This window comes from Phyllostomus hastatus, unplaced genomic scaffold, assembly GCF_019186645.2.
Source record: "Phyllostomus hastatus isolate PE091 unplaced genomic scaffold, TTU_PhHast_1.1 phas_contig_86, whole genome shotgun sequence".
Lineage (NCBI taxonomy): Eukaryota > Metazoa > Chordata > Mammalia > Chiroptera > Phyllostomidae > Phyllostomus > Phyllostomus hastatus.
In genome coordinates this window covers 95,289,954-95,413,874 of record NW_025333977.1, presented here as the reverse complement: position 1 = coordinate 95,413,874, position 123,921 = coordinate 95,289,954, and the positions used below count along the sequence as shown (strand labels likewise).

Here is a 123,921-nt window from a genome sequence, read left to right as displayed (position 1 = left end):
TGAACACCTAAGGCTCCGCCCCCCCACTGTAACAAGAGTGACCAGACCAGAAAAAAAAAAGGAGAGACAGGGAAAGACATAAGATATGTTTCCAACAGAACAGATCAGTCCCCCAGGACTCATCCTTTTGAGCGACCAAGAAATAGCCAATCTATCAGATGCACAGTTCAAAACACTGGTGATCAGAAAGCTCATGGAATTGGTTGATTTTGGGCGCAAATTAGATGAAAGGATGTAGGTTACCATAAAAGAGATGCAGGAAGATACACGGAGGAGAGCCAATAGTGAAAGGAAGGAATCTGAGTCTCAAAACAATACAGTGGACCAGAAGGAAGATAGAATCAACCAAGTAGAAAAGCATGATGAAATAAGAATTCAAAAAAATGAGGAAAAGCTTAAGAGCATCCAGGACACCTTTAAACATTCCAACATCCAAATTATAGGGGTACCAGAATGGGAAGGAGAAAAGCAACAAATTGAGCACGTATTTGAACAAATAATAAAGGAGAACTTCCCAACTCTGGCAAAGGAGATAGACTTCTAGTAAATCCAGGAAGCTCAGAGAGCCCCAAAGAAGTTGGACCCAAGAAGAAACACACCAAGGCACATCATAATTACATTAGTCAAGGTAAAAATGAAGGAGAGAATCCTAGAAGCAGCAAGAGATAAGGGGACAGTAACCTACAAAGGAGTTCCCATCAGACTGTCAGCTGATTTCTCCAAAGAGACCTTACAGGCAAGAAGGGGCTGGAAAGAAATATTCCAAGTCATGAAAGACAAGGACCTATATCCCAGATTGCTCTATCCAGCAAAGCTCTCATTTAGAATGGAAGGGCAGACAAAGTGCTTCTCAGATAAGGTCAAGTTAAAGGAGTTCATCATCACCAAGCCCTTATTTTATGAAATGCTAAAGGGACTTATCTAAGCAAAGAAGATAAAGAAAAGACATGTATAGTAAAAGGACAGCAAACTCACAATTATTAACAGCCACACCTAAAGCAAAACCAAGAGAAACTAAGTAAACAACTAGAATAGGAACAGAACCACAGAAATGGAGGGCACATGGAGGGCTAGCAGCAGGGGGGGTGGGAGGAGGAGAGAGGGGGAAAAGGTATAGAGAATAAGTAGCATAGAATGTAGGTTGAAAATAGATAGGGGGAGGGTAATAGTAGTATGGGAAATGTAGAAGCTAAAGAACTCATAAGTATGACACATGGACATGAACTAAAGGGGGGAACGTGGGTGGGAGAGGGTGTACAGGGTGGAGGGGAGAGAAGGGGGGAAATGGGACAACTGTAATAGCATAATCAATAAAATATATTTAAAAAAATAAATAAATTTGAGGTGTACTAAAAAAAAGAATGAAAATTAAAATATAATACAGAGAGAATAGGGAAAATCAGTCAAACAGTGGAATCAAATAGATAAATAAAATGAGGAAAACTAAACATATGGAAGAGAAATAAAGAGAATACTAATAAAATAAAAACAGCATAAATAATAAAAGTAATAATAATACACATAAACAATAAAATGCCAGCTCTATGGGATAACAAAGTGACATTTGTTTCAGTTTCTCAGTTTTTGGTGTTAGCCTTGTGCCCTCCCTCCCCCTTTAGATCTGTCTCTGGATGCTTTGTAACTCCACGTGTTATTGTCTCACTTGGGGGCGGGGGAAAGAGAGAGGAACCAAAAAGGGAAAAATAAACCTCCTGCTGACTTTAAATCTGTTCAGTGAGTTACACTGGTCTTCCTAGATGCCACAGGAAGAGAGGAGCTGGCCTTCGCTTTTCTCCCTTCCTATGGTTTTGAGAGGATGGGGACCAGGTCTGGGCCACAATATTCACAGTTGCCCAGCCTCTGGCCCAGTTCCTCCATAAGCTGCCAGGCTCAAATCAGCCACCCCGCCTCTAGGCACACAGCATGAGACAATCTCAGGTGTGTGGTTCCACTCAGCCACTAGACCTCTGGGTGTGCAGTGTGAGACAAGATCAGATCAGGTGCTTAGTTCCACTTGGCCACTTGGTCTCTGGGTGCACAGCTCATATCACCCTTGGGGCGAGCCAGCTGCTGCTTGAGAGTTCCTGGAAAAAGTGCATGGCTTTTCACACAGCCCAACTTTCCAACCAGTCTGGAGACTATCCGAGTCAGGGTCTGACATGGCCCAGCTCCTCCCTTCTCCAGATGTCACCCAGCACCTCAGTTTCTCTGGTGCTGATGTCCCCTTCCCAGTGGATGTGTACTGCCTCTGTTTGTCTCCCACTTCATCTGTATTCCCCACAGGGACTTCCAGCATCCAGGTCCCTCCTGGTGCCAGGCTGCCCTCCCTGCTCTGGTATGGGAGGAAGGTGGTGATCCAACTCTTCTCCCTGTATCCTGCAGCAGGGGCCGGGCCAGGGGCTGTAGCAGCCTCAGTCCCTCTGCAGATTCCAGGGACCTTACTATCCCAGCATAATCTCTTCACTGTCTGTTTTTCAATGTCCTCTACAATCTTTGGCCTCCAAACTTCATATAAGCTGGGATTCTGTTGACTGTTCACTCTGTTCCTCAGAAGATCAGTTAGGTGTTCCAGCTGGGCACAAGGAGAACTGGGCTCTGCTGTCACCTGCCTTGCCACCATCTTCAGCCATCCCACTCTTTTTTTATTTATACTGTACCTTACATAGTGTGTTTTTTGAGACTTGGAGGATATTATTAGTTTAGGTATCACTGAAGAAATAAGGTTTATTAGTTAACATTGGTTACTGTAACAAATTTCAAAATGTCAGTGGCTTAATTCAATATATATTTCTTGCACATGTAACCTTTTTTTCTGGCTTTCCATCCTGTACTGCCAGCCTGTAAGGTGTACAGTGCTCTGCTTACAGTTGGTGAAATAGGAAATAGCAAAGAATGATCACTAATTTCATAAAAACTGGACAAAATTTGCATATTACTTAGGCCCACATTATGTTGATGAGAACATTGTTCTGGATGTAGAAGAGGCTGGGAAACATGGTCCCTACCTAACAGCTTCTTTTCTCTTACAGCTGCCCGCTATGGAATGGACATACTTCTTTGGTTACTCATTGTCTTTGCTTCAATATTGCTTCCAAGTCATAGATAATACAGTTGAGATTCAGAGGTGAGGGCACTTAGAATTACACAGCTGACAAGTGGCAGAATTAGGAATAGATCTCTCTTTGCAGGACTTTTTTCCATGGTCTTTCCTACATCTTGCTCCATCTTCTACCTATGGAACAGGCTATGTAGACTAGGGACTTTTCAAAAGATGTTTAACTGTGCTAGGGTCTTATCCTTTAGGAGACTATTTCCAAAACATATCAAGAACACTGGGTGTATCAGTTCTAAGACATAGCCCCAGCTCTGTGGTCATTATTAAGCCCTATTTATTTTCAAAAACAGTGTGTGCTAAGAACCACAATATGTCCTGTATTAGTCTGCAAGGGCTGCTATAACAAGGAACCAGTGATTGGACAACCTAAACAACAATTTATTCCCTTACAGTTCTGGAGGCTAGAAGTTCAAGATAAAAGTGTTGGCATGGTTGGTTCCTACTTGAGAATCTATTCCAGACCTAGCTTCTTAGGATTTCTGACAATCTTTGGTGTTCTTTGGCTTGTAGAATTATTATCTTGATCTCTGCTTTTATCCTTACAACATTCTCCCTATGTGGGTATTTATCTCCAAATTTCCCCTTTTTATAAGGACACTAGTCATTTTGGATTAGGGGTCTACTCTACTCCAGTATAGCCTCATCCAACCTTAGGTAATTAAATTTACAATAGAATGGAATCCCAATACGGTCACATCTGGAGTTACTGGAGATTAGGACTTCTACAAATGAATTTTGAGGGTATATAAATCAATCCATAACAATTGTTAAACCTGAGAAAGAAGATACCAAGAAGGTCTCCTTGTGGCAAACTGGGCTCAAATTTAAAAACAGAGCCTAGTAGCCATTTCTAAGCAAGGGCTTCTTATGAAAGCCATGCTTTGGGGGAAGCCTGCAGTGAACTGCCTGCCTATAGTGTGTTCCTGCCATCTGAGCCAGCCTTTAAAAAGGAGTTCCTGGAGGCCTATTTTAGCCAACAGGATTGAGGCTGCCCCATCCAACAGAAGTTGTACAGCTATATCCTTATTAGCATCTTCATAAGCCAATTTGCTGATACACTCCAATACCTTTGTGGCTTTCAACAAGCCAGTGACTTCCATGATTCCATAATAACTAATGTACCCCAAATGAGAACAAATGCAAATCAAAAAGGAAAGAAGAAATAATAGACAGCATAATTTAGTGTATAAGATAAAGGATTCTCTGACGGATGCCTCTACACACAGATCTTTGATTTCCAGACAGTGAATTGATAGCCAAATTCTCTCAGCAGGAAATAAACTGGTGATAAGATCTGCACAACTTATTTGTGTGATCTTTCTTAATATATTGACTACTATAAGGCAGGACCCTTGACTAAATTAACTAATTTCTGATTATTGGTCTTGTAGCTTTTTTCTTTTCTCCAATTTTGTAGGTAAATTTCTCCACTGCCTTCTGATTTTGCATCTCAAACACTGGGGTATCTAATAGTTTTCTACTCAGATCCCAAACCAAACATCCTGGTATGTTTATAACCAAGTAATAGTGTCAGCTTATATGCTGGTAAGTTCTGTATGGGAATCAGTTGTATTGACATGACTCATACATGAAGGACATTCACAGATACAGGCAGATCTTGGATATTGTGGGTTTCATTCCAGACCGTAGCCATAAAGTGAATATCTCAATAAAGCAAGTCACACAATTTTTTTTTTGTTTTCCAGTGCATATACAAGCTGTTTACACTATACTGTAGCATATTAAGCGTGCAATAGCATTATGTCTAAATACAATGTACACACCTTAATTAAAAGAGAATGTTATTGTCTCTGGCTGTATGGCTCAGTGGATTGAGTGCTGGCCTGCGAACCAAAGGGTCACTGGTTCAATTCCTAGTGAGGGCACATGCCTGGGTTGCAGGCCAAAATGCCAGTAGGGGTGCACAAGAGGCAACCACACATTAATGTTTCTCTCCCTTTCTCCCTCCTTTCCTCGCCTCTCAAAATAATTAAATAACTTCTTTTTTAAAAAAGTACTTTATTGCTAAGAAAATGCTAACCATCATCTTAGCCTTCAGTAAGTTGTAGTCATTTTCTGGGTCTTGCCTGGATGTTGATGGCTGCTGACTGATCAGGGTACTGGTTGCTGAAGGCTGGGGTGACTGTGACACTTTCTTAAAATAAGACAACAATGTGGTGCTATTTCTATCACATCTGCACTTCTCCACTGAAGTTTTATACCATTCAAACTCATCCTGATTGTTGAAATCAACTACTTCCAAACTCCCGTTAATGTTAATAGTTTTGCCTCTTCCCATGAATCACAAATGTTTTTAATGGCAGCTAGAATGGTGAATCCTCTCCAGGTTTGCAATTCACTTTGCAAATATTAATCAGAGGAATCACTATGGCAGCTATAACCTTACAAAATGTATTTCTTTTTTTAAAGTATATTTTACTGATTATGCTATTACAGTTTTCCCAATTTCTCACCCTTTATCCCTCTTCTGTCCTGCACTCTCCAACCCTCCAGCATCCCCCCACCCCCGCTTAGTTCATGTCCATGTGTTGTACATAGAAGTTCTTTGAGTTCTCTGTTTCCTATGCCATTTTGGATCTTTCCCCATCTATTTTATGCCTACTAATTATGCTTCTTCTTCCCTGTACCTTCCTCCCCATTCCTCCCTTCCCTCTCTCTACTGAAATCTCTCCATGTGATGTCCATTTCTCTGATTCTGTTCCTGTTCTAGCTGTTTGCTTAGTTTTTGTTTTCATTGTCTTTTCTTTTAGGTTCATTTGTTGACAGTTGTGAGTTGGGTGTCATTTTACTGTTCATGGGTTTTATCATCTTTTTTTCCCTTGGATAAGTCCCTTTAACATTTCATATAATAAGAGTTGGTGATGATGAACTCCTTTAACTTGACCTTATCTGGGGAGCATTTTATCTGCCCTTCCATTCTAAATAAAAGCTTTGCTGGATAGACTAAACTTGGATGTAGGTCCTTGCCTTTCATGAGTTCAAATACTTCTTTCCAGTCCTTTCTTCCCTGCAAGATTTCTCTTGAGAAATCAGCTGATAGTGTCTTATGGGCACTCCTTTGTAGGTAACTCTCTCCTTTCCCTTGCTGTTTTTAGGATTCTCGCTTTATTTTTAATCTTGGGTAACTTAACGATGATGTGCCTTGGTATGTTTCTCGTTGGGTCCAACTTCTTTGGGACTCTTTGGGCTTCCTGGACTTCCTGGAAGTCTATTTCCTTTGCCAGATTGGGGAAGTTTTCTTTCATATTTGTTCAAATAAGTTTTCAATTTCTTGCTGTTGTTCTTCTCTTTCTGGCACCCCTATAATTCAGATATTGGAACATTTCAGGTTGTCCCAGAGATCCTCAGCCTCTATTTTTGGGAATTCTTGTTTCTGCATTCTGTTGTGGTTGGATGTTTATTTCTTCCTTTTGTTCTAAATCATTGCTTTGAGTCCTGGTTTCCTTCCTATCACTGTTGGTTCCCTGAATATTTTGCTTTATTTCATTTTGGGTGTCTTTCATTTGTTTTTTCATTTTTTGACCAAGCTCAATCAGTTCGTGAGCATTTTGATTACCAGGGCTTTAAATTCTCCATTAGATAGGTTGGCTATCTCCTCATAGCCTAGTTCCATTTCTGAGGTTTGCTCTGTTCTTTCATTTGGGCCATAGTTCCTTGTCTTGGCACATCTGATAAGTTGTAAGTGGGTGGGGCCTTAGGTATTCAAACGGGCAGAACAACCCTCCTTGCTGCAGCAGCTGAGCTGCCTGTGGGAGAGGAGCCAGAGAGGGAACGATGCAGCTCACCTGCTTGGCTCTAGCCTCACTTTCCAAGGAACTCTAATGTGAGACTGGGAGTTCCTCCCACTGCAGGAACCACTGTAGTCCACAGTGAGCTCTGAGTCTCAGTTTCTTGTTTAGCCAGACCAGCCTGCATGGTCTGCCACCTCACTGAGGGTTCTTACTGGTCTGGTTGTTCTGGTTGACATTTTCTTTAATTCCTTGGTTGTCAGAGCTCCATGCAGTTTGATTTTCTGGTACTTCTGGTTGTTTACTGATTTTAGATTGGTTGTCATCTTCCTTTTGGTTGTGTGAGGAAGTGAAGGGTTTCTACCTACCCCCCCATCTTGGCCAGAACTCCTGTATTTCCTAAATAATAGGACCATAACAAAATATAACTGTAATAAAATTTGAAATATTGTGAGAATTACCAAAATGTGACAAAGACAGGAAGTGAGCAAATGCTGTTGGAAAAATAGCACCAATAGACTTGCACAGCACGTGGTTGCCTCAAATCTTTAATTTGTAAAAAATGCAGTATCTGTGAAGTGCAATAAAATGAAGCATGCCTGTACTAAGTGAGGGTATTTTAAACATTCACTATGGAAAAGAGTCTATTTCTACAGCAAACTGTTTAAAAATGGCTTCCTAGATGGCAGCATAGGTAAACACGGCTCGCCTCCTCAACACATTAAAATTCCAACTAAAATATAGAACAACCATCACTCAGAACTGTCAGAAATCAAATTTAATGGAAGTCAGACAACAGAATTAAGAAACCATGCCCATCCAAATAGGTAGTGATAGGTGACTCAAGATCTGGAAAATTTTAGTTTAAGGTAAATATTACTTATTACAACTGTAACTAGCAAGCCTAGTAGGTAATGCATATGTTAAAGCTATTGTTTCAGAAACTGCAGTAAGGCCCATCCTGGCTCCCAGGAGAGAAAGCCGACCTTCTGGGGCACTGCTAAAGATTACCACCTGGGGAACAAGTGGAGGCATCTGAGTCCTTGTGTTCCAGGGAGAGACAGATGACTGCCTGCCCGGGGACAGCTAGCTGCCCAGGGCGAGAATACTGCAGTTTTTTTCAATCTAATTTTTCCTGAATTTCAAAATCACTCACCATACTTTGTTCCCTGTTATAAAAAGGCTGGCTTGGAAGAAAATGTAAGATGGTCTCTTAGGGTATGAACCTGCTGTCTTCTCAGATCACCAGCCATCTGAACAAAGCACCCATAAAGATTCAATGCCTGTCTCTGCTTATTGGGTTTGGTATGTGACAGCCAGCATGAGCACAAGTTTTTTTTTTTCTGGTTTCAGTAGGAGTGGTGGAAGTGTAGAAGGGGCTGGTCTCACACCCATGTGTGGTGGATAAAATTTCGGAAGGGATAACTTGGGAGTGAGAAGTCCCAGCCCCACACCAGGCCCCCAAGCCCAAAGATCCACTTCCAGGAAGATAAGTGCCCATACTTCTGGCTGCAACACCAGTGGGGATTGAGTTGGGGAAGAAATTTCTGGAGTCCCAAGTAGGTCCCCTTAAATAACCCACAAATAGAATTACACAGATGCACTCCCTCTGAGCTCCAGCTCCACCAGGATATTAGCTTGAAAGGCACCAGTGGCATACATGGAGGAACTAAGGTGTCTGGCATCAAGGTGGGAGTTGGTGGACGGCTTTCTCCTAGATAGGCAGGCAGGCAGGCAGGCAGAAGCCATTGTCACGTTTCTGAGATCTCCCGCCAAAAGCCAAAGATCAGGGAGGTGCCGTATCTGAGACACCATCAACCTGGCTAACACTGTTTGTGTTGCCCTGAAAATTCCCTGAGACTCTGTCCCACTCAGCTTATGCCCGCCCAAGCTGTTAATCATGACTTTTCCATATGAATGGCTGGTCTTGGCTCATGCTTCACAGTTTCCTAAATCCTTTCAAACAAGCAACAGCTAAGTAGTCCCAGGGCTGGCACTAGCAGCAGCCAGCCTAGATTCACAGATAGGCTTTGTCTGGGAATCACCAAGACCAGCACAAGTAGCAGCTATCTCAGATTGCTTCACAGCTCATGCAAGTGGCCCCACAACCTGTTTACCCAGTGTACAGCTATAGACCACATCAGAGTGCTACATCCTGCCCCTGCACAGCTGATTCTCCATAGAGGGTGAAGGTTAGTGGTCAGTGGTCACAGCCAGTCCTTACAACTGACTGACCTGGGTAAATCCCTCCCATTGACCTGTCAAGAGCAATCAAGGCTCAACTCTAGGAGGAGGGTGTACTCAGCCCACACAAAGGGTGCATCTCAAGTACCCAGCTTGGGTGATAGGGGAGGCTGTGCCACTGGACCCTACAGGACACCTACTACATTAGGCCACACTACCAAGACAGGGAATCATAGCAGCTCTACCAAAAACATAGAAACAAATACAGGGAGGTTGCCAAAATAAAGAGAAAAATAAACATGACCCAAATGAAGGAACAGGTCAAAACTCCAGAAAAAGAACTAAACAAAACAGAAATAAGCAACCTGTCAGATTCAGAGCTCAAAACACTTGTTATAAGGGTGCTTAAGGAACTTAGTGAGGACCTCAACAGCACAAAAAAAATCTAATCAGAATCAAAAGATATACTAACTGAAATATAGAACAAGTTATAGAAAAACAACACTAGAATAAAGCCAAGAACCAAATAATGATTTAGAACATAAGGAGGCAAAACATAAGCAATCAGAACAAGAATCCAAAAAGAATACAAAAAAATTCTTTTTTCCAAAGAAGAAAAAAAGAATTTGAAAAACACACAAAAAAACAAAGATAGTATAAGCAGCTTATGGGACAACTTTGAGTATTCAAACATTTGCACCACAGGGCTGCCAGAAGAAGAAGAGAAAGTGCAAGAAATTAAATCCATTTGAAAAAATATGAAGGAAAACTTCCTTAAGTTGTTAAAGAAAATAGATATGCAAGTCCAGGAAGCACAGAATATCTCTAATAAGATGGATGCAAAAAGGCCCACTCCAAAACACATCATAATTAAAGTGCCAAAGGTTAAAGATAAAGAGAATCTTAAATGCAGCAAGAGAAAAGCACTTGGTTATCTACAGGGGCATCCCTATAAGACTGTCAGTTGATTTCTCATAAGAAACTTTGCAGGCTAGAAGGGATTGGCAAGAAATATTCAAAGGAGGGGACCTACAGCCAGGATTGCTCTATCCAGCAAAGATATCATTTAGAATGGAAGGGCAGATAAAGAGCTTCCCAGACCAGAAAAACTAAAGGAGTTCATCATCAGCAAAACTTTCTTATATGAAATTTTCAAGGGACTTATGTAAGAAAAAGAAGATTAAAGCTATGAACAATAAAATGGTAATAAATACATATGTATCAACAGTTGGATCTAAATAACAAACTAAACAAACAAGAACAGAGACAGAATCATGGATATGGTGGACATTTGATGATTGTCAGATAGGAGGGGTTGTGGGGGAATGGGTGAAGAGATGAGAGGATTAAGAAGTATGAATGTTAGTTACAGAATAGCCAGTGGGATGTACAGTACAATATAGGAAATGGAGTAGCCAAAGAACTTATACACATGACCCATGGACATGAACAATGGTGTGAGGATTGTCTGAGGGAAGGGGGGGTACTGGGTGGAGGGAGGCAAAGGGGGAAAAATTGGGAAAACTGTAATAGCATAATCAATAAAATATAATTAGAAAATAAAAATGGTATCCTTTATTTCAAGGCTAATACTCAAAATAGAAACCTCAGAGGGTAATCCATTTTTCATTTTTATAAAGGAAAAACTCCTCAGTCAATGTGCTCGTTTCATATGGATGATTTTACTCAATCCTTACCCAAATCCTGTGAAATAAGTGTTCTTATTTTTTACAAAGGAGGAAACTAAGCTTAGAAACTGGCAGAGTAGTATAACTCCAAAACTCATTTTCCACTGTACACACTACGGGAGTACTTGGAAATTATGCCTTAAAATTTTCTAATTTTTGTTTTGGAAACTGTGTGCCACTGAATGTCTTACTTGACTAACTTAAACAGCAACTGACACATTAGATGACTTGATTGCCCTGGCGTTCGTTTTGGCAAAAGCGTACACCAGTTCAAGAGTGAAACCCATCTTGTAATACCGTTTTTCCTTGTTTCTCCCCTGCCACCTTCCCCCACCCCCACCTTATTTCAAAAAGGCAGTGATTTCTGAATGCCTTCTTGCAATGCTGAATGCTGATGACGAAATTAGGAAATAGCCCTAGCTAGTGTGAGCCCAATTCACTGGGCTCAGTGAATTGGGCCCAGGCCTGTGAAGCGAATGGCTGCCAGTTTGATTCTCAGTCAGGGCACATGCCGGGGTTGCTGGCCAGGTCCCCAGCAGTGGGGCTCACAAAAGGCAACCACACATTGATGTTTCTCTCCCCCTTCTTCCTTCCCCTCTGTCTAAAAAGACATTAAAAAAAAAACTTTAAAAAAATCAGGAGACAGACCTTTATAAACAACAAGACAAAATTAAAAAAAAAACAACAGATTGCAGAAGATGCTTGCAAATAAATTTCAACCAGTAAAGTTTTGAGTTCTTTCCCACGTGTCAAGTATTTACTTTTTAGTGGGCAGGCACAGTGGGGTGAATGAGAGTTCTCGCTGTTCTCCAGCAGTTCATGATGGACGCAGAAAGCATTTTCCAGTACGTTGTGCAAGTGCAGGGAACAAGTACAAGTAACACGTACAAGTAACAAGTAGAATGACAGGTAAGGAAAGGAGAGAAAGTCTTTCTGCAGGAGGGTGACTTAAGACCACTAGGTTGCCCACTTCTCCAGGGCACGTCTGACCTCCTCCTCCCTATCACCTTTCCCGACTTCACTCTTCTCGATCCCCGATCCCCGCTATAGCTTCTGTTCCCCTGCCTGCCCTTTAAAGTTGTTCTCTAGGGACAGTTGTAACTCACTTTTCAGACCTTTTTCCGGGAGACCATCCCTTTTCTTTTTTCTTCCTAAAAAACATGTAACATATCTGTAAACTATGAATCAAAACAAAATGACTCCTCAAGAACCCACTTCAAAACCGTGGTATTACCCATGTGCGGGTTCCCCTCCAGAGATAACTAATTTTGTGAAATTTCCCCATTCCTTTGCTTTTTCTTTAGTTTTATCACGTCCTCTTCACAGGAGAGAGGACGGTAAGTAGAGGTCGCGAAGCCGCCGCGTAGGTACCGGTGCTCCAGAAAATGTCCTTTGGCTTGCATTTCCCCAAACACCCTTGGCATTTTAAAACAAAATCCTACACACACGCCCCCACCACCACTGTGAAGGTGAAACCACCAAGATGGCGGCGATCTCGCCTCTCCGTTTTCCCGGGGCAGGGGAGTGGGACGCACCGACGCAGGGGTGGCCAACTGATCGGCGCAGACTAGTGGCGTCATCAGCAGGCGCAACCCGGTGCACAAGACTGAGGCGCTAGGAGGTGGCGCTGTGGAAGTGTCCGGGGATTTCGGGCAGCATGAACTGCTGTGGGCTTTTCTTGCGCACTGCAGCGGTGCGTGCCTGGCCGGCTCTCGTGGCCTTCACGGTGAGGCGGCGCTCGCTACGCACCAGTCTGCAAACCCGAGCCTTCGCCAAGGAGCTCTTCCTGGGTAAAATCGAGAAGGTAACCTTGCACGTGGGCCGACCCTTGCTCTCTCCCTGCCGCTCGTTGCACTTGTCAGGAAAGACTGGGTTCGAGCTTTGTCCTTGTCATTACACCTGCTTGACAAATACAACCGAGGGGCTGGGCATGCTGAAATTCCAGATTCCTAAGTCCCATTAGATTCATGTGATTTTTTTTCCAGGGAAAATGAAGAGTCTTTCTAGTGTAGGGGCATCTGAGAAAATGTGGGTTTGACAAGTGTTCCAGCTAACTCTTGTCAGGTCATTTTGGGAAACACAGCGAGGCGATGCAACGCTCAATTCAGCGTTCTGGACCCCGGATTTGCGGGGCTTCCTTCCTGAATCCCAAGTACAGTGTGGAGTCAGCTTCCAGCGGACCCTAGGCATTCACAGCTCAGTCCCATTACCTCACCCTGCCATTCAGTTTCCTCAGAAGTCTGGCTGCTTCCCCACACCACCCCGCCTTCCACGGGTCTTACTACCCAGTAGTAACCCAGCTCTTACCCAATAGTTACAGCTTGGTTATAAAGCATTCAGAATCCTCTTACAGTAGGAAGACTTGGATTTGACTTTAGCTCTGTGACTGAGCCTCAGTTCTTAAGCCTTAAAATGGTGCTTCACGTATTTGTTTTGTAAAGCCCTAATGAGATACATAGTGCATGGAAATGCTTTTTAAACTGTGCAGATGCAAAAGGAATTGGAATAAGTAGTTAATGCTGGCTTCAGCACTTACTAGTCTTGGGCTAGTCACTTCATTTCCCTGTGCCTCAGTGTGGTAGTCTACAAAATACGTGTAAAAACAGTACTTGTCCCCACCCAAAGGTGCCCTACAAACCAAATAAAAAGTTTGTGTACAGTGCTTTGAGACTGGTTCAATTCTAGGCTTACACTCTTATCACTTAAGGAGTTATTCCCTGGTTTCTCTTTAGAACATTGCTCTAAGGTTGTCAGGCATTACCAATGCAGAAACAGAGACTCAGACAGAGTGATTTGGCCTGCTAGGAAGTGCAAAGTTAGGTCTTTAAAGTTTAGAAAACTATTTCCCCCACAACCTGAGGCTGTGTGGTGTATTATCTTGAGACCTCACACCCTGCAGCAGCATATAAAGAAAGAACACGAGTCTTTCATGCTTCTTTTCAAAACCCTGGAACCTGCCTCCCTCACAGTTGACTGCTTTGCTTCTTATTTTACTGAGAAAATACATGCGATCAGATGACAACCTTCACTACCATATTTACCTCCTCTTTCTTGCACCTGTACCCATGTAGTCTACATTCTCTTACTATGGGTAAACTGTCTGTCTACTCCTACCAAAAGCCAACTGCCTCACCAGACCCCATGCCTTCTCGCCTACTCAAGGGCATCGATCCAGTAATTCTCTCCTTTCTCCTCTACATCACCAATTGTTCCCTCTCTGCTGGATCTTGAACTCATATCATTCAGGTTTTTGTCTTTAAAAAACCTGTATTTTGTCTTCAATCCCCTGTATTGAACTCAAGAAAGTCAGTAGTAACCTTTGTGTGGTCAAATCTAAAAGTGTATTCTCAGTCCTTATCTTAGTTGACTCGTCACTAGCATCTGACACAGTTTATCGTTCCTGGAAAACCAGTCTCTTACTTTTTCTATCTACTTCAGTGACTGATCCTTTTTAATCATCTTTGCTGGTTCTTCTTGGCTCCTTGACCTCTAATATTAGCCAATGTTTTCAGGTAGCCCAATGGGATCTTGAGTTTTATGTATTTTAATAAATATAAAAAATTTATATTAAATACATTTTATATAAAATTTGTATTAAATACAGTTTATATAAAAAGTTTATTAAATTTATTGGAGTGACGTTAACTAATAAGATGATATAAATTTCAAGAGTACAATTCTCTAATACATCATTTGTGTATTGCATTATGTGCTCACCACCCAAGTTCAGTCTCTTCTTCCATTACCATATATTAGATCTCGGTCACTCTTCTACTTCCCCCAACCCCTTTCCTTCCTGCAACCACCATACTGTTGTTGGTATCTATGAAGTTGTTTCTTTATTTGTTGCTTTCAGTTTTACATCACACATATGGGTGAAATCATGGTGCTTGTTTTTTTCTCTCTGATTTATTTGTCATAGCATGATATTCTCAAGATTCTTCCATTCTGTACATGGCAGTATTTCATCTTTCCTTATGGCTGAGTAGTATTCCATTGTACACATGTACCACATTTTCTTTATCCAATCCTCTATCAAAGGACACCTATTTTGTTTCCATGTCTTGGCCAGTGTGAATAATGTAGCAGTGAACAAGGGAGTGCATATATCTTTACAACTAAGTGTTTCCAAATTTTTCTGATAGATTCCCAGAAGAGGGATTGGTAGGTTATTCTTAATTTTTTGAGGAACTTCCATATTGTTTTTCACAGTGTCTGTGCCAATTTATATTCCCACCAGCAGTGAATGAGGGTTCCTTTTTCTCCACCACATTCTCCAACACCTATTTATTTTCTTGTTGATTATAGCCCTTCTAACAGGTATGAGGAGTTATCTCATTGTAGTTTTGATTTGTGTTTCCCTAATAGCTAGTGAGTTGAGCATCTTTTCATATACGAGGGGGAGAACTGCTCAAAACACAAAATTTATTTATAAAAAAAATTGTCTTTATTCTTACATATTTAAACTTGAGTCACCTTCAAAGTACTTTCCATTTGATACAAAACACATGTCAAGACTTCTTTCTACTGCTCAAAACAGTTTTTGAACTCGTCAGTTTTGGTGCTTTTTAGTGCTTCTGTCATTTTTTTGACCTCTTCTTCATTGGCAAAATATTTACCTTTGAGGACTTTTTTCATCTGGCGAACAGTCACTTGGGGCAAGATTGGGTGAATAGGGAGGGTGGGTCACAAAGGTCATGCCATTTTTGGTCAAGAACTGCTAAACATGCAGTGCAGTGTGGGCAGGTGTGCTTGTAAATCACCCCTCATGAAATGTGCAGACGCCTTGAAAGTCCTCAAAAAAAATTCACTGAGGTCAAAAAGCAGCCTCTCAGAACAACACCAGGTGGCACACTGCTACAGATGGGTTCCTAGAACACTTACTTAGTGGGGGGAAGCCTATACTTCAAGGGGTCTGCCCTTTAGAAGATAATTCTGGGTTTTTGGTATCCCCCTTTGTATGTCTTCTTGGTAGAGATGTCTGTTCATGGTTCCACCCATTTTTAATTGGATTTTATTGTCGTTGAGCTGTATGAACCTTTACATATCCATATTTTGGGTATTAGCTCTTTATCAGAGATATTGTTTGCAAGTATCTCCTCCCATCCATTTGGCAGCCTTTTTGTTTTGGTAATGGCTTCTTTTACTATGCAGAAGCTTTTTAGTTTGATATAGTCCCATTCATTTATTTTTGCCTTTACTTCCCTTGTCTTTGGGTTTAAATTAATAAAATCCTCCCTGAGACCAAGGTCCATAAGTTTTGTACCTATGTTTTCTTCTGTATATTATTTCAGGTCTTATTTTTAGGTCTTTGATACATTTTAAGTTAATTTTTGTATATGGTAAAAATAGCAGTCTGGTTTCATTATTTTGTATATGGTTTTCCAATTTTGCCAGCACAATTTACTGAAGAGGCTTACTTTTCAGAAGTTTATGTTTTTAGCTCCTTGGTTGAAAATTATTTGCTTATATATCTGTGGGTTTATTTTTTTTTAAAGATTTCATCCATTAATTTTTAGAGAGGGAAGGGAGGGAGGAAGAGAGAGAGAGAAACATCAATGTGCGGTTGCTGGGGGCTGTGGCTTGCAACCCAAGTATGTGCCCTTACTGGGAATCGAACCTGCAACACTTTGGTTCGCAGCCCGCGCTCAATCCACTGAGCTACACCAGCCAGGGCTTGTGGGTTTATTTCTGAGCTCTCAATTATGTTCCATTGGTCTGAGTGTCTTTATCTGCCAATACCATGCCTTTTTGATTGTTGTCACTTTGTAGTATAATTTGAAGTCAAGTTGTGGGATACTTCTAGTTTTGTTCTTTTTTTCTCAGGATTGCTGTGGCTATTCAGGGTATTTTGTGGTTTCATACAAATTTCATGACTCTTTATTCTCTTTCTTTAAAAAAAAAGTCATTGGGATTTTAATGGGTATTGCATTTATTCTGTATATTGCTTTGGGAAATATGGCCATTATAAAATAACTGTTGATTCTTTCAATCCATGAATATTTTCCCATTTCTTTGTGACTTCAGTTTCTTTTAATAATGTCTTAATAGTTTTCAACATATACACCCTTCACTTTTTTTGGTAAATATATTTTATTGATTATGTTATTACAGCTGTCCCATTTTTTTCCTCCCCTTTATTCCCCTCCACCCTGCACAGCCCCTCCCACCAGCAATCCCTCCCACCCCCCTTAGTTCATGTTCATGGGCGGTACATATAAATTCTTTGGCATCTCCATTTCCTATAGTATTCTTAACCTCCCGCTGTCTATTTTTTGCATACCATTTATGCTTCTTATTCCCTGTACCTTTTCTTCCATTCTCCTCCCTCCTCCTCCTTGCTGATGACCCTCCATGTGATCTCCACTTCTGTTAATCTGTTCCTGTTCTAGTTGTTTGCTTAGTTTGTTTTTGTTTTGTTTTTTTAGGTTTGGTTGTTCATAGTTGTGAGTTTGTTGTCATTTTACTGTTCATATTTTTTATCTTCTTTTTCTTAGATAAGTCCTTTTAACATTTCATATAAGGGCTTGGTGATGATGAACCCCTTTCATTTGACCTTATCTGGGAAGCAGTTTATCTGCCCTTCCATTCTAAATGACAGCTTTGCTGGGTAGAGTAATCTTGGATGTAGGTCCTTGCCTTTCATTACTTGGAATACTACTTTTCAGCCCCTTCTTGCCTGTAAGGTTTCTTGTGAGAAATCAGCTGAGAGTGTTATGGGAACTCCTTTGTAGGTAACTGTCTCCTTTTCTCTTGCTGATTTTAGAGATAAGATTCTCTCCTTATCTTTAATCTTGGGAAATGTAATTCTGATGTGCCTTGCTATGTTCCTCCTTGAGTCCAGCTTCTTTGGGACTCTCTGAGCTTCCTGGACTTTCTGGAAGTTTATTTCCTTTGCCACATTGGGGAGTTTTCCTTCATTATTTGTTCAAGTTGGTTTTCAATTTCTTGCTCTTCCTCTTCTCCTTCTGGTACCCCTATAATTTGGATGTTGGAACGTTTAAAGTTGTCCTGGAGGTTCCTAAGCCTCTCTTCATATTTTTGAAGTCTTGTTTCTTTATTCTGTTCTGATTGAATGTTTATTTCTTCCTTCTGGTCCAAATTATTGATGTGAGTCCTGATTTCCTTCCCTTCTGGTTCCCTGTATATTTTCCTTCATTTCACTTTTCATAGCCTTCAGTTTTCCCTTTATTTTGCGACCATACAACCATTTCTGTGAGTACCCCATTTACCAGAGTTTTGAACTTTGCATCTGATAGGTTGGCTATCTCTTCTTCACTTAGTTGTATTTTTTCTGGAGCTTTTATCTGTTCTTTCATTCTAGCCATATTTCTTTGTCTCTGCTCCTGTTACATTGTAAGGGGTGGAGTTTAGGTTTTCACCAGGGCAGGGCAACCCACTTCACTGTATTGTGGCACTGTATATGGGACAGGGGGTCAGCAAGGGAACAATGCTGCTTGCTTTGCTGTCTTCTGGCTTTCAGTCACTTTTCCTGCTACCCACAAGCAAATTAGGCCCTTCTGGTGCTGATTCCTGGGTTGGTGGTTTTGTGTATGTTCTAGGACCCTGTGGGTTTCTCCAGTGAGCTCACCTGTGCGACTGGGAGTTTTTCCCACTGCCCCAACCTGCACAGGTTTTTACAGCCAGAGATTTTGAGGCTTTCTTTTCCCATACTGCAACCCTTGGTTGTGCAGTCCGTCTTGCTCCCTATTTGTTTCTCCTGGTTTAGCTGCATGTAAATGTAGGACCACCAGCTGCCACTTTGCTCCATGTCCTCTGTGCCCCGGTTGCCTGTCTTTACCCCTCCTACCAGTTTGGATGAATGTTTCTTCTTTAAGTCCTTGGTTTTTTGACTTCCATATGGTTCGATATTTTAGCAGTTCTGGTTGTTTTTTGTTTTTAAAGTTGTTGTTGTCCTTTTCTTGGTTGTACAAAGAGGCATAGTGTGTCTGCTTAGGCCTCCATCTTGGCTAGAAGTTACTTCGTTAAGTTTAGTCTTAGGTATTTTTTTGTTGCAATTCCAAGTAGAATTGTTATTTTCATTTCATTTTCTGAAATTTTATTGTTTGTATATAGGAACACAATGGATTTTTGTATCCTGCAACTTTACTGGGTTGTTTTTTTATATTGTTTCTAATAGTTTTGGGGGTGAGTTTTAGGGTTTTCTATATAAACAATTACATCATCAGTAAACGTGACAGTTTTACTTTCCTAGTCCCAATTTGGATACCTTTTATTTCTTTCTCTTGCCTGATTGCTGTGGCCAGGACTTCTAGTACAGTTTTGAATAACAGTGGTGAGAGTGGTCATCCTTGTCTTGTTCATGACTTTAGAGGAAAAGTTTTCTTTGTTTTTTCTCCATTGAGCATGATATTGGCTGAGGGTTTGTCACATATGGCCTTTATTATATTGAGGTACTTTTATTTCTATACCCATTTTATTGACTGTTTTAATCATAAATGGATGTTGTATTTTATCAGGTGCTTTTCTCCATTATTGATATGATCATATGACTTTTATCCTTTATTTTGTTAATGTGTATTACATTGATTAATTTAAATATGTTAAACCATTCTTGCGCCCCTGGAATAAACACTTGATCATTATGTATTGTCTTTAATGTATATTTGATTTGCTAGTATTTTGTCTAGGATTTGCATCTGTATTCATCAGAGATACCAGTCTATAATTTTCTTTTTTTGCGTTATCCTTGCCAGGTTTTGGTATCTCAGTTATCTTGGCCTCATAAAAGGAGTTAGGAAATATTGCCTCTTCAGTTTTCTGGAAGAGTTTGAGAAGGACAGGTATTAAATCTTCTTTGGCTGTGTGGTAGAAGTCACTACTGAATCATTGTAGTCCTGGACCTTTACTCTTTGGGGTTTTATTTTTTTATGATTGTTTCTATTTCCTCACTGTTGAGCTGTCTATTTAGAATTTCCAGTTATTTGTGATTCAGACTAAAATGGTTATATTATTTCTAAAAGCTTGTTCATTTCTTGTAGGTTATTGAATTTGGTGGCATATCGTCTCATAGAATTCTTATATAATCCTTTATATTTCTGTGATATCTGTAGTGACTTCTCATTCATTTCCAATTTTATTTATTTGAGTCATTTCTCTCATTTCCTTAGTGAGTCTAACCTGAGGTTTGTGAATTTTATTAATTATTTCAAAGAACAAGTTCTTTGTTTAATTAATTTTTTCTAATATTTTTTCTATTGTCTTTGTTTTTATTTAATTCTGCTACAATTTTTATTATTTCTGTCTTTTACTGACTTTGGGCTTTGTTCTTTTTTTCTCTAGTTTTTAAAGCTGAATGTTAGGTTTCTTTATTTGAGATTTTTCTTGTTTTTTAAGGCAAGTTGTGAAGCTGTACACTTCCCTGTTATTAATGCTTTTGCTGTATCCCCCAAATTTGATGTGTTGTATTGTCATCCTCATTTGTCTCTGTAACTTTTGATCTTTTTTACTGCTACTTTGACCTAATCATTGTTTAGTGGTATGTTGTTTAATATCCACATATTTGTGATTGTTCCCCCTTTCTTTTTTCAGTTGGTTCCCAATTTCAAAGCATTGTGGTTGGAGAATATGCTTGGTATGACTTCTGTCTTCTTAAAATTGTTGAGGCTCATTTTGTGTCCCAATATATGGTCTAATCCTTGAGAATGATCCATGCGCACTAGAGAAGAATGTGTAATCTGGAGTTTTGGGGTAAAAGGCTCTGTAAACATTGATTATATCCATTTGCTCTATTATGTCATTTAAGGCTGATATTATTGATTTTCTGTTTGAATGGTCTATTTGTAGCTGTTAATAGGGGGTATTTAGGTCCCATACTATAATTGTTTTTTGTTAGTTTTTCTCTTTTGTTCTTAGTTACTCTATATATTTTGGTCCTCCCAGATTGGGTATATGTATATTAATGTGTTATGCTTTCTTGATGTATTGTCCCCTTTATCATTATCAAATGTCCATCTTTGTCTTTTGTTACCTTTTTTATCTTAAAATCTATTTTGTCAGATATAAGCACAGCTACATCTACTTTTCTCTGGATACTGTTTGCTTGGAGTATCATCTTTCACTCTTTCACTTTGAGTCTGTGTTTTTGCAGCTGAGATATATTGTCTGAAGGCTGCATGTTTGGGGTTTTGTTTTTTGGGTTTTTTTTTTAATCCAACCTTCTACTCTGCCATTGTTTGAGGGTTCAGTCTATTTATGTTCAGGCTAATTATTGACATATAATATAGTCATTTTACTTTTTGTTTTCTGGTAGCTCCATGTATCCATTGTTACTTTTCCCTTATGTTCTGTCTGTTATTTGTTTGGTGGTATTATATGATTTTTTTTCCTGTGGGTTTTTTTTTTTTTTTTGTAAAGTGTCTTAGTTCTAGATATTTTTTTTGTGGGAACCATTAGGTTTATATAAAAGAAAGTTTCATATATACGAGGTTTGTTTGGAAAAAGTACAACTATTGTTAATATGACAAGAACAGTTTGTATGATATCGTTGTAACCTGGCAGCCAAGGAGAGTGGACTACAATGTGCATGTGTGAACAATGATGACTTCACTGTACGAGTCAGTGGGGGCGGTAGACACCATTTAGTGAGCGTGTGTACTGTGTGGCCATCGCATTCAAAATGACTACGTGAGTAGAGCAACGAATTTGCATCAAATTTTGCGTTAAACTTGAATATTCCACTGCAGGAACTATTTCTTTGGTTCAGAAGGCCACAGCTGTGGGTAACTGGTGATTGGCAGCTTCGTCACGACAACATGCCAGCTCACACATCACATCTCATGCAGAGTTTTTTGGCAAAACATCAAATCACCCTGGTGACTCACTGTCCCCCCTCCACCCCCAACAGCCCAGATTTGGTGCCCTGCAACCTCTGGCTTCTCCCAAGACTAAAATCACCTTTGAAAGGAAAGATATTTCAGACCATTGATGAGATTCGGGAAAATACAATGGGGCAGTTTCAGCTTCCTGTCAAGATGGTGACATAGGCAGACATGGCTCACCTCTTCGCACAACCACATCAAAATTACAAGTAAAATATAGAACAACCATCACTCAGGAATGTCAGAAATCAGGTTGAATGGAAGTTTGACAGCTATGAAATTGAGTTGAATGGAAGTCTGAAAATTACAGAACTGAAGAAACCACATCCTTCCAGACTGGTAGGAGGGGTGCGGATACACAATGGGCTGTCTCTACACCCATGTAAATAAAAATTTGGGAGGGATATCTTGGAAGTGAGAAGTCCCAGACTCACAAAAGGGCCCCCAGCCCAAGATTCCAGTGCCAGGAAGATAAGTCCCCACAACTTATGGCTGCAAAAACCAGTGGGGAATGAGTCAGTGGAGGAGGTTGCTGTAGTCTTAAACAGTTTCTCTTGGACAACCCACACACAGACTCATCTACTCATATTTGCTCCCTCTGAGCTCCAGCACTGGGGTGGCAGCTTGAAGGGCACCAGTGGAATACAAGAAGAGACTGAAGTGTTTGGCATTTTGGCAAGCAGAGGCCGTTGTTCCTTTTCTGAGCTCTCCCCCGACAGAGCCGGTATCTGGTCTCCATCAACCTGGCTAACACTGTGTGACCTGCCTTCGCAATCCACAGAGGCTCTACCTCACCCAACTTACAGGCCCACCCGAGCTGCTTTTCCATAAGAAAGGCTCATCTTGGCTCCTAAGTCCTATCAAACAAGCAAGAAATGGCTTCAGTGAGCCCTAGAAGCAGCAAGATTAGAGTCACAGCTTGGCTTTACTTGGGAATCTCAATGCCCAGCACAAATAGCAGCTATCTCAGATTGCTTTACAGCTCAGGCAGGGTGCCCTGGGCAAAACACCATTGGAAGTTACCTTGAACTACACCACCTGAGAAACCCCAGGGCAGACGCACACAGTGGGTAGCTACAGACCACATTGGAGCACCACCACCCTACCCCTGCACAGCTGATTCTACACAGAGGGTGGAGGTTGGTGGTCAGTGGTCATAGCCAGTTCATGCAGCTGACCGACCTGGGTAAGTCCCTCCCATTGATCTGTCAACAGCAACCAAGGCTCAGCTACAAGAGGAGAGTGTACTCAGCCCACATGAAGGGCGCACCATGAATACCCAGCTTGGGTGATAGTGGGGGCACCTCTCAGCTGTGCCACTTGACCCCACTGGACAGCCACTACATTAGGCCACATGACCAAGACACGAGTCGAAGCAGCTCTACCTAAGACATAGAAATAAATGCAGGGAAGCTGCCAAAATGAAGAGACAAAGAAACATGGTCCAAGTGAAAGAACAGATCAAAACTCCAGAAAAAGAGCTAAGTACAATGGAGATAAGCAATCTACTAGATGCTGAGTTCAAAACACTCTTTGTAAGGATACTCAGGTAACTTAGCGAGGACCTCAGCAGCATAAAAAAGATCCAGTCAGAAACGAAGGACACTAATTGAAATAAAGAACAATTTAAAGGGAAACAACAAAATGGATAAAGCCGAGAATCAAATCAATGTATTTGGAACATAAGGAAGCAAATAAATAAATGAATGAATGAACGAATAAATAAATAAATAAATAAATAAATAAATAGCCATGCAGAACAACAAGAATCAAAAAGAATCCCCCAAGATGAGGATAGGATAAACAGTCTCTGGGGCAACATTAAGAGGTCCAAGATTCACCTCATAGGGGTGCCAGAACAAGAAGAGAAAGAGCGAGAAATTGGAAATCTATCTGAAAAAGTAGTTGGAAAAAACTTCCATAATATGGTGAGGGAAATAGACATTCAAGTCCTGGAAGTGCAGAGAATCCCAGTTATAATGGATGCAAAAAGTCCACTCCAAAACACATCATTATCAAAAGACCAAAGGTTAAAGATAAAGAGAGACTTTTAAAAGCAAGAGAAAATAAGTTAGTTATCAGAAGGTTGCCAGATGGGGAGGAGGAGGGGATGAATGGGTGAAGAGGTGAAGGGATTAAGAAGTACAAATGGTTACAGAATAGCCATGAGGATGTACAGTATAGAAAATGGAGGAGCCACAGAACTTATAAGGTGACCCATGGACATGAATAATGGTAGGGGGAATTGCCTGAGGAAGTAGGCGTACTGAGTAGAGGGATTAAAGGGGGACAAATCAAGACAACTATAATAGCATAATCAATGAAATATAATTGAAAAGAAAATACAATGGGGCAGCTGATGGAGATTGGGAGAACTGAGGTCCAAAGGTGCCTACTTTGAAGGGGACTGAGGCATCATTGTCCTATGTACAGTGTTTCTTGTAACTTGTATCTTCAACACATGTCTCTGTTTTTCATATTACATGGCTGGATGCCTTATAGACAGACCTCGTACAGTAGTTCTTTTCCTTCTCATTGCATCTTATATCCATTTCCTTTTGGAAATTCAGCTTTACCCCCTCTCTTTTTATTGTTTTTTGTCATAAATTACTCCTTTTTTTAATGCTGTGTGTTCATTTCCAAATTGTGGTAGCCATTGTCTTATTTTTTAAGTATTTTTAACTCCTTTAATCCTGTGTTATATTTAAGTGTATAATGCCATATTCTGAACAAGTCTTGCAGTTTTCTTCTTTTAGTTGTCTTATAGTTTTTTATATTTTTGTCTTTTCATTTCAGGTAGAAGAACACCATTTAGTATTTCTTGTAATGCAAGTCTTGTGTTGGTAAATTCCCTCAGCTTCTTTATGTCTGGAAGTCTTTATTTCTCCTTCATTATCTAAAGAATGATTTTTCTGTATATATTATTTTTGGCTGGTGATTTCTCTCTTTCAATAATTTGAATATTTGATTCCACTATCTTCTAGCTGGTAGGGTTTATGTTGGAAATTTTGATGATAATCTAATGGAATTTCCATTATAGGTTACCAGCTTTGTTTTTCTGGCTGCCTTGACAATTCTTTCTTTGTCATTAATTTTTTACATTTTTAATATCATGTACCTTGCAGAAGGCCTTTTTGGATTAAGATAATTAAATGTTCTATTTGCTTCTTAGATTTGAGTATCCAGTTCTTTCCATAGGTTTGGGAAGTTCTCATTGATTATTTGAATAGGCTTGCTGTTCCCTTTTTTTTTCTTCTCCTTCTGGTATACTCATTATGCTTATATTGTTTTTTTTTCTGATGGAGTCAGATAGTTCTCATAGAGTTCATTTATTCTTCTTCTTTTTTTTTAGACCCCAGTCTATCTCTTCTTTCATCTGAGTCATTTCTAGATTTCTGTCTTTGATACCTAATTCTTTTCTCCACCTGGTCCTCTCTATTTCCTAAGCTCACTGGTTCATACTTTATTTCTTTGATTGAGTTCTTCAGATCCAGAATTTCTGTTTGGTTCTTTTCTGTAATTTCAGTCTGTTTGGTAAAGTAGTCCTTTTTTTTCATTGATTTTATTTCAGAGTTCATTACACTGCCTTTCTGAGTTTTCATAGGTCTTGTTTTTCTCCCCAGAACTGCAATCTTGAATTCTGTCATTTAAATAACTTATTTCTGTGCTTTTAAGTTTATTTTATGAAGATTTTTCATTTTCTTTCTAAGCTACTTTGTTACCTTGGTTGTTCATGGTATTTGATGAATTATTTCTCTGCCCAGACATTTATGGGAATGAAATCTGCTCTTTAAAAAAAAGTCTCTGACACTTGTATTTAGCAGGTTGGTAATAAGAAACCTTTCTTTTCTTCTCCAGTAGGTGGCACTGAAGTGTAAGTTTTTATTTTCTCTTGTGTGTCTGGTGCTTCAGGGATCTCTGTGGGGCATTGTTGCCTGGGCCATGGAAAATGCTCTGTATTCCCTGAGGATGTGGGCATCCTCCTCTGCAATCAGGTTGCCTCAGTCTTCGGGCACCATTTCTATGAGGGATTATGGTAAATGAAGAGGTTCCCATCCCTTGAGATCCTAGCACTGCCTTCTGCAACTAGATGCTAACAGCAGCACTATCTTATGTAAGGTGTCCCAGATGCTTCCATTGAGCACTGCTGTGATGTGTGAGGGCGGGGTGGACTGGGAGAAGCTGGTTTGTGCATTTGTGGCTTTGTTCTCCTCCCAGTAATGGCAGCTACGAGAACTGGAGTTCTCTAAGACTCAGCCTGTAGATCTTTTCATCTATAATCCTACCTAGGAAGATTTAATTCAGTATTGTTGCTTTTAATACCATTGTTATTCTGATGTGGCATATTTATTTCTCCATCTCAGATTTCTCCCCTGAACTCTAGAGTTCTTTCTCCTTAAAGCTTCACTTAGATGCCTGATAGCATTTCACACTTAGTATATGCAAAACTGAGTTCCTGGTCTCCCGACTCAATCCTGCTCCTCCCACCAGTCTTCTTTATCACAGATGGTGGTGACTCTGTTGTTCAACTTGTTAGGCCAGATACTTGAAATCACCTTGTTTTCTCTACATTAAGGTTATATTTAGAGTCTGACTGCTTTTAAACACCTTCACCACTCTTGCCCTTATTCATGTCAATGTCATGTCCTACAGCATTACTGTTGTTTGAGCAGGAACATGGCATCTGAAATGCTTAGAATCTATGACCTTTAATAAGATCATCTAGGCCAGTAGTTGTCACACTCTCCCTCAGTTGAACCCTCACTATTCATGGAGAGTGTCTCTGGGGCTACTGCTGGGACCAGTGGGAAGGTGAGTGGGAGACATTTGGGTGGCCTTTGTCTCCATCTGAAGTCACAACCAGAGCACCTTGACTTTTACCTATTTTATATGTTTGGTTTCTGTACCAGATTTAGTTGAAAAATTTGTTTTTCTGCTTTAAAAAATATAATCTTTTGTGGCTGATTAGATATTTAAAGGCTAGAGGAGGAAGATTGAAGACTCCTCTGCTTTGAAGACCTTGTCTTGAGATACTTGGTGAGAGGTGCCATGAGGAGAGGCAGGCTGCGCACTTCTGGGGGCTGGCAGCTGGGACATCACTTCTCAGCAGCTGTAGGTCCCAATCCAATTACTCATGTCATGCAGGCAGGAGTATCTGGAGCCCTAAAATCCGGAGGGACTGAGAACACAGTGGGATGATTTTAGGTAATATGTAATGATAGCCTACTGGGGAGTCATAGCACAATCAGAAATATTGGCCACCCATTGGTTTGAGATAGAAGTTTAAAGCTAATTTGTTTTCCAGCTAGAAGGTTGAGGCAAGAGCCAGTATCTGATACAAATAATTACAGTCACTTTATTTTCCAGGACACATCTGGTTTGAGCCTCACAGCTATCTTCTGAGATATCTGTAACAGAAGAAAAACTAACACTAACAAAGGCTGTGAGACTTATCCAAGTCACACATCTAAGAAGGGGCAGAGCCAAGGCTGAATCAAAGTTGATCTGCTGTAACAGCTATGCCTCCTCCAGTGACCCTGTTACCTTACGCTTTCAGCCTAAGTAACAGATGTCATCAAATGGGAAATGGAGTCTGGAGTATGCAACTGGATGAGAATCTGATAAGATATCAGACTTTGTAATCACAGTATGTTCCAGTCAGCAGCAGCATTTTCTTTTTCTGTTTATTGATTTGAGAAAGATATATATATGGGGCGGGGGGGAGAGAGAGAGAGGGAGAGGGAGGGAGAGGGACGGACATCAGTCTGCTGTTTCACTCATTTATGCATTCATTAGTTACTTCTCGTGTATGCCCTGACTGGGGATTGAACCCTCAACCTTGGTGTAATGTAACAACACTAACAAACTGAGCTACCCAGCCACAGCAGCTGTAGTATCTCTGAACTCACAAAATAACTAATGTAAAATTTTACGTTTTTGTAAAGAGTTTTTACACCAATTGTCCTCCATGATTCTCACAATGACCCTGAGTAAATGTTATGACCATATTATGGGTGAGAAAATAGAATTGTGGAGAGGTAGAGATTTGGTGAAGGCTGTACAATTGGTAAGCTGCAGATCAAGGAACAGAACCCAGGGCTTTGAAATGTTAGTCCAAGGGTCTTTACTTTATGGGAAAGTCATCATAACTTGTTATTGCTAGGGAAAGCAATCACATTCAGTAATAAATCTGCTTGAATAGGGGAGGAGGATATATCTAGGTGGTGGAGACCAAGATACAATTCCTGCATCTGAAGTACCTTCTGTGATTTGCTTTTTAATTCCTTCAAGCAGTAATGTTCTGCCTACCAGATATGGATTCTAGCAAATCTGTTTCCTTTTCTACTAATATTACCACTTTAGAAAGTTGCAAAAAATTCATTTTCTCTAAGTGTTTATCATTTTTAGGAAGAAGTTTTCCCATTTCCAGAAGTTAGCCAAGATGAACTTAATGAAATCAATCAGTTTGTGGGACCCATAGAAAAATTCTTCACTGAAGAAGGTACGTATGATTTTCTTTACTAGTACCCATTTCCATTTTAAGTGCAATGCTTTGGTGTTTATATTAGAAGCTGTATACAGAGGGGAAGCTCTCTTGAGTGCCATTAATCATGGGGAAATAGTGTCTGTTGACAATATTTTTTATGGATTGTCTCAGTGTTTATTTAATTATATTTGATTTTAAGACATCTAGTTTAGTGTTTCTCAAAGTATCTGGTGAAGGACCACTCTTAAACATTTCCAGAGTGTTGCAGACTGACACTTTTGTACAAATCAATACAAAAAAAATTAGAAAAATGAAATAAAAAAGTCAAGGACTTTATAAGCCCATGTGTAATTGGTTGAGTAGCAATGTAAAATTGCTGTAAATATTTTTAAAAGTTTACTCTCAATTTCTGTACTTAGCTTATAGAACCAGGAATAGTTTGTGGACCAACAGCAGGCTGCAGACTGCAGATTGAGGGTACCAGTGAGGATGTAGGATCCCTCCCTTAGAGTGGTCAGCCAACCCTGAGGAGCTCACAGGGGAGCAGTGATAGCAGATTGACAGCAGGGCTTCTCCAACACTGAGGGCACCAAAGAGTTCTTATTTATGTGGGTTTTATCTAGTAATATGTGCCTTATGAGAAGTTAAAACAAATTTTAAAAATACTGTGTTCATTTATTTATTTAAAAATAATAAACCCATTATATATAAACATAAATATTTTTAATGAAAAAAGAATATGTCCAAACAAAAAATAGTGAAGAGTGGTTTTTTAATAGTTTTCTGAATCTTTTAAGCATTTGACTTATTGTAATATGCAGCAACAGATAAGAATTCTAGTTGGCACTAGATGGAATCTAGCTGAATTCTCATATCTGTGTATATACATTTAATCTGTGGTACACATCATGAATTATTTGGAAAACTGCACTGTACACTTGCGACAGAATCTGAATTAAAATAGTTTGACACTGGACTCCTTGGAAGTGTCTTAGGCCCCCCAGGCAGATTTTGAGAATTGGTGCTCTATGTCATTAACTGTTGGTATGTTGTTAGTTTAAAAAGTTGCTTAGTTGTATATATATATCTTTTGATATCTAGATATGTTTATTTTTATTTTTGTTTTAGTTATCTTCTTATACCTTTTTTTTTTCAGTTCCTTAGTCCCTTGTTGTTTTATTTAAACTTTCACTATCTGATTTGTCAGGGATTTTTTAAGCCTTATTGAGGTATTTAAAGTGTAGGGTTTGATAAATTTTGACATATGTGTACCTCCAAGGAATCATCAACACGATTAGGGTAATAAACATATCTATTATCCCTAAAAGTTTTCTCGTGTCCTTTTCATTGCCTCCCTGTCCCTAGCACATCACTAATCAGCTCTCTGTCACAGTACATTAGTTTGCATTTTCTGGAATGTTATTTAAATAGAATCATACATTATGTATGTTTTTATCCAGCTTTTTTCAACATAATTTTGATTTTCACTATTTGCATATACCAATGGTTTATTCCTTTTTAATGCTGAGTAGTATTTCTTTGTATGAATATATTAAAATTTGTTTATCCATTCACTTGTTCATTAACATTTGGTATCCAGATATATCTGTCATTAAAAAAGATGTCATGAACATTTTTCTGAGTCTGGTGTAGACAATACCTAGAAGTGGAATGTCTGAGCCATATGATTGGTGTGTGTTTAACTCTTTAAGAAACTGCCAAACTATTTTCCAAACTGGTTACTGCTTTATATTCCCACTAGCACTGTATTAAAGTTCTGATTGCTCTACATTTTCACCAACACTTGGTATGATCTGTCATTTTAGTTTTAGCCCTTCTAGTGGGTGTGTTGTCTCATTATGGTTATGATTTGCATGTTGACTAATGATGTTGGGAATTTTTTCATAGGCTTATTTGCCATCTGAATTCCTTTTTTTTTTTTTTGGTGAATGCCTTCAGATATTTTATGCATTAAAAATATTGGGTATGTTGCCCTGGCTAGCGTAGCTCAGTGGATTGAGCGCGGGCTGTAAACCAAAGTGTTGCAGGTTCGATTCCCAGCCAGGGCATATGCCTGGGTTGCAGGCCATGACCCCCAGCAACTGCACATTGATGTTCCTCTCTCTCTCTCTCCCTCCCTTCCCTCTCTAAAAATAAATAAATAAAATCTTTTAAAAAATATTGGGTATGTTATATTATTGAGTTGTAAGAAGTCTTTTTATATTTTAGATACAAGTATTTTGTCTAATATATGTTTAGCAAAATTTTTTCATAGTTCCTAGTTTGACTTTTTTATTTTATTAAGTATCTTTTAAGGAGCAAAAGTTTTTAATGTTGATTAAATGTATTTTTTTCTTTCTTAATTCATGATTTTTGTATTTTATATATAAGCAATCTGTGAAGTCAAGGTCATGATGGTTATTTTTTGTCTATATTTTCTTTCAGAAGGTTTATATTTTTCACTTTTAACTTCTCGATTTATGATTCATTTCCAGTTAATTTTGTATATGATGTGAGGTAAAGTTTGAGGATGATTTTTTTCTGCATGCAACTACCCAATTGTTCCAGCAACATTTATTAAAAAGATTGTCCTTTTCCTATTTAATTGACTTGGTACCTTTGTCAAAAATCAACTGACCAGAGGATTCTGGGAAGACAGTAGTATAGGGAACACCAGAAATCTGTCTCCCCACCTAGACAGCAATTGCACTGGCAAAATCTGTTTTGGAGCTCTGGATTCTATTGAAGGTTTACAATTTCAGGGGAAGACTTGAACAGTGAATTGCAGTTAATTTGGATAAATTTTAGCTGTGAGCACAGTCACAGCTAACCCTAGCCCTGTAAATTTATTCCCAGAGCAGTTTGAACACAGCTTCTGGGAGCCCCAGTGGGCAAAAAGGACTCTGTCCATCAAATACTGGGCATCTGTGCTCTGATTGCTGCTTCTCTCACAAGAGGTGCAGACAAAGAGACAGAAGTCATTGTTTTTGTACCTTTCCTCATTGTTGTGAGTCCATCCCCCATTGGCTGAAATAACTTCCAGGGGACTTAAAAGACTGTACCTCCTCTATCATTTTTTTCCACTCTTCTGGGAACCAGATTGAAGACTAGAACTTTCAAAAGCAACCACATATATGTAGGAAATTAGAAAATCACCACACATTCCCAGGGATAGGCACAGACTCAAAAGACCTGAGAAGACCTTAAATTTATATCTCAGGCTGATCCTTGGCATACATATAGCTCACAACAATTAACAACAACAAAACAAAACCAAAATTACAAACAAACCAAAAACGACTATGTGGGATAGCAGAAAACTTAAATGCTTCAACACAGCAAAGGAACCAATTAAAAGAATGAAATGGCAACTTATGGAATGGGAGAAAATATTTGCAAACCATACATTAGTAAGGGGTTAATATCCAAAATATATAAAGAACTCAATACAACTCAATAACAAAAAACTGCTTAAAAATAGAGGAATGAAATAGACATTTTTCCAAAGAAGACATTCAGGTGGCCAACAAGAACATGAAAAGATACTCAATGAATCATCAGAGAAATGCAACTAAAAACCATAATGAGATAATATCGCACATTTGTTAGAATGGCTGTTATCATCAAGAAGGCAAAAGATAACAGGTGTTGGAGAGGATATAGAGAAAAGGGAACCGTTATACACTATTGGTGGGAATGTAAATTGGTACAGATACTATGGAAAACAGTATGGAGATTCCTCAAAAAATTAAAAACAGCATTGGCTGGTGTGGCTCAGTTGGTTGGAGTGTTGTCCCATAACCGAAGGATTGCAGGTTTGATTCTCAGTCGGTGCACATGCCTGAGTTGGAAGTTTGCTGCCTAGTCTGGGCATGGTATGAGTGTGTATGATCCTCAGTCCAGGCAAGTGCGGGAGGCAACTGAATGATGCGTCTCTCTCTTCCTTCCTTTCTTTCTAAAAGCAATGAAAAAAGGTCCTCAGGTAAAGATAAAAAAAAATTAATAATAGAACTACCACAAGATCCAGCAATTGTACTTTTGCATATATACCCAAAAGAAGTAAAAACAGGATATCAAAGAGGTATATGGACTCCATGTTTATTGCATAATAGCCAAGACATGGAAACAGTCTAAGTGCCTGTCAACAGGTGAATGGAAGTGTGTGTGTGTGCCCACATGTATGTATGTACATATAATAGAATATTATTTAGCCATGAGAAAGCAGAAATTCCTGCCATTTGTGACAACATACAGGGACCTTGATGACATTATGCTAAGTGAGATAAGTTAGAGAAAGATGTATACTGTATGATATTGCTCATATGTGGACTCTGAAAAACCTGAATTTGTAAAAACAGAGTTGAATAGTGGTTACCAGGAACTGTGGGGTGAGAGAATAGGAGAGATGTTGTTTAAAGGGTACAAATTTGCAACTGGTAGATAGAGACCTAATGCACAATTTAGTGATTATAGGTAACAGTGCTGTATTATAAACATCAAACATGCTAATAGACTAGATCTTAATTATTCCCATCACAAAAAAATGATAATTGTGTGACATGATAAAAGTGTTAGTTAAGGCAACAAAGACAGTTATATTGTGACAAAAGAAATGTATCAAATAAATATGTTGTACACCCTACACTTACACACTGTTATATGTCAAATACATTTCCATTTAAAAGACAAAAAAACAAAAGCAAAAACAGCACATCTTGGGGAAGAAGGAAAGTCTCATTTCTAGAGTTACCACATTATTAGATTTAAATGTCCAATTTTCAACAAAAAAAAATCACAAAGCACACAAATAAGCAAGAATGTGTGGGCCATTCAAAGAAAACTTCCTGTGAAAGACCTGTGGAAGGATTTACTAGACAAAGACTTTAAAATAGCTATCTTAATGATGCTCAAATAATTAAGAAAAGATGTGGAGAAAGTAAAAAAAAAATGATGTATTAACAAAATGAAAATGTTAATAAAGAGGAAAATCTAAGAATAAAAATTCTGGAGCTGAAAAGTACAATATCTAAAATGAAACATTCACTAGAAGAATTAAAAGGCAGATATAAAGGTAGAAGAAAGAATCAGCGTACTTAAAGGTAAAGCAATGGAAATTATCAAGTCGAGAAACAGAAAAAAGATTCAAGTGAACTAAAAGGGACCTGTGGGACACCACCAGGCACACCAGCATTTACATTGTGAAGTGTCAGCAGGAGAAGAAAGGACAGACAGAATATTTGAAGAAATAATAGCTGAAAATGTTCCAACTTTTATGAAAGACATGAATATAAACATCCAAGAAGTTCAATAAACTCCAAACAGGATAAACAAATGGGGACTCACACTATGACACATTATAATTAAACTGTCCAAAGACACAATTTTGAAAGCAGACACAGAGAAGCAACTCATCATATATAAGGGGTCTCCAATAAGATAAGTGGATTTGTCATCAAAAAGAGGTCAAAAGGCAGTGGGCTAATATATTCAAAGGCTAGAAGAATAAAGAAAACTAAGAAGCTTCTATTCAGCAGAACTGTAATTTTTTAAATTTTTTTATTGTTCAACTATAGTTGTCCCCATTTTCCTTCCACCACTCCTGCTGCAACCCAGCCATCTATACTTCACATGCTTGAACCTACCCCTGCCTTGGTTTTGTCCATGTGTCTTTTATAGATATTCCTGAAAACCCTTCCTGCCCCACCACATTACCCCTTCTCACCTCCCCTCTGGTTACTGTCTGATTGTTCTTAATTTCAATGTCTCTGGTTATATTTTGCTTGCTTCTTTGTTTTGTTGATTAGGTTCCAATTATAGGTGAGATCATATGGTATGTGTCATTCACCACCTGGCTTATTTCACTTAGTATAATGCTCTCCAGTTCCATCCACTGCTGTCGCAAAGGGTAGGAGCTCCTTCTTTCTTTCTGCTGCATAGTATTCCATCATGTAAATGTAGCATAGTTTTTTGATCCATTCACTTACTGATGGGCACCTAGGTTGCTTCCAGTACCTGGCTATTGTACATTGTGCTGCTGTGAACACTGGGTGCATAGGTTCTTTTGAATTGTTGTTTCAGGATCCTTAGGGTATAATCCCAGTAGTGGTATTGCTGGGTCAAAAGGAAGTTCCATTTCTAGTTTTCTGAGGTTATTCCACACTGTTTTCCACAGTGGCTGCACCTGTCTGCATTCCCACCAATAGTGCACTAGGGTTCCCTTTTTTCCACAACCTCTCCAACACTTGTTTGTTGATTTGTTTATGATGGCCATTCTGACTAGTGTGGAGTGGTATCTCATTGTGGTTTTAATTTGCATCTCTCTGATGGCTAGTGATGCTGAGCATCCTTTCCTCTGCACCCTCTGTATGCCCTCCTTGGAGAAGTGTCTGTTCAGGTCCTTTGCCCATTTTCTAATTGCATTGTTTATCTTCCTGGAGTGAAGTTGTGTGAGTTCTTTATGTATTTTGGAGATCAAGCCCTTGTCTGAGATATCTTTGGCAAATATATTTTCCCATACAGTTGGTTCCCTTTTCATTTTGCTGATGTTTTCTTTAGCAGTTCAGAAGCTTCTTATTTTGATAAAGTCCCATTTGTCTATTCTTTCCTTTATGTCCCTTGCTCTAGGGAACATATTGGTGAAAATATTGCTTTGTGAAATAATTGGGATTTTCATGCCTATGTTCGCCTGTAGGATATTTATGGTGTCACAGCTTACATTTAAGTCTTTTATTCACCTTGAGTTTATTTTTGTGTGTGGTGTAAGTTGGTAATCAGGTTTCTTTTCCTTGCATGTAGCTGTCCAGAGATCCTAACACCATTTGTTGAAGAGGCTATTTTTACTCATTTTATGGTTCTACCCCCTTTGTCAAATATTAATTGACCATGGAGGCTTGGGTTTATTTCTAGGTTTTGTATTCTGTTCCATTGATCTATGTCTCTGTTCTTATGCCAGTACCAGGCTGTTTTGTTTACCGTGGCCTTTAATGTAGTTTTATAACAGGTGTTGTGATCCCTCCTACTTTGTTCTTCTTTCTCAAAATTGCTGTGGCTCTTTGGGGTCATTTATGGTTCATGTAAGTTTTTAAAATGTTTGTTCTATATCTGTGAAATATGTCATTGATATTTAATAGGTTTGTGTGGAATCCATAAATTCCATGCAAATCATTGGGTAATCTGGACATTTTGATGGTGTTGATTCTTCCAATTCATGAAGATGGTATATTTTCCCATTTATTTGTCTTCCTTAATTTTTTCTTCAGTATTGTGTAGTTTTCTGAGTACAGGTGTTTCATGCCTTTGTAAGGTTTATTCTTAGGTACTTTATATTTCTTGTTGCTATAGCAAATGGGATTTTTTTCTTGATTTCTGATTCTGATCTCTTGTTGTTGGTGTATAAAAATGAACTCCTTTGATATCTGAATATGGACTTTGAATGCTGCTAGTTTGCCAGATTTGCTTATTAGGTTGAGAAGTTTTGGGGTGGAGTTTATAGGGGTTTCTATGTAGACTGTCTTATCATCTACAAACAGTGACAGTTTTATTTCCTCCTTTCCAATTTGGATGCCTTTTATTTCTCTTTCATGTCTTATCGCTGTGGCTAGGACTTCCAATACTATGTTGAATAGAAGTGGTGAAAGTGGACATCCTAGTCTTATTCCTGATCTTAGTGGGAAAGCTCTAAGTTTTTGCCCATCAAGTATGATGTTGACTGTAGCTCTCTCATATATGGCTTTTATTATATTGAGGAATGCTCCTTTTACTCCCACTTTGCTGAGAGGTTTTATCATAAATGGGTGCTATACCTTATCAAATGCTTTTTCTGCATCTATTGATGTGATCATGTGGTTTTTGTATTACATTTTTTGATTCACAAATATTGTGCCATCCTTGCATCCCTGGGATAAATCCCACTTGATCATGGTGTATGAGCTTTTTAATGTATTGTTGTATGCAGTTTGCCAGTACTTTGTTGAAGATTTTAGCATCCATGTTCATCAGTGATATCGGCTGGAAGTTTCTTTGTTGTGTCTTTATCTGATTTTAGAATCAGGATGATGCTGGCTTTGTAAACAGAGTTTGGAGGTCTTCCCTCTTCTTGGATTTTTTGGAATAGTCTGTGAAGGATAGGAGTTAGCTTTTCCTTAAATGCTTTGTAAAATTCTCCTTTGAAACCATCCAGTCCCAGGCCTTTGTGTGCTGGGAGTTTTTTGATTACTGCTTCAATTTCACCAGCTGTTATTGGTCTGCTCAGTCTTTCTGCTTCTTCTTCATTCAGTTTTGGAAGATTTTATTTTTCTAGAAATCTGTCCATTTCACCTGGGTTTTCTAATTTCTTGGCATATAGTTGTTGATAGTAATTTCTTCCAATCCTTTGTATTTCTGTAGTATCGGTTGTAATCCCTCCTCTTTCATTTCTGATTGTGGTTATTTGGGCCCCCTCTCTTTTGTCCTTTTAAAAATATTTTTAAAAATATATTTTATTGATTGTGCTATTACAATTGTCCCATTTTTCCCCCTTCACACCCCTCCACCCTGCACACCCTCTCTCACCCACATTCCCCATCTTTAGTTCATGCCCATGTGTCATACTGACTTCTTTGGCTTCTACTTTTCCCTACCCCATTCCCCCCCATCTATTTTCCACCTACCATCTATGCTACTTATTCTCTGTACCTTTTCCCTCTCTTTCCTCCTCCCACTCCCCTGTTAATAGCCCTCCATGTGATCTCCATTTCTGTGGTTCTGTTCCTGTTCTAGTTGTTTGCTTAGTTTCTTTTTGTTTTGTTTTAGGTATGGTTGTTAATAATTATCAATTTGCTGTTGTTTTACTGTACATGTTTTTTGTCTTCTTTTTCTTAGATAAATCTCTTTAATATTTCATATAATAAGGGCTTGGTGATGATGAACTCCTTGAACTTGACCTTATCTGAGAAACACTTTATCTGCCCTTCCATTCTAAATGAAAGCTTTGCTGGATAGAGCAATCTTGGATGCAGGTCCTTGCCTTCCATGACTTGGAATACTTCTTTCCAGCCCCTTCTTGCCTGTAAGGTCTCTTTTGAGAAATCAGCTGACAGTCTGATGGGAACTCCTTTGTAGGTAACTCTCTTTTTGTCTTGCTGCTTTTAAGATTCTCTCCTTATCTTTAATCTTAGGTAATGGAATTATGATGTGCTTTGGTGAGTTCCTCCTTGAGTTCAACTTCTTTGGGACTCTCTGAGCTTCCTGGAAGTCTATTTCCTTTGCCAGATTGGGGAAGTTCACCTTTATTATCTGTTCCAATAACTTTTCCACTTGTTGCTCTTCCCCTTCTTCTTCTGGTACCCCTATAATTCAGCTGTTGGAATGTTTAAAGATGTCCTAGAGGTTTCTTAAGCCTTTCCTCATTTTTTTGAATTTTTGTTTCTTCATTCTGTTCTGATTGGATGTTTCTCTCATCCTTCTGGTCCACTCCATTGATTTGAGTCCCAGTTTCCTTCCCATCACTATTGGTACATTTTCCTTTTTTTCCCTTAGTGTAGCCTTCATTTTTTCATTTGATTTGCGGCCAAATTCAACCAATTCTGTGAACATCCTGATCATCAGTGTTTTGAACTGTGCACGCATCTGATAGGTTGGCTACCTCTTCATTGCTTAGTTTTATTTTTTCTGGAGCTTTGATCTGTTCTTTCGTTCGGGCCATTTTTTTTTTTTCTGTCTTGGCGCGCCTGTTATGTAGTGAAGGGCAGAGCCTTAGGTGTTCACCAGGGCGGGGTTACCCATGTTGCTGGGTTGTGATGCTGTATGTTGGTGCAGGGGTTGGAGAGGGAACAGTGGTGCTTGCTCCTCTCTCTGCCGGATTTCAGTCACTTGCCCCACTTCCCACAAGCAAATTGGGCCCTTCTGGTGCTGATTCCCATGTGGGTGGGTTTGTATACTTTCTAGGACCCTGTGGGTTTCCTGTGAGGCTGGGAATCTCTACTGGCATCTTAACCCCCACAGGTGTTTTCAATCAGTGTTTTGAGGCCTTATTTCCCTGTGCTGGGACCCTGGGTTGCACAGTCTGTCTCGCTGCCCAGTTTTGCCTGGTTTATCTGAGTGCAAATGTGGGACCGCCTGGTCTGCCAGCTGCCTTGCGCAGCTGTACCCCTCCACAATCCGCTGGCTTGCTGGGTCCACCAGCTGCCACCTTGGGTGTCCAGGGTCTGCCAGCCACCGCTTTGCTGTGAGCCCTCTTTGTCCCGGCTGCCCGAATCTGCCCCTCCTACCAGTCTGCATGAATGTGTCTACTTTAACTCTTTGGTTGTTGGACTTCCATACAGTTCAATTTTCTCTCAGTACTGGTTGTTTTTTGTTTTTAAAATGTTGTTGTCCTTATTTTGGTTGTGTGAGGAGGCACAGGGTGTCTACCTACAACTCCATCTTGGCCAGAAGTCTTTTTTTTTTTTTTTTGATGAGTCTGCTTAAAGTCTTGTCAATTTTGTTTATTTTTTCAAGCAGCCAGATCCTTGATTTGTTGATCTTTTGAATTGTTCTTTTAGTCTATGTCATTTAATTTTGCTCTGATCTTGGTTAGTTCCTTCCTTCTGCTCCCTCTGGCTTTGTTTGTTGTTGTTCCTGCAGTTCGTTTAGGTGTAGGGTTAGGGAGTTTATTTTAAATATTTCTGTCTGTTTTAGGTAGGCCTGTATTGTTATGAACTTCCCTCTCGGGGCTACCTTCACTGTGTCCCATAAGATTTGGACTGTTATGAGTTCATTTTCATTTGTTTTGCAGAAACTTTTTGATTTCTTTGTTGATCTCATTGTTAACTCATTCATGGTTTAGTGGCATGCTATTCAATATTCACGAATTTGAGTGTTTTTAAGTTTTTTGTACCTTGTAGTTTCAGGCCCTTGTGGTCACAGAAAGTGATGTGATTTCAGTTTTCTTGAATTTGTTGAGGCCGGTTTTGTGTCTTATGTGGTCTGTCTATGAAACTGTTCCACATGTATTTGAAAAGAATGTGTTTTTTGCTTCTTTGGGATGAAAGTTTCTATATTTTCAGTTAAGTCTTTTTGGTGTAGGGCAGGGTGTCAAACTTATTTTTACCAGGGGCCACATCAGCCTCGCTGTTGTCTTCAAACAGCCAAACATAATTTTAGGACTGTATAAATCTTAACAGTTAAGCAAGAGCTTGGTGCTACAGCTGGGTAGAAACAAGGTGCTGGGTCGGATAAAAGAAGGTGGAGGGCTGGATTTGGCCCATGGGCCTTGTGTTTGCCACCTGTGGTATAGGGCATTGTTCAATGCTGCAATATCATTGTTGATTTTTTGTTTGGAAGATCTATCCATTTTTGACAGTGGGGTGTTGAGCTCCCCTAATATAAGTGTGTTGTTTCTGTCTATATCTTTCTTGAAGTCCTCCAAGATTTTCCTTATATATCTGGGTGCTCCTATGTTGGGTGCATATGTGTTTATAATACTTACATCTTCTTGATAATTTCTTTCCTGTGAAGAGTCCTTCTGTCTTTTTGTGGCCTTTGTTTTGAAGTCTATTTCGTCTTATAAGAGTATTGCTACAGCAGTTCTTTTTCCTGTCCAGTTGTTCATAATACTTTTTTGCAACCCTTCACCTTCAGTCTGTATAGGTGTTGTGTTCTGAGTTGGGTCACTTATAGGCAGCATATGTGTGCATCATGTTTTCGTATTCATTCAGCTACCCCATGTCTTTTTTGGGGGGTGGAGGCCTTTTAATTTTTTTTTATTATATTTGTGGTAATAAATATATATTTTCCATTTATATTGAATGTGTTAACCATATAGATGTCGTTCTTAAGGTAAACATGTTGACCACAACTCACTTATGGTCAAACTTACTCTCAAAAGTCTTCATAACATGGAAAGAGCATGACTAATGGACATCACCATCTGAGAGTCACTAACCCAGATAAAAGAATGAAACACAAGAAAAGTCTAAATGCAGATCTCTGGGCATTCAAAGCATCCTGACTTCAACAAGTCTCAACTCTCTCACTATGAGAAATAGCACAATATGTATAGTTCATGGATGGATCTAGAGAGCATTATACCCTATGTGTTTTGATTGAAGCATTTAATTCATTACCATTTAAGATTATTATTGATAGGTACTCATGTATTGCCATTTTACTCCTTCTGTACCTGTATTTCTCTCTCTCTCACTCTTATTCTTCTTCTTAAAGTAATCTCTTTACCATCTTTTCCAGTGCTGGTTTAGTGGAGGTGTATTCTTTCAGTCTTGTTTTTTCTGGGAAACTCCTTATTTCTTTCACCTTCCATTTTAATTCAGAGCCTTGGAGGGGAGAATAGTCTTGGTTGCAGGCCTTTGCTTTTTGTTACTTGGAATATTTCTTGCCATTGCCTTCTGGCTTGTTGTGTTTCTGTTGAGAAATCAGCTGCTAGTGTCATCAGAGCTCCTTTGTATGTTATGTCTTGTTTCTCCCTTGCTGCTTTTAAGATTCTCTCTTTGTCTTTAAAACTTGGCATTTTAATTATGATGTGTCTTGGAGTGGGTCTTTTTGGGTCATCTTCATTGGGACCCTCTGTGCTTCCTGAACTTGCATGTTTTTATCCCTCTTCAGGTTCTGGAAATTTTCTGTCATTATTTTTTCAAACAGGGTTTTTATCCTGTGGGAAACCTCATCCCTCTGAGGTCTCCCTGCCTTCGCAGATGAAAAAAATAAGTCATTCTGGATGTAATCTGTTGTTTTGGTGGGAAAGATGGTAGCGGTTACCTCTAGTGGAGAATGCCCTGAGCCCTTCTCTGAAACAGCCTTTATTAGACTCAGTATGTGCAGGGAAAGTGAATATTATCTACAGGTAACAGTTGAAAAACACAGAGATTGTCTGAGGTCAGGGTCTGCAAGACATGCTGATGCCAGATGTATAAAGGTGTATTTCATGATGCAGGGAGGTCACTCCTTATGCTTTGAACTTAATCATCTGGTTTATATCAACAGGGCTATACCAAAGCAAGGGAAGCTTTAAAGGATACAATGTATTTATCAGTCCTGATTTCCCACAGGAACCCTGGGCATTAGTGTTGGGTTGTGCCTGCCACCTGCTTTCCAGCAAGACTTACAGGCCTCTTTCAAGACCTGCTCTCACAGGTCTACAGCCTCTGAAACCACACAGAGCAGTCCCTAACACTATCCCTTGCTCCTTTTCGTCTCCATCTGGTATTCCTTTGATTTGAAGGTTGTTGTGTTTCATGTTACCTTACAGTTCCCTTATGCTATCTTCATATATTTTGAGTCTTTTTTCATGCAACTGCTCTACCTGGGTGCTTCTTTCTACCTTGTCTTTCAGCTCACTAATTTGGTCCTCTGCTTCATCTAGCCTGCTTGTAATTTCTAGTATGTTTTTTATTTCATATATTGTATTCTCTATTTATTCCTGGTTCTTGTTTATAGTTTGTTTCTTTTTTTCATGCTCTTGTAGCTCCTTCTGAGTTCCTTGTAGTTGTTTTTGAGTTTCTCAAGTATCTTTATAACCATTCTTTTGAATTGTTTATCTAATCATTTGCTCACCTCCATTCCATTTAACTCTTTTAGTGGGGAGTCTTGCATTCCTTTCCATTTGTCTCCCCTGTGTGGGAGGGTGCTCCACCCACAGCCCCCACCCCCGGCCACCACAAATGAGAATAAGTCTACCAAGATATGATCTGCTTGGGGAGGAAAGGTGGCCAATCTCTCAAAGGAGAAGGGCCAAAAGCCTTTTTCTCAATGGGCTTTTATTGGGTTCGTTTTGCACAGGAATACAAGTAAAGCTCATTAATCATTATCAGGCAGTAAGGATCAAACAATAGATAACATACAAAGAATTCTGAGGGCCTGTTTTGAGTCAGGGTCAGGTAGCTAAAGAGCCATAAAACTTTGAGGAACAAACTCACTGCTTGCTGGGACCCTTATCATTTCATTGAGAGCATTCTAAACAAAGCAGGTTTCACAGGATTTTAAGTATTCTTTCTTAGGCCTGATTGCCCGGGAAACCCACCCTTTCCAGCACAGGGCTGTACCCCCTTTGTCATTGTTTCAGGCTTAAGTCAGGCAGTGGAAGTAAGGCAGCCAAGAGATTAGGAAACTTCTTGCAGACCGAATGAGGACTCAGGCTATGTCAAAGCCGAGGGGCAAGGGTCTATTACCTCCTTTTGCTATAGCCTCCCAAGTCCTTCTTTGGGGCCTCCCCATGATCATGCCTGTCTTAGGTTGTTCCCCCCCTTGGTTAATCTTACCTGTCATTGACTAACCAATCAAGCATTGGGGGCCAGGCAAGGTGAAGTAAAAGGAGCAGAAGCAGTGCCCCTGCCAGGAAGATAAGCTTTGTCTCCTTAGTGGCTTATGGTCCGAAGGTCGCTCACTCAGCCTTAGCCATGTGGGGGTTACAGCTTCTGAAACCAGTTAGGGCGGTTCCCAACACTCCCCATTTTAGGTGATGTTTTTGTTTCTGTGATTCCTGATGGTCTGCTTTGCCAACTGTCTTTGTATGGTGTACTTCTATGGTAGGATTTCAGTGTGATTCAGTGATGTGGTCTTTTTGATCTCCTTGTCTGGATTCTGTAAGGTTGCCCTTCCATTTGTGTGGGCTCTCTTATTGTCGGGCTTTACCTGTTGGTGGCTCCTTTGTTGGTGGGTTCTCCCCTCCAGCAGGTTAACTGGTATTCACAACTCCCACTTTGTGTTGTATGCTGTTGTACTGGTTTGGTTAACAAAGCAGTATGACAAGACCACCAAACCTATGCCAGCAAAGAGAACACCCCTACCCCATATGCTGTCTAACCTTATTGAACTAAGATTAACAAAGGTGAAGAGAGATTGCGGGCAGTATAAACTATGACAAGCAGAATATGAGATGACCAAAAGAGGGGAAAATGTTATTGTGTGGTGAAAAGGAGAATTGATAAGAGATGGGATAAAACCAAGGTGAAGAAAGGGAGAGCAAAATTCACAACATAAATAAAACATGAAAGGGCTGTGGAACAATAGTGTAAGAAGAGGGAAGAGTATACTATGAAGTTTGAAGTAGAATTGAAAAGGGACTGCACCAATGGGAACAAAATGGCAAAGAAAAAAAAACAACCCAAAAAAAACAACCTCAAAAAACCCACAGCAGGGTCGATAGGAATGACAGTTGAATGAAATTTAATATGGGTAGAATGGGAATAAGAACATTGTAGAAAAGCAAAAATTGAATATGAGATGTCTACAGTAAAGATAAATGATTTTGAGAAGACAGGGGAAACAAACTAATAAGAGTATGGAGTAAAGGTTGAGAGAGGGACAAAAAAGAAAGAGAAAAAAAAGAAAATAGAAAGGGAGAGAGAAAACAATGAGATAAAATTCTTTACTCCACTGATCAGGGTCAGGGAGAATGCGAAATGGAGTAAGACAGCAGGAGAGTATTCTGTGGGATTTAAAGTAGTAACAAGTAGTGAACAAATAGATCATTTAGAGAAATACAGCAATAACCGTGATATTTCACCCCATTAGCCACTGTTTATAAAAGGTGAAAAAGAGATAAGACTCTTATTATAAGGGAAAAAGAATGTGAGCTGACTTTAGAAAGCAGAGCACATATATGAGGTTAGATGGAGGAGAAATAAAGTAAGGGATAGAAACTGGGTGTAGTGTGTGAGAGAATAAAGTTAACCACAAGAATAATAAACCTAAGGAAGATGGTGAAATGGATTAAGACCCAGGAAGGGTACTGTGTGGGATTTGGAATAACAATAATATGATAAATACATAATCTAAATAAAAGGAATAAAAAGTAAAGACCAAGAGTAATGTGTTATTAGCATATGAGTGAAGTAAAAGAAGAAAAATTAAAATGCCATATGAAAGGGAGAATAAAGAAAACAGATCAAACAATGATATCAAACAAAAAACTAAATAAACAGAAAAGAGAAATAAGAATATATAAGTTCTGAAGGGTAGCAAAGTGAAATTTGTCTCAGTTGTTGGTGTTTGCCTTCTGACTTCTTTCTGAATCTGTCAGCTTTGTTGTTTTCTAAAGTTTGTCTCCTCTAGGTCTTCTTGCATTTCCTTACAAATTTTAGGATCAGCTTTTTAAATTTGACAAAATGGCATCTTTGTGTTATGGTTGGAATTACAAAACATCTGTAAATCAGTTTGAGGGAGAATTCAGATTATATTGAATCTTCTGATTCATGGTCATGGTATAGTTCTCCATTTATTTTTTATTGAATTTGTTTCAGCAGCATTTTGCATATAGCTGTCAGTGTGTAAATCTTGGACAATTTTTATCAACAGCAGTTTTCGTTTTGTCAAATTATCTTTAACATTTTTTGATGGTTTATAAACACATCCACAAGTATTTAAAGTACTTTGATGTTGCTGTAAATTGTTTTTTAAATGTCAATTTCTGATTGTTGCTAGCATATAGATATACAATTGATTTTTAAAAAAAATTACTTGTACGATGATGTAAAATTCCACGTTTTCTGCATATTCTTCTGTTTCTGAAATATAGACTGTACATTTTGTTCATTAGTAAAAGAAATTCTGATTTGTTTCTTTGACTACATTTGTATCCACAGCCTGGTAAACACCGGTGAAAATGGGGTTAGGAAGATCTAAACCATGGTTGCTGAAATAACTGTTATTAATAGATGATCTTCAGGGTCCCCCCCGCACCTGCAGGAATAACATTATTTCTGAAATTGTGCAGTTTCCATGGTAGTGGCCTTTTTAAAAAACTTTGGTTAATAAAACTATATAGCTTTCAGGTGTATAATTTTACAACACATCATCTATATGTTGTATTATGTGTTTACCACCCCAAGTCAAGTCTTCTAACATCATCAGTTATCCACCCCTATACCCTCTTCTATCTCCTTCATCTACCCATCTACCTTCCCCTCTGGTAATCACCACACTGTTGTCTGATTATGAGTTGTTGGGGTTTTTTGTTTGGTTGGTTTTTTTGTAAGAAACAAAATAGAAACAGACTCACAGATACAGAGAACAGACTGATATATGGGGGAAATTGCAGGGCTGGGTGAAAAAAGTGAAGGGATTAAGCAAAAACTGAAATGCACATTTAGTAAAGGACTTTAGGAAGTATAAATAACATGAAAGAAAATGTCACACATTATGTTATACTTTTTGTTGAAAATCAATTTAGTTGAACCTCAACAGATGTAGATATTTTGTTGGTAATTTCTTAGCAACTTCAGGGTTATTTCTATTAAATTTTATCTACACACACTCAACACACACACTGTGTATGTAAATGATAGCATTTATTTGTCTTACAAAGGTTATCTTGAGATGATTGTAGGTTCACATGCAGTTGTAAGAAATAATTTAGAGATCAATTAAACCCTCTAACCAATCGGTTTTTTCCATAATGTTCAAGATTATTGCATGTATCTTATATAACTAGTATCACAACCAGGAAATTTACATAAGTACCATCTTATTCAGAATTTACCAGTTTTACATATACTGATTTGAATTTGTGTGTGTGCACTTGTCCAGTTTTATCATGGGCACATTTGTGTTGCACAGAAAGCAGTTATTGTAAATTACAAGGATCCCTCTTGCTATCCTTTTATAGCCATAGCTTTCTTGTCCTCCTCTCCCCCAACCTCTGCCAACTAGTGACCTGTTCTTCATTTTTATAATTTTGTTATTTCAAGCATGTTATATTAATGGACCCATACAGTGTGCTAACTTTTGGGATTGGCTTTTTTCACTCAGCATAACTCTTCTACAAGGTGCCATGTGTATCAATGGTTTATTCCTTTTCTTTTCTTTTTTTTTATTTGTTGTTCAAGTACAGTTGTCTCCATTTTACCCCCACACCAGCCATTCCCACTCACCACCCTTGATCCTGTCCCTCTTTGGTTTTGTCCATGTGTACTTTAAAGTGTCCATGTTCTTGTAAATGCGTCCCCCCTTTTCCTCCAATATCCCCTCCCGAGTCCCATCTGGTTACTGTCAGTTTCTTCTTAATTTCATTGTCTTTGGTTATATTTTGCTTGCTTGTTTGTTTTGTTGATTAGTTTCCACTTATAGGTGAAATCATACGCAACTTGTCTTTTACCACCTAGCTTATTTCACTTAGCATAATGCTCTCCAGTTCCATCCATGCTGTTGCAAAGGATAGGAGCTCCTTTTTTCTTTCTGCTGTGTAATATACCATTGTGTAAATGTACCATAGCTTTTTGAACCATTCATTTACTGAGTGTCCTAATAAAGGCACTTAGTTTTCTTCCAGGACTTGGCTATTGTAAATTGTGCTACTATGAACATTGGGGTACATAAAATCTTTTGAATTGGAGTTTCAGGGTTCTTAGGGTATAATACCAACAGTGAAATTGCTGGGTCAAAGGCAGTTCCAGTTTTTGTTTTCTGAGGACGTCAGTCTGCACAACCACCAACAGTGCACTAGGGTTTCCCTTTTCTCCACAACCTCTCCAACATTTGTTTGTTGCTTTGTTTGTGATGACCATTCTCACTGGTGTGAAGTGGTATCTCATTGTGGTTTTAATTTGCATCTCTCTCATGGCTAGTGATGCTGAGCATCTTTTCATGTGTCTTTGGATCCTCTGTATGTCCTCCTTGGAGAAGTGTCTGTTCAAGTCCTTTGCCCATTTTTTAATTGGGTTGTTTGTCTTCCTGGAGTGGAGTGGTGTGAGTTCTTTATATATTTTGGAGATCAAGCCCTTGTCTGAAGTATCATTGGCAAATATGTTTTCCCATATACTTTGTTCACTTTTCATCTTCATGCTGTTTTCTTTAGCCATGCATAGCTTTTTATTTTGATGAGGTCCCATTTGTTTATTCTTTCCTTTATGTTCCTTGCTCTAGGGGACATATCAGTGAAAATATTGCTGCACGGAATATCTGAGTTATTCTTTTTTTTAAATAAGTAATTTTTTTAAAGATTTTTATTTATTTTTTAGAGAGGGAAGGGAGGAGAAAGAGAGAGAGAAACATCAATGTGCGGTTGCTGGGAGTCATGGCTTGCAACCCAGGCATGTACCCTGATTGGGAATTGAACCTGCAACACTTTGGTTCGCAGCCCACGCTCAATCCACTGAGCTACGCCAGCCAGGGCCTGAGTTATTCTTATCTATGTTGTCCTCTAGGACTTTTATGATGTCACGTCTTATATTTAAGTCTTTTATCCCCCTTGAATTTATTTCTGTGTATGGTGTAAGTTGGTGATCGAGTTTCATTTTTTTTTGCATGTATCTGTCTAGATCTCCCAACACCATTTGTGGCTATTTTTGCTTCATTCTATGATGCTGCCTGCTTTGTCAAATATTAATTAACCATAGAGACTTCGGTTTGTTCTGGGCTGTCTATTCTGTGCCATTGGTCTGTGTGTCTGTTTTTATGCCAGTACCAGGCTGTTTTGATTACAGTGGCCTTGTAATACAGTTTGATATCAGGTACTGTGATCCCTCCTACTTTGTTCTTCTTTCTCAAAATTGCTGCAGCTATTTGTGGTCATTTATGGTTTCATATAAATTTTTGAAGAGTTCTGTATCTGTGAAATATGCCATATGTACTTTAATAGGGATTATGTTGAGTAATCCCATAAATTGCTTTGGGCAGTATGGACATTTTGATGATCTTATTTCTTCTAATCTGTGAACATAGTATATGCTTCCATTTGTTTGTGTCTTCCTGAATTTCATTCTTCAGTGTTGTGCAATTTTCTGAGTACAGTTCTTTTACCTGCTTGGTTAGGTTTATTCCTAGATGTTTTATTTTTCGTGTTGCTATATTAAATGGGATTTTTTTTCTAATTTCTGTTTGTGATATTTCATTGTTGGTGTGCAGAAATGCCTTAGATTTCTGAATATTGACTTTGTATCCTGCTGTTTTGCCAAATTCACTTATTAGGTCGAGTAGTTTTTTGGAGTCTGTAGGATTCTATCTGTACACTATCATGTCATCTGCAAACAATGAGAGTTTTTCTTCCTCCTTTCCAATTTGGATGCCTTTTATTGCCATTTCTTGTCTGATTGCTGTGGCTAGTACTTCCAATACTATGTTGAATAGAAGTGGTGAAAGTGGACATCCTTGTCTTGTTCCTGATCTTAGTGGGAAAGCTTAGTTTTTCCCCATTGAGTATGACGTTGGCTGTAGGTCTCTCATATATGACCTTTATTATGTTGAAGAATGCTCCCTTTATTCCCACCTTGCTGAGTGTTTTTATCGTAAATGGGTGCTGTACCTTATCAATGCTTTTTTCGCATCTATTGATATGATCATGTGACTTTTTTGTCTTTGCTTTTGTTTATGTGACGTATTACATTTATTGATTTGCAAATATTGTACCATCCATGCATCCCAGGGATGAATCCCACTTGATCATTGTGTATGATCTTTTTAATGTATTGCTGGATGCAGCTTGCCAATATTTTGTTGAGGGTTTCAATGTCTATGTTCATCAACAATATTGGCCTGTAAATTTCTTTCTTTTTGTATCTTTATAGGTTTTGGCATTAGGATGCAAGGATGCTAGCTTCATAAAAAAGAGTTTGGGAGTCTTCTGTCATGTTGGATTTTTGGAATAGTCTGTGAAGGGGTTAGCTCTTCTTTAAATGCTTTATAAAATTCTTCTGTGGAACAGTCTGGTCGCAGGCTTTTGTGTGCCAGGAGTTTTTTGATTGGTTGGTTTTCTCAGCTGTTCAGGCTTTCTGCTTCTTCTTCATTTGGTTTTGGAAGATTAGGTTTTTCTCGAAATTTGTCCACTTCAGCTATGTATTCAAATTTCTTGGCATATAGTTCTTCATAGTAATTTCTTATAGTCCTTTGTATTGCTGCAGTATCAGTTGTAATCTCTCCTCTTTCATTTCTGATTGTGTTTATTTGGGTCCTTTCTTTTTTTGACAAGTCTGCTTAAAGGCTTGCTGGTTTTGTTTATCTTTTCAGAGAATCAGCTCTTGGGTTTATTTATCCTTAGAATTATTCTTTTAGTTGTTATGTCATTTAATTCAGCCCTGATCTTGGTTATTTTCTTTCTTCTACTTTCTCTGGACTGTCTTTGATGTTGTTTCTCCAGTTCTTGTAGATGTAGGGTTAGGTTGTTTAATTGAAATGTTTCTCTTTTTTAGGTAGGCCTATATTGCTATGAATGTGCCTCTCAGGACTGCCTTCACTCTGTCCCTAAAGTTTTGGACTATTGTGAGTTCATTTATTTGTTTCCAGAATTTTTTTATTTATTCCTTGATCTCATTCTTTTTTAAATTTTTTTTATTTTAATTGTTGTTCAAGTACAGTTTTCTGCTTTTTACTCCCATCCCATCCCACCCCCACTTGATCTTATTCTTAACCCATTCATTGTTTAGTAGCATGCTATTCAATCTCAATGTGTTTTAGTGTTTTTGAGTTTTTTCTTTGAGGTTGGTGTTTAGTTTCAGTCTCTTGTCAGACAAAATGCTTGATATGATTTCAGTGTTCTTGAATTTGTTGAGACTTGTTTTGTGTCCTGTCATGTGGTCTATGAAAATGTTCCATGTATATTTGAAAAGAATGTGTATTTGCTTCTTTAGAATGAAAGGTTCTATATATATCTGTTCAGCCCATTTGATCTAGGACATTGTTCAATGCCTCCATATTGTTGTTAATATTTTCTTTGGAAGATCTGTTTTTGACAGTGGGGTGTTAAAATTACCTACTGTAATAGAGTGCTGTCAATATCTTCCTTGAAGTCCTCCAAGATTTTCCTTATGTGTTTGCATGCTCCCTTGTGGGATGCATGTATGTTTATAATGTTTGTCTTCTTGATGGATTCTTGTCTTGAGTATTATGGAATGACCTTCTGAGTCTCTCATAATGACCCATAGTTTTGAAGTCTATTTTGTCTGATATGATTATTGCTATCCTGGTTTCTTTTTTCCGTGTCCATTTGCTTGGAATATTTTTTTCCAACCCTTAACTTTTGGCCTGTGTAGGTCTTTTGTTTTGAGGTGGGTCTCTTGTAGGCAGCATATCTGCAGGTCATGATTTCTTATCCATTCAACTACTCTGTCTCTTTTGATTGGAGCATTTAACCCATTAATATATGTTATTATTGATAGATATTTATTCATTTTCCCCTCTTTGTACCTGTAATCCTCTCTCTCTCACTGTTTATTTCTTTTTGTTGCTCAGTAGTATTCTATGGATTACCTGTGGATTATCAGTTTGTTGACTGTTTTAACTTTGAAGTATATGTGGATTGTTTTCACTTTGGGGGCTCTACAGTAAAACTCCTATGAATTTGTGTAGTTGATTTTGTGTGAACATGTTTTTATTTTTCTGTATTAAATGCCCAGTAGTGCAATTGCTTGGTATTAAGGTATTTGTGTTAATTTTTTTAAGAGAGTACCAAATTATTTTCAAAATGGCTGTACCATTTTAATATTTACACCATCAATGTGTAGTTTTCCTAGTTTCTGTGCCTTTTTGCCAAGATTTGGTGTTGTCATTGTACTCTGTTAAATTTTTTTTTTAATTTAGCCATTCTGATATCTGTGGAGTGATACCTCATTGTGATTTTAATTTGCATTTTACTAATGGCTAGTGATGATGAACATTTTTTTCATGTTTTAGTTGTTCTCTTTAGTGAATACAGTTGGTATATTGGTCTCATATCCTGCACCTTTATTAAAGTCATGTATTAGTTCTTGGAGGTTTTTTTAGGTAGATTTTAGAGGATTTTCTACATAGACAGTTGTGTTGTTGGTGATAGGGACACTTTCTTTTTCTGGTTTTCCTTTCTTTTCTCTTTTACTGCAGTGCCTAAAATCTCCCATATGATGTGTTGAATGGCAGTTGTAAGAGCAGACTCTCTTCTCTTATTCCTGATTTTAGGGAAACATCATTCAATCTTTCAACTTTAAGTATGATGTTAGCTGTACATCTTTTTTCTGTAGATGTTCTTTATTAGATTAGGAAGTTTCCTTTTATTTCTAGTTTGCTGAGAGTTTTCATCATAAATTGTATCACAATTTTTCCATTGTTTCTCTGCATCTCTTGAGATAATTATGGTTTTCATCTTTATTCTGTTGGCCCAATAACTTACATTGATTGTCTTTTGACTGCTGAGCTACTCTTACATTCCTAGGATTATTCCCCCTGGTTGTGATGTATTATCATTTTTTATATTGTTGGATTCAATCTGCTGAAATTTTAAGAATTTTTGTATCTGTTTTTCTGAGGCATGTTGATCTGTAGTTTAATTTTCTATGATATATCAGGATAATTCTTGCCTCATGGAATGAGTTGGAAGGTGTTTCTTTTTGTTTCTTTTAAAACTTTGTATAAAGTTGGTACTACATTTTCCTTAAATGATTGACAGAGTTCAACAGTGAAGCCATTTAAGTCTGTAGTTTTCTTAGTGGGATAATTTTAACTTTTCAATTTCTTTAACAGATAGAGTACTATTCAGGTTATCTATTTCCTTTGTGAACTTTGATAGTTTGTTTCTTTTAAGGAATTCATCCATTTAATCAAAGTTGTTGGTTTTATTGACTTAATGGTGTTTATAATCTTCCCTTAATTTGTTATCTTTTTAAAGTCTGTTGGATCTTGTAGTAATATACCCATTTTAAAAAATTTCTAGTAAGTATTCCATTTGTGATCAGAAAACATACTTTATGTAATTTGAATCCTCTTGAATTTTATGAGAGTTTTTTTATGGCTCATAATATGGCCTATTTTTGTTAATGTTTTTCCATGTGTACCTGAAAACAATAAATATTTTCCTGTTGTTTGGTTGCATTTTACAAATGTCATTTAGAGTTAATTGGTTAATACTGTTAATGAAATTTAATGTATCCTTACAAATTTTTATCTACTTTTTTAAACAATTACTGAAAGATGTTGAAACTTCCAACTATAATTGTGTATTTATGTATTTTTTCTTTAATTACTATCAGTTTTTTCTTTATATATTTTGAAGGTTTGTTACTCAGGATTGTTAGATCCTTATGATACATTCACCCCTTTGTCATTATGAAATAACTTTCCTCATCCCTGAGAGTAGTCTTTGCTTAAAAATCTACTTTGTCTGATACTAGTGTGGCTACTCCAACTGTCTTTCGATTAATGTTAGCATGATATATCTTTTTTCATCTTCTTGACTGATTTGTGCTTTTAAACTGAAAGCACTTTGGATTTCTTTTCCACCTAAGGAACACAGGTGGAATTTTGGAATACAAAGTTATCACAAGCACCCACTATAGTGAAACTTCATGTAGGCAGGTTCCACTAATGGATGAATGGGTGGAAGTTTGAGGAGAAACAGTTTATTCATGTAATCTTGAAGTAGCTATCCTGTGATAGTTATTAATTACAAAGGAAAAGTAACTATGTGGAGAATCTTGGCAAACACTACCTTAAACAAGTGATCAAGGTGAACATCACTAGTTGTAAGACTGACTTAGTGATATCTCATACCCTCTCATATAATACACTGAGAAGGGCACATCACCTCTGGGGTATTTCCCCAAACATGTAACTCTTTCCCAAAACATGTAACTTCGAACAAATCATTAGAAAACAGGCAAACCTAAATTGAGAGACGTGTTTCAAAGTAACAGTTCTTTAAGTGTCAAGGTCATGAAAGACAAGGAAAGACTGAAGAACCATCACAGACTGGAGAGTAATAAAGAGACATTCAGTTAAATACAGTGTGGGATTCTGGATGGAAACCTGGAACATAAAAAAGACACTAATGGAAAAATTGATGAAACTGAAATTAATCCTGTAGTTTAGTTAATATTATATGAGTGTCAATTTCATAATTTTGATAATTTTTCCATGGTTCTATAAGGTCCTGTTAGGAGAAGCTGGGTAGGGTGCATATGGGAACTCTACTATTTTTGCAACTTTAAAACTGATATTGTTTCATAATAAAGGTATAAAAGAAAAATAATTAAGTGATTTTCTTACTGGGCAGTGCAGTTGAATGTTGTCTTTTTAAATACAATTGGACAGTCTGTGTCTTTTAATTTGTCTCTCATATGTAACTGTTGTGATTATTGAAATAGTTGGATTTAACTCTGTCATCTAGCTGTTTTTTTTAAATTTGTCCCATTTGTATTTTGTTCCCTTTTTCCCTTTTTCTGTCTTCTTTTGAATTATTCAAGTATTGTTTTATTCCATTTAATCTCTTGTTGGTTTATTAATTATACCTCTTGTTTTTCAGTGGTTGCTTTAGAGTTTATAGTTCTGGCTTACCAATATGATACCACTTCATGTGGAAGAGCCTTACTACATGTCTGCTTTCCTAGCCCAACTGCTGTTGTTTCATACATTTGATTTCTACATTCAGTATAAACCTTACAGTACCTTGCTATTCTTTTTTTTCCTGTGGTAAAATATACAAAACATAAAACTTTCCATTTTAATCCTTATTAAGTGTACAATTCAATGGCATTAAGTATACTTACAATGTTTTACAGCCATCACCACTATCCATTTCCAAAACTTTTTCATCGTGCTGTAAATTTTCTTGTTTTTAGTGTAATTTTTAAAATGAGAAAAAATCATTTTATGTTTACTCATCTAATTAATGTTTCTATTGACCTTCATTCTCTCAAGTAGTATCAGATTCCCTTTGGTACCATCATTCTTTCATGGGATGGAATTATTTTAATGTTCCTTATAGTGCAGCTTTGCAAGGGATGAGTAAATTCTGCTTTTATGTATCGAAAATGTCTTTTTCATTAAGAGAGGTCTATGTTGACATTATTTGTCATTCAGCCCTTTATAGGTGTTACTCTGCTCTCTTCTTTTTGGTTATTATTTCTTAAAAAAATTTTTTTATCATCAACTACACTACATCCCCCACTCTGTCCTCTTCCACAGTTCACTGATGCTGTTATTTTTTTCATTTGGTGTTTTGTCTCGTTTTGTGTAGTTTTTATTGTTACGTCTTTAAGTTCACTAATCTTTTCTATGGTATATACCATAGTTTACTGTTAATTTCATCCAGTGTTTTTCATCTCAAGTGTTTTGTCTTTCATCTCTGGGAGTTGATTTATATCTTTTTATTTCTTCCATATTTTGTCTTAACATGCTAATACTTCATTATGTGGTTATAATAGGTCATTTAATGTGCTTGTCTACTATCATCCGTGTTATGTCTAGGTCATTTTCAATGAACTGATTTTTCTTCTCAGTATAGATCATATTTTCCTGCCTCTTTATGTGCCTGGTAGTTTTCTTTTGGATGCCAGACATTGTAAATTTTACATTATTGGTTCTGGATATTTTGTGTGTGTATGTGTATGTATTTAATATGTTCTTAAGCTTTGTTCTAGGTCACATCTAGTTAATGTTTCTGTTGATCTTCATTCTCTCGAGTACCATCATATTCCCTTTGGTACCATCCTTCTTAAGTTTCTAGGGAGAGTTTGATCCTTTCAAAGCTTCCTTTAAGTATTATTGAGCAAGACCAGAGCAGTGTGTAGGGCAACATTTTTTCCCCATTATTGTACTTTTCCCTCCAAACCTTTTTATACATCCTTTTTTCCTGTTCACCATCCCGCCCCATGAAATTTTATGCTTTATTATATATATGCTTATGTGTTATATTTCTGTGCTTTATATACCCTCTGACCCCTCCAAAACAACTTTTATTTACTTGGGGGTGATACTACCTCAGTTGAAATACATGGTCTAATGCTAATTCTTCTCTATTAGTAAAATGTTACTCTTCTGAGTATAGTGACCAGTGCCCTATATTTTTACTATTTTAAGGCTAGGACACAACCAGTCCCTTTTGCTTTATCTTGGCTGGAAGTGGAAGTCTCCCCAGATCCTGACAGTTTCTCAAAAGCTAAACATACCCTACTATACAGCCCAGTCATTCCACTCCAAAGTATTGGCCCATGAGAAATGAAAACATATAACTACATAAAAACTTGAATATGAATGTTTATAGTAGAAGCTTTATTTCTAAGAACCAAAAACTGGGAACCACCCAAATGTCCATCAGGAGGTGAATGGATAAATGATTTTACACCCATTCAGTAGAACGATAAAAGTAATGAAGGATTTATATATGCAACAATATAGATAAGTCTCGAAATCTTATGCTGAGTCGGAGAAGCGAGACCCCCCCCAAAAAAAAACCCATGTGTATGATTCCACTTATAGAAAACTCAAAAGTGCAGGTTAGTCTGTGGATAAAAAGGAGATTAGTGGCTGCCTGGGAATGAGATGTAGAGAAGGACTAATCACAAAAGAGCACAAGGAAACTTTTGGTGGGAAAGGAAATATTTCCTTTGATTTGTGGGCATGATTTCATGGGTGAACAGATGTCAGAATTTGAAAACATATATTAAATATGTGAAGTTTATTATATGGCAATTATATATGCCATAAAATTATAAAAGTAAATAAAATGAGTTTGGACTCTACTTGGGGAACTGATATTTCTCATTAATGACCCATATGTATAAAAATGTATTAGTGTAGGTTATGGTGAGTTTTAAAACTTATAATTGTGATGTTTAATTTGTTGGCAGTTTGAAAACACTAACTTGCTCCATACAGAAGTGTACATTTACAGACCTAATGCTAGTAATTGTTCAGTTTTGTTCTGATGAGTGTGAGTAGTGGTGTTAAACAGACTGAGCTGTTTTCAGAATGTGTGGACTAGGGCGAAATAGTCCTGGTTTCTGAGAACTGAGGAGTTTTAGACCCAGAGGTTGCTTAGAGTTTGGCTATCTAGCCTAGCATTTTAGGGCAGCTCTGGGAGTTGCATACTTATTCTCTAATTTTCTAGAAGGTGAATACTAAATTTCTGCATACTAAATTTAAACATTTAAATTTAGTATGCAGAAAGGTTTACATCTAATAAATATATATTTTGCTGCAGTTTTACACAGTGAATACATCTCAGATGTGAATAGCACCCAGATGAAGAAACAATAGAACCTGGTATTGGTAATTTTTGAAAATACAGTTCTTTGCAGGATAATTAGATAAAATTGAACACATGCTGAATGATCATGACTAGGTAATTTCTAGTTTTAAAGTCTTTGACACTGGGATTTTATACTGTACAAAAATTGTTCTGTTTATTTTTGTTTGTGTAATGGTAGCTTATTTTGTTTAATCATGATATTTTTTCTTGCAGTGGACTCTCGAAAAATTGACCAAGAGGGGAAAATCCCAAAGGAAACTTTAGAGAAGCTGAAGAGCCTGGGGCTTTTTGGCATGCAAGTCCCAGAAGAATATGGTGAGTAAAGGAAACCACCCCCATGCTGGTTGCCTTTTAAGAAAGTAGTCTGTGTTTCTTCAAAAAAGGGTTCTGTTTGGGAAGGGTGGCCCTTAATGCAGTATGTCCAAAATCGAGCTGTAAAACTGCTGGAAATAATAAAAACGTCTATCACTGGCTAACTATGGGGTGGCTGGTTAGTGAGTGTGTGCGCACTATCTCAGGTGCTTGTGCTGTGGAGTTTTGTGCTTCTTCCTCTGAAATGCATCAAAAACCATCGCAGGAACTGTGCTTGCTGGATCTCTGTGGAGGTGGAGGAGGTGGGTGAATCAGAGTGAAACTGGCTGATTTTCAGTGTCATCTCCATTGCACAGCCCTTTGGTCTCTCAGGCTCAGAAATTGTTCTGGAGCCACTTGTGCTTCCTGTGGTAAGAGCGCAGGTGCCAGGTTCCACTAAGTTTGGCTTCTCATCCTGGTGCAAACAAGTAAGACATATATGGCTGTAGGACACAAGGTGCATCTAAAAAAACACTAACTTGCTCCATACAGAAGTGTACATTTACAGACCTAATGCTAGTAATTGTTCAGTTTTACTGTAATGAATGTATAGGTGTTAAACCTGTAGATATGGGGATTTAATTAGGGGGAACCTTTGAGCAGGGCCCTTTGTCCTTTGGACCATGCATATCACTCTTAGAGTATTGTAGTGATGTTTTTAGTCTCCAGGTAGAAGGCCCTTCCTTGCCTTTCTCTTCAGCATCCCAGGGTAATTCTGCCTTGTCAGATTTGGCTGATCACTTTTTTTTTCTTTTGCCTAATCCAGAGGTGGCCATCCTAATTCTGTGGGATTAAGGGGACAGGCAAGAAGTGTTTGTGGGGAGAGGAATAGAAAATGTCTCAAAGAGCTAGAACACAGGCTGATTGATGCATGTGAATGCACACCAACACATCACTTTTACTCTTGGACCCTTTTGACATAAAAGTGTGGCTCTAGGTTCTCAGCCTTCACCCTACACCAACCTCTATGAGCCCTCTTCCAGAGCCTTTGCTGTCTGAGGCTGCTTCCAGGTTTGATCAGCTATGGGACAGGAGTTTAGGGGAGAATTAGTGGTGCTTTAACGGCTAGGTATATTTCATCGGTATGAGCTGGTCATTTGGAGGTTTTTAATATTTTGGGCATTTTCCCAGCTAGATTTCAAATTAGGTTTTGCACAGCAAGTCACAAAAGCCAGAAGCTTGTCTTCATGTTCTAGCTTCCTACCTGGTCTACCTAAGACACTAAAGTTAGGCCACCTCCACCTCTGTACCCTAACCTTGGCAGCCACAAGTGGGGAGCCCTCAATGTTTGTAGAATAAGTTTCCACTTGTACCCAGCCTGGAACTGGTACAGTTTGAGACAAAATATGAAAATTTAGGACAAACTAGTTTGATGCCAAATTTCCTTAATTCTGAAGCATATTTTAATCAGGTTAAATCTTAGTTTATATGTATGTTTTTTTGCTTTGTTTTAAACTATTAAATGGTGTATCTTACTGTCATTATATGAAATACCTTTCATCACATTTCCAAATGTATAAAAACATTTTTTCATTTATGCAGAAGACATAAAATCAGTGATGTTGCTCCTTCAGTGGTGGAATGCACAGAACAAATATCTGCAGGGAAAAGCTATACTTCCTGTTTCTTAACAGAAATCTGCAGCATCTGAGTGAGGTGTCGGGAGCTTGAGCTTTCCCAGACATCTGAGACATCTGAGACTTGTCAGTATTAAAAGTGATGGGAATTCTTGGCCATAACACATGGGCTGTATTGAATATGAGACTAGGAAGCCATTGGAGATAGAGCTGGAGAGTGACAGTTGATCTCTCATCCAATGAAAACATGAGTGCTTGGAGTAACGAATACCAGGAGAAAGCCTCTAGATGTAGCCAGGTTGGTAGTATTGTATGTTTCTCCTTTAAAGGTTACCCTTCAAGATCCTTTAAAATCATTTCGTAGTTGATGAAAGTGCTTAATTTTTCTCCAAAACAATTTCTATGTAAAATTGAGGTATGTCTTTTTATATCTACATGTCATATATGCCAGCATGTATTAGGGGTGTATGTGTACACATGCATGCCTAAGTTGATATGAGATTACATAACTTTCTATAAGTTATTCTCGTTTTAAGTCCTACTTTCTGGTATGAAAATACTCTCTTTTTTTTCCAAATCTTTAAAATAAATGTTATTAAGTACCCTTTTTTGAAAAAAAAGTATTTTATTGTTGTTCAATTATAGTTGTCTGTATTTCCTCCCCCCTCCAATCCCCCCCACCCCAGCCAAACCCACCTCCCTCCCTTGCTTCCACCCTCCCCCTTGGTTTTGTCTGTGTGTCCTTTATAGTAGTTTCTGAAAACCCTTCCCCCCATTGTCTCCTTCCCCCTCCCCTCTGGCTATTGTTAGATTGTTCTTAATTTCAGTGTTTCTGGTTATATTTTGTTTGCTTTTTTCTTTTGTTCATTATGTTCCAGTTAAAGGTGAAATCATATGGTATTGGTCCCTCACCTCCTGGCTTCTTTCACTTAGCATAATACTCTCCAGTTCCATCCATGCTGTCTCAAAGGGTAGGAGCTCCTTCTTTCTCTCTGTTGTGTAATATTCCATTGTGGAAATGTACCATAGTTTTTTGATTCACTCATTTGCTGATGGACACTTAGGTTGCTTCTAGCACTTGGCTATTGTAAATTGTGCTGCTGTGAACACTGGGGTGCATAGGTGCTTTTGGATTAGTGTTTCAGGGCCCTTAGGATATAATCCCAGCAGTGGCATTGCTGGGTCAAAAGGCACTTCCATTTCTAGTTTTCTGAGAAAATTCCATACTGTTTTCTACAGTGGCTGTGCCAGTCTGCATTCCCTCCAACAGTGTACTAGGGTTCCCTTTTCTCCACAGCCTCTCCAACACTTGTTTGTTGCTTTGTTTATGATGGCCATTCTCACTGGTGTGAAGTAGTATCTCATTATGGTTTTAATTTGCATCTCTCTGATGGCTAGTGATGCTGAGCATCTTTTTATATGTCTCTGAGCCTTTTGTATGTCCTCCTTGAAGAAGTGTCTGTTCAAGTCCTTTGCCCATTATTTAATTGAGTTGTTTGTCTTCCTGGAGTGGAGTTGTGTGAGTTCTTTATATATTTTGGAGATCAAGCCCTTGTCCAAAGTACCATTGGCAAATATGTTTTCCCATATACTTTGTTCCCTTTTCATCTTAATGCTGTTTTCTTTAGCCATGCGTAGCCTTTTATTTTGATGAGGTCCCATTTGTTTATTCTTTCCTTTATGTTCCTTGCTTTAGGGGACATACCAGTGAAGATGTTGATGCGTGGAATGTTTGGGATTTTCCTGCATGTGTTGTCCTCTGGGACTTTTATGGTATCACATCTTATATTTAAGTCTTTTATCCCCCTTGAATTTATTTCTGTGTGTGGTGTAAGTTGGTGATCGAGTTTCATTTTTTTTTGCATGTATCTGTCTAGATCTCCCAACACCATTTGTGGCTATTTTTGCTTCATTCTATGATGCTGCCTGCTTTGTCAAATATTAATTAACCATAGAGACTTCTGTTTGTTCTGGGCTGTCTATTCTGTGCCATTGGTCTGTGTGTCTGTTTTTATGCCAGTACCAGGCTGTTTTGATTACAGTGGCCTTGTAATACAGTTTGATATCAGGTACTGTGATCCCTCCTACTTTGTTCTTCTTTCTCAAAACTGCTGCAGCTATTCTGGGTCATTAATGGTTTCATATAAATTTCTGAAATGTTTGTTTTATATCTGTGAAATATGTCATGGGTACTTTATAGGGATTGCATTGAATCTGTAAATCACTTTGGGTAGTATGGACATTTTGATGATGTGAATTCTTCCAATCCATGAGCATGGTACATGCTTCCATTTGTTTGTGTCTTCCTGAATTTCATTCTTCATTATTGTATAGAGTATAGGTCTTTTACCTCCTTCTTTAGGTTTATTTCTAGGTATTGTATTTTTCTTGTTCCTATATCAAATGGAATTTTTTTTCCTGATTCCTGTTTCTGATATTTTATTGTTGGTATACAAAAATTCCTTAGATTTCTGAATATTGACTTTTTATCCTGCTGTTTTGCCAAATTCATTTATTAGGTGGAATAGTTTTCTGGTGGAGTCTATAGGATTTTCTCTCTACACTATCATGTCATCTGCAAACAATGACAGTTTTACTTCCTCCTTTCCAATTTGGATTTCATTTTCTTTCTTTTTCTTGTCTGATGGCTTTGGCTAGGATTTCCACTACTATGTTGAATGGGAGTGGTGAAAGCAGGCATCCTTGTCTTGTTCCTGATCTTAGTGGGAAAGCTCTAAGTTTTTGCCCATTGAGTAAGATGTTGGCTGTAGGTCTCTTGTATATGACCCTTATTATATTGAGGAATGCTTCCTCCATTCCCACTTTGCTAAGTGTTTTTATCATAAATGGGTGCTGTACCTTATTAAAGGCTTTTCCTACATCTATTGATATGATCATGTGATTTTTGTCTTTTGTTTATGTGATGTATTATGTTCGAAAATACTTTTTTTCATGAGATGATAATAGTCATGTTTGGTTCTTTTTCCTTCCTTGGGAAATTAAGGCAATAGCAACCTTATATTCATGCAACCAAATGGTTTGGGGAACTGTTCCCAGTCTGGAGCAGGGAATGAACTCCTTTCTACCAACTGGGCCTGCATTTCCTTCCTGGTTCCCTGCAGCCAACCCAGCCTGTCAGTATCCTGTCAATGGCATGTCCATGGCTGGTTGATGTGGCTCCTTCCTGCCCTTCAGCTTTATCTCCACCAACAGTCTCCACCCACCTGTCATCCTTTCCCATGTGATTGCTGTCCCCATGATCTAATGGTAACTTCCTTGGGGGAGAAAGCATCAGAACTTAATTTTTTTAACAAACAAAACTGACTCCCTTAGTATGTGAAATAAGTATTGACTGAAACAAGTGGAAAGGGGAAAGTGGTACTGCAGAGCCCTGGCCTTCCCTGGGCACCACTCCTGAACCCACAGGACTGCATTACTAGGCAGGCCACTCCACTTCTCTGCAGGGACTCATCCCTTCCTTTGTGTGTGAATGGTGGCTCTAGGGCCCTTACCCATACATACCCCCTGAGTTCAGACCCAGCCCTCCTACATTTTGGTCACGTGACCTTAGGCCTTGGTTTATTGTTTATATGATGCATATATGGTCACCCAGCCATCTGTCAAAGTTGAAGACACAAGTTCAGTGGATTTTTTGTTTTTGTTTCTTCAATGTTTATCTTTCTACTGCAGCAGAGTGATTTCCAACTAGAGTTATTTTGTCCCCCAAGAGACATTTGACAATGTCTAGAGAATTTTTGGTTATCAAAACTGTGGGGGGGGGTACTTCTGGCATCAAGTAGGTGGAGGCCAAGGATGCTGCTAAACATTCTACAGTGTGCAGAAGAGTCACCCATGACAACAAATGTTGGATCCTAAAATATGAGTAGTGCCACTGCAGAAAAATCTCTGTCCTGGAATCCGCTAGATACTGAGAATGAGGCACTGGAAAAGCTGTTTCATTTATAAAGATCTATATTTGACAGGAGATACAACCTATTAAATGATGTAAAGGTATTTTTATATTTTTGTATTATAGATTATATTTTTATGTTAAAAATGTATATCTCTGTAAATGCTCATATGCCTAGAAAAGTTTGAAAGGATATGCACAAAAATGGTCTGACTGCTGTTTGTGGGTGATGTGTATTTTCTTTGTACCTTTCTGTATTGTGACGAAAATGGTGATCTGGCATTACTTTTATAATCAGAAAAGACTAGTAAGGCCATTTGCCTTTAATGGGAGTAATGTGGGGCTGGGCCATAAGTAAAGCAGGTCTCTTTATTCTCTAGGTGGCCTGGGCCTTTCCAACACCATGTATGCACGGCTACAGGAAATTGTCAGCCTGGACGGGTCGATCGCTATGACCCTGGAAGCACACCAGGCTATAGGCCTCAAGGTCAAGTATCTGGGGATGCTTTCTGTGACTCCAGGAAGACCTTCAGGAAGTGAATTGTGCTTGCTATCTCATGGTCTTGGAGGAGAGCCTATCCTATCCTGCATCTTTGCCCTGCAGTGCCTCATTTGTGCACGTCCTCTCTCAGCTATGCCATATAGTGCTCAGTTCCTACGTAAGCAGCAGCCCTTTGATCACGCTCTCCCTTCCCTTTGAATCCTCCTCATGTTCTCATTGCCTTTGACCCATCCTTTGGAAGCCCAGTTCTGATGCTGCTGCCTCCATGGAGCCTGCCTTCACTTCAAGCTGGATATGAGCCTCTCCCACTGTGCTCTTGAGTCAGTTGGGGCCTTAGCATGTCCTCCCTACTGTTGTCTTTCTCACCCCACTAGGCTTGGAGAATTTTAGGGCAGGTCCAGATTCACCACTCTTAATCAACAGTCCATTACTTGTGTTGTTTCTGGTCAATGTAGAAACCAGAGTGAGCTGAGTGCACAGCATGCATGCTCGGCTTCCCTCCAAGAGCTTTTGTGCTCCATACACTCACTCAGTGGAAAGAGGGGACTTGAGAAGGAGTGTGGGACAGTTCTGACATTGACTGAACACCTTCTTTGTGCCAGGTGTGGGTGCAGCATTCCCACCTCTTCACATTTTATCATTCAAACCACCCCTCCAATGGGTAAGATTATCGCCTATATGTACAAGAGGATATGGAGGCTTAGAGAAGGGACATCCCTTACCGAAGATTACCTAGCCAGGAAACAGGAGCTGTGATGAACATCCCTGAGTCTGACTCCAAAGTTCTGCTGGGACTCCAGGCCCAGGCCACCCTGATGGTGCACTTTAGGGTGGGTCCTTAGCAGTCTGGCTCCCCACTTTTTTTTACCTGAGGCTGCCAGCTCTGATTCAGGATATTTCCTCTTGCATGAAGTACCGTAAGTATTTCCTTCAGAAGCTATATTCTGCAAGCATAGTTGTCATAGTCTTTTTCCCCCACAGCTGAAATCAGCCTGTTTGTGTCTTGTTTAGGGAATCATCTTGGCCGGCAGTGAGGAGCAGAAGGCCAGATACCTGCCCAAACTGGCATCTGGGGAGCACGTTGCCGCCTTCTGCCTGACAGAGCCAGCCAGGTCTGCCCTTGGCGCGAACTGCCATGGAATAGCGTCTCCCAGGGGCATGGAAGGAGGGCTAAAGTTTGTGCTGAATAGGTGGTGACTTTTATTTCTTCCCTCTCTGAAATCTTCACCAGGAGTCAAATCAGCAACTTTTCTTGCCAATTCTCTTATCTTTATTTTTCTGTCCCAGTGAGATTTATAAATGCGATAACACACCTGACAATGCCTATTAAATAATCATTTTGTGGTTTGCAACACACCTGACATGTGCTTTCAAAGCTTTGAAGCAACTTTCAGAGTATGAGGGTGGGTGGTAAAGCCCTGTTTTACAGATTAGGAACTGAGGTTAAGTGAGGTTGTGTGATAAGCCCAAGGTCACACAGCTAGGACATAACAGGGCTGGCACCGAGGTCTCTTACTTGGACCACCCTTCATCTTACTTCCCTCCGCCTGGGGTCCTGAACTCATCCTGAAAGGAGTTTAGATGAGTTTATTTTGAGTACACATTTTCATGTTTGAATCTAAATTTGAATTTTCACCACCACCTTTTTTATCTGATATGATAAGGGGTTGGGCAGGTCCAGCCTGCCTCCTGTTTTTGTCATGGAAGTGTTACTGGAACATGCCTGTTTGTTTACAAATTGTGGCTGCCTTCATGCACAATAGCAGAATCGAGGAGTTGGGCTGTAGCCCAAAAAGCTAAATATATTTATCATCTGGCCCTTTATTTTAAAAGTGTACCAACTCCTGTATTAAAGTAAAACCTTTATTTTTGGGCCCTCCAAACCATTCATCTTGATTCCCAACATTATTTTCTTCAATAGCTTATTTTTGTCCCTGCAGTGGGAGTGATGCTGCCTCCATCCAGACCAGGGCCTCGTTAAGTGAAGATAAAAAGCACTACATCCTCAGCGGCTCCAAGGTACAGCTCCTCTGGGGTCTCAGTCATGACCTTCACTACTACTCATTGACCACTTTGCATACACCAGGGATTGCAAAGGGTATACACATCATCTTTTGACCATCACTTCTTGGGTGGATGCTACTTGCCTTCTTTGGAAGAAGAAACGCCTCAAAGAGTTCAGCACATGTCCTATGCTTAGTAGCAGAGCCAGGATTGGAACCAAGGAGTTCTGGCTCCACAGTTTACATGCTTCTGTTTTACCATCTACCTCCTTGAGCTTCTGTTGGGTGTTTGTTTTCAAAAAGTTTTTATTATGCAAAAATTGAAACATATACAAAGTTCACTATAGTGAACTTGAATGTACCTGTCACCCAGCTTCAGCAGTTACTAGCCCTTAGCCAATTGTTTCTGTGTCAGCATCATCACCTCTGGCTTGCATTCATAACTGTCTCAATTTATGCCTCTAAAAGACAGGACTATTTTATAAAAAAAGTTATGATACCATTATCACATTTTTTTAAAAAATGATAATTCCTTACTATCTAGATAGCATTCAAATTTCTCTGATTATCTTATAACTTTTTTTTTCAAATCATTTGCTTGAATTGAGATCCATATAAGTTCCATATATTGCAGTTTGTTGATAAGTTTCTATATTTATCTCTTCTTTCCTCTCCTCTTTCTTATACCTGTCTCCTCACTCCTTTCTGTCCCCATCGCCCTTTCCTGAGGAAACCCTTCATTCAGTGCTAGAGCTTGAACTATCTTAGTACCATTGGATACTGTTCTACAGCATCGCCACACACTCACACACTCACACTCATGGTCACCTGTGTCTCTTGGGAAAATCCTTGCTCTGGGGAGACTGGGTTCTGTACTCTGTTTATGCAGTCTTGGCTTCCCCAGGGCCAAGGCTTTACAGTCTAGCCTGAGGTTTGATGGGCAGCTGGAGTGTCTTCTGGAAAAGATGGGGCTTAGAAGTGGCTCATAATGGTTTAGTTTTCTCCAAAGTTCTTTTGCTTTTTCTTTCAGGTCTGGATCACCAATGGAGGACTTGCCAATATTTTTACTGTGTTTGCTAAAACCAACGTTGATTCTGACAGCTCAGTAAAAGACAAAATTACAGCATTTATAGTAGAGAGAGACTTTGGTGGAGTAACTAACGGGAAGCCTGAGGATAAGTTAGGTATCCGTGGCTCCAACAGTAAGTTGTGTGTGTGTGTGTGTGTGTGAGAGAGAGAGAGAGAGACAGACAGACAGACAGACAGACAGAGAGGGCATGAGCCAGTGCACGAGCTCTTTAGCCCCATTCAGGCATCAAAATACAATGAAGTTTAAGTAGTTTTAATTGACTCTGGCTGGTATGGCTTAGTGGATTGAGTGCCAGCCTGTGAACCAAGGGTTGCTGGTTCTATTCCCAGTCAGAACATGCCTGGGTTGCGGGCCAAGTCTCCAGTTGGGGGCTTGTGAGAGGCAACCATACATTGATGTTTCTCTCCCTCTTTCTCCCTTCCTTGCCCTCTCTCTAAAAATAAGTAAATAAAGTCTTTTCTAAAAAAGTAGTTTTAATTGTACTTAAGCATTTTAGAAAAATCAAATTAAGAATGCCATGATGACTGTTGTAAATAATGCTGCAACAAACATAGGGTAGCTTATATCTGTTCAAATCTGTGCTCTTATTTTCTTGGAAGAAGTTCTCAGAAGTACAATTACTGGGTTATATGGTATTTTCAGTTTTTTGAGGAATCACCATACTGTTTTCTATAGGGACTGCATCCCACCAACAATGCACAAGTGTTCCCTGTTCTCCATACCCTTGCCAGCACATGTAATTTGTTGAGTTTTTGATAATAACTATTCTAACTGGAGTGAAGTGATGGCTGATTGTGGGTTTGATTTACATTTTTTTGATGGTTAGTGATATCATCTTTTCTCTATTTCCTCAGAGAAATATCTTTTTATTTCCTTGCCCATTTTTCTCTTAGATTGTTTATTTTTTGTCATTAAGTTATATGAGTCTCTTATATTTTGGATATCAACCCATTATAATTTGCCAGTATATTTCCCCATTCAGTAAATGGTTGTTTGGTTTGTTGGCAGTTTTTGTCACTGTGCAGAAGCATTTTAGTTTGATGTAGTCCCATTTGTTTAACTTTTGCTTTTGTTTCCCTTGCTTGATGGGATGTGTCCAAAAAGATACTACTCAGACTGAAGTCAAATAGTTTGTTTCCTATGTTTTATCCTAGGAGTTTTATGGTTTCAGTCCTAACATTTAAGTCTTTAACCCATTTTGAGTTTATTCTTGTATATGGTGCAAGAGAGTGGTCTGGTTTCATTTTTTTGCATGTTGTGTACAATTTTTCCAGTACCTCTTGTTGAAGAGACTGTGGTCAGTCCATTGTATATTTTTATCTCCTTTGTCATAGATGAGTTGACTGTATAAGTGAGTGTTTATTCCTGGGCTCTCTGTTCTGTTCCACTGATTTATGTGTCTTTTTTGTGTGTGAATACCATGCTGTTTTGATTGTCATAGCTTTGCAGTGTAGTTTGAGATCAGGGAGCATGATGCCAGCAACTTTGTTCTTCTTTCTTCAGATTGCTTTGACTGTTCAGGATTTTTTGTTGTTCATATAAATCTTAGGATTATTTGTTCTAGTTTTGGGAAGAATGACTATATTCATTGCAGCATTATTTACAATATCCAAGATATGGAAGCAACCTAGGTGTCTGTTGATGGGCAAAAAGTGATGTGGTATGTTACATATTTGGAATATTATGCAGTAATAAAAATGAAATCTTGCCATTTCTAACAACATAAATTGATCTAGAGGCTATTATGCTGAGTGAAATACGTTTGGCAGGGAAAGACAAATACGATACGGTTTCACTTATATTGAAATCTAAAAAAAAAAAAGAAACAAATGAACAAACAAAACAGAATCAGATTCCTAAACTGAGACCAAAGGGGTTTTACCTGAAGGGAGAGTATGGGAGAATCAATGAAAAGGGGAAGGGGAATATAGTCAATAATGTTGTGATAATTTTGCACAAATGGTTATTAGAATTAGTGTGGTGATTACATTATAATTTTTAAAATGTTGAATCACTTATATTGTCCAACTGAAACTAATATAACCAATAAATACTGTATACCAACTGTACTTAAATTTAAAAAGTTAAAAATAAAGTGCCACAGTGACTACACTTCTCCATGTAATGACCATCAGTGATTTTAAGGTTAATGAAACAGTCACAGTCTTGTGGAGCTCTCAGCCTTGTGAGGGAGGCATAGTGGACACCAAAAAGGGCAGTGGGGTATCCTAGGTTAAAATTCCATTACAGGAAACCCCCATATTCCCGGCCTGGAACTCCCTCCCTTCTCCTGCTTCCCTTTCTGCCTACCCAGGCCTGCTTGTGGCCCTTGGTCTGCAGTAAGTTTACTTGAGGCTGGGTCCTGTGAGTGGCCTTCAACCCTTCCAGAGCAGTGGAGTCCTCAGAGGGCTCTCTTTCATAGGCCTCCTATTCAGATCATGGAGAGTCTGCTACAGGATTCTGTATACCACCCTAGCACCTCCAGACCCACTTCTGTTTGCCACCCTGTCTTTGGGGACCCTGTGTTCTAGATAGTGGTATTTGCCACTACATGTGCTTAGCCTGGTGGGGGCAGGGGCTGTCAGAGAGCCTGAGCTCTAACCTGGCTCTGGTACATAGAAGCTATGTGACCTTGAGAAGCTAGTTGGCTTTTCTTCAGTTTCCTCACCTATAAGAAAGAGATGATAATAGAACCTACAATGTGGAGGTGATATGAAAAGGGAGGGTTACAACATATGTAAAATGCTAAGTATACGTGGAAGCTGATAATGTTTGTGCTGTTACTGGTATTAACCACCATGACTGGTACTGCTGCCTATTGCGTGATGAATGTTCCAACAGAGGAAGGAGCAGGCTCAGAGGCCCTGAGATAAAAAGATCCTGGTGTGCTGGTGGGAAAAAGCACCCAGAGTGACTAAAGTGGTGGGAGAGAACAGGGCTGCTGCTGTGTACCACTATGGGTGCATTGTCCATACTGATGTCTGGGTAGGTGGTGCCCACTGGAATTATGTAATGGTCCTGTGAGAGGGGCTTGTGTGGCATAAGATGAGGTCAGAGAGGGAGGAAGGGTCCTCCTCACATCCAGCAGCCTGTGAAGGAACAAGAGGTGTTAGGAAAAGGGCCTTGCCTCTCAGCGCATGTATTTAAACCATAAATGGGACCCAGTGGCCAGAGTCATGGGTATTTTGTTGTATTTCATAACCAGGCTATTTGGACACAGCTGTAATAATAGAAGAAAAAGTCATCAGACCCTGGTTGCCCTCACTTTGTTTGGCTACTGCTTGGCTACTTGAGCCATGACTTCCCTGTCCTGAGCCTCCCTTTTCTCTGCCATTAGTTGCTGGGAGCCACCACTATTATAAAGAACAAAGTTGAGAGGCTTCTGTCCCTTCCTGCCTCTTCCCTCACCCATCATGCTTACTGTAACTGTTCGCATCACATTGACCTCCACTTCCTTCAACATGCCAGGTACATCCTCACTTTAAGGACTGCTAGTCATCCATAACCACAGTAACCCTCCTGAGAAACCACCCTAGGACTTGCCATTTATTTCTCTTCCATAGTTTCCAGGTGCTCTGGGTTGGGTTCAGGCATGCCATATGTTTGCTTGAATGTGCTGGAGCATGTTCTCACGCAGATCATAAGTGCCCAAGGAGCCAAACTAGGCTGGATTAACACAGTTAAGACCTGTCTGCTCTTGTTGGATTGGCTCCATGCCCCTGAAGCCACAGCAAGTCACATGGCCAAACCTGGCATTATTGGTAAGGAAAGGCAAATCTGCTCCTCCCACAGAGCCACAGTTCAGGGTTTGGCTGCATTAAAGCAGAGTGAGATAGAACCAATACTCCCATTTGCAGTGGGGAACTTAGGAAGAGCAATACCACCTAGCAATGTCTCTGACTCTTTCTTATCCTTCAAACTTCACCTTAGAAAAGTCTCATATAAACCCTTAGTAAAAATAGTATTACCCACCCCCTCCAACCTCCATTTGTCACCATGCTGTATTTATTTCATCCATAGCAGTTAACACAATGTTATAACATCTTGTTTATAGTTTATCTCCCTAACTAAAGTATGAACTCCACAGGGAGGACAGAAACCTTGTTTTTCTATACTGTCCTATCCATAGATGTAGAGTGACTGAGTGACCAACTGACCGACTGAATGAATGAATGAATTGCATTTCATGCCAGTGCATCAAGTGCAGAGTAGTTTGCATTTAAGGTCTTCAATTTTGTGTGTTTCAGTTTGTGAAGTCCATTTTGAAAACACCAAGGTGCCTGTTGAAAATGTTCTAGGAGAAGTTGGAGGTGGGCTAAAGGTGAGTTGCCAGCAGCAGCCTCTGTGACTGCTGTGCAGTTTCATAGTGCAGTTTGTTGGCAACAACTTTCTGTTTCATCCCTGCTTGTAGCAGACCAGTTTCTGCTGGCCGAGTGACCATGTGTCCTCTGTTGGGAAGTCAGCCAAGTGGAAAGTGGAAAAATTGGCTCCCAGGTGAGGGAGTGTGTGGTTAAAACTGAGTCTCTTCATTTATCTGTGAGCATTGTTTGCTTTGAGTAGGGACATTATCCCTCTCTCCTGCAAGCATAAGAAAGCAGGCCAGCAGGCGCTGGAAAAGCATAGGTTCTTTTAAGTGCACAACCCTGGGTCCTGAGTCCCTAAGTTTGTTTGTTGGGTTTTTTTGTTTGTTTGTTTGTTTTTGGTAAGATTTATTGTAATGTTTATTGACAAATAATTCATATAACATAAAATTTACCACCTTCCATTGCATATGTTGGTTGTTTTTAGTATATTTGCTATGTTGTGCAGCCATCACCAAGGTCTAATTCCAGAACATTTCTACGCCCCCCCCAGAAAAAAATGTCATTCCTTTAATTTGCCCTTTCCCTCATCTCTTGGCAATCACTATTTTTATTTCTGTTTTGGATCTGCCTATTTTGAACATTTTATATAAATGAAATCTATATGTGACCTTTTGTGTTTGGCTTCTTTCACTGGCATGTTTTCAAAGTTTATCCAAATTGTAGCCTTTATCATTGTTTTTAAAGGCTGAATAATATTCCAGCCATGTTTTGTTTATTCATTTATAATGTCAGCTGATAGACATTAGTATTGTTTCTACTGCTTGGCCATTATCAGTAACGCTGATTTGAACATTCTTGTACAAGTTTTTATGTGAACAATATATTTTCAGTTCTTATGGGTATTTACCTAGAGGTGAAATTTCTGGGTCACGTGATAACTGCATGTATAACTTTTTGAGGAACTGCCAGGGTGTTTTCTACCGTGTCTGTACCACTTTATGTTCCCATCAGCAGCGTAACAGGGTTCTAATTTCTCCACATCCTTATTGACACTTGTTATTGTCCCTTATAAAAATTATAGTCAACTTAGTGTGTGTGAAGTGGTATCTCATTGTGGTTTGATTTACATTTTCCTAATGACTAATATCTTTTCATGTGTTTATTTGCCATTTGTATATCTTTGGAATATTGTCTTTTCAAATAGTTTGCTCATTTTCAAGTTGGGTTCTTTGCCTTTTTTTACTTCCCTGTCCTAATGTACTGGGTCACCTAGGTAAATATCTTTACTCTGGTGTGTCCCCTTTCCCTTTTGGCTGTGAAACAAGGAACAAAGTGACACCTGCCTTCCTCCCCTCCTGGGTGTCATGAGAATCAGATAAATGCCGTCAGCCAGTGCTCTTGTTAAGAGGCTGCTCAGTGAACCCTGGCCACTGTGGCTCATTTGGTGGGAATGTCATTCTGTAAACCAAAGGTTGCAGGTTTAATTCTTGGTCAGAGCACATGCCAGGGTTGCAGGTTTGGTGCCCTGGTTAGGGCACAGATGAAAGTGGATTCATGTTTCTTTTTCTGTCTCCTTCCCTTCCCTTGTCTCTAAAGTCAATAAGCATGTCTTTGGGTGAGGATTAAAAAAAAAAGAGGCTGCTCAGTGAATGTGGAAAAAAGGGTTGTAGAAGTGGAAGGACAAACAAGGGAGCAGCAGTCTTTGCAGTGATAGGCTTGTTTGTTATTCAGGTAACCCAGAAGATACACACATTGGAGAATATACAGAAAGAAAAAATAAAATGAAACCCACTGAAACCTGTCTCCAAGACAGTTGGCATTCATTGTTCACAATTTTGGTGCTTGCTTTTGTCAACATAAACATTCGGACCTATAGAGAATTCTTGTGAGTTTATTTGAGCCAAATTGACAACAGTTGTCAGGAAGCAAAACCTCAGTGAGTTGAGATAATGTGGCTGTTTTGCACTTCATTTTATACCCTAAAATCAAAAGAGGAGGCATAAGTGGGTTCCATAAAATCTATTAGTGATAGATTAGGGAAGCAGGGAGAAACAAAGCAAGGAAAACCCTGGGATCAAATAAAAAGTAAAATGATAGACACATTTTTTACAGAGGTAGGTAAAGGATAGTTAACAGTCTACAATTAAAATGATAACAATAACAATGAGGGGATCTGTGGTCTCCCCCTGGTGTGGTGCCTGTGTTTTGAGGGTTCTGGAAAAAGGAAATTTGACATTCCAGAAGTATGTTATCACAGATGCAAAAGAGGACAGGTTCAGTTAAGGTAAAGATTGACCTTTGTTTGGGAAAAATACTGGCCTAGGACTACCTCCCATAAATGGCTTTTTGTTAGAAAGTTTTAATTTTCAGACCTTCCCATATGGTTACTTTCAGTCTCTTTGAGTTTGTAAAATTGCCACACAGGCCTCCACTGAGCTTGTCATGTTTCAAATGTGACCTCTTTTCTTCCATGTCGTTCTAGATCTTTATAAAGACAATTCCTCACAAATATTTGGTGTGTGTGTGTAATATGGCTTGCATTTTTGCATTTATCAGTATATCCTAATATAATCCAAAATTAATTTTAGACTGTAATAAAGAAACAAAAGCATTCATTAGAACAAAAAGAACTGCAGTTCTGGAGATGGTTTCAGGTGACTAAGTTGTGTTGCACAGAGACAAAGGGGATGTTAGAAATGCACGAGAAATAGAGGTTAGAGAAGCCAGAGGAACTGATCAAGTGCCTTTATTTGATGCTGTGCGTACAGGCAGGCTGAGTCTGGACTGACTGCAGGCTTGGTGGGGAGGTAGGAATGGGATTTTTAAAAGGAAAAGCACGGAGCTTGTGGGAGGATAGATAAGGAAGGGGTTAGTCTCTTGTTCTTCTGGGCGGGTGCTTCAGGGTTCCGGGATGTGAGCCCAGACAATGGGTTAAGTAAAGGGCCGGGCTGTTCCCAGGTACAGGAGGGTCAGTCTAAACACTGGCTATTGTGGCTGGCACCAGATGTCTATTGTGTGTGGTGGGAGAGAGTTTTGATTAAGCTGCGGACAACCTAGTGATCGGGATAACTGAGTCATGGGCAAGCTGGTGGGTTTGGAAAACTGGCCTGACCCTTTCAGGGGAGGCTGCCTTTTATAGCAAATGTTCTCACCCAAGTTCTCAGTTAGGTCTGTTTTATATAAAGGAGATATCCAAGTTGTACCATTCTGATTAGATAGGGCAGTTCTCAGGCAGTTGGTAGAAATATGAAACCCGGTTTTCCCTGCACTGTTTGACCAGCTTGCATAAGCAGTTGGGACAGAGTGCAGGAAGCCATGAGTTCAGCCTGAGATTCTTCCCAGTATGAAGAGTATGTGAGGAGCCCCTGCCAACAAATATCAGCTAGGCTTTTATTATTTATAAAACTTGGGCCCTGAGTTGGGCATGGGGATTCCATCTTAGCAGATAAATTCCTTCTCGGGGCTCATATCAAATGAAACTTTCTGCTTAAGGTCCACATAATAATCGTTATGCCAGTAAATATATGTTGCTACACGTTTTTAATGTTCCATAGCATTTCTTCGTGTCATGATGCCAAATTTAATATTTGCCAGGTTCTCAGATTTGGGAATTTAACATTGTTTTCACTTCTTTTTTACTTATCACCATATATCATGTGGCATATATCCTTGTATATACCTTTACACACTTGCTTAATTATTTTGTGAGTTTAAACACCAGTAGTGAAGCCACTGTCTGAAGGTGTGAATGTTTTCAAGTCCTTGATCCATGTTGCCCAGTTGCCAGCTAGAAAGTTGGACCAATGTCTGTCCTTCAACACTGCTGAGGATGCTGCTGTCCCCAATACTTCCCAACACTGCATTAAAATTTCCCCCATTGTTCTAAGCGAAAATGATTGTTATTTTAATATGCAAGAAAACTAGATTTATAAAGCCCTTTTTTTTTTAATTTTAGTGGGATTGCTTGACAGTTAGCTTAAATACTAAACAATGTGATACATTTGGTGATTCCAGAGGTCATGGAATGATCAAATGTCAGGTGAAAATTAAGTGGCTGATGGGAGGCAAAAGTAAACTTCTTTCTCTAGTGTAGTCAGGTTTAGTCAATGGCCAGACTGCTTAGGGCATAGAGGCAGTTAAATGACAGGGGCTGTTGAAGGAATGGCTTGTGTCTTGCATCTGGGAAAATTGAGATCTAGACTGTAGTTGTAGAAATTATAAAAGGAAACTATTTTGCAGTAGAGAGGTGATAAAGCATGGAAGTGCAGAGTCACAGGGGGAGAGGATGAAATAGGAAGATCAGCCTTTGAGCTCTTGGGCCCCTTGTCAGATATGGCTAAACCCATCAGGTGTTTGATGACAGGGATTCAGACCTAGTGTCAAATCCTTTTCTCTTTTTATTTTTTTTTGTTGTTGTTTTAAGTGAAGTTAAGAATAAAGTATAAAGGGGCTGTGAAGTGAATTTTGTTTATGAAACTATGAGCTGGCTTTTAAAAGCTCATTTGGAAAGAGAAAAGGGAATACAAATGGGAGAATTTAGTTCCTCTTCATGTTCTGGTCAGTGTCTTCCTATGTCCTGAGTGAGACACGTGAAGCCTGAAATTAGAGATTAGAGGGCGCTTGGGAAAGTGGTGTGACTTAACCAAGCCCCCTCACCCATTCAGTGCCAGGGCTGGGCCTGACCCTCAGGGTTTAGCCTTGTCTTCCTCATGTCCCAGCTGCCTTTGACTGAGTGGTTTAAAACCAACACTTGCCCTTCCTAGTAGCTGAAGCAGTTGTTTCCAATCTCGCTAGTCCCACAGGATCTGTTTTGAAGGATTCTCCCATTAGGTTTTTTAACAAGTAATTATAAATGCAAATAAATTTGCATGTTTGATTAATGTAAGACACACATAGTCAAGCAATCTGTAAAAAGTAGTATTGCATTTGTAGTTGAGCTTTTAGGAAATTAATAGAATTCAGAAACACCTTTCTTCCCCCTTCCCAGACCTCAGCCTTGCCTTTGGGCATCATGGGCTTGATCAGAGGCATGACAGATCACAACTGTCCTTTAGGAGGCTTGTGCTGGTGGCCATGTGTTGACGCTAGACTTGGAATGCCCTTTGTCCCTGGGATGGCCGGGTAGACCCAGCTCAGAGATCTCCTTGGCTGAGAACCTTTGCTACCCAGCATCCCTCTCCCCACACCAAAAGAAACATGCACTCACTCCTTCCCACTGGACTTGTGTGCCTGCTCTTTATTCTACCATTATACCGCTGACCACTTGTTGCCTAGTCCGCTGTTTGCCTCTTTGCCCCTTGTGGTCTATAAGGGACCTTGATGAATCTTGATAGTCTAGTACTCAGGAAGCAGTGTGTGTACACAGATGTGTGCCTGTCCCTCTTCCCCAGCTGCTCACCATCTGCATTAGGTAGGAAGTTAACTTTGGAAAAGAGGAGAGAAGCTGACAAAGCTCCTTAAGAAGTATGTCACTACTGTAGGAATTCAGTGGAGGAGAAGCATGTTATGTTAGTGGAGAGAGCATGGGTCTGTGTGTCAGACAGGATGCTTGCTGTGTGACCTTAAGAGAATCCTCTCTCCAGTCTGAACCTCAGGTTCTGATCTGTCAGATGAGGATCCTGATACTGAAGCGTTAACTGGGAAAGTCTAAATAGCTTGCAGCATGTACCCAGAAACGTGAAGTAAATTTTAGTTACTACTCCTCTCCCCAAGGACTAAGAGAAATGGTCTGTCCTTTTGGAATGAGGTTGTCCAATTACTTTTTGAAGGGTGACTCCAAGAATGTTTATAAGAGCCATAACAAGGATGGAGTGACCTTGTTTTGAAGTGTTGGGAGTATACTCTCTCCCTGCTCAGTGAGGATTGGCAGGAGGACTGGCTCAGCCCAGATGCCCAAGTCTTTAGAGACTTGTCTTTTTTTTTTTTTTTTCCAAACCTGCTGGTACTGTTGTGGTTGTCACCTCTGGTTCTCCAGGGCCCTTGGACTTTTCGTGGGTAAGCAGTCCTCTGAGGGAATAGAATCCACAGTGAGCCTCCTATGCTTTCTCTGCAGGTGGCCATGAACATCCTCAACAGTGGGCGGTTCAGCATGGGCAGCTCTGTGGCTGGGATGCTCAAGAAATTGATCGGTAGGTAAGTCAGGGACAGGAACCCTATGCAGCACAGCCTTTTCCCTGCTGCCTCTACTCCAGCCTCAAGGCTTTAACATGTCCTCAGGGCAAGTTGTGCTGAGCCAGGCCACCTGGACAAATGGTCCCACTCAAGTTTAGAACCTGGGTTTTTGTTTAGACCAAAGAATATACTCGGTCTGTCCCCAAAGGGTGTTCATGTTTTAATATTCCTCTGTTTTACCTAAGTGGGGAGGAGGAGTGGACATTCTGTTAGAGATGGAAAGAGGTTGCTGCTCTGACTACTACAAGTGGAGACCCTTAGTGAACATCCTAGCGTGAGCCAGACACTCATAAACATTAGCACTGATTTTTACAAGATCCCTGTTTGTAGGTGACTTTTCACAGTGGGTGAGGAATGGGAGCAGGTTTGGAACTCAGATCACTTAGCCTCTTGATCTTCCCTTTGTTTTTTTCTGTTAGGATACTTGAAATCTGGATTTTCCTTTGACAGTGAACTTAAAGCTACCCTATAAGGGTGTGTTGGGCACAGAACATTATTACTGTGTTAGCTTTGTGGAAGTGACTGAGGGATACGCAGGGGGCCCTGGGGTGTGCTCAGAGTACTTATGAAGTTCAGGGCAAGTTGGGGACAAGAAGGCTTTTTTTTGGGTTCTTACCCCCATTTTATAGATGAAGAGACTGATGCCCAGAGAGGGTAAGCATTGCTTGAGGCCATGCACCTAGCTCTCAAAGCTGACCTTGTCAATCTCCCAACTCACCTTGCTCAGAGTGCTACTGGCACTCTGCCAAGCTGCTCCCAAGCTCCCAAGGCCCCGAAGCCCTCTGGACTTCTTCCCCATCTGGAAATTTCTCAGTACAAGAGCTTTGCAGGGACACTCATGGTCAGCCTCTCCCCAAAGGATGTAGAACCTCTGATGAGATCCTCAGTTCCGGGAATGTGTGAATGTGAGTGCCTGTTTACCTTACAGGCTCACCATGGGGAGCATTTGTGATTGGATCATACGTATGAAAGTGTTTGGAGAACACTAAGTGTAGGGAGCAGAGTGTTGCTGACTGGGTAAGATGCTGCTGTATTCAGTTAGGTGACTTCCAAGCTGGGCTGATGACTCAGTATATGTTTACAGCTATATATTTAGAAGCCATAGGCCCAAGTTTTCAAAAGACCACCTTGCTTTGGTGATGAACAGCTATGACAGGTGTGAACCAGACCCTACTTGTGTCTAGGGTGTTTCTGGGTCCCCAACTTCACTCGAGATGCTATCTACCTGAATCTCATGTAATCTTAAAAACTCTGTGAGGTTGGTGGTACTGTTCAGGGAAGTAAAGTTCTTTGGCCTGGGTGACCAACTAGTAAGGAAAGAGTGCCAGATTCAAACCTGTGTTTGACTTCAATCTCTGTTTCCACATCTGTCCACTGCCGTAGACACCGCTAGGAGTGGATAGTCCCTCCTCCAGTCTGGATTCACTAGGAAGCAGGGGCTCTGCCTTTCAGGGTACTTGGTCTCAGCAGACCTGTTTCACATAGTTCCTGCATGAGTGTTTGAAAGCTAATGGTGATAGACTTAGGAAATCATTTTAGGACAACCAGAAAATTGTTCTTTTTAAAAACTCTGCTCTTTTTCAGAAATGACTGCTGAATATGCCTGCACGAGGAAACAGTTCAACAGGAACCTCAGTGAATTTGGATTAATTCAGGTACTGATGGTTGTACATTGGTACATCTGTTGATTTCACTGTGTAAGCATTATATGTGTGCTTGGGGTGTCTGTACTGACGATTCCTATGCAGTGACTGAGGAAGAAGACAAGACTTTATTTATTTATCTATCTATCTATTTATTTATTTTTATAAATTTATTTTTTTATTGTTGTTGACTTATAGTTATCCTGCCTCTTTCCCATTGCTCACCCCCACCATCCCCACTCCAACAGTCACTACCCCCACATTATCCATGTCCATGAGTTCTCTATTCTTATTCCTTTGCTTGCCACCTCCCTTCTTGTCAATGGCCATTTCTTTATTTCCAACTCTCTGGTTCTTTTTTGCTTGTTTGTTTGTTTTGTTGATTAGGTTCCACGGATAAGTGAGATCATATGGTATTTCTCTTTCATCACCTGGCTTATTTCACTTAGCATAATGCTCTCCAGTTCTATCCATGCTATCACAAAGGGTAGGAGTTCCTTCTTTCTTTCTGCTGTGTAGTATTCCATCATGTAAATATGCCACAGTTTTTTGATCCACTCATTTACTGATGGGCACTTAGGCTGTTTCCAGCACTAGGCTATTGTAAATTGTGCTGCTATGAACATTGGGGTATATAGGTTCTTTTAAATTGGTGACTCAGGATTCTTAGGGTGTATATTCCCAGGGGTGGGATCGCTGGATCAAAAGGCAGATCCATCTTTAGTTTTCTGAGGAAATTCCATACTATTTTGCACAGTGGCTGTACCAGTCTGCATTCCCACCAGCAGTGTACTAGCGTTCCCTTTCTCTACAACCCTGCCAGCATTTAGTTGATTTATTAATGATGGCCATTCTGACCGGTATGAGGTAGAATCTCATTGTGGTTTTAATTTGTATCTCTCTGGTGGCTAGTGATGCTAAGCATCCTTTCACATGCCTCTGGGTCCTCTGTATGTCCTCCTTGGAAAAATGTCTGTTCAGGTCCTTTGCCCATTTTTTAATTGGATTGCTTGTCTTCCTGGTATGGAGTCATATGAGTTCTTTATATATTTCAGAGATCAAACCCTTGTCTGAGGTATCATTGGCAAATATATTTTCCCATATGGTTGGTTCTCTTTATGTTTTGTCGATGTTTTCTGTAGCTGTGCAGAAGCTTTTTATTTTGATGAGATCCCATTTGTTTATTCATTCCTTTATGTCCCTTGCTTTAGAGTGAAAATATTATCAGTGAAAATTTCACTTATCAGTGAAAATATTGCTGTGTGGGATCTTTGAAATTTTCGTGCCTATGTTTTCCTCCAGCACTTTTATAGTGTCTTGACTTATATTTAAGCCTCTTATCCATCTTAAGTTTATTCTTGTGTATGGTGTAAGTTGGTGGTCTTGTTTCATTTTTTTGCATGTACTTGTCCATGTGTCCCAACACCATTTGTTGAAGAAGATATTTTTACTCCATTTATGTTCCTGCCCCCTTTGTCAAATATTAACTGACCGTATTGGCATAGGTTTTTTTTTTAATGGTTTCTTTCCTTTTTTTTTTTTAAGATTTTTATTTATTTATTTTTAGGGAGGGAAGAGAGGGAGGAAGAGAAAGAGAGAGAGGAGAGAGAGAGAGAGAGAGAGAAAGAGAGAAACATCAATGTGTGGTTGCTGGGGGGTTATGGCCTGCAACCCAGGAATGTACCCTGGCTGGGACTCGAACCTGGGACACTTTGGTTCCCAGCCCCGGCTCAATCCACTGAGCTACGCCAGCCAGGGACTGCATAGGTTTATTTATGGGTCTCTATTCTGTTCCATTGGTCTGTGTATCTGTTCTTATGCCAGTACTACAGTACTAGGTTGGTTTGATTACAATGGCCTTGTGATTTAGTTTGATATCAGGTATTGTGATCCCTCCTACTTTGTTCTTCTTTTTCAGAATTGCTGCAGCTATTTGGGGTCGTTTATGGTTCATATTAATTTTTGAAATATTTGTTTTATATCTGTGAAATATGTTATTGGTATTTTGATAGGAATTGCATTGTATCTATGAATTGCTTTTGGTAGTATTTTGATGATGTTAATTCTTCCCATCCATCAACACGTTGTATGCTTCTGTTTCTTTGTGTCTTCCTTAATTTCTTTCTTCAGTGTTGTGTAGTTTTCTGCGTACAGGTCTTTTACCTCCTTGGTTAAGTTTATTCCAAAGTATTATATTTTTCCTGTTGCTATAGTAAATGTGATTGTTTTCTCCTAATTTCTGTTTCTGGTATTTCATTGTTGGTATACAAAAATGCCTTTGATTTCTGAATATTGACTTTGTATCCCGTATTTGGCCACATTCACTTACTAGATTGAGTAGTTTTTTGGTAGAGTCTGTAGGGTTTTCAATGTACACTATCATGTCATCTGGGAACAATGACAGCTTTACTTCTTCCTTTCCAATTTGGATGCCACAAGGCTTTATTTATTTATTTATTTATTTATTTAAAATAGTATTCTCCTTTTGATTTTTTTTAAGATTTTATTTATTTATTTTTAGACAGGGAAGGGAGGGAGATAGAGAGAGAGAGAGAGAAACATCAATGTGCGGTTGCTGGGGGTTCAGACCTGCAACCCAGGGATGTACCCTGGCTGGGAATCAAACCTGGGACACTTTGGTTCCCAGCCCGCGCTCAATCCACTGAGCTACGCCAGCCAGGGCTCTCCTTTTGATTTTTTAAAAAGACTATTTATATATTTTTAGACATACAGGATGGACACAGGGAGGGAGAAAGGGAGGGAGCAAAACGTGAATATAAGGTTGCCTCTCACACGCCCCCCACTAGGGACGTGGCCCACAACCCAGGCATGTGCCCTGACTGGGAATTGATCCAGTAACCCTTTGGTTCAAAGGCTGGTGCTCAGTCTACTGAGCCCAACCAGCCAGAGTGGCAAGGCTTTATTTAATGTGATAGCTTTTTGTGAATGCTGGGGCTTGGTTTTCTTGTTCAGTGTGAGGCTTTGGGCTTAATTATATTTTCTGTTTATTGGCAAATTTGGATCTTAGCACGTTTAAAATGTTTCTTGATTATGTTTTTTTCTGACTACTGCAGGAAAAATTTGCCTTGATGGCTCAGAAGACTTATGTAATGGAAAGTATGGCCTACCTCACTGCCGGAATGCTGGATCAACCAGGGTTTCCTGACTGCTCCATTGAGACTGCCATGGTGAAGGTAATTCTAGCACATCAGAGGGAAGTTGAGCAAAGCTCCTCAGCTACAGCTGGTCATTGTGGTCAAGGAAGGAAAAGGACTTGCCTGAGGTTACCCAGTGAGGCCAAGACTATCAGGGCTCCTGCTTGGCTCGGTCTCATCACAAAGCCCAGTTTTCCTTCGAGCCTATCATTCATCGCCAGCCACTCTGCCCTTGTTCTGAGGTCCTCCTTTTGGAAGGAAGTCAGGACGACCTTGTGCTGACCTTGCTTCCTGGTTTGTGGTAGGTGTTCAGCTCAGAGGCTGCCTGGCAGTGTGTGAGTGAAGCCCTGCAGATCCTTGGAGGCTCAGGCTACGTGAGGGACTACCCCTACGAGCGCATGCTGCGTGACGCCCGCATCCTGCTCATCTTTGAGGTGGGTGCTGTGCTGCCAGCTCCATCTTGCTCCACCATGGACCCCCTGAGCCTCCTGGTTCTGGCTCCATGCTGGCTTGTGCGCTCTCTCGTTTAACCTTCCTCACAGCACAGCCTAGACTCTGTTCTGCAGTGAAGAGGCTGAGGCTGAGAGGCCAAGCAGCTCACCAAGGGTCCCACTCCCAACGGCCCTTTCCGCTGAGCCTACCACCTCCTGGCAACCCGCCAGAGGTCTTTGCCAAGTTACTTCTGCTGGGTGTGGTGGGACAAGCAGAGATCTTCTCATAAGAGGCCTGTGATTGACCTTGCGTGTTCTCTCTGGACCTGGGTTTTTTTTCCGAGTATATTAAAGGTGCTTAAGAGGATAATCTCTGAGGGCTTTCCTAGCCCAGCACTTTTCACTTTTTAATTGCTTTCCCCTGTGAGTTCACAAGTGTAAACATGCTGAGGGGGATCTGGGTGGGGAACAAAGAGGGGGTGGGGCCAGAGAGACACCTGGTGCAGAATGGTGCTCAGACACCACTCTGTCTTTGGGGTGCTAGTTGTCTTGGTTGTGTGGACTGACCGACCCAGGAGGAAACCAGAATAGCAAGGAGTAAGGGACAGAGGTGCATCTCTCCCAAGAGGACTGAGGTCTCAAGAAGCAAGTGTACTTGGCCCTTTGGGGACTTTGACCAGGCCTGGGGAGGGCTGTATGGGCCAAGGACAGGGAAATAGAACATGCTAGGAGGCCCAGACAGGACCTTACCTGCCAGCTCTATGTGAATGGAGAGAGAATAAGCAAGTTTTATTGGAGAAGTAGTCAGTCCTGCTTGGTGGAACTAGGGCAGGTGATGGAGTAGGTGAGGAAAGGATGGAAGGGGAGACAAGTAGCCCCATTGTAGAGGACCTTGGATCTTACTCTGAGGACAAGAAATTATGAAAAGTCATGGCTCTGTTTGCAATAGCTTCTGTAGGACAGGTGAGTGGACAATGGCATGGTCTACCTGGTCACATATGCAGTACACTGGGGCTAACTTCATGGGGCAGCTTTGACATCTCCACTGTTGACCACAGGGAACCAATGAGATTCTCCGGATGCACATTGCCCTGACAGGCCTGCAGCATGCTGGCCGCATCCTGACTGCAAGGATCAAGTAGGTGCCATTTCCCCTTGTTGCTCCTCAGGTTCCACCTGGCAGAGCTGAAATCATTCACTGGCTGGCTGGAGAGAGGGAAGGTGGGCAGGAACCTTCATCAGTGACTGTTGGGCCTTGAAAGCCAGGCTCCAGAGCTGAGCCTTTACCTGAAGGTGATAGGAGGGGCCCGCTGCTTCAGGAATCCCTCAGTGTGCCCTGTCCTTATGGTCACTACCCTGACAGTTCTTGTTTCCCATGCTGCAGGGAGCTGTGTTTTCAGAATCTGGGAATGAAAGGTGCACCTTAAACAGATGCCAATGTCAAGACCAGTGCAGACCAATTTATTTCTTTTCTCTCTCCCTTGTTCTCTGTCTCTTGCTCTCCCCTCAGTCCCCATCCTGGGGCTAGGGCAATTAGAAATCACTGCTGGACCCCATGAACAGGTTATGCCAAGCATTTTGCAGAGTACTTACAGTAAGAGAATGACCTGAAAGCTGGCTGTGACTTAGTTCTCTGTGGAGGAAGCACTAGTGCAGCTCTACCTCAGAGGAGACTGGCTGGTCTTGACAGGCTGGAGGGGCTCATCCTGCAGCCAGGTGTCCAGCAAGGCTGGGGGAAGGTCATATAGTTAGGGCCTGAGTTAGCCCTTTATGGCTATGCATAGTCAGGGAGAAGGAGTGGGTGCCCTAGAGCTCCGGGATACCTATCGGTGGGGTTTGTGTTGCTGGACAGTGGGAGGAACAGCAGGGCCTCAGATCATGGGTCCATGGGCTTTCTGCAGTGAACTTAAACGGGGTAATGTGACCACTGTCTTGGATACTGTTGGCCGGCGGCTTCGGGACTCCTTGGGTCGAACCGTGGACTTGGGGCTGACGGGGAATCTTGGAGCTGTACACCCCAGTGTTGCGGTGAGTGAGCCCAGAGGGTGTAGCATGTTGGATATCTCCTCCCCAAGAGGGAAGTGACCAGGGGCGTTGGGATAGACCAGCCAGTCTGAGGAACAGCTGATACCCTGTCTCCACGCTGTCATGATGGAGAACAGCCTGCATGTTAACCCCGGATCCCCTGCCATGCTCTGTGCCAGTGGGACGGAATGGGCATCATGGGGAGGAGATACTGCACTGAGTCCTTTCCTCTGACCTACCAGGACAGCGCCAGAAAGCTCGAGGAGAACGTGTATTACTTTGGGCGCACCGTGGAGACGTTGCTGCTCCGCTTTGGCAAGGTATTGGTCCCCTGCCAGACCTGGGGTGGTAGGCTCTCCAACTTTGGGGTTAAGGATATGGGGCCAGCATCTGTGAAATGTTTTACAAGTACCTACCTTTAGAAATAGGGCCAGGAAGAAATTTTGCTCACTTGGAGAAGGTGGGGTGGGGAGGCAGGGCTGTCTGTGGCTGCCTGTCCTGTGGACCACTCAGCTAGCTGGGGTGAGCACCCCCTAGGTGAAGAGAAGCTCCCTGCATTTTGTGGAGGCAGCCTGGGCCTGAATCTCAGGTCCTGATCTGTGAGGCTCTTGCTTCTGTTGGTATATTAAGCCCCGGCCTCCGGTCTCAGCCAGGTTCCTGGGACCTTGACCCTTCCCCAAATCTAGACAGAGTAAGTGGAAAATAGAAGGTAGCCATGAACCAACTTCTCACAATCCAGAGGGAAAGGCAACTTTAGCACCTCTAACCAGAGGCATAAAGTGAGGCTTAGAGATGGGTAAAGGTATGCTTAGGAAGGGACTGTTGGGGGTGGGGGATGTGTCCAAGGTAATGAGCCTCCAACCTGGGCATCTGTGTTCCCAGACCATTGTGGAAGAGCAGATGGTCTTGAAGCGTGTGGCCAACATCCTCATCAACCTGTATGGCATGACAGCTGTGCTGTCTCGTGCCAGCCGCTCAATGCGAGCAGGACTTCGGAACCATGACCATGAGGTGAGCGTTCCCGGCCCTGCCCTACTTAGCCCACACACAGGCAGCTTCCCACTGACTTGGTCCTGCTGCACTTTATTGAGGCCCATTGGTTGGGGTTTATGGGTCATTTGGTGATATGGCCCAGTTGAAGAATCTTATGTGGGAAGGCCTATACAAAGCAAGGGCCTTGGCACCCAATTGTGGTCCCAGAGAGCGTGAGTTAAGTGCAGTGTCCATGTAGCAGTTGACCAGGAGGCGGATGGATTTGCCGAGTTGTGGCTGTGGCCTTTTGTGAGCACTGAAGCTCTTATGGGGTATGAGGGTTTCTGTTGCTCTGGACACAGAGCCACTCCCTTTCATTTTCCTCCCTGAAAGAGAAAGATGGGTGAATAGTGGGGTTTCAAACCTAGTTCCCTCACCCTGTCTGTCCTCCTCATCCTGCTGTAGGGGGTGGATGCAGTCACTGAGTGCCTGCTGTGTATTTGGTATTTATGTGCCTTGATACACAGTACCTGGTGGCCATAGGAATTGTGATGTCTTTCTTTCAGCAGGGGAAACAAGACTCAGATGTTGAGTGATTTGCCCTTTGGACAGACCTGGCTTGGCTTAGGGCTAGAATTAGAACCTAAAATAGTGTAACTCTTGAGCCAGGCCTCTTGACCCTAGCCAAGCTGTCCAGTAGTACTGTGAAGCTTAGAGGTCAGTCACCAGCGAGGGGTTACCCTTTGATACACAGAGGGTTCTCTCTGACCTTGGTTTTGGCAGGTTCTGCTGGCCAACATCTTCTGCACGGAAGCTTATTCCCAGAATCTCTTCACCTTATCTCAGCTGGACAAGTGTGAGTAAGGTTGTCTTGGGAGGGAGGGGGAAGAGAGGGTCTGATTCCAAGCGACTGATTCCAGTGAGCTGTTTCTGGACCCTGTCAGGCTCCCATGACCAGCTGGCTGCTCACAACTTCTGCCTTGAGTGAGGGCTGGGTAAGACTTGTGCTGAGGAATTCAGAGCTCTGCCAGAGTCTCTGAGTGGGCCTTGCTGAAGGCCATCTGCGCAGGGTAGATTCACAAAAGAAGAAGGAGTTTCTCCTGCTTTTTTACCCCTGCACTGCAGTGGAAATGAAACTGCCCTACCTGCAGATGTCTCAGGATGCTTCCCTAGACTGTGCAGGGATTTTGTTTGTGTTGCTCAGTCTTTTCAGTTTGTCTGGAATGCTCATCCTCTTTCATAGCCATATGGCTGTATCTTAGAATATGTAGCTTAAATTCTCTTTCTGACCCTACAGTCCTGCTGGTCTTCAAGGCTCCCCTGAAGAGACCAGCCCTGTCGCTAAGGATTGTGGAGAGGGACACATAACTCTGTGTAGCTCCTGGCTCTGCTTGCTGGCCAGGCACCCTCCACAGTGCTGGCCTGACTGTTAATGTGCTGTGGAGAGCTAGGAAATAGTTTCCTCTGCAATAATAGGCTTGAATCACAAAGGGGTCTTTTATTGAGAAAGTGCCTTCTCCCACAAAATCTGGAGTTTTTAGAGATTAACAGGATGAGCTCTTCGTTATTTGGAATGAAGCTTTTCTAGCTCAGAATCACTTCCTGGGGGTTTGGATGAGTGGGAGGAGTGGTGTGGTCACTCCCAGGCTGACTACTGGAAAAAATGCCCCAGCAATATTTCTGCTGTCACAATGCAGAAAGATCACCTAGTGTCTCTTTTCCCCTCTCAGATTCTCCAGAAAATCTAGATGAACAGATCAAGAAAGTGTCTCAGCAGATCCTAGAGAGGCGAGCATACATCTGTGCCCATCCTCTGGACCGTACATCCTGAGGGACGGTGTTCTCTGCTGCTGCCATCCCGTAGGCCACAGGACATTGCTGAACAACTCTCACTTTTTCCAGAAGATGTAGAACCTGGAATTATTTCAAGTTGAACTATTGCTTCCCAGTCTTCATCTGAAGGTCTTTCTCCTGGCCTGAGGGAGCCTTTTCCAGACCTGACCTCTGGGCACTGCTGCCTGACATGATCCCAGGTTCTAAACAGAGATGAAGAGAGAGAGAATGGAGTTTCTGAGACCTGGGATTGGAGGATGTGCTATCAGTTTAGGAAACCTTGCAATGGAAACCGCAGCCTGTGCTGCTACCTCTGTGGCAGGAGCCTGTGGGGCCTGTTTCAGGCATGGATGACCATTTCTACTAGACTACACATTACCCAAGAAACAGCTTAAAAGCTGTATGTGTGCCATTCAGACTAGGGTCAAGGTGCACTAAAAACATGTACTAGGAAACATTTAACAGAGGGGAATATAAAATGGCACAGTTTGTATTTACCCTTCTGGTCATGTTTGTCCTCAGAACCAGCCTTTAATGGAAGACAGCATGACCCTAACAACCACTCTTTGGTGATGGCTTCCAGTCCCTTTTGTCCTCACCCTGCAAGAAGAAGGCCCTGAAAGCTGAGGAGCAGGTGGCCACTGCAGAGCCATGGGGGTTACGAGTCCTGTTTTTTATCTCTCTCAGGTGATGATGGGTGGAAAACAGCATTGCTTGCTTGTTACCTGACAACATATGCTTTTTTCCACCTGAGCTTTTCTGCCTGTTTTCTTTGCAAGGATTGCCCTCTACTTTTGAAGTGAGGGGGAAAAAAGTGTCTTTAGGTGGTACTAACAGGCCTTTGCATTTCTCCAGGTTTCCTTCTGCTACTTGCTGGATGTAATGCATGCTGGCAGGTTTTAAACTTTAGTCTGGTTTCTGGGTGATTTGAGGTTCTCCCCCACAAAAACCCACTGTAGATATTGCTTCGAGGTGGGAGGAGAAAGCCAGATTGCAGCTTATCTTTTTCCCAAGTATAAATTGTAATCTGCTGTGATGAGAGAAAAAGGCAAAGAAAAGACTGGGAATGCTGAGACCTGAACTGGCTTAGTGGGGTTGGCCTGAACATTCTGCCAGGGTTTTGGTAGCAGGTCTTCAAAAGGTGAAAGTTTACAAATATTGAGACTTTGGAAATAACTTTTCAGTGAAACTCAAAAGTTCTAAACATTGACAAGGAGGCATCTTGCAGAAAATGGAGAGTACATATTTTCTCACACTGTTGGGGGAAGGAGATACATGGAACTCCTTTGCAAGGGGAAGCTTGGAAAGTATGCTGACCCCATCGCCTTTGAGCAGCTTTTAGGAAAGGGGCTTCACTCTAGGCCTTGTGACATAGAAGTCCCTTGTCAGTAACAGGTTCTCTTTGTTAAGTTGAGTTCAAAAGGCTGGAATCACCAGTTCAAGCTCTTCTTTCTCACTTGCCATTTTCTAGTTTTCACTTTTTCATTTTGCTATTTTTTGTTGTTCTGTTTTTTAAATTTACTGTTTTCGGTTACACTTGTCCCACTTATTTCCCCATTGCTCACTCCTACACCCATACCCCATACTCCCAGTCAATACCCCTCACCCCCCATTGGCTGTGCCATTGCATCCTTTATTTGTGTTCCTATACTTACCCCTTTCCTTTCTTTCCCCAGTTTTCTCCCTTCCCCTTCACCTCTGGTCACTGTCCACTTGTTCTTTATTTCTACGTCTCTAGTTCTGTTTTGCTCATTTGTTTGTTTTGTTGATTAGGTTCCACTTATAGGTGAGATCATATGGCATTTCTCTTTTACCGCTTGGCTTATTTCACTTAGCATAATGCTCTTCAGTTCTATCCATGCTATCACAAAGGGTAGGAGTTCCTTCTTTCTTTCTGCTGTGTAGTATTCCATTGTGTAAGTATATCACAGTTTTCCAATGTACTCATTACTGATGGGCACTTAGGGTGTTTCTAGCACTTGGCTATTGTAAATTGTGCTGCTATGAACATTGGGGTGCATAGGTTCTTTTGAATTGGTGACTCAAGATTCTTAGGGTATAGTCCTAGGAGTGGGCTCGCTGGATCAAAAGGCAGATCCATCTTTAGTTTTCTGAGGAAATTCCATACTGTTTTGCACAGTGGCCATACCAGTCTGCATTCCCACCAGCAGTGCACTAAGGTTCCCCCTTTCTGCACAGCCTCATAGGCACTTGTTGTTTGTTGATTTGTTTATGAGGGCCATTCTGACCCATGTGAAGTGGTATCTCATTGTGGTTTCAATTTGCATCTCTCTAATGGCTAGTGATGCTGAGCATCTTTCCATATGTCTCTGGACCCTCTGTATGTCCTCCTTGAAAAAGTATCTGTTCAAGTCTTTTGCCCATTTTTTAATTGGGTTGTTTGTCTTCCTGGAGTAGAGTCATGTAACTTGTTTATATATTTTGGAGATTAAACCCTTGTCCAAGGTATCATTGGCAAATATGTTTTCCCATATAGTTGGTTCTCTTTTCATTTTAATGCTGTTTTCTTTAGCCATGCAGAAGCTTTTTATTTTGATGAGATCCCATTGATTTTTTCTGTATGTCTTTTGCTGTAGGGCAGGAGTGTCAAACTCATTTTCACAGGGGGCACATCAGCCTTGCGGTTGCCTTCAAAGGGCTGAATGTAATTTTAGGACTGTATAAATGTAACTACTCCTTAACTAGGGGCAAGGAGCTTGGCACTGTGCCAGGTAGAAACAAGGTGCTGGGCCAAACGAGGAGAAGCGCTGAATTTGGCCTGCAGGCCTTCTGTTTGCCACCTAGGCAAATAGGGGATATTTGCCTAGGGGTTATATCAGTGAAAATATTACTGGTTGAAATATCTGAGATTTTCCTCTCTATGTTCTCCTCTAGGACTTTTGTAGTGTCATGACTTATATTTAAGTCTTTTATGCACCTTGAATTTATTTTTGTGTATGGTATAAGTTGATGGTCAAGTTTCATCATTTTGCCTGTAGCTGTCGAGATGTCCCAACACCATTTGTTGAAGAGGTTATTTTTACTTATTTTATGCTTCTGCCCCTTGGTCAAATATTAATTGACCATAAAGACATGAGTTTATTTCTGGGCTTTATTCTGTTCCATTGATCTGTGTGTCTGTTGCTGTGGCAGTACCATACTGTTTTGATTACTGTGGCCTTGTAATATAGTTTGATATCAGGTATTGTGATCCCTCCTACTTGTTCTTCTTTCCCAAAATTGTTGGCTGTTCGGTGATACCTTATTTTAAATATAATGACATTACATGTTGGTACATTCATAATTAGTAGGAGTTTCATTCAGTGATTATATTTTGAGCTGGAGACAGGTTGTCTAAATCCATTTAGTACAAATTAATTGTAAGTGTTAGAACACTTCATAATTAAAGTATTTTGCATAAGGAAAAGCATATTTACTATTAAAAGTAGATGCTTCTAGAGTTTAGAAAGCTATTGATTATGTTATAAACTATATATGAATTTTTTAGTTTGAATGTTTTACAATTTAAAAAGGTACTTTGCTGAAATTAATGTGGGGAATGCTGGAATCTTCTTTGAGATACCATAATAATACAATACCATTTACTGGGGCAGCATTATGGCAAACATAGCTCTTTTAAAAACTATTCCTTACTTACATGTACTCACTGAAAAACTTTTTGAAGTTGGTTTGCAATGACTGCTTACAAACCTTAATTCTAAACCTACCCTGATTTCATACCAAAAACTAATATCAGGTCTACCCACTAAGTATACCACAAATTCAAGTCTGAAACTCATCAAAAAAGCTACATTAAAATATAATGATTGTATAAATTCTACTCCTCACACTAATCAAATTATCCAAGTCTTTTTTTAATTTAATATATTTTATTGATTATGCTATTACAGTTGTCCCATTTCCCCCCTTCACTCCCCTCTACCCTGTACACCCTCTCCCACCCATATCCCCCCGCTTTAGTTCATGTACATGTGTCATACTTATAAGTTCTTTAGCTTCTACATTTCCCATACTATTCTTACCCTCCCCCTATCTATTTTCAACCTACAATCTGTGCTACTTATTCTCTGTACCTTTTCCCCTTCTCTCCTCCTCCCACTCCCCTGTTGATAACCCTCCATGTGATCTCCATTTCTGTGGTTCTGTTCCTGTTCTAGTTGTTTGCTTAGTTTCTTTTGGTTTTGCTTTAGGTGTGGTTGTTAATAATTGTGAGTTTGCTGTCCTTTTACTATACATGTTTGTCCTTTATCTTCTTTTCTTAGATAACTCCCTTTAACATTTCATAAAATAACGGCTTGGTGATGATGAACTCCTTTAACTTGACTTTATCTGAGAAGCACTTTATCTGCCCTTCCATTCTAAATGAAAGCTTTGCTGGATAGAGTAATCTGGGATGTAGGTCCTTGTCTTTCATGACTTGGAATACTTCTTTCCAGCCCCTTCTTGCCTGTAAGGACTCTTTGGAGAAATCAGCTGACAGTCTGATGGGAACTCCTTTGTAAGTTACTGTCCCCTTATCTCTTGCTGCTTCTAGGATTCTCTCCTTCATTTTTACCTTGACTAATGTAATTATGATGTGCCTTGGTGTGTTTCTTCTTGGGTCCAACTTCTTTGGGACTCTCTGAGCTTCCTGGACTTCCTGGAAGTCTATTTCCTTTGCCAGATGAGGGAAGTTCTCCTTTATTATTTGTTCAAATACATGCTCAATCTGTTGCTTTTCCTCTTTCCCTTCTGTTACCCCTATAATTCGGATGTTGGAACATTTAAAGATATCCTGGAGGTTCCTAAGCTTCTCCTTGTTTTTTTGAATTCTTATTTCTTCATTCTTTCCTGTTTGGTTGTTTTTTTCTTCCTTCTGGTCCACTCTATTGTTTTGAGTCCCAGTTTCCTTCCCATCACTATTGGTTCCTTGTGCATTTTCCTTCATTTCTTTTATGGTAACCTGCATTTGTTCATCTAATTTACGCCCAAAATCAACCAATTCTGTGAGCCTCCTGATCACCAGTGTTTTGAACTGTGCATCTGATAGATTGGCTATCTCTTGGTTGCTCAAAAGGATGAGTCCTGGGGCATTGATCTGTTCTTCTGTTTGAGACATCTCTCTCTCTCTCTTTTTTTGGTCTGGTCGCTCCTGTTACAGTGAGGGGCGGAGCCTTAGGTGTTCACTGGGACTGGGCACTCCAGTCGCTAGATTGTGACGTTGTATGTGGGGGCGAGGGCGGTAGGGAACAATGGCGGTAGCTCCGTTCTCCTGGGACCTCAGTCCCTTCTCTGGGATCCTGGGTTGTGTGCTCTGCCCTGGTCCACAATGCCACCTCACTGGGTCCACCAGCTGCCGCTTGCATACTCAGGGTCCACCCACTTCGATCTTGTGCGCCCCAGGTGCCTTATGCGCCCAGTTCTCCCTGTTCTCCGCGCCCCATGCCTGGCTGCTCCTCTCTGCCCCTCCTATCAGTCTGGATGAACAGGTCTACTTCAACTTCTTGGCTGTCCAACTTCCATTCAGATAAATTCTCTGTCAGTTCTGGGTGTTATTCTGTCTCTAAATTGTTGTTCTAATATTGGTTGTGTGTGGAGGTACGGTGCGTCCACCTATGCCTCCATCTTGCCGGAAGTCCAAATTATTCAAATCTTTTTTGAGAGAGGGAAGGGAGGGAGGGGAGAGAGAGAGAGAGAGAGAGAGAAGCATCAATGTGCGGTTGCTGGGGATTATGGCCTGCAACCCAGGAATGTACCCTGGCTGGGAATCGAACCTGGGACACTTTGGTTCCCAGCCCGCGCTCAATCCACTGAGCTATGCCAGCCAGGCAAATTATCCAAATCTTAACCTCAAACCAAACTGAACCATAAAGGTAATTATAATGTTCTTACAAATCGTAACCCAAAACAAATTCTAACATATGCTTCTATGTAAGGCCCTCGGCTTAACCATAACACCAATACTATCTCTATCTTTAACATCAATCTATAAACTACCTCAAGTCTAGCATTAACTTGAATTATAACTTCAACCCAAACCTACACTCTAAAATTAATATAACTGAATCAAAGATGATGATTGATTAAGTGGAAGCTACACTAACCTTCTCCCAGGGCTAAACTAAAATTACAACAAAATTATAGTAAAATCATCCTTAATAACCAACTGAAGACTAGATAACAGCCTTGTAAGGAAGAACTTAAAAAACAACCACAATGAGTAGTCGAAGATGGTGGTTATATAGGTGAGAACTGAGTCCACTTGCTGGTGCACCCAGCTGGGACACTTAGTCAGTCTTCTGAAAAGCAAAATGAACAGCCAACAGAATCTCAGCCCATATGAAGTTTGGAAGCCAAAGCATGCAGAGGATGCTTCAAAGCGTGTAGTAAGCAGGTTTTATAGGCCTACGGGAAAGTCGCTGGGCCCAGTGCTGGAGATTGTGGCTGCTGTGGGTACCTAGGAGGAGAACTGGATCGGTGATATAGCCAAGTGGCTCACTCCCCTCCCAGGTCAGAGTAGTCCCAGACCCATATCAGGAGAGACCTGAACACATGAAGTTGTTGCAGGGGCGGGGGTGGGCGGAAGGTGGCAAGCAACATAGCTGAAATGGTACCAGGCTAGGGTGGTGGTCACCAGCTGGGATATTCCCAGAAAATTTGGGGGATCCCAGGGACACTTGGAGCTGGAACAGGAGGTGGGCAGCAACTTGCCATGACTTGGATAGACTCTGGACTTGCCAGAGTGTTGGGCTGTGTGGAAAGTTGGGCGGAGGCTTGGATTGGCAGCAGCTCACAAAGAGATTTTTTTCAAAAAGGGAACTAAGTGTTCAGCGCAGGGACTTTGTGCATGCAGCAGCCTGGCCAACAAAGCGGGAGGAGTAGGGATGCAGTTTGCTCCCACTCAGCCCACCTCATGGACAGGTCAAAAGAAATGTGGCTTATTGGCACTTACTGGGGGAAAAAATGCATAGAGGGGAGAGTGTGGGCTACCCAGTGCTCTGAGAACACAGCTGGAGACTGGGCACCTGTGATTATTGTAGCCCAGACTGAGCCCCATCGTTGTGGAACAACAGAAAAGTTAAAAATGAAGCCCAGCCACCCTCTGCCTGCAGGAACCAGGAAGATCTGCAAAACTGTCTGGGCAGGATTTTGTTTTTGTTTTTCTTTCCTCAAGAACAAGACAGTAGGATCTGGAGCTGAGGGAAAAACAGACAGATCCAGAAACAAGTCAGAAGATGAACACCAAGAGCTGAGAATTTCACTTTGTTCTTCAGCAGAACTTAACATGTTTTTTTTTATTTCTCTTTTGTCTTTCTGTTTAGTTTGATTTTACTGTTTGTTTTTTTATTCTTCATTTCAGATTGCATTTTAATTTTTCTTCTTTCACTTCACTTGTATTACAAATAATTTGCTATTCTTGGTCTTTCACTTTTTCTTCTTTTTATTCAGATTATATATTTCTTATCATACTATTTTTATTCCAGATCCCAATAGCACCATCCCTGGTCTTAATCCATTTTGCCAAATCCCTTAGTTTTATTACTGTTGTGGTTAACTTTATTCTCTCACACACTATGCCCAGTTTTTATCCCTTACTCTCACTATTTCTCCTCCACCTAACTCGTATAAGTACTCTGCTTTCTAAAGACAGCTCACATTCTTTTCCCCTTATAATAAGAGTCTTATCTCATTTCCACCTTTTATAAAATGTGGCTAGTTGAGTGAAATATCACAGTTATTGCTGTACTTCCCCAAAGGTTCTCATATTTGATGACTGCTTGTTACTATTTTAAATCCCATAGAATACTCTCCTGCTGTCTTACTTCATTTTGCTTTCTCCCTGACCCTGACCAGTAGAGTAAGGAATGTTATCTCACTGTTTCCTCTCTTTCTTTTTTCTTTCTTTTTTTCCTCTCTTTCTGTTTTCCTTTCTCTCATCTCAACCTGGACTTTACTCTTTACTCTTATTCGTTTGCTACCCCATCCTCTCAAAGTCATTTTTTTTAACTATAGAGATCTCAATTCATTTTTTGCTTTTCTACAATATTCGTATTCCTGTCCCACCTTTATCAAACTTTATTCAACTGTCATTACTGTCGACCTGTTTTTTTGCAACTTTGTTCCCGTTGGTGCAGTACCTTTACAATCTTACTTCAAACCTAATGGTATACTCTTCTCTCTTCTTACACCATTGTTCCCATAGCCCTTTCGTGTTTTACTTATGTTGTGAATTTTTCTTTTTCTTTCTTCTCCTTGGTTCTGCCCCAACTCTTATCAATTCTCCTCCTTCTTATCATGCAACATTTCCCCCTCTTTTAGTCATATCATATTCCCTTTGTCCTAGCTTATGATACCCATAATCTCTCTTCACCTTTATTAACCCTAGTTCAATTGCAGTTGAGACTGTTTATATGATAGGAGAGTTCTTTCTGTAGGCATAGGTTCGGTGGTCTGGTAATACTGCTTTGTTAATGAACATCTGTACAGAAGCATACAATACAAGGTGGGAGTTGTGAACACCAGTAAACCCACTGAAGGGGATCACCCATGAACAAAGGAGCCACCAATAGGTAAAACCCAAGTAGAACAAGACAGCCCACACAAATGGAAGAAAGGGCAACCCTAAAGCATCCAGACAAGGAGATCAAAGAGAGCACACTACTGAATCCTATAAAATTCCTACCATAGAAGTTCACCCTATAAAGACAGCTAGCAAAGTAGAGCATTAGGAATTGCAGAAACAAACAAAAGGAGTCACCTAAAATGGGGAGACAAAGAACCTGCAATCAAAAGGAATGGAAGACTTCCCAGTAAAAGAGTTAAATAAAATGGAGGCAAGCAAACTGTCAGATATAGATTTCAAAAGAATGGTTGTAAAGATGCTCAATGAACTCAACTGCAAGGAATTGAGTGGGAACTACAACAGTATGAAAATGGAAATAGAAACTATAAACAAGAATTAGAAAGAAATGAAGAATACAATTTGTGAAATAAATACACTAGAAGGAACTGCAAACAGGCAGGATGAAGCAGAAGACCGACTTAGTGCGCTGGAAGACAAGGTTGAAGCACGCAGGTAGAGCAGCTGCATGAAAAAAGACTCAAAATATATGAAGATAGCTGAAGGGAACTGCAAGAAAACATGAAATGCAACAACATTCAAATCATCAGAATACTATAAAGAGAAGAAAAGGAGCAAGGGATAGAAACACTTTGAAAAAAATAATGACACAAAACTTCCTGAACCTGGAGAGGGGTAAAGCCATGCAAGTTTTAGAAGCACAGAGGGGCCCAATCAAGATGAACCCAGAAAGTCATACTCTAAGACACATCAAAATTAAACTTCCGCCCTGGCTGGCGTAGCTCAGTGGATTGAGCGCGGGCTGGGAACCAAAGTGTCCCAGGTTCGATTCCCAGCCAGGGTACATTCCTGGGTTGCAGGCCATAACCCCCAGCAACCGCACATTGATGTCTCTCTCTCTCTATCTATCTATCTATCTCTCTCTCTCCCTCCTTTCCCTCCCTAAAAATAAATAAATAAAATCTTAAAAAAAAAAACTTCCAAGTTTTAAAGACAATCTTTAAAGGTAGCAAGGGAGAAACAAGAAGTAACATTCAAGGGAGATCTGATAAGGCTAGCAGCTCATTTCTCAACAGAAACACTACAAACTGGAAAGGAATAGCTTGTTGGAAGAAGTTATATTCCAAGTAATGAAAAGCAAAGGCACGAAACCAAGACTACTCTACCCAGCAAGGCAATCAATTATAATGGCAAGTAAAATGAGTTTCCCAGACAAAAGGCTGAAAGAATATACCTCCACAAAAGCAGTACTACAAGATATGCTAAAGAGACTGCTGTAATAAGAGGAAGAAGAGGAGTGAAAGAGAGAGAGGAACTCACATACAAAGGATAGAAAATGAATAAGTACTTATCAATAATAACCTTAAATGTTAATGGATTAAATGCTCCACAAGGTAACTGAATGGATAAGAAGACATGACCCACACACATGCTGCCTACAAAAGACCCACCTCAGAATAAAAGACCTACACAGACAAAGTGAAGGGTTGGAAAAAAATATTCCAAGCAATTGGACAGGACAAAATAGCTGGTGTAGTAATACTTAGACAATATACACTTCAAAACAAAGACCATAAAAAGAGACACATGAAGACACTTCATAATACTCCAGGGAATAATTCATCAAGAACATAAACATTATAAACATATATGCATCCAACTAGGAGCACCCAAATATATAAAGAAAATCTTGGAGGACTTCAAGGAAGATATAAAGAGCAACACACTTATATTAGGTGATTTCAACACCCCACTGTCAAAAATGGATAGATCTTCTGAACAAAATATCAACAAGGATATTGTAGCATAGAACAATACCCTAAATCAAATGGACTTAACTGATATATATAGAATCTTTCATCCCAAAGAAGCAAAATACACATTCTTTTCAAGTACACATGGAACATTTTGAAAGACAGACCACATGATAGGACACAAAACAAAACTCAACAAATTAAAGAAAATTGAAAACACATCAAGCATTTTCTTGGATTACAAGAGCTTGAAACGAAACCAAGCTCAAGGAAAAAACTAAAAAAACACTCAACTTCATGGAGATTGAATAGCATGCTATTAAACATTGAATAGGTTAATAATGATATCAAGGAAGACAAAAAAAGTTTCTGGAAACAAGTGAAAATGAACTCACAACAATTCAAAACTTATGGGACACAGTGAAGACAGTCCTGAGAGAGAAGTCTCTAGCAATACAGGCCTTCCAAAAAAGATAGAAACATTTCAAGTAAACAATAACCCTACATATACAAGAACTGGAGGAACAACAACAAAGCCAAGAGCAAGTAAAAGGGAGGGAATGACCAAAATCAGAGCAGAATTAAATGACATGGAGACTAAAAGAACATTTCAAAGGGTCAGTAAATCCAGGAGGTAGTTCTTTGAAAAAATAAAATCCACAAGCCTTCAAACAGACTCATCAAGAAAAATAGTGGACCCAAATGAACAAAATCAGAAATGAGAAAGGAGAGATTACCACTGATACCATGGAAGTACAAAAGATTGTAAGAAATTACTGTGAAGTATATGCCAAGAAATTTGAAGCCTGAGTGAAGTGGACAGATTTCTAAAAATATATAATCTGAAATTGAAACAAGAAGAAAAGAAACCCTGAACAGACAGACAACACCTAGTGAAATTGAGGCAGTAATCAAAAAGCTCCAGGCACACAAAAGCCCTGGACCAGATAGTTTCATGGGGAAATTTTACAAAACATTCAAGGTAGAACGCATCCCTATCCTTGAGACTATTCCAAAATATCCAAGAAGATGGAAGCCTCCCAAAGTCTTTATGAGGCCAACATCATCCTAATCCCAAAACCAAATAAAGACACAACAGAAATGAAAACTACATGCCAATATTGCTGATGAAATAGACACTAAAATCCTCAACAAAATATTGGCAAACCGCTTCCAACAGTATATTAAAAATATATACCAGCTTTGCGCAGTGGCAGTATCATAGCCAATGAAGTTTATTTAAAGTGCAATTATTGCTAATTGAAAAATATGATGTAACCATGATAAAGAGAGATTCATCCCAGGGATGCAAGAATGGTACACTATTCACAAATCAATATGCATAATATATCACATAAACAAAAGGTAAAGACTAAAATCACATGATCATATCAATCGATTGGAAAAAAGTATTTGATAAGGTACAACATCCATGTATGATTAAAACACTCAGCAAACTGTGAGAGGAGGGAGCATACCTCAACATAATAAAGGCCACATACAAGAAATCTACAGCCAACATCATACTCAATGTGCAAAAACTAAAAGCTTTCCCACTAAGATCAGGAGCAAGACAAGGACGTCCTCTTTCACCATTTCTATGCAAAATAGTACTGGAAGTTTTAGCCACAGCAGTCAGACAGGGGAAAGAAACAAAAGGCATCCAAATTGGAAAGGAGGAAGTAAAACTGACTGTTTGCAGATGACATGATAGTGTACATAGAAAACTCTATAGACTCCACAAGAAAAAAAACAAAACTACTCAATAAGTGAATTTGGCAAAACTGAGATACAAAGTCAATATTCAGAAATTGAGGGCATTTTTGTATACCAACTATGAAATATCAGAGACAGAATTCAGGAAAAAAAATCCCATTTGCCATAGCAACAGGAAAATAAAGTACCTAGGAATAAATCTAACCAAGGAGATAAAAGACCTGTACTCAGAAAATTACACAACACTGAAGAAAGAAAGGAAGATACAAATAAATGGAAGCATATACCATGTTTATGGATTGGAAGAATTAGCCTCATCAAAGTGTCCATACTTCCAAAAGCAATTTATAGATTCAACACAATCCCTATTAATACTAATACTGCCATTAATACTAATGACATTTCACAGATAAAGAACAAACATTTCAAAAACTTATATGGAACCATCAATGACTCTGAATAGCCACAGCAATTTTGAGAAAGAAAAACAAAGTAGGAGGTGTCACCATACCTGACATGAAACTATGATACAATATCATGGTAGTCGAAACAGTTTGGAACTGGCATAAGAACAGACACATAGATCAGTGGAACAGAATAAAGAGCCCAGAAACAAACCCACATCTTTATAGTCAATTAATATTGACAAAGGGGCAGAAACATAAAATGGAGTAAAAATACCTCTTCAACAAGTGGTGTTGGGAGACCTGGATAGCTCTATGTTAAAAAATGAAACTCAACTACCACTATACACCATATGCAAAAGTAAACTCAAGACGGATAAAAGGCTTAAATATAGGTCGTGACACCATAAAAGTCGTAGAGGAGGACATAGGCAGGAAAATCTCAGATATTCCACGCAGCAATATTTTCAGTTATGTGCCCTAGAGCAAGGAACATAAAGGATAGAATAAACAAATGGGACTACATCAAAATAAAAGTTTCTGTACAGCTAAAGAAAATATCAGCATAATGAAATGGGAACCAGCCATTTCAGAAAAATATATTTCCCCATTATACCTTGGACAAGGGTTTGACCTCCAAAATACACAAAGAACTCCCACTACTACACACCAGGAAGAGAATCCATCCAATTTAAAAATGGGCAAAGGACCTGAACATGTACTTCTCCAAGAAAGACATACAGAAGGCACAGAGACATATGAAAGGATGCTCAGCAACACTAGCTATCAGAGAGATGAAAATTTAGAACCACAATAAACACCACTTTATACTGGTCAGGATGGTCATCATAAACAAATCAACAAACAAGTGCCTGTGAGGTTGTGGGGAAAACGGAACCCTAGTACATTGTTGGTTGGAATGCAGACTGGTGCAGCCACTGTGGAAAACGGTATGGAATATCCTCAGAAAACTAGAAATGGAACTGCCTATTGACCCAGTAATTCCACTGCTGGGACTATACCCTCAGAATCCTGAAACAATAGCTCAAAAAAACCCAGACACCCCAATTTTCACTGCAGCACAATTTACTATAGCCAATTGCTGGAAGCAATCTAAGTGCCCTTCAGCAAATGAGTGGATCCAAAACTGTGGTACATTTACACATTGGAATACTACCCAGCAGAAAGAACCAAGGAGCTCTTAGCCTTTGTGACAGCATGGATGGAACTGGAGAGCATTATGCTAAGTGAAATAATCCAGTGCAATAAGGCAGTGAAAGACAAATACCATATGATCTCACCTATAAGTGGAACCTAATCAAGAAAACAAACAAGCAAAAAATAACGAGACATTGAAATAAAGGAGAAACAGTAGCCAGAGGGGCAAGTGGAGAGGTATAATGGGGGAAAATAGGGGAAGGATTATCAAGGAACATATGTAAAGGACACATGGACAAAGTCAAAGGGGATAAGATTGTGGGTTGGAAGCGAACATAGGGGTAACGGAGTGGTTGGGGAAAAGTGGAGACAACTGTACTTGAACAACAATTAAAAAAAGTAAAGTACTAACAAGTTGTGAACAGATAGGAGATCCTTTGGGCAAGCATAGCAAAAACCATGATATTTCACCCAAGTAGCCACTTTTTATAAAATGTGAAAAGGGATAAGACTCTTATTAGAGAGGAAAAACAATGTGAGCTTGTTACAGAACAGACGGGGGATGAGTACGATATACTATTATGGAAAGGACCCCCTACCGGGCTCGATTGTCTGCCGCCTTATAGGAAAAACATTTCTCAATGCCAGAGATTTGTGAAAAGGAAAGGAAATGTTTATTTAATGCTATACAGACATAAAGTAGTGACCTAATGTCTTCATCAAAATCCCAAAGTCCCTTAAAACACCCACAAACACACACAGTCCTTCCTTCCCCCCTTTGCCTCTGTCTGAGCTACTGTATCTCAGGAAAAGAAATAGAAGTCCGTGGGTCAGGCAGCCTCCGGTTCTTCCTAGTAATCCATTTCAGCTGGGAGGCCTCCCTCGGTTCCCGGCACCGTCAGCTGTGTCGCCAGGATCTCTGCTAAAGCTGGGTTGTGGTTCCCCTTACTAAAGTTGCGGGGGCCCCCACTAGCAAAGCCGCATGGCTCTCTTACATGTCCACAGCTGCATGGCTCTCCACTGCCACAGCCAAGTGGTCCTCTCTCTGCACTGCCACAGACGCATTGTCCTTTCTGCACAATGGCCATGGGAGTCCCCACTCTGGCAAAGCTGAGTGGTTCTCTCTCCACAATGGCTGTGAGGATGGGGTTCGCCACTCTGCCAAAGCCAAGTGGTGGTTCTCTGCTAAAGCCTCATGGTGATTCTCACAGGGCTGCAGGAGTCCCCACTCTGCTAAAGACCGAGTGATTCTCTCTTCTAATGGCTGCCACATCTGGGTTTAAGTCCCCACTACAGTCCTCGGCAGCCCCATTTCTGACTCCTCCCACAATGGGCTACACTTGCCAGCACTCCTATATCCTTCCAGCTTTACTGGACTGCAATAGTGGGTCTAGGCAGGTGTGGCCCCATCTCATGGAGCCAGTCATCTCCAAGCTCTCATGCAGGTGCTGTAACTAGGGGGAGTTGTTTCCCAGTTATGTCTTGGGGGGAAGTTACTTCCATTCCCCTGGCTCAGAGCATGGCCACAGCTATTTAACATATCTATGCAACCAGTTAAAGGTTATAAATATGTTAAATGACCATGCCAGAGGTTAGCTGCAAAGCTGTTGCTATGCAAAACAGCTCTAGATGGCCCATTTGTTTTTTTCTTTTGTGTCCCTTGCCTGGGGAGATATATTCAATAAAAAAATTTCTACAACCAATGTCCTATATTTTGCTGCCTATGTTTTCTTCTATGATTTTGATGGTTTGGGGTCTAACGTTTAAGTTTTTGATCCATTTTTAATTTATTATGTGTGGTGTAAGAAGGTGGTCTAGTTTCATTATTCTGCATACATCTGTCCAATTATAGTTTGATGTTAGGCACTGTGATTCCTCCAACTTTGTTCTTTCTCAGGAATACTTTGCTATGTGGGACCTTTTGTATGTCCATATAAATTTTTGAAATATTCTCGTTCTGTGAATCTTGATAGGAATTACATTGAATCTATAAATTGCTTTGGTCAGTATGGACATTTTAATGATGTTAATTCTTCCTATCCATGAACACAGCATGTGCTTCCACTTCTTTGTATCTTCTATTTCTTTCTTCAGTGTCTTATAAGTTTCCAAGTACAGGTCTTTTATATCTTCGGTTTGGTTTATTCCTAGGTATTTTATTCTTTTTGAAGCAATTGTGAGTGGGATTGTTTTCTTAATTTCTCTTTCTGTTAGTTATTGGCATATAAAAATGCAACTGGTTTCTGGATATTAATTTTGTATGCTGCTACTTTGCTGAATTAATTTCTCAGAGTTCTAGTAGTATCTTGGTGGAATCTTTGTAGTTCTCTATGTACAGTATCATGTCATCTGCAGATAATGACTATTTTACTTTTTCCTTATTCCTTTCCAATTTGGATGCATTTTATTTCTTCTTGTCTGATTGCTGTGGCTAGGAATCCAGTAGTCTGTTGAATAAAAGAGGTGAAAGTGGACATCCCTGTCTTGTTCCCAGACTTAAGGGGAATGCTGGTAGTTATTGCCCACTGAGTATGATGCTGACAGTGGGTTTGTCATATATGGCCTTTATTAGGTTTAGGTATATTCCCTCTAATCCACTTTGCTAAGAGTTTTTATCATAAATGGGTGCTGGATTTTATCAAATGCTTTTTCTGCATCTATCAATAATATCACATGGTTTTATCATTCACTTTGTTTATGCTGTGAATCACATTTATTGATTGCAAATGTTGTACCAACCTTATATTCCTGAAATAAACCCAACTTGATCATGGTGTACAATCTTTTTCATGCATTGCTGTGTTTGGTTTGCCAATATTTTGTTGAGAATTTTAGTGTCTATTTTCATCAGTGATATTGGCCTATATTTTCTTTATTTGTAGTGTCTTTATCTGTTTTTCCCCTACACTCCTCTCCACCCTGCACACCCTCTCCCACCCACATTCCCCCCCACCCTTTAGTTCATGTCCATGTGTCATACTTATAAGTTCTTGGCTTCTACATTTTCCATACTATTCTTACCCTCCCCCTGTCTATTTTCTACCTACCATCTATGCTACTTATTCTCTGTACCTATTCTCCCTCTCTGCTCCTCCCACTCCCCTGTGGATAACCTTCCATGTGTTCTCCATTTCTGTGGTTCTGTTCCTGTTCTAGTTGTTTGCTTAGTTTGTTTTTGGTTTTGTTTTTGTTTTAGGTGTGGTTGTTAATAACTGTGAGTTTGCTATCATTTTACTGTACATATTTTTTATGTTTTTCTTAGAAAAGTACCTTTAACATTTCATATAATGAGGGCTTGGTGATGATGAACTCCTTTAACTTGACCTTATCTGAGAAACACTTTATCTGCCCTTCCATTCTAAATGAAAGCTTTGCTGGATAAAGCAATCTTGGATGCAGGTCCTTGCCTTTCATGACTTGGAATACTTCTTTCCAGCTCCTTCTTGCCTGTAAGGTCTCTTTTGAGAAATCAGCTGACAGTCTGATGGGAACTCCTTTGTAGGTAACTCTTTTTTTGTCTTGCTGCTTTTAAGATTCTCTCCTTATCTTCAATCTTGGGTAATGGAATTATGATGTGCCTTGGTGAGTTCCTCCTTGAGTTCAACTTCTTTGGGACTCTCTGAGCTTCCTGGACTTCTGGAAATCTATTTCTTTTGACAGATTAGGGAAGTTCTCCTTTATTATTTTTTCAAATAACTTTTCCACTTGTTGCTCTTCCTCTCCTCCTTCTGGTACCCCTATAATTCAGATGTTGGAACATTTAAAGATGTCCTGGAGGTTCCTAAGCCTCTCCTCATTTTTCTTAATTCTTATTTTTTCATTCTTTTCTGATTGGATGTTTCTTTCTTCCTTCTGGTCCACTCCACCGAATTGAGTCCCAGTTTCCTTCCCATCACTATTGGTTCCCTGTACATTTTCCTTTATTTCACTTAGTGTAGCCTTCATTTTTTCATCTAATTGGTGACAAAATTTAACCAATTCTCTGAGCATCATGATTACCAGTGTTTTGAACTGTGCATCTGATAGGTTGGTGACCTCTTCATTGCTTAGTTGTATATTTTCTTGAGCTTTGATCTGTTCTTTTGTTTGGGCTTTTTTTTTTTTTTTTTGGCCTTGACACACCTGTTATATCTTTATCTGGTTTTGGAAGTAGATAATGCTGGCCTCATAAAATGAGTTTGAGAGCTTTTCCACCTCTTGAATTTTATGAAATACTTTGAGGAGAGATGTTAGTTCTTCTTAGAATGTCTGGTAAAATTCACCTGTGAAGACATCTGGTCCAGGGCTTTTATTTCTTGGGAGTTTTTTGATTACTGCTTTACTTTCACTAGGTGTAATCTGTCTGTCCAAGATCTCTCATTCTTCCTGATTTAGTTATGGAAGACCATATGTTTCTAGGAATTTATCCATTTCATCCAGGTTGTCCCGTTTGTTGGCATATAGTTGTTCATAATATTTCTAACAATCCTCTGTATTTTTTAGGTGTCAGTTGTTATTTCTCCTCTTTCATTTCTGATTTTATTTATTTGGATCATTGCTCTTTTATTCTTTAAAAGTCTGATTAAAGGTTTGTCAATATTTTTAATCTTTTTAAAGAACAAACTCTTGGATTCATTGCTCTTTTGTATACCTTTTTTAGACTTTATTTAGTTATTTTCTGCTCTGATCTTTATTATTTCCTTCCTTCTACTCACTTTGAGCTTTGTTTGTTGTTCTTCAAGTTCCTTTAAGCATGAAGTTAGATTGTTTATTTAAGCTTTTTCTTGTTTTGTGTTTTTGTTTGTTTATTTGTTTGTTTGTTTGAGATAGGCCTGTAATGCTATGCATTTCCCTCTTAGGAGTGCTTTCCCAGTCTCCCATGGACTTTGTATTGTTGTGTCCTCATTTTGATTTCTTTCCAGGTATCTGTTGATTTTGTCCTTGATCTTGTCCTTGACCCATTCATTATTTAATAACATATTATTTAGCTTCCACATCTTTGCATGTTTTTCAGTGTTCTTGTGATTGATTTCTAGTTTCATAGTATGGATATGATTTCAATCTTCTTAAATTTATTGAGACTGGTTTTGTGTCCTAGCATGTGGTCTATCCTATAAAATGTTCCATGTGCACTTGATAAGTATGTGTATTCTGCTGCTTTGGGGTGAAATGCTCTGAAGATATCAATTAACTCCATTTGATCTAGTGTACCATTTAAGGCCACTGTCTCTTTGTTGATTTCATATCTGGAAGATGTATCCATTGAAGTCAATGGGGTGTTAAAATCCCTACCTACTATGACTGTATTTCTGTTGATCTCTCCCTTTATGTCCATCAAGAATGCTTCACACATTTAGGTGCTCCAATATTGGGAGTGTAGATGTTTGCTAGGGTTACATCCTCTTGTTGGATTGTTCCCTTTATCATTATGTAGTGTCCTTCTTTGTCTCTTAATTGGTTTTAAAACCTTTATTTTAAAGTCCATTTTGTTGTATATAAGTACTGCTACCCCAGCTTTTTTTTCTTTTCCATTTGCATGAATTGTCTTTTTCCATCTCTTTACTTTTAGTCTGTGTATATGTTTCGATCTGAGATGGGTTTCCTGGAACCAGCATATGTATGGGTCTTGTTTTTTTATCAATTCAGCTACCCTCTGTCTTTTGGTTGGAGCATTTAAGCCATTTATATTTAAGGTGATTATTGATAGATACATATTTAGTGCCATTTTATTTTTAAGCTATTTGCATCTGTTTTTTCTTTCTCTTTTCTTTCTTTTTTAAGCATATTTTATTAATTATGCTATTACAGTTTTCCTAATTTTTTCTCCCCTTTATCCCCTGCTCTGCCCTGGATGCCCCTACCCTCTAGCATTCCTCCACTTAGTTCATGCCCATGGTTGTACGTATAAGTTCTTTCTCTTCCCTGTTTCCAGTACTATTCTTAACCTCCCCCCATCTATTTTATGCCTACCAATTATGCTTCTTGTTCCCTGTACCTTTCCCTCCCCATTCTTCCCCTCCCTCTTCCTGCTGAAAACCACCATGTGATCCCCTTTTCTCTGGTTCTGTTCCTGTTCTAGTTGTTTGCTTAGTTTTTGTTTTTTAGGTTCAGTTGTTGATATTTGTGAGTTTGCTGTCATTTTACAGTTCATATCTTTGATCTTCTTAGAAAAGTCCCTTTAATATTTCATATAATGAAGGCTTGGTAATGATGAATTCCTTTAACTTGACCTTATCTGGGAAGCACTTTATCTGCCCTTCCATTCTAAATTATAGCTTTGCTGGCTAGAGCATTCTTGGATGTAGGTCCTTGCTTTTCATGACTTGGAATACTTCTTTCCAGCCCCTTCTTGCCTGTAAGGTCTCTTGTGAGAAATCAGCTGATAGTCTTATGGGAACTCCTTTGTATGTAACTCTCTTCTTTCCTCTTGCTGCTTTTAAGATTCTCTCTTTATCTTCAATCTTTGGTAACTTAATGATGATGTGTCTTGATGTATTTCTCCTTGGGTCCAGTTGCTTTAGGACTCTCTGGGCTTCTTGGACTTCCTGGAAGTCTATTTCTTTCACCAGATTAAATAAGTTTTCAATTTCTTGCTGCTGTTCTCCTTCTGGTACCCTTATGATATGGATGTTAGATTGCTTAAAGTTTTCCCATAGGTTCCTAAGCCTCTCCTCAGCTTTTCAAATTCTTGTTTCTTCATTCTGTTCCAGCTGGATGTTTATTTCTTCCTTTTGTTTCAAATCGTTGATTTGAGTCCCAATTTCCTTCCCTTCACTGTTGATTCCCTGTATTTATTTCACTTTGAGTAAACTTTATTTTTTCCTTCATTTTGTGACTGAACTCTCTCTCTTTTCCCATAGATTTTATTTATCTATTTTTTAGAGAGAGGGAAAGGGAAGGAGAAAGAGAGGGAGAGAAACGTCAATGTGTAGTTGCCCCTCACGTGCCCCCAACTGGGGACCTTGCCCACAACCCAGGCATGTGCCCTAATTGGGAATCAAACCAGCAACCCTTTGGTTTACAGGCCCACATTCAATCCACTGAGCTACACCAGCCAGGGCTCTTCTTCTTATTAAGCACTTTAACATTTGTTGCAGTATTGGTGTTTTGCATCCTGTCAAGGCCTGGCAGGTCTACTGTAGCTTCAGGGAGACAAAAAATGTGTGGAGCCATTCGGATTCATGATATGCCTTTATTCGTGGGTGGGCAAGCCACACATGCTGCAAGCTGTGTGTCTCCCTGCATGTCTCTGGAAGTCTCTGCATGTCACCTGTCCCCTCTGTGTGGCATGCAGGGTGGCACTTGCTCCCCAGCATGGCACCGAGCAGGAAACTCCATACTGCCTTAAGTTCTAGAGGCAAACAAAAGCAGCTTCCACCCAGAAAATTATATAACATAGCATAATTCTGTGCATGCCAACCCACTTCATGTTATGGGAACAGTTTATTGGACCCAGTCTCAAGGCTATGAGAACACTATTTATCAGGCCCATTCATAGTTATGGGAACACTGCTTTTCTTAGTTACCCAGACACCTGGGTGAGGAAGCCAGACTGTTTCCATTTACCCTACAATTGGTTTGGTGTTAACAAACACCTTTAGCTTTTTCTTGCCTGGGAAACTCCTTAATTCTCCTTCAATTTTAAATGACAGCCTTGCTTGGTTAAGTAGCCTTGGTTGTAGAACCTTGGTTTTCATCACCTTGATTATTTCATGCCACCTCCTTTTGGTCTGAAATGCTTCTGTTGAGAAATCAGATGACTATCAATTAGTGCTCCCTTGTATATAACTACCTGCTTTTCTCTTGTGACTTTTAGGATGCTCTCCTTGTCTTTAAGCCATGTCATTTTAATTATGATGTGTCTTGGTATAGGCCTCTTTGGGATTCTCTGAGCTTCCTGGACTTGTGGGTCTTTTTCTTTCACCAGATTAGGGAAGTTTTCAGTCATTATTTCTTTGAATGTGTTCTAGATCCCTTGAGCTCTCTTTTCCTTCTGGTATTCCCATGATGCATATATTGTTACACATCATGTTGTCCAAAATGTTTCTTAAGCTCTCCTCATTTTTTAAAAATTCTTTTCTTCTTTTTGCTGCTCTGCCTAGGTGTTTTTTTCCACCTTGTTTTCCAAATAACTGATTCAATGCTCTGCTTCTTCTAACCTACTATTTATTCCTTCCAGTGTATTACTTATTTCAGATATTACATTCTTTATTTCTGACTGGTCCTTTTTTATGGTCTCTATGTCTTTTTTCATGCTGTTGAATATCCTTATAATCATTACTCTAAACTCTCTATCTGATAAACTCCTTGCCTCCATTTTGTCTAGCTCTTCTGGAGAAATCTCTTGGTTTTTAATTTGGGGTCTGTTTCTTTGTCTTTCCATTTTGGCTCCTTTATATTTTCTGCCTTAGTTGTTTAACTGATCAGTAATATAGCCTCAAGCTATAATCAGCAGCTTAAGCACCACAGGGCAGGGCAGGGTTATTGCTTCCCCTCAGGCTGATGCCACTTGGAGAGGAGTGTCTGCCTGAGAAAAATTGCTTCTGCTGTATGGGGAATGACTCAGCACAGGGAAATGGGTGTCTATTACTTCAGTTCTCTCCCCAAATCCACCTAGACTCTACTCAAGCATCTCTAGGCCATGTTACCCTCCCTCTACCAGAGCCAAGTGTAAGTGGCTGCAAACAGAATTTTGTGCATTGGCCCTTTAAGGACCTTCCTGCATCTCCAGCTGTCTCTCCCTGGCAGACAGAAATGCTGCTTTTCATAGCTAGGTGTTGTTTGGGTTCCTTTCTGGCTCTGGTGCTATAGGTTGAGGAACCCTGCTTGTGGTTTAGACCCCACACTTCTCAAAGGGAACACCCTGGCCACTGAAATATCCCCCCAGAACTTCAGTTGCTGCCTGTTGGAGCCCAGCTGCCCTCTCATGCCTCCTTCACATTCCCTACCAGTGCTGTGGTTAAGTGCTTTCTTCTGTCTATCCTTGGTTATGAAATTTCTCTCCAGCTAGTGTTCAGTTGGCTATTCAGGATGATTTCTCTACAATTTATTTGTAATTCCATATTTGTCCTGGGAGGAGGTTAATGTAGCTTCCACTCACTCCTCTGCTATCTTGATCTTCAAAACCTATATAATTGTATTAACCAATATCAATCCAGTAAAATAAATTTAAGAAAGGAAAGACTCCAAGTGGAAGTTCCAGGAATAATTTGGAGCACGTGTATAATTTATTGCTTATAACTTTGCACTTCATAGTGATTAGTCTCACTGCCAGGTGAGGGTTGTATTCCTTCTGTCCAGGTATTTTTTGCCTTCACCCTTGTTTTATTACCATATTTTCCCTTCTTTTCTGCCTTTCTTCCATCTATACATCAATAAATCCATTTGCTAGCCATCTAACCATTCATCCACCCATCCATGCACCCATCCATCCATCTTTCATTCATCCATCCATCCAATCTTCCATCCATCCATCCATCCAGTCTTCTACCCATTCCTCCAAAACTGATGTCTTACTATGTGCGAGGCTCTGCACTAGAAACTGACTCAAAAGACAAATGAGAACAGTCCCTGCCCCCAATCCTGTGGGGAAGGCAGACACATGTGTAAATAACTCTAACATGTGCAGAGATTGAGGTATGCATAAGACCAAGGGACTGATGGTGTTCAAAGGAGAAGCATCTCCTCCAGCTGTCATCCCCCATGGTGGACTTTCTCTTAATGTGGCCTCTTTGACCTCAATTCCTGATGTTCATGCCTTGTGTGATCACCACCTGTTGAGTGGGTGGACATGTGACTTGCTTCTAATCAATAGAATACAGCAGTGTTGATAGGATATGGATAATTATATGCATGTGATTACATTATGGTGTTACATACATTTGTAGTGACCATCTTTCTGGAGTCTCTGTCTCCCTTTCTGGCAGTGGCCATGTTGGGAAACCTCACGCAGCAGGGAACTCAGGTGGGCTTTGGGAACTGAGGACAGCCTCTAGCCAATAGCTAGGAAGAAACTGAAGCCCTGCATTATATAGCTATAGGAACTGAACTCTGCCAGTGATGTGAGGGGCTTGGAAGTAGCCCCTTCTCCATTAGAGCTTCAGCTGGGACACATGTGAGACCCCAGAGAGAGGACCCCATGAAGCTCTGCCCAGACTACTTACCCACAGCAACTGTCAGATAAGACATGTGTGTTATTTTAAACTCCTACATTGTTGGTAATTTGTTACCCAACACTGAAAAACTATTACACCTCCTGAAGAGCAGCTGTGAGAATGCAAAGTTCTGAAAGCTGGGAGAATGCCTCTCATCTTTGTGTTCATTCATTTAGTCATTTAGCAAGTATTTACTGAGCACTTAATATGCATGAGTCACTGTTTTAGATACATTGGTAAACAAAAAATTCTCTGCTATCATGGGGCTTACATTCTAGTGAAGGAATACAAATATTAAATTAATAAGTTAATTATATCATGTTATTAGATGATGAGTACTATAGGAAAGGATAGATAAGGGGGCTGAGAATGCCCGGGAGGTGGGCTGAAATTTTTTAGGGGAGGTCTCACTAAATAGGTGACACTTCAGTAAAACTTAAAAGAGGTGAGGGAATACTACACCATAAACTCCAGGTATCTGCCATGTGTACATCTTCAGGCATGGGTTCAAGGTCTAATCCTGCTCTGGGAGTTACGGGGGGTCATAACTGACTTTTAAACCTCATTTCCCACCTCTCATTCTCCACTGCCCAGGTCCACCCTGCATCCTACCTCCTAGCCCTCTACCATTCATCCCCCTATCTCAGATAATTAAGAATCCTCACTCCTCATTCTGTTTGCCTGACAAATGCCTTTCCTCCCCATTCATCTCAATAGTCACCTCACCCTGAAACCTCCCCTGTAGAATGTCAGCCCTTCATGTGCCTTCTGGGTTTGCTTATTATTTTATTGTGAGCTTTCTACTTACCACATGTGCTACAGCCAGTTGCCTTTGCCTCTTGAAGATATTGTTCCAACTTAAAGAATCAATTCCCAAATTAATCAATTACTAGGAAACTATCCCAAGTTATGAAGAACAAAGGAACTAGCCCAAATTAAACTAACCCAAGATAATCAAGTAGCAAAGAAAACTAGCCAAGTTAATGAATTGGGAGCAAAGAAAATTAGCAGAAAATAATTTTCATACCAAAGCCTCTGAATTACATACCAGGAAAGAGGGTGCAATTAGTTCATGGCAACTCTAGTTTGTTTTCTATCTTAGTGTCACCAGAGATGTCTGGTAGCTTAGAATGGGAGGTAGTAAGGAATGCCCTGTAACCCACTAGAATAGTTGATTGGGGGTGCCCTGTAACCCACTAGGGAACTCCTTGGACAAATGAAGAGGTACACCTCTAGGGAGCCAGGAAGTTTCAGTCTTTTTCTTCTTCAGGTACACCATGGACAAGATGGGTAATACCCCTCCATTCCTTCGGGATCCCTGTTGAGATGCATTCTTAGAAATTGGAAAAAAATTGACCCTGAAAATCTCAAGAAAGGCTGATCTTCTTTTGTAACATGGCTAGGCTTTAGTATAAACTAGGAAATGGGGAAGTTTGGCCTGAAAATGGGAGCAACAATTACAAGTCCATATCCAGTTAGACCTGTTTTGTAAAAGGTTGGGCAAATGGTCAGAGGTTCCCTATGTTCAAGCCTTCATGGCACTGTATCACAATCAAGCCCTCTGTTCTGGGTCAAGGGAGGTAGCCTCTCTAGGGGTCAACAGTGATATCCTAGATGACCCCCTGTTAAGTTTCCCACCTGTCTCTCAGGGGGGACCAAGTAGGCCCCAGTTCAGAAGCCTCTGCTCCCACCTCAGAGAATTAACCTCTTCTCCACTCCATTACCAGAAACCTAGTCCAATGATACCTGGGGCATACTCGAAGTGGAGCCTCATATGTCCCCACAGCTCCTGTGCTCTTGCCCCTAAAGAAAGTATTTAGCAGGTACAGAAGGTCCTATTTGGGTACATGTGCCCTTTTCAGTAGCTGACCCGCAGCAATGCAGATAGACTAGGAAACTTCTCTGAAGATCCCTCACACTTCACTAGTAACTTCCAAACCTTAGTTCTTGCTTTGATATGTCCTGGAGAGAACTTTATATACCATATTTTGCTGTATATAATGGGTTTCTCTGTGTAATGCGCATCCATATTTTTGACCCAAATTTTCAGGAAAAAAATCTTTTGTTTTAATTTTTTAATTCAATTATTTATTTATTTATATTTAGAAACAAAACCAATTACTGTATTCCAGGGTATTATTTTGCATACAGATATCATTATTAGCTTCTAGAGTTATACTTTCAATGCATAAGCATAAATAAAGAATTAAAAACATTTATAGATATGGAATTAGTACTATGCATGTATAATGCACATCCTTATTTTTCCCTCAAAAATTTGGGCAAGAAAGTGCACATTATACATTATACATGGAAAAATACAATAATCCTGACTACCTGTTGCTCTCCAGAAGATAAGCAATGGGTTTGGGAAGAGGCCTGTTAACATGCAGAACAATTACATACTCAAAACATCAATGATATAGGACCAGTATCTCAAACAGTCCCTGATCAAGAGCCCAACTGGGACTATAATACTCAGGGAGGAAACTGAAACAGGAACACCATGATTCAGTGTTCATTAGCTGAGATGAAACATTGGATTAGGAAGCCTATAAATTATGACAAATCAGAGAAATAGCACAAGGAAAGGAAGATAATCCTGCTCTCCACAGGCTGATTGAGACATTCAGGAAATATACAAATCTAGATCCATCCTCTCCAGAAGGTCAAGTATTAATGGGGAAGCATTTTATTAGCCAGTCAGCACCAGATATTCATAGAAAGCTTCAGAAATTACAAATGGGTCCACAAACTCCTATTCCCAACTAATAGACACTGCCTTCTTGGTTTTTAACAACTGAGACCTTGAGAAAAGTGAGGAACAGATCCAGTATAGGAAGAAGGGGGAAGAAAGGTAGACTGAGTTAATAGCTCTAGCTGTTAGCAGCACCATTGGCAATGTCCAGCCACCTTAGGTAACCCAGGAAAGCCACAAAAACACCAACAGCAAAAAGATCAAACATGCTTTGAATGCAAACACCCTGGACACTAGGTAAGAGATTGCACTAGGCCATCCCCAGGGTCATGTCCCATGTGCAAAGGTGCAAACCCTGACCCCTGGCACTGGAAGGTAGACTTCCCCCATTCCCAGAGAAGAAAGGGGCCATCACCTAAGGCCATGGCAGCACTTGAGGACTGAGGGTACCCAGGGAACAGATTGGCTCCAGCCTGCGCCAGCATTTGATCTCTAAGGAGGAACCCTGGGTAACCCTTGATGTGTCAGGTAAGAAAATTAACTTTCTTGTTGATATGAGGGCCACTTACTCTGTCCTTAATTCTTATGCAATCTCCTCTAGTTCATTTAACATTATGGGGTTTGAAGGGAAATCTTAAATTTGTTTTTACACAACCCTTGTTACCTGTCAAATTTGTCAAATTTGTCAAATTTTTAAACATTCTTTTCTAATTATTCCTCAATGTGCTATACTGTTGCTAGGATGAGACCTCTTGGCCAAATTAAGGGCCATTTTGAAGTTTCAGGAGGTCCCAGTTAAGATCTTTACAATTATGTTAGCCAGTAAAATAAAATTAGAAAATGGCATTCCAGAAAAAATTTTACAGAATGTAGACCCCCTAGTTTGGGACTATGGAGTTCCTGAAAAGCAAAGACTGTCCAACCAGTTCAAATTCACTTAAATCCTGGGACAGCCCATCCCCATAGGACATAATATCCCATCAAGCAGGAGACACTAGAGGGTCTGCAGGCCATCATAGAGAAATCCCTAACACATGGGCTGCTAGTACCCTGTCAATCCCCTGCAGTGCTCCAATCCTCCCTATTCTTAAATTCACGGGGGAGTACAGATTGGTCCAGGACTTAAGGCTAGTTAATGAGGCTGTCATTCCCCTCCATCCTCTTGTAGCCAATACTTACACCATGCTAACTCAAGTTCCGGACTATTCTCAGTGGTATACAGTTTTAGATTTGAAAGATGCTTTCTTTGGCATTGCTGTCCACCCAGATTCCCAATACCTGTTTGCATTTGAGTGAACAGATCCCAAACCAATGACCCATCAGCAATATACCTGGATGGTACTACCACAAGGATTTAGAGATAGCCTTAACCTGTCCTCAAGAGCATTAGAAAAAGATATAAGGGAATTACAGTTGCTGCGGTCCAGCCACAGCTAGGTCCAGGGTTTCCTGAAAGGTGGATAAGGTGTTGGCGATGGGAGACAGACGACAGCACGCCTCAGAGGACAGTGATGCTCTGTTCCGTTTATTGCAAGTACAAGCAGGTTTTTATATCTTCATTTTTAGCAGTGATTGACATTTGCAATTAGGTAAAGCAGAAAAAAATTAATACAAAGGTAACCAGGAAAAGTACAAAAATTCCCATAGATTCAGTTATATTAAACAAAGATTATTTTAACCAGGAGAGCCATAAATCAGACAATTAGAAATAGCTGTACGTACAGAGTTTAAATGTCTTATTGTTTATTAAAGTTCTCAGAATTTGTCATGGGGCAAAAGGATACGCTAAATTGAATAGAGGTTATAGGAAATGTATTATAAGGCCTTTGTGATGTCTAACTTACCTATTTACCTTTTCTGTCTAAAATATTTCTCTATGTACCATGGACTCTAACTCCCTGGTAACTGTTTCTATGTGCTTAATTTATAATAGTTAACCAGCTTTTCTTATTTCTTTGCCTGTCTAATTCTATTTGATATATATTCCTATTCAAGGTAAAGGTGGGGCTGTTACTCCAACAACTTTTAGACACTCAGGGGCTATTTCATTAGAGGGGATTTTATTCTTTGGTCAAGAAATTATTTTATACAACTTTATTGGAATTATGCAAATCAATAAACCTGAGATACAGATATCTAACAATCCCACCACCTTTTAATCTCCAAAACAAACAGGTAAGGAGAGATAAACAGGAAATTCAGCTACAATAAACCCTTTTTATTCCTTAATTAATAAACACCAGGGAGGTCTGCTTTGAGCTAGCCTTTCCATGAAATTTAGACTATTATAAGGCACTTGGACTTCATCCTTATTGACCATTCTAATGCCACCCTCATTATATGCTCCTGTATAAGGCAATGGGAGATCTGGAACCCTCTGGAAACTATTAGCTTCTTTTGGGGGATACCATAATTTGCCAATAATTTAATATGCTACCCAGGGGTATCCCTGAACTGTGGGTAAGGGTCTATATAATTTTTTTCTTGTTTTCTAGAAAGACTCTGATCTATGGGTAAGGAACAGGTGTGGGAAAGTCCGCCAATAATTCAACCTATTGTAACTGATTTATGAATTCTTTTATGGGAACAATCGGGGATAATTTCTTACTCAGGTTTATAAACACCTTATTTAAAACAATCTGGGCATGATTCAATAGTCTAGGGAGAACTAGTTGTCCCTTCAGAATTTCCCTCAAAATCAATCATTGACTCTCTTCGAGCTTCTTTCTTCTCATGGCCTGTTCTTATGGGAATCAGGGTACAAAGTAAGACCATGATTAATATTAGCAAGGAAATTATTAAAAGCAATCCCCAGAAAAATTACCGTCCCCCCCCTTTGTATGCCACGCTCTCTTCCAGGAAGATAGATTCCTTGAATGCCCTCTTTCTATGTTCAGACCTTGTCAAAAAACATGGTTGGAAGAGGGTGTGGCATACAATTACAAGAGGGAACTCTCTTACAATATGTGAATAACCTAGTCTGCAGCCTTTCAAAGGTAGCCTCAGATTGTAATACTATCCAAACTCTGAATTTCCTTGGTGACTAGTAATATTGAGTCTTTAAGGAAAAGGCTAAAATTATTTAGGAGATAAACTATTTAGGAGATATCCTAACTCCAGGATCTACACAACTATCACAAGAAAGAATAAAAACAATCGCTGATGAATACCACCTGCTCTCAAACAACAACTCAGCTTTTTTCAGGAATGGCTGAATATTGCAGAATTTGGATCCCAAGCTTTTCATTAATTTCAAAACCTTTATAAAAAGCTACTAAGGGACCAGACACCAAATCCACTATGTGGGGAAAGGAATAAGATCAGGCTTTTGATAAAATCAAGCATGCCCTAGTCGAGATCCCAGCACTAGTAACTTAAACAAGCCTTTCTCTTTATACATAACAGAGAAGCGGGGACTAGCCTTAGGCATCTTAGTCCAAACACTAGTGTAGGAATCTCAACCAGTTTCATTTTTCTCTTAAAAGCTAGACAATGTAGCAACCAGATGGCCTCCATTTCTAAGAACAGCTGCAGCCACTGCTATACTAACAGAGGAAGTTGCTAAGTTAACTTTTGGGCCCAGGTTAGAGGTCTTAACTCCATATCAGATACAAGGAGTGCTAAAAAGGAAAGGGCATTTATGGCTAACAGGAAATAAGTTAAGCAAATATCAGGCCCTTCTTCTGGACATTCCTGAAGTAGCTATAAAAACCTGTAATACCTTAAATCCAGCCTCCTTAATGCCTACAGAATCATCTCTAGACTCGACCCATTTCTGCTCAAAGATTATTTATCTTACCTATTTCAGTAGAACTGACTTGCTAGACCAACCCTTAGAAAGCCCCAATAAAGAGTGGTTCACGGACAGAAACAGCTTTGCACAGAACAGACAGTGAGATGTGGGATATGCCGTAGTTAATTTACATAGCATCATTGAGGCACTACCCCTTGCACCCTCAACCTTGGCCCAAAAGGCTGAAATTATGTCCCTTATTCTAGGACAAGGAAAAAGGATTAATATCTGTATAGATTCCAAATATGCCTTCCTTGCTCTGCATGCCCATGCTGCCGTATGGAAAGAAATGGGGCTCCTTGCTGACTGAAATTCCCCCATTAAACAAGGACCAGAAATCCTAAATCTATTAGAAGTGGTTAAATTCCCTGAGCAAGTGGCAGGCATGCACTGCAAAGGTCTCCAGAAGGATATGTCCCCTATCTCCCAGGGAAATAAAAGAGCAGACCAAGAGACAAAGAAGGCAGCACTAGGGACTGCCAAACAACTAGCCTGATTCCCCTGTGTGAATGGCTCAGATATCAAGTCCAAATATACATCTGGGGAGATATCTTGGGCTTTGGAGCAAGGGGGCATCCATGAAGGACCTTGGATATACATTAGCCAAAAACTCTTCCTAGTTTTTCCAGGCCCCCTAGTGGAAAGTTTTAAAGCCTTTGCCTGACTCCTTCCACATAGGAAGGGATGCCACAATGGTAATGGTTAACAAATTATTTGTAGGTGAAGGACTAACAACTACCATTCAGAATATTTGCCAGGCCTGCCCCCTTTGTGCCTACACCAACCTGGGGAAAAAAGCATCCCTTCCTCTGCTGTTAGAGCCTATTCAGTGAAGAGGGGCCTATTCTGGAGAAGATTGGCAGATCGACTTTGCCAAAATGCCTCCCTGTAGAGGATATAAATACTTATTAGTCCTGATAGACACCTTTACTGGATGAACTGTGGCCTTTCTAATGAGGAAGGAGAAAGCCACAGAAGTAGCAAAATCCCTCCTAAAGTAAATAATACCCCAATTTGGTCTCCCATGCTCCCTCCCTACAAAGTGATAATGGGCCACCCTTTACATCCAACATCATTCAAACAATCTCTGAGGCATAAAATATTACCTTCACTCCACTTGGAGACCTCAGCCCTCTGGGAAGGTAGAATGGGTAAATCAGGCCAAAAAAAGGGCATTGGCAAAGCTCTGTCAAGAAACTTCTCAATGTCGGGTTAAATTACTACCTATAGCACTCATGAGAATCAGGGACTCCCCTTAGGTCAATACTAGACTCAGTCCATTTGAGATGCTATATGCTAGGTCTTTCTCAACTCTAGATCTTATATTTAATACAGAGACCATCAAGCAGTTAGGTATATAACACATTTAGGACAAGTACAAAAAGCACTACAGGAATATGGAAATAAGGTCTTTCCCAGAGGAAAATTCCAGGCCACTGGATCTCCAGAGAATTGAGTACTTCTCAAAACTTGAAAAGAGGGGTCCCCTACATATCAGTTTAGCTGTAAATTGAAGGGATCCTATCAGGTTGTCCTAAATATCCCCATGGCTGTCCAGCTGCTAGGGGTAGATAGCTGGGTCCATATTTCTAGACTAAAACCAGCAGATCCTCTCCAGGACCAGCAGAAGAATTCTGACTCCACCTATGACTCTGAAGCATTAGAAGACCTCAAATTCCTGCTCAAGAAGAAGAAACCTTAAAGATAGGTCAATATAAAACTTCTTCTTATTAAAAATCTGTACTGTTGCTACTCCATCTTGGGTCAATCATCCTCTTCTCCGAATTACCAAGGATTTGCTCTGGGGCAACACTTTTAACAATTGCTGGGTTTACCATCATCAGCCGCAATACAGTGGGTGACCTGATTGAAAAACAAGTCAGTCATGCCAACTTCAGCATCCAGATATGGGTCAAGACAGAAAATTTGGACAGCATTAGGAGGAATATCCCTAACAGTACTTTGGGTCAAACAAACTAACATACAATCTGAGCTTCAAAGTACTCTTGGCAGCCCAGAAACTCAAGTGGACTTTTAAGTAGATAACTTATTGGCCCAGGAGGGTGGGGTTTATGCTCTAGCTAATACTTCCTGATAAACTCATCAGAGAAAATAGAAACAAGTGCTGACAAAACATTACAGCAAGCAACGTGGCTAAAAAGATTGTATCCTGGGAACCCTGAAACTATCTGGGAAACATTAAGGGATACATTCCCTCAGTAACTTGGTTTCTACCTCTGTTGGGACTTTTTAATCTCTTGCCCTTGAATCTTTAACCTGTTGGTTAGATTTATATCCTCCCAACTGACTGCATCAGATGATAATGCTCCAGAGTTTTTAGTCAAACCCTAAGGAATGTGATACCAACACCTTCCAAAATCCAGCATCCCTGACGGTCTCAGGAATTCCTCCCCAACCACTAGATAAGATAGGGCAAGAGATTTGTGGTTCTCAGCAGGCAGGGTTTACTGTCCAATTTCAGCAGGAAGTATATACAGAAGATTGACCATCCTTCCCCAGCAACTCCCCAAAAAGAATTTTTGAAAACCATGTCTCTTAGGGCACAGGTGGCAAACACAGGGCTTGAAGGCTGAATTTGGCCCCCCCCCCACCTTGTTTTATCTGGCCCAGCACCTTGTGTCTACCCGGCGGCAGCACCGAGCAGTCACTTAACTGTTAAGGAGTAGTTACATTTATACAGCCCTAAAATTGCATTAGGCCCTTTGAAGGCAACCACGAGGCTGATGTGGCCCCCAGTGAAAACGAGTTTGACATCCCTTTCTTAGGGGGAATTTGAGGCAGGAAATGAAATAGGAAACTGTGAGACACTGCAGCTGTCATTAGTAAGCATCCAATTTCCAAGAATCACCTTGTCACACCTGATAATAATTAGCATTGTACTTTCCTCCCCAGAGAGGGCAATCAAGGAGGATTGTGAGAAAGCACATGTGTAGAAACTTAAGTAAAAACATTATAAAGCCTGTAATTATTCAACAGAAGGAAACCATTCTGTGGGGGCCATTTTCTGGCCAGAGATGGCCCACTCCCATGTCTTGGGAAGTGTACTTCCTTAATAAATTCCCCACTTGCTTTGCTTTATAAGATCTGTGTGGTCAGTTCAATTCTTTGTTTGCAACCACCAAGAGCCTGGACCCCATCTCCATCTACAATACTACCTGCCACATGTATGAATACCCTAAGCTCCAGTCCAGTAATGGTGATGTCTTGAGGTGGGGCCCACTGGTGCAGGCAACTTCAGTCCTGAGTTACCATTTGCAAGATAGTCACAGCCTCAAGCCAGGGGGCCCTTTGGCCCAAGGGACAGAGTGTCACCAGTGTCCTGCCCCCTTGTACTTATGGTGCAGTGCCCGAGGTAGTTTTTCCCAGTTTGGACATTCCTTGGCACAGTTCCCTGCCTTTAGACATAAGGCACTTAGTGTCCTTGGTAATGGACCTGGAAAGGCTAGTGGGATATGGCTGTCCTGCAAAGGCAGCTAAAATCTGGGTGTGTCTAATCTCCTCCCTTTTTTCCTTCTCCTGAGCTCAGGCTTCTGCTGATTCCAGTTGTAGAAGACTAAATTGGCTGTGGTTAACCTCCTCTAAGGAGATTCTAGGATTCTGGATAAACTTCTGGAGCTTTCCCCTAATATCAGAGGCAGATTGTGTTAGAAACCTATGTTTTAGCATGATCTGGCCTTCATTTGATTCTAAATCTAGGTTGGTGTGCTTGATAAGTGCCTCTTATAGCCTTTCCAAAAATGTGGTAGGATTCTCATCTGGTCCTTGGCTGACAGCATTGACCTTGAAATAGTTAGTAGCCTTTTGTTGGCCTGCCTTGAGAACCACTTTAATGCAAATTAGAAAGTGATCTCCTTCCCATTTGGGGGAGGAGTTATTGTAGTCCTATTCATGGTCTACCAGTGGAACTGACTCTCCTATGGGGTGTTTGCTATCAGATGGGTGTAAGTTGTTTGTAATCATTCTGGCTTCATTACCCTTTCCTGCTCAAGATTTGATAAAGTTTGCCTCAAGGCAACTATAGTGTCCTTCCAGGTTAACTTGTAGGCTAGGGTAAGATGTTGGAATGCATTTATGTACTTATCTGGGTTGTTGGAGTAGCTTACCAAATCTGCCTCAATGTATTTAATTTCTATGAGAGAGAAGGGGTTATTTACTGAAAGTGTGCTCTTCTGCAGCCTCAATTAATGGTAAAAGCTTAGTTGGTAGAGAGAGCCTAGGGCTGGAAGGTGTGAAGGTTGCTCATTGAGTTAGAGGTCCCATATATGGCAGTAGTGATGAGGATGTTGAAGGCATCTCTTCTAAAGGGTTTTTTTCCTAAAGGCAGGAGTGTGGAATGGTTACTGGATGGCACTGTGGTTGGAGTTAGCTTAGATTTCTAGCATAGAACCCTTCTGCCCCTCAAACACAGGATTTCTGACCACCTGACTAGGCATTTTCAAAATACATCAAATTGGAATATGGTATTGTTATTTAAGCTTCTGTGTAGTGGCCAGAATTCCCTGTTAGGTAATTGACATCGAAGCCAAGCAGTGTTGTAAAAGTGTACTAGTTTTTTCTTCTTTACAGTTTGGTATCAAACTGTGACCAGTTGGAAATATATAGCCCAGTGGATCCAGCCTGAAATGAATGGACTCCCATCTGGAAGGAAAAAACTCCAAGAGATTAGAGAACCCAGCATCCTGGGGTATAATCTGAGGGCTTGGTGTCCCAGGACCCAAGACCCTGCACTTCCAAAACTGACGTCTCCATTATGGATGGTTCCTTCCAGGGGATGAGAGCATTTATCCCTACCTTACTTCAACCAATAAGAAGGAGTTCACTGATCAGCAAGATCTCCATAGTTTAATGGTCACTTCCAGGAGCCAGAGAGGCTCAACCAAGGAGAGAGGGAGAGGATAGAATTTAGAATGTAAGGAAATGCTAGTGGTCTAGGGTATGGTGTGAATCTTAGGGTAGCCTTCCTTGTCTGCAGGAATAGCACTTTCCTTCTTATTTCAGTGGTAGTCTGGGGGCTGGGTGGCCCTGAAGGTGACATAGGGCATAAAGCTATGGCAGACAAGTGAGCCTTTTGTTTCCATCAGGTGGTGGCCTTTTGCTCTTCCTCTGCCCTACTTTGATTGTTAAAAACACTGAAAGTTATTTCTACCAATTTCTCAGTGGGGGTCTGGGGTCCCAAGGCTAGCTTTTGTAACTCTCTCCTGATGTCTGCGGCTGTCTGCTGGATGAAATATATCCCCAGAAGTGTTCAGCCCTCAGCAGACTCAGGACTGATGTTTGTGTGCTTTTGTAAGGCTTCAGTTAATTCTCCCTGGAAAAGGGCAGGATTTTTATTCTTTTCCTCTTGTCCTTCATCTATCCTAGTTTGATAGACCCAGTTAGGATCAGGCAACAGTAGGAGAGAATAATTTGCAAATCACTCTAAGTTAGGTCATAAGTCAGTGATTACTGTATGAAAGGAATTTACTTTTTTTGTAACAACATTTTGAATCAATTAATTTGTTTCCCACTATCTAATTGTACCTGGGGTTTCTGGGAAATAAAATTGACTTTTGAAAATTAAAGGGAGCCTTTGGCTTTTTCGTTTGCCATTAAAATTATCTTTGCCATTTGTTTATGTACCTTTCCTTTTCTTTCTTATTATTAGTGTTTCCTCATTTCCATTTCCCTTCTTGACTTTCCTACTCCAATGAGCTTTCTTCCTGTATGTCTCTTTCCTTTATCCTTTCTTTTTGTTCCTTCTCTTTCCAATTTGCACAGACCCTCCATTATTTGCACGGACCTTCTGCAATGTAAGCATTCCTCATTCAACTTTCCTAGTCCCTTCTAGAAATTATCAACCCAGTTTCAGTTCTATTCACCACTGGCAGATACAGTACTTAAAAGTGAACGGTTTTATTATCTAGTGACAACTGCAAGGAGGCTAGAGAAGGAAGGGGGAGATATCAGGGTTGGCTGGCCTTCAGCTGCCTCAGTTTTAAAAATACCAGTTTTGGGGACTTCTGGTCAAGATGGCAGTGTAGGTAGACATGGCTCACTTCTTTGCACAACTACATCAAAATTACAAGTAAAATATAGAACAAGTGTCACTGAGGAAAGTCAAAGGTGGGCACAGGTAGCCAGGTTCTTGGTGATCATGGAGAAAGAACTGAACCGAACACACAGAGAATTTATAGTAGAAAGGAGAGCAGATTTATTAAGTGATAGTACACTACACAGAACATGGGAGTGAGCCAACATTGAACAGAGATGGACCTCAGGGGCTGAATGGATTCTATTCTTATAGGGCAGATATTTCCTGGGTACTTTTGGTGGGCTTTTATTGTACATAAACAATTAGTTATATTACTTTAAAGCTACTGTGCATGTGTTTTCCCATGATTTTTCTTGATTGGCCACCAGAGAAGGGGGTTTGCACATTTATTTATTAGAGTGCTCCCCTGGTTGTAAGTCCCCTTGGGACCCTTAGAATTTAGGAAGTAATAAAATGTTTATGTTTAAGAAGGCGCACAGCTATTTCTCAAAAGGGAGAGAGCGAGACACTTGCCTGGCAAATACCAACACTGTCCCTCCGGGGAGAGAAGTAGCAGGCTTGCAACAGGTTAATGACTCAAACTAATTGTTCCCTGGCTGTGGTGTAGAGGCAGAAAGGACCAGGGAATTTTGAGTAGTGGTCCAAGTGGGCTGTTTTGTGAGAGGGGCTCCTTAAGGCTGTTACCCCTTTGGTCATCCCCAGCTCTCTTATGTGCCTATTTCTCCCCTGGTCCTCCAAAACAGCCAGGGGGGCTCGAAGTGCTGGGTCACCAACTGTTATTTTGCACATCCCCAGAGGAGCAAAAGTTACATTACTGTGATGAGGGTTCCCTGTGAGGCCCCTGCATGTCTTAAGGATTGACCCCAGTCACCTCCATGAGTCCCCAACTCACATAAGGACACCTGAAAACTCAAACTGGAGGGAGGATGTGCTTCTTCAGTCTTCAGAGCCCAGGAAAACCTGAGCATGTATTTTAGATCTTATCTTTGTTTCTGCCTCCAAACACAGGCCCTGAGTGTTTGAATAACCCATCCTCTCACTGCTGCATCTTGCTTTTAACCCCAAAGGTGTAACAGGCAATAAAACATTGCCAGTGGTACTATAATCACTGCATTCTGGGCAACTGGAGACAAAGGGTGAGTTCCAAGTTACTGGGGAGACCTGAATCAGAGGATCCTCCTCTTTGGTTCTTGCCTTGCTTGCAAGAGAAGAATTGAGACAAGAGATAGCACGTCTAGTAGAAATGAGATGTTTATTTATGAAATACATATGAGCATGAATCTGCAAGCAGGCATCTGGCTAATCTGAATACCCCACATATAGAGGAAATAAAGTTGTTAGTAAGTTTGTTTTATACACTTGATCCAGAAGCTACAAGCAGGCACCCAGCTAATCTGAGTGCCAACTATTCAAGTTCAGGGGTTGTATATTTTCCTCAGTTTTTAGGTTCTCCCTCCTCTTCTCCATTTCAGACCTTGAGGCAATTATAAAGGCTTTATTTCCCAGCTAGTAGAGATGATACACACAGAATTTCAAGGGCTCCCCTTCTCCTGCACTATCATAGTCTTGCTTATAATGTTTGGAATGCCTGGCAATCTTACCGGACTGGGCTCAGGACTGCTGAATCAGTGAGTGCTTCTCCCCTTTTGTTTCTAGCCTTCTGTTTTAAGTTCTGCTTTAAGAATAAACTGCAGTGGTGT

General features: G+C 40.2%; 1 protein-coding gene across 4 annotated transcripts; it reads left to right on the top strand.

Moving 5' to 3' along the window:
• Positions 1 to 11,527: 11,527 nt before the first annotated feature.
• Positions 11,528 to 86,685, top strand: ACAD9 (acyl-CoA dehydrogenase family member 9). 4 transcript variants are annotated; one of them, XM_045851866.1, is made up of 18 exons: positions 11,528 to 11,645; positions 27,986 to 28,079; positions 56,179 to 56,280; positions 62,184 to 62,290; positions 63,317 to 63,495; positions 64,246 to 64,324; positions 65,339 to 65,510; positions 69,646 to 69,719; positions 75,755 to 75,830; positions 77,458 to 77,528; positions 80,591 to 80,710; positions 80,977 to 81,105; positions 82,161 to 82,240; positions 83,004 to 83,130; positions 83,370 to 83,447; positions 84,010 to 84,138; positions 84,883 to 84,955; positions 85,830 to 86,685. In XM_045851866.1, exons 3-18 carry the CDS (start codon positions 56,259 to 56,261, stop codon positions 85,928 to 85,930), a joined length of 1,617 nt encoding a protein of 538 aa, XP_045707822.1. In that variant the 5' UTR covers positions 11,528 to 11,645; positions 27,986 to 28,079; positions 56,179 to 56,258; the 3' UTR covers positions 85,931 to 86,685. The 4 variants fall into 4 exon arrangements, with proteins under 4 accessions (XP_045707822.1, XP_045707821.1, XP_045707820.1 ...); XM_045851865.1 differs by lacking the exon at positions 11,528 to 11,645 and adding an exon at positions 12,338 to 12,540 and having other exon boundaries at positions 63,317 to 63,417; XM_045851864.1 differs by lacking the exon at positions 11,528 to 11,645 and adding an exon at positions 12,338 to 12,540 and having other exon boundaries at positions 65,339 to 65,492.
• The last annotated feature ends 37,236 nt before the right edge of the window (positions 86,686 to 123,921 follow it).

Excerpts from the sequence above, each read along its gene's own strand:
- ACAD9 (XM_045851863.1), top strand. The coding sequence starts at position 12,394 with ATGAACTGCTGTGGGCTTTTCTTGCGCACTGCAGCGGTGCGTGCCTGG. Across the intron at positions 12,541-27,985 it reads TCCTGGGTAAAATCGAGAAG|GAAGAAGTTTTCCCATTTCC; the intron begins GTAACCTTGCAC and ends TATCATTTTTAG. Across the intron at positions 62,291-63,316 it reads ACCAGGCTATAGGCCTCAAG|GGAATCATCTTGGCCGGCAG; the intron begins GTCAAGTATCTG and ends TGTCTTGTTTAG.